Source organism: Gymnogyps californianus, chromosome 4 (genome assembly GCF_018139145.2).
Source record: "Gymnogyps californianus isolate 813 chromosome 4, ASM1813914v2, whole genome shotgun sequence".
Classification (NCBI taxonomy): domain Eukaryota; kingdom Metazoa; phylum Chordata; class Aves; order Accipitriformes; family Cathartidae; genus Gymnogyps; species Gymnogyps californianus.
In genome coordinates, this window is record NC_059474.1 from 79,238,894 (window position 1) to 79,350,543 (window position 111,650).

At 38.1% G+C, this 111,650-nt stretch overlaps 2 protein-coding genes and 1 long non-coding RNA gene across 3 annotated transcripts; all 3 read left to right on the forward strand.

The window, feature by feature from the left end:
- The first annotated feature begins 26,492 nt into the window (after window positions 1-26,492).
- Window positions 26,493-94,505, forward strand: PDE5A (phosphodiesterase 5A). Its single transcript, XM_050896714.1, has 21 exons — window positions 26,493-26,554; window positions 40,520-41,102; window positions 42,648-42,737; window positions 52,736-52,807; window positions 53,919-54,008; window positions 55,229-55,366; window positions 56,684-56,751; window positions 58,920-59,028; window positions 62,158-62,242; window positions 66,409-66,584; window positions 68,042-68,101; window positions 74,843-74,989; window positions 76,206-76,331; window positions 78,422-78,516; window positions 81,911-81,998; window positions 83,137-83,237; window positions 83,330-83,407; window positions 84,297-84,360; window positions 84,941-85,015; window positions 85,548-85,631; window positions 89,060-94,505. The coding sequence occupies exons 2-21, from the start codon at window positions 40,524-40,526 to the stop codon at window positions 89,195-89,197; spliced, it is 2,463 nt and encodes an 820-aa protein (XP_050752671.1). The 5' UTR covers window positions 26,493-26,554; window positions 40,520-40,523; the 3' UTR covers window positions 89,198-94,505.
- A 7,718-nt stretch (window positions 94,506-102,223) lies between these two features.
- On the forward strand, window positions 102,224-104,881 carry FABP2 (fatty acid binding protein 2). Its single transcript, XM_050896505.1, has 4 exons — window positions 102,224-102,290; window positions 102,980-103,152; window positions 103,741-103,848; window positions 104,831-104,881. The coding sequence occupies exons 1-4, from the start codon at window positions 102,224-102,226 to the stop codon at window positions 104,879-104,881; spliced, it is 399 nt and encodes a 132-aa protein (XP_050752462.1).
- Window positions 104,882-109,076: 4,195 nt separating this feature from the next.
- Window positions 109,077-110,192, forward strand: LOC127015976 (uncharacterized). The gene is made up of 2 exons (XR_007766406.1): window positions 109,077-109,295; window positions 109,880-110,192. It is a non-coding gene; the product is annotated as an uncharacterized LOC127015976 (long non-coding RNA).
- Window positions 110,193-111,650: the final 1,458 nt, after the last annotated feature.

The window sequence follows — 111,650 nt, forward strand, 5'->3', positions numbered from 1 at the left end:
TCTCATTCGAACCAATTGTTTTACTGAAACACCAGCGTCTCAGTGACGATCTAGAAACTTCAAGGCTCAAGCCTATGAGACATGAACATTGTGGTCCTTATTCAGATAAACAATGAAGGGCAAGAAGAGCCAAACACATACTTGCCGTTTAAGGAAGCGTGTCAATATCTGGCAGCTTGTTCAGAAGGCTCATTATCTTGTAGGATTGAGCCATCAATGTTGTTCAGGGGACTGGGCTGTATGTATTTCACTCAGGCAGACAGAAAACAGAAAATTAAATCTTGAACACTGTCATAAATATCTCCAAAACATCATTTGTTGTTTAATTTACAACTTCAAACAATTGGTACAGCTCAAACCAAAAGGACAGAAATGATGCAAGCGACCACAGGAACTAAGAAAGAAATTTTCTTGTATTACCACCAATTATTAATCCTTCTATGGAGATGACTAGAAAAGTTGGAGGGTAGGGAAAAATGTATTTTGTTTCATTTCAATAGTAACATTGTTTTAAAAAAATGTCAGCCAGTTACACAGGGGCTGGCTGCAGTCCAGGTGTGAAACAGTGATGAAGAGGGCCATTAATGAAAAATGCCAAGCCCTGAGTTTCATGTCATTAATATTTATGACATAGTGTGAAGAGTCTTATTTAAATGGCACTTTGTGTGTGGGTTGGGGTGGAGGAAGAGAGGGATGGTAGGGAAGGAGAATTACGGTATTTATGCTAAAGTGTCAAGGCATCTTGACAGGAACAAAGCCCTTTACAGACACAGGGTAGTAATAATTAGTCTAATGTTTGGATAGTTACACTTTATGCGACCTCTGATTTTAATGGCATAAAATTGTAAAAACTGACTATTCTGTCAAGCTGCCAAGTGGAATGCATTTGGATGGGTATTTGGAAACCAAATATAATTTTTAACGATCATCTATTATTTTGGGCAAATTGCCTAAAGTGGACTGAACCTCAAATATTTATTTCATGCTGGCCTGCTCCTCCTGAAATTATGTTGTAATTTCAGGCAGACAATATGTTTTGTTTAACATGATGCTATAACTCCTACCAGTGCCTGCTGAAGTCCCAAAGTAACTGATTTCCTCCCTTTGCAGACAGTGGGCAAGAAACACCGTGCTGCCAGTGAGTACTGCCCTAGACCCTTCTCAGGTCACAGGAGGTGTTCAGGCATTTGCACATCCAGAACTCTCATAAGCAATGGGGTTTGTACACTTACAAGATTTAGTATGAGGTTCCTCCGTAATGAAACACTATTCCGTACTGTTAGTGTAATCTGTCCTGGAACGACAATGCTCTGCACTTTGTCACATGGACGCAGCGAGTCACTTTCATACTTTTATACGATTCACGTAAGATTTGCATGAACTATGTAGCCAGTCCTCGTCTCTCTGTTTTTAATTGCAAATTGTCTTCTTCTCTTGACATAAATAGTCTGTTTTATGTCATAACTTAATTCCTACAAACCGCTGTGTTTTTTCTACTTATGTTGTTATGTCAAGAAATAAATGAAGTGCACTATACACATCATATTTTTCATGCAAGTGTCTGGCATGCGTATTGCTACATAAAAATACAGCATTGTTTAAAAAAGAGAAAAATTTAGAGGGAGCTGGTATAAGATATCCACTTTTTTAAAAGCAGCAATTCCTTGGAGATTTTTTTTTCAAATGACAGTATTTCATAGGCTACAGAGAAAAATCTGCTTTTCAAAATGCAGAGAACTGTCAAGTGAAATTAAATTTACAATTTTATATGAAGGAATCCTCATATTTGTAGCACTAAAATATGAAATGAAATAATATTGGAATTAACTGTTGAAAAATTGTTTTAATATGTGCTAATATAAACTTGGTAGCGTACTCTGTTACCCAGGAAATGTATTAACTTTGAAGTCACTATCTCCTGTTTCTATTCAGAGAAGGTCAATGTTGAGGTTCAGCAGGAATCTAGAAACTTTTAAGGCAAGGATGAATGAACCCCCGGGGCACGTTTTCTTAAATTATGTTAGAGTTGCTCTGTAACTATATCCATCTAGAGTATGCAGTAACATCCAGAAGTTAAGAATGTATGATTGTATTTCGGACTACACAACCAGCCCTTAAATAACAAAGAGGTTAGTTTCTCACTGACTTTAAACTGGTAAGTGATGACCATGGAGAAACTCCTAATGAATGCTAATGAAATTTTCATTAGTAGGCAATTTCTTACATGGCGCTTAGATGCTGTGGCAGTGGGGATCAGGAGTACTCAGTGCTAGCTAGGGGGACTGCAAGGGCGTTAGCAGTTGGAGAAGGCCCCTAAGCATCGCGCTACGTGTCACAGTTCTGTTGGCACTTTAGAACAGTGACCTCCCTCTGGTCCCAGTGTCTGTAATACGAATGGCATGGGAGGAAACTCTACAATAAGGAGCAGCAGTAGAGGTGTCAGTTCCTTGTGGCACAAGCCACGCACACCAGAGAAATGGTGCCTGGAAATGACAGGGTGGCAACGGGTAACCAAGACAGAGTATCTTCTGGCTTTAAGATGACATCTACCTATATGTGTGCTGAAGTCGCTATATATGCCATCAAAATAGTCAGAAGCCAGTCTAGACATATTCCTCATTCTAGAAGTCACTTTTTAACATACATTATTTGCATTAATCAACAAATTAATATAATTTTCAGTTGCATTATTCACTTACTGAGTTTTCTTAGATGTCTCCAATATTCCTTATCATTCTCTTCAGTCCTGACTAACGTAAACAGGTTACTAGAACCCACCATATGACAATTTGGGGGGGTTTCTACTTTGTTTACCACTATTGTTTCATTCAATTTATCACGAATAAATTTAAGATTCACTTGCTCCTTGGTTACCTCCAAAACATTTTATACACATTGGCCCAAACCAATATTTAGCTGATCAGATTGTCTTTCTTGCTAATTTTAAAAAAAACAACTGAATTATTTCACAACTCTGGAATGTGCCTTTGTACTTTAATACAACACAAAAGAATCAGCACCTTCAGAAGCACTCACTAAAATTGTGTGCCTCCCTTTGGAGTGCCCAGCTCAGATTAGAATGATCAACACCCAGATTGCCAAAGCCATCAAAACTCTAAGTGTTGTCAAAAGAAGGTGTAGATCTCCACCATTCCTGAAAATAAGAAACGATTCACCTCAAACTGAGATCACAAAATCTGGGAACAGTAACTCTAACAGACGCTTCTCACAATGTGATCCTGATTTTCAGTGCCTGTGTTTAATAAATGCAGATCGCCAGAGCCCCACTTTGCAAGGTGCATTTATTTGTGCATTATGTATAAAGAGTATTTTTATATGCACACTCAATGTTTTTATTTCCCTTTTATAAACTTGTACAGTGGCTCTTTAAATCTGACTTTGACTTTTATACATTTGCCAGCCTCATCTCAGGGTCCATATCGATAAATTAAAAAATGTTGGTTGCCATTTCAGAAGAAACCTCCTTTGAAGGAGAAAAAAAAAATCTCTTTGGTAATTCTAGGATGGCTGTGTTGAAGACGCACTTAGCATCCAGGCTGGCTACAGGGCTCGCCCAATACTTTCATACTGCAGCAGTGTTAAGTTCAAGGGGAGGTTGTCCAGCATCTGGAACTGTTTAGTTTTTACTGAGCGTTTTCTACTGAGCACAAAGATTGTCTTCTCTCTCTTTATTACCTCTGTGCAATGTATGTATGTGTGTTTCAATAAAGTTATCATTTAGTGGGATTACTACATTCACATAATTGCATCAATCAAGTGACCATTTTAGACATAGTTCCTCGGCATTTGATCAATTTCCTGAAAAGAGGGGAAGGTCTTTGATTTCAGGCCTAAAGAGGGTCACTGGAGAGTGATCGCAAAGATGCTGAACACTGATTTCAATGGAACTGATGATCAGGACATCTCAAAATCAAGTGTTTAGATGTAGAGTTCAGCTAATAAGGTCCCTGACTCCTAAGTGCTATGCACCTCCTGGGAGGTACTGAGACCCTCCAGCTGCCCTGGCAGTTAATGGGAGCTGAGGATGCTCAGTATTTTGCATAACCCAGATATAAATGCATTACACTTAACTGCATAATCTCAAGGATAAGAGAACATCTGTCATCCAATAACAGCAAACACCATCTGGTTTTGTATCACTATATTCCTACTTACTTGAACAAATGAAGCTCAAGTGACACTGGGCATTGCTTCAAAGTAAAAACAAAATGTATTTACACTTGTTACTTTGCCCTTTTGCACATTTTGAACAGCTATAATGAAAGGCTTTGCCTACAAAAGCTTTCATTACAATAATTTGCTATTTGTGCTTTCTCTGCTATCATTTCAGAATTATATCATTTTTCTCTAACCAGCTCATGGAAGATATCCAAACTAGTTATGAAACAACTCACCTGCCATTACTCCTGACCTTAGCCAGTAGCCTATTTCTTTTTTAAAGATAATATCAAGAGTCCTTCTTGAACTTTTCAGCTTCTGCCCCATAGAAGAATGGCTGGTCCAGCCTTCTGCTTCTCTTTGCTGGTACTAAAACAAAGGAACTGCAAAAGCAGCACAGTATCAGGCCAAAAATCTTTTCTGTAAGACTAAACTAGACCTCTGGAATTTCACCAAAAGAAATTTACAGTTGAGTTGGTTTGAAGACTTTGTACTGTTCATAATTCATAGTGACTTCTTATTAATATTTTTAATGCCTGGAGGAAAATGAAATTATACTTTACTGCGCTGTGGAGTCAATTTTTTAAAGATGTTCAAATTATCTGACTAGATAATCGTTCCTTTTCTGGCTTTTGACTACGGCTGTTCCTTCTGTCACTTGATTAAACAGATAGCAGAGCATGTACCCTGGTCTAATGTAGGAAATGGTTCTTGAGGAAGCTTTGGAAAATCCATCATTTAACTCACTACTACAATGTACTCTAAAGGCAGTTAATCATAACAATTGATGCTATGCTTTCCAAATTTAGCCCTCAAGGGATTGATGTGCGGAGCGTCCCCAGAAGAGTACTCGACTTGAAAATCAAACTTAGGGACTAGCAGTAGAAAAGGATGCTCAAGTAGGCCAAATGAACCAAATATAAACACAGCTCTGAGAACTAAGAGGAAATTCGTGGAGAACTAGAACAGCTTATATAAATCTAGAGAGGCAAAAATACGTTTATTTGGAATCTTGGAATTCAAAGTCAATTTGTATCTAGTGCTTGGTTGAACTTTTCAGTCAACATTTTACAATGTTTGTAATTCTCTACACAATTTGCACATTTTATTACAATTTATAGAAACAATCTCTCTGTTTCCCTAAATATGTACAGAGGCAAGTTCTGTAGGCAGGCTTTTGTACATACTTGACCAATTATATCCATGCACACACACCTTCAAAGAATAAAGCATTTTATTTGAAATGCCTGCAAGCTCACAGATGAAGTTACAGCCCCCAAAGTCTTCATCCACACAGCTGAATTCCACACTTGCATCTCTATTTTCACCATAAAACTGAAAAGTGATGTTTCAAGGTAATGTTTGATATTATTTATTATATGTCTTACAATAGCACTTGAGAACCTGAATGATGTGTTCCCATTATTTTAGAACTGTCCAATATCTGTAATACAAGGCTGTCTTGTAGATTTAGATTGTTAGCTCCTAACAGACTAGAGGTAGGAGGAGAAATAAGCTCCGAGAGATGAAATGTTAGAAACCAGCTCTATTGACTTCCAATCCAGTGCATTACACAACAGAATATGCCGGCTCTTAAATTATCATGAAAACTGTAGCAGCCTTTGAAGTGAGACTTATGTACTTGTGTATCATTCTTTAAAACTCTCTTCTAAGTCACTAAAAAAAAGCTTTCTATCTCCTTGCAAGTTGCAAATAAGAATTTGTGAAAAATTCCCATGAGCACATCTGGAATAGTCTCAAATATTTTGCTGCCATGAGAGGCAGCTTTCAAACACAGACACTGCAATGTTTTTCTGGTTTTATCTGCACTGCATGCTGTAGTACAGCACAGACATAATTGAGCTAGTTCTGACCACACTACCTCAGCTGCTGAAAACAGGATCCTTATTAGTGCTGACATTAGTGCAAGCTTATTTATCTCACTCTTCCTCAGCTATATTACTACCATGCTTCTCAGAATGCCTTCTCAGCATTAAATTAAATTGTAAATTATATTGTAAATTAAACTGTTCTTTTTTCTGGCTATCTTTGGTTTCAGAGAAGCCTTACTTCACAAACAAATAGTACCATAAGGCCCTGGAAAAGAAGACATACGGAGAAGCCACTTGTCTTCTTTTGGGTGCAAATCAACTGGATAAAAAGGTTTCTGTCGTGATCACACTTCTAGATTACCATCTCCTTACATTTGTTGACATAATTCACAGGTAGTTAAGTCCTTAAGACAGATATTTTAAAATAATCCAGGTTAGTTTAAGTATTACTAAGAGTAGTTTGAGTTGGTTTTTTTTTTTTTCTCTAAATGAATGGTGTTTAGCACAAATTTCATGAATAGTTGTGGCACCAAACTTTAGGGATCAGTAACCTCTGCTGGAGGAAGGGCAAGTCTTGATGAGAAACTTTAACTAATCTGCACTGGGGGCCATTAACCTTATCAGTCCGGTTAGCTGGAGCCTGAACAGGACCCAGCTCAGCAGCCTCACTAAATGACTGGCTGACAGAAACAAGTCCTGCAGCCGGGATGTGAAACAAGTCAGGAAAGTGTCCTTCTCTATAACACTGCATGTAATAAGGCCTATTCCCCTGTGTCATTTAAGATCATTAACCATTTCAGTAGTATTGAATGCTTCAGTTCAACCCGCCACTTTCTGCTGTGAATTATCTACGCATTTTTCAGGGAAAATCACTTTAATGTAAAGTCACTGCTCAGGACAATGAAAGCCTTGTGACAAGCAAAGGCTTAACAAGTCTTCTTTTCCACTAGGAATATGACCTGCCATACTATAGAAAGCCCTTATGACACTGAAGGAAGGAGTACTAAGGTACTCTGATCCATTTTGTTCCCTGATAAGGTATTAGTGGAGTTTACCATCTCCCCTTTTAAAGGGCAGAAACCTAGTTGACATACAAGGCGGCCACAATTTGTCCCAAGACACTAGCATTTGGCAAAATGCCTGACCACTGTAGCTATTTCCCAGCAATTCCCCATAATCTTAATCACTGATTAAGATTATTAAATAATGGCAATTATTTTATTGGCTAGAGCTGACATAACCAAAGCTAAACACTGTCTGTTCTACCTTGCCAAACAACGTACCTGTGAGTACCCACCAGCACTCTCCACTGCTGCACAGCCACTGCTATGTAATCGGATACTGAATCTGTGCCACGTGGAGCTTTTAAGCGGGTGTTTTCTCCTAAAAAGAAAATTTTCCCTGAAAACTTTTTCTGATTAAGTTCCTGGAAAGAATTATAGTTTTTTTCCTTTTAATAGAAGACAAGTTCCAAAGTGACAATTTTATTCTTGCAGTGGTAAAAGGAATTTGAAGTTTCCCTAATAACTGAGTACTTTATGGTAGTGTGCGAAAACTTTTGAGATACGTATGAGTTTTTCCAGTCTGGTTGGATAAAAACTTCAGGAGTCTTTCAGGGATCACATGCAATAGTATCCACTCACTGGTAGAGACTCCGCTGATGAAATAACAGCCTCTCTTCTCCCGCTGTTTATAACTGATACAGACCAAACCCCTTTCTCTCTTTCTCTGATCTCCCTTATACTCTTTTACACTGGTCAGCTCAGAGCATTGCCTGGTGTCACCTACAGTACAGGAAATTTCAAAAGGAGACAAAATTCTTTCCTGTACAAGCCATAGGTGGATGGTAGACTTTTAATTGTCCTGGCCAGAAATGTCAAAGCAGGCAGTGCAATCCTTCTTACTTCAGCAACAGCAATAAACCCTTGTTTGACAGTTTGCTGATTCCTAGATGATCTCTTAGAAAAGATAAACTGGTAACTTTCTCCATTTCCAGTCACTAACATACTTTCATATCTCCAATGACTTGATACATGGAAAAATAATGATTCAAAATCAGAGATCAATGCTCTAGTGTAGAAGGCAGGCGAAATGTAACCTATGACAAAGTAGATCCCACGTATTTATAGTGTACCTTCTGGCCAAATTCAGTTAGATGACAATGGCAGGCTGGTGTTTCAAGTCTATGTTCAGTGCACTTCTCCATATGGGATTCTGAATATTCATTGTGAATTGATCACATCTTTATCCTCTCCTCAGTAACACTTTGACATGATATAGCACCTCTTATTTCTCTTATGTAAACATTTTTATAAGTGTTAATGAAGGAAAGCTCGCAATGCCTTTGTAAATTAAAAGAAATATTTTATACCTGGTTTGCAGCTGAAGTAATCTGAGACAAAGGTAATTAAATAATATAAATTACTGCTTATGTTAAATTATGAACTATTTTGGTCAGAGACTGTTTTTTATTTATTTATGTCCAGAAATAAATTAATAATTAGTTATAACAAATAATCAGTTATAACAAAAATAATCCTGGATTGTGACAGTGGTAGAAATGGAGATAAGGAATTCTGACTGTTTGCTATATCAAGCCACTAAAAATTAGCCAATTAGACAAAAATGCCAGAATATCAGAAGGAAGCATAACTAAAACCCTACTTGTACATGGGAAGAAATTGCACTGCTGGAAGCCCTGGTAATGAAACTGAGAACTTGAGCCGCTAAGGTACTCAGTGTCTTTCTCTGGTTCATAGCTCCAGCTTTCCACCCATCTTTCCACAGGTATTTTATTGCTGGTCTCTGCACCGCAGCCATAGATTAATTTGTGAAATGGAAATTCTTCTTTTCCATGAAGCAGCCAATTCAAACAGAAGAGCAGGCTGAGCAAGACTGGTGGGCTCCTGGCCCATGCTAAGCGCCCCACATCGCATACCTCTGGCTGTGCCTGAGCATCGCCTCCCACTATCCCAGCAGCGCAACTGTCAGGACAGAGCTGATGGCCAGGTCTCACCGCAGCCTGCCCGTGCCTGCTGCACACTCCCTCCATCCCATATGTGCACGGCAGAGCGCACTCTAACTCTAAGACCAGCACTGGCAGCTGTGGAGATTCAGGGTGAAGCACTTGTGCGGGGCTACCCAGCTCTCCCTCTGTTACGGCAGGGCTGACTGCATGTGCATGCCTCTATCAAAAAGTAACAGCCACAAAATATCAAAGACTGTTTTTCCTCTCCAAACTGACTGCCTGTTGTTTTTTCTCAAAACATGAGTCCATCTGCGTCTTCCCAAGCTATGGACATGCAGAGACATCTGCGTCATTTTGAAAAAAGCATGTGTGTTTGCTTCTAATGGGAAGTTGGAATTGCCAAGAAATAATTGTCAAGACCCTTTGTTGTTTTCCTTTTTATACCTGTTATTTCTGAGCAAAAATGACCTGAATCTCCTCTCCTTACCAATGTAAATCTGAATTAAGCTTACAGAGTTATGGAGAATAAGGTCCTTAAAGCATCAGAACAAATATTCTTGAATCCAGAGGATATCTATTTACTTCATTTGATCATACAGATAACCTATATCTACACTGAGCTCTTACTGAACATCACTGTACTTCCTGTGTGGTAGCAAAGTTCATAGGGCTGATCTGGCTCATCCACTATATTAGTCACTCAGAGATATCAGACTGATGGGCAGTACTAAGTATTCCCATGAAAGCACTGGAGACAGAGACAAGACCATTTCTATAAACTATTGTGGTACACAGGCAGTAAAAATGTTATTTTAGAAAAAGCTGAATCTGGTAGTGTAAAGAAAAATAGTAACAGCTTTTAAAGCAAAATTACCAAGGTGAAAGAAACACATTATCATCGTCCAGATTTGGCGCTTCCTTACAGTTCTGATAGAAATACCACTTCAGGCGCAAACCTCTCCAAGAGGACAAAACGTCATTTTAAATAAGCTTCTACTTTTCACTACATTGGCATAAATCTAGATAAACCCTAGTAAAATGAGTCACTCAAAACATACAGTACAGGGTAAAGAGAAGAATTTGACCCACTGCATAAAGAGTGACAGTGCTTCTCAAATTTATTTAGTTTTGCAGTAGTGATGAGAATATGACAGTGAAGTGGACAGCAAAGATGAATCCAGGCATCGCTGCAGCCATTTCTGATCCTAAGGCTGTGATTTTTCTACTGCATTACTGCATTTGGCGAGGTTAATGATGGGCACGAATCTATGCATCATATCCTGTCGTTATTACAGAAATATGAAACAATGAGCCACTCCTTGCCATAAAACACCTGCCTTTCACAATTCCTCCTTTTTTCATCATTACAATTAATTTAATTTATTTCAAGACAGCTAATAAGTAAAAGCAAAACATTTCCTTTCAACTCTGCAAAAGATGTGAGACTTTCCTGAGGAAAACCAAGCCACTGTTCATTAAAAATACAAGATCTGCCATGCAACGCAGTTTATGACTTATCCTTTCTGTGGCAGGAGGGCCATTATTTTGATAATTGGGATGACAAGCTCTGGAAAGAAATCAAAATCTTTTATCCAAATCTTTCAGATTTATTCTTAAAATACAACAATAGTTCTTCATTATTTTTCCTTTTTCTTTGGAGATTGCGTTTGGAAGCTGCAGCTCATCCTTAACTAGTAAACATTTACTTACATACAAGGGAACTGTAGCATGAAATGTTCAAAATGAATGAGGTGAGAATAAAAAGTAAACAGAATTGAAATATTTTTGCTTTTCAAGACCAAATTATCTTTTCAATCACATATTTAAAATCTGATTTACATTTCCCAAAGTAAGACCTTCTGGCATGGTACCTGAAAATACAGACTTATGGGAATAGAGTACAATTTCATAAACATTGGTGTTTATCTTCAGAAGCTTCCAGATTAGTACGTGAAATCACAGGTTTATCCATCAAATGCAAATCTATAAAACCTTAGCTAGTAGTGGCATTACGTAGCAATTTGGAATTAATCTAAGACAGCTATCTGGTTGAAAGAAATCATCTTCCTACAGGAGTATCCTTGGTATTCGTAAGACCTCTATCTTAAAATCCCATTACCAAAATACTAGAAAGTTAGGGGAAGTGATAGATTTCCTCAGAGGGAGTCCTGTCTCTGGACACGACTAGCTTCCTTCTCCCAGACATGATTACCCTGTGGGAGTCATATGAACTTTCTTTGAAGGCCACAATTTTTGCTTCAGAGTGGCTCAGACTGTTCTGAGCTGCAGGTATTTTGAAAACAAAATTAAGTTTCCATACAAGGTTAAAAATATGCACTGAGTCCTCTCCCACATCAGACTGCAGGAGCTGAATGCTACTATGCTATCAATACAGTCAGTGTATTTTTCAGGAACAAAATATAAACATTGAGTTAGAACACTTAATATAAGTTTGCTAAGTACTTTTGCTTCCTTTCTTGGTTGTGGTTATGAGAAAGGGTTTGTTTAAATGTGGAGGAAAATGAATAGATTCCCCAGACTTCCCTCCTTTGCCAGCAAATACAGTACTCACCGTACATTGCATAACATGTGGTGAAAAGGGAAAAATTAGATTCTCTTGTTAAAATACTTGTTGTCTGTCACTAGTTTGTTTTTCTCTTTTCCTATAAATGTACACTTAGGGCCACCTCAGTTTCCACTGACTTCTATAGGGACGGGTTTAGTCCTTAGGAATAATGAGAAAGGTCTTTGGTCTAAATTCTGTGCTCTCATGTATTGGCATTAATCCCAAGCAACTTTCCTACCACTCCGACAGCAATGCTGAGGAGGACCAGGGAGAAGGCAGTATTCTGTGGAACTGCCCTGAGAGTAAAAGCTCTTGATGTGGAGGTTTAGTCAACCACAGCCAATGTGTGGTATTGAGAAGAACAGAAGGATGCTACTCCAGCCTCACACCTCTGCTAGGCTGCTGAGATGCCCAGCAGCAGCAATGGATTAGAGAATCAGAGGTTGCAGAGCAGCCAGGCATAGCGAATGAGTTAAACCACAGCTAGTAGAAGAACACGCACTTAAGTAAATAGCATGTATGTGCTGCCTCGAGCTTTCTTCTTTCAATGAAATCTTCTAGTTGTTAGGAACTAAGCCCACTACCCATCTGGAGGCTGTTTGGCAGTGTGCAAGAAGTGAGGTTTTTTATTCCAGTCACTTTCCAGTAGACCGTGTTAACATAAGAAAGTCATTACTACTTTCACTATTGGCAAAACTGCAGTGATCTAGGGGAGCCAAGGGATGTGAACAGGCAGAGACTCATCTAGGACAAGGAAACCTAAGTCACTGTTCAGGCACATTAGAAGGCTCTTTGAAGAGCGAGCCATGCACCATGCTCTGTGGATAAGGACCTCGGCCCTAGCAGTGACAGATCAGTGCCTTTCACAAGCATGTCAAAACTCTTACATACAAATAAAGCAGAAAGGGCTTCTTTCCTTACTTTCTGGGATATGTAACTTTCAAGAAGGAATTTTAATGCAATGTGCATATATCATTTCCTACCAGATCCACAGAGATGGACTTTATAGAGTCTGATAAAGACAACAATAAGACGAGTCGATGTATTAACTTTATATCCCTTTTCAATGAATTTCTGTCTCACCTCTGTGTGTCAAACATCTGTGAATGATTCTGCCAAAACTCTGGAAGCTGGCTAGGAACTACCAAATGCAAGTGAAAGCATCTGTGCTCCAGATAGCACAGCTGTATGAATGATGCTGCTCGTCTGCCTGCGGAGCGCACACCATGCCAGCTGTTTGACAGGATGAACTGGAAGGGAGATCGATGAGAGGCTCTCATGAGAAAGGCCATGGCACACTTCAAAAGCATTTTTTCCTTTCACTCTGCTGCTTTTATGCACTGCTCATATTGCTTCAGTTATTTCACTTCTTTAATCTGATAAACATTAATAAAACAGCAAGTTCTCGTCCCAGCACTGATTTTTTTAATAATTTCTTTAGGCAGTGAGCTTACAGTCTTCCACTTTGCCAGGGTCAGACAGCTCAGATTACACAGCCACCTTCCTGCATTAGCACCCAAGGATTTATGTAGAAAGTTTCTATTCTACTTTGTAGTCAGTGAAAATCCACAAGGCCTGCATCACAACCAGCTTTCTTGTAATGTCCTGTACTGAAGGAACTGTTGTTGATTACACAGATGTTTTTACCTTTAATGGCTTTCTTTAAATTGTTTCATTTCATTGTGTTGTGCTTAGCTTGCTGACTAATCTACTCTGCTGAGGAATAAAATATCAGTTGTATTTTTCTCATTTTTAGAATAAAACCAGATTAACCTGAACCCAAATCACCCATTTTGTCAACAAGAAAGAAAGCAAATATTAAGAAAGCTTTTCTCAGCCTTTTGAAGGCCTTTTCTTCTGTGTTTACAGCTCTTTTTATTTGAGCTTCATGAACATCTGTGTGGGCAAAGTTGGGTTGGCATGAACAGTATGCAGAGAGAATTTCAGGCCTGTAACAGAGATTTGCTATCTCCAAGTTACATTTTTGATTAAATAAAACACATTTTGACAGGCTCAGAGTTGCCTTTTAAAGGTCAAGACATTCAGCCAGAGAACAGAAACAACGCTATGTACAAAACACAAAGGCCTGGTCCGTATCCCAAGGACCTTTACTAAGCAGCACAGATCTGTGAGCAGTATACAGTGAGATCAAAAGGACAGCAATAAACGAGAACCACCAGTGTGCATGGTCAGATAATGATGGCTCTCTATTGCTATTAACTTGTGTTTCTAAATGCTACGAAAGAAGAGTTTTCTGAGGGGGATTTGAACAGGAGAGGATGTTGTACTTTTGTGCTAGAGTGTAAGGTATTTTCAAGCACTGGTGATGATAAGAGCACAAATGAAAAGGAATATGGTGAAACGTGGTGAGAACACCAGAGATACCAGAAAAGAACTTTACTCTTGACCTGGAAGCTGCGAAAGTATTTATAGGGTGATGGGCAATACACAGAGGGACATTTCTCTGATTCCTTCCAAAAAGAAACTAAAAATAGGAGGGTCAATGAAAGTTAGGCTATTTCCACACTGTTTTTTGAAGTAGTGGGTAAGCAATGTTTAAGCTCAACCTTAGCAGAGGGAAAGAAGCAAGAGAGCAGGTAGATTCAGGCAAGAGAGCCTGAAGCAGGAGAGCCGTTTGTTCTGGGAGCATCAGAATAAATCCAGCTGCATTTTTTCTATTTGTATTTTGTGACTGACAGATTTTTAATTGCATTATATGAACACTGCAGACAGTGAAGAACCCACGCAGGAAAGACCTCACTGTCTAACCCCTATCTGGGACCATACAGAGCTCCAGCTGATGAAGCTCCAGCACCAGCAGGCTGTAAAGCTCTCTGCTGCGTGGGTACTGTCCTCTCCTGAGATGTTCAGTGACACCCTGACTCTCAATGAGGGCGTTAACACTGTGTCTCTTTTCAATGGGGCTCTTATTTTTTTGAGATGTTCACACTATTTTGTTATCTTTATATTTCCACTAGCTTTGCCTGATGCTGGCTAGTGGATTTGAAGGATCCTGGAGTTAAAGAAACTGAGATATTCAAGGACATAGACAAACACAGAAACTGAAAGACATTTCACTTTTTTTTTTTAATTAACTTGTAGTAAGAGCTTCAGAAATTATTTTATAGTACTATTCATGAGCATAGCTCTTCAGAAACAGCAAGAATCCTGGGGGAAAAAAAAAAGAAAAAAGAAAGAAGCTCTGTTTTTGAATGAGGGAGGTTGTTTCAATCTGAAGCTTTCCTACTGAGATGTAAAGTGACTAAACTGCCCTAATGCTTTGAGCCACTCTGAGTGAAAAACAGCCTGAACCTTCAGGGACCACCACAGCAAGTAAGGACTGTTAGCAAATGAAAACAATAGTACTATGCATGTTTCAGCTCAATGCTCAGCAGGGTTGTATCTGTGTTAAAATCTACATTCTACAAGTTTTTATGGCTGGAAAGCACTTGGGAGAACTTGCAGCATTCACTTTCAACTTTACTGACTAGTTTAAGAACAACTTATATTTCTTTATTTTCTTCCCTTATTAGTAACTATAAGCATTATAGAATTCCAATTCCTGTTCCCTTTGTTTATATATATATTTATATCCTTTTTGTTATACATTTTGCATTCTAAATAATTCATACTATAGTAAGCAATTATCTCCCCAAACTACTTTTAAGTAGCAAAACAAGGTCATATTTTTATTCGCACACAGACAGAGATCAAGAAATTAAGAGTCAGCCACTAAGTAAGTAAAGGGAATAGCTGTGATTTATCTCCTATAAACTAACAAGAAGATTTTGCCTAAGACAGAAATGCTGGAAGGATAAATCAATCCACATCTGAAAGACACTTAAACAGCAGATTGATAAAAGACGTAAATTTATCAAAAGAACTATTCGGGTCAATTATCAATAACATGTTGGGTTTCCTTTACGCTGAAAGAACACACAGTGGCAAATGTTTCCTGATTTATCCTGGGTTTTCAGGACCTTAAAGTAAGAACAGAGGAAGAAATGTGATTCAGGGGGGCCTGCAGTAGCCATTTTCCTGTAAATACAATATATCAAATCTTGTCAATACAGATTTAATCAGCAGTGGTTTTTCCTCACAAAACCCATAAAGTCAGCTGTCAAAGATAAAATAGATTTTGGCAGTTATAATCAAAATGCATACACTGCAAATTCAGATCACACAGTATAAATGAATCTGAAGTCTGTATAAATGTATTGAAGTCCAGTACTGCAATTCTTTTCTGCATATGCTTTTGTCTGTTAATATCACTGTACTGGCAGTGTATACCATGCGCTCTAGGTAGCATAGAATTCTTTTAAAACACAGAAAGTCCCTCTTCTAGATCACTAACAAAGGAAAACAAAATGACAGATAAAGGCCATGTACCACACACAAAAATCCTGCCTTTCAATCCATTTTGCACCTCTGTCATCTGGTCTCATACGGAAAGGAGGAAAATAGCAGGGAATATGTATATGTTCAGTGCAGGATGAACTGCGAAGCCAGGCCATAGCCTGCAAGCACTCAGCTGTCCTCGCAGGCTGGCCCGTGCTGTGTCACATTTCATTTCCTCAAGGGTGCTTATATTATTATTCGAGCCGTGAGAACACCACACAAACTTCTGTTTCCACATAACCATTTTACTTGGGAAATAAATAAAATTAAAATAAATTCAATAAGCTCAAATAAAAATTAAATGTTTTTTCTTCAGGTTTCTAAAAAGAGACCAGACTTTGCAGCCGGAAAGCAGGAATGTCAGGCACAGCCGGTAGCTCACAAGCAGCTGGAAGGAGTTTTAGGCTCATCAAGAGTCTCCTTAATATTGTTGTTCCGAACTGGAACAGTTTAGCAAAATTATGTGCTTATTTCCGTACCACTGTCCCCGTGTACCTAGCTCTTTCTGGCAGCTTTTTTCTCACACAGTTTGATTCTCCCCTGGTCTAAAATCTACACTGAAGGCCTTAAAAGTGGGGTGCCACAACAGCTAACATGCAGGTACTTGCCTCCTTTATTGGATATGAGACTTTTTGCTTTTGAAGGATGAAAGCCACAGTTCACATTTTCATATTCTACCAAAATAAATTTATGCCTAAATTTTTAAAGTGAGAAATCTCAGGTAGCCGGACACTGATGCTTGGCTGTGACTTCCAGGAGTACTTTCATACAGCACTGCTGGCGTTTTAAATTCCAAGGTATCTAACCAGCTGCTTAAAGACATGAACAGAGCCATCTACATCCATACCAATGTCCCATTCAGGCACTAAATCCCTGTTATACCCAGAATTGCCTATTGCCGAGCTCTCTCAGAGTACCCTTATGAGCTTGGCCCTGCTCAGCGATGAGCCAGCTACCTGTTTTCAGGGCTGAGTGGCCGAGTTTCTCCTTCACCACGAGCCCAGAGGCCAGCAGATCAGGCAGTCACTGGTGAGGTACTTGCTGTTTTCAAACGCTCACATTATCCATTTGGGAGCAAAGACACCAAATCAGGTCTGCCACATCTGAGAACTGGGCGGTGTTGCTTGCAGCCTGCAACACGCTGTTGACGTAACTCTTTCTGTCTCTCCTAGGACATGGTATAAGCTGCCAGAAGTAGCTGTGTAACCTCCATGGCTATGGAAAGCACAGATAGATTAAAAAGCAGCTCCCCAGTGGTTTGGAAGACTAAACGCAATACTAAAAACAAGTGACTCATCTGATGTCATTTTAGCTATGACAGAAACTTTTTCTATAGCCAAAGTGAAATCATATAATCTTTCCACTTTGTTATAGCCATCTGTAGTACAGGACCAGTGACAACTATTGCTGTCCTCACTGATCTAGTGGGGGGACACTGATTAATAGAAAAGCTTTTAAGAGATGCAAATGGTATTTGGGTTCCAACAAAAATTGTTTTACTTTGTCATTTGTATTGGTTTTACAGCAGCACGTGAAGTACCAACTATGCTAAGTGCTGAAGAAACACATGGCCATGGACAAGCCCTGCCTCAGAAACCTAACAGTGTGCAACCTGCCAGTGATGAAATGTAAGTAGCAATTTCAGGAACGGAGCACCAAATGTGAAAAGATACGTAGCCATGACAATTTGGACCTGGTAGCTCTTGAATCACTCGCTATTTTCCTGAGAAATACAGCTTCACTTCTTCAGGAAGGCAGGGTGGTGCTGACCCCAAGCTATTTGATGGGAGAGTCTAAAGATCATTTCACTGATTTGCTCTAATAGTTTTCTTCTTTTATTTACCAGACAGAAACTAGTTACCTAGTATCAAAAGACTTTGAAGGCTCCAGGTCCTCAGGTCAGCCAAACCTTAAAAAAAAAAGAGATGAGGCAGCATGAACAGCCACTGTGGGGAACACCTCTTCATCAGATTGCAGCTGATTTGGGATCAGCAATGGTACGTTGTGAATACACTCATTCAGACTCCCTTGGCTGAACAAATGCCTACACCACAGATGTCTTGAGGGATAGGCATGAAAACTGAAGGAGAAAATGGAAGGATCCTGAGGATGCCATACCCCTCCGAAAAAAATCAAATGGGATCCAGAAATAGACACAAATTTATGTATAACAACCTCTTTTCAATCTGACTGTGCTCATACCTTTTGTTCTTGAGTATAATTAAAATGCCGTACAAGCCCAATATATTCATTTAGCAGTGCTGCAGTTAGCCTTAGTTACAAACTTACACATTTGCCTTGCTTGTTCAGAACAGTGAAGATTTTGTGGTGACTATTTTCCTAAAATGCCCTGAAAACAATTTTTATGCCCACTGCATAATACTTCAGTGATACATTCTGTGTTTACTTGTAGGCTCTACATTGGACTGGGTACAAACGTCCACTCCCCGCCTCCTTCCATAAATTAAAAAAAATATGTGACTATTTGATGACATACCCACCCAAGCAAGAGATATATTTGTGGTACAGCTTCCAGTACAAAGAAGTCCTGACTCCAGCTGCGGTCTTTAGAAAGTATAGCGATGATTTTCATTCATAATTATTTTTCCAGAACCAGTGATGCATATAGAATACCAATGATGTTTGTTCTCATGAGTAAATCAGATCACAGTTTTACTAAAGTATGTTTCCTTCTAATGGGTCAAAAAGAGTTAATTTAGTCAGTCAAGTACAGTGCAAGCTGGGTCAAAGGAACACCTCAGCTTTCAAAAGTGTCTTCCACATAGATCAATAGGAAATGTTCAACAGTTTAATTACTTTGGGGTCTGGACAAGATCAAGTCTTCTGTTACTGTAAGTAAATAATGACAGTGAGAGAGTATAATTTTAGATTCATAAAATGCTTTAAAACTTTGGCACTAGCCAAATTTATTACTTTTATCTATTTCTAGCAGGACTGCATTGTGATACAAATTTTCTGGGCACCTTAGACAGTGTACTGCAGATGCTTCACAGAGTTTCCAGGGCAATGACTAAACAGCAGTTTTACTCATTATGGTAAGATAGAAAACAATGAAATTAACTGCATATACACTTTTGTGAATGTTATACCCTGATTTATGAAGATTTCATAGTGATAGTAACAAACAGTACTAGAAAGATTAACCAGTTCTGTACCACTAAAATATTCCTCATGTGATCTATCAAAGCAGAAATTCATGTGTTCACTACTAAGATTCCAATATATCAGGAAGTAAAATAATACCTGTTTAACAGGTATTAACCCTAAACCTCAGTAAGATAAAATTAAAAAGAACCAAACTAAGAAAAACATGTCTTGAAATCCCACGCGAGTTCCCGAAGACAGAGGAGAAGCAAACATTGTTCCGTTATTTAATAAGGAAATTGCAGATCATTTTGCCTGACATCAATGTCAGGAAAACTGATGGAAAGGCTGGTACAGGAAGCAATCAGTGTACAATTAAAGGATGATAGTACAATTAATGCCAGTCAACACAGAAAATGGGTTTTGTCAGAAAAACACCCACTTCCTATTTTCCCATGAGATTATGAATTAGTTTGATAAAGGAAACTTCTCTAAGATTTCTGTAGGGCTTTGGCTCACAACTTTACAGCATTTTTGGTAAAAACCCCAGCAATGTATAATACCAGTGTCATCCATACTAAATGGATCCAAACCATACTTAATGATCTGAACAAAAATATAAAATTATTGCTGGAAAAAGCTGCAAATTACATGAAGTTATAGAGTGATAAATAATGGGAAGGGCAGGTCATTAATATAGACCAACTAAGATCACTTAGTAAGGTCTGGACTATATTTTAACACAGAGAAAACAAAGTTGTTCATTAAAAGAACAAAGAAAATTGGTCTCATGTCCAAGATGGAAGATGATTTTGTGAAAAGCAGTGACTCTGAAAAGAAAGAAACAGTAATACTAGACCCAAGCAGACACGCGTTCTCAGAGCAAAGTGTAGGCAGAAGTTATTCTTGTACAAGATGGGGGATAGCTGGTAAGAGTTGTTGGTGCTATTACACCTCTCTGTGGTTTCAGAGAGATCATTACTGGAAAAATGTGCTGAAAAAAACATCTCCAGAAAACCAAGGGCTTTACTGAGAGAAACAATACTAATAATTTGTGATGATAGGGAGCCTTTAGAAACTCCAATTGTTAGGTTAATATGTGAGAAGTTTAACAAGAATTATGGTCTATGAATACAGAAATGGGAGAGTAGATGGCTTTCTAATCTATTGGAAAAAAACATAATAGGCTCCATACATGCTACTGAAGACAGATAAATGCAAAGGAAAACCAGTAGAAATGTTCAGCAGCAAGGAAAACTAACTGTATGAACAACATACTCAGGGACGCATTGGATTCGAGTCCCTACATAAAAACAATAGTCTTTCTCAAACCTTGCATTAATGCTGAATTGCTGGGTGAGGTTCCATGACCTTTTATGAGGAAAACATGAGCAGATCATCATAAGAGTAATGTATTTCAAACTGCTGTGGATTTACTTTTTGTTTTCCCCCACGAGAGTATTCCCCCCATGTTCCATTTCTGGCATGCTATGTTATGCAAATACTCACAGCAGAAAACATTGAGCTGTACATCCTGCTGCCCACTGTGCCAATGCTGGTCAGATCCTCAACAGATTGTAACAGGTATCCTGCTCTCTTCTGCAGATACAGAATTGATCTGCTGCAAAGCCTCGAGTGAAGCAGCATTATGTTTAAGAAACATGAAAGAAAGAGAAGAATAGCATAGAGCTGCATGGTGGTGGGAAAGATGCCTTTTGCTACCGGGCACTGGGGCAACTCTTTATAACTGTCAATTAAGAATGCAGAGAGAGATTGAAGCTGCGAATTGAATTAAATTCTGGATCCACTGACATGGGTGAAAGCTATTGCACTACTCCGGTGGAGTCAGGGTTCTCCTCCTCACACATGCTTAAGCAGCCCATACAGTCCTAAACAGCATGGTCCAAATTGCAAGGATATGTACTTGACAAACATCTGACTAATTTTTGATTTATATAGTTCATCACTGAGTCTCCTCCTCCCAACAACCACAATTAGGAAAAAAAGCCCCTTATAATTTGACTTCATAATTATCTGTAAGTCTAAGTACAAAACCAATACTTCAATTCAAAATCACAATTACTAGTAAAAGTACTAATAAGAGCAACTGTTAATTGAAAATAACTAACTAGCCAGTAGTTGCTAAAAAGCTCTCTAAAAATAAGCTATGTATCGTGTAAATAAAAAAAGGGTTTGTTATGCACTTGAGAAGGGCCTGGAATGAAATCTGGCCTACACAAGTTTCCTACTTATGTAGTACCTCCTATTTAAATTCTGCCAAACTCTATGTATACATTAAAAGAAAGAACAGGTTGATCATAGCTTCAATTTTCAACATGTCAGAAGCCCAGAAGGGTCTGCTGAATGCAACTGGAAATGGACTACATGGGTGCACAGTTACCAGGGATTGTAGCCCATATGAACCAGTCGATGCATTGCATTTGTTGTTATCCCACACAATACAACCATGGCGTAATCTCCCTACTTAGATCAGGGCTGTGTCTGCATGTCGCTGAAGATGTGCTTCTAGCACGTAGGCACCAGAAGCTCTAGCTAGCTAAACCAGTAATGACGCTGAGAAGTCCACCTACAATTTCACCTACCTGCATCACACCCAATCATTGCCCAGACCTGTGCCCTTTAGTAAATTTGCACTAAGCTTGGGGAGGCCAAGTACACATTGGAGGACAGGCATAGAATTCAAAATAATCTTGATAAACTGGAGAAATGGATTGCAAGCACAGGATGAAATGAAAAAGGTTCAAGAGCAAGAAAATACAGTTAGGCAGAAGTTAGCAGGTGCACAGGCAACACCTGACTACATGGCAAGTATTTAGAAAAAGGGAACAGAGGGTACAGTAGGTCACCACAAGTCAGCAATATCAAGCTGTTGCCAAGAAGGCATACCCAAGGGTGACTGTATTCGCAGGAATATAGCCCGCAAGGTACCCAAAATATCTCTTCCACTTCATTTAGTATTGATATGCGTTCAACTGGATTACTTGATCCCAGCTTGCTGAGACCCTGCAGGAATGGTAGAGACAAGCTGGGAAACATCCAAAGCGAAAAAGAATGATCAGGGCCCTAGAAAACATGACATTCGAGGAAGAATTGAAAGACGTGGCACTACTTAGCTTAAAGGAGAGAAGGCTGAGAGAGAGAGAGAGACACTTGCTAACAGTCTTCAAATTTATCCTGAGACTTCCAATAGAAAGTAGAAAAGGTTAAAATTTGAGCATACTGGTTGGCTGACATATTAAATGCTAATATGTTAAACTCAAATTCTAGATTACATTTTTCAGGAGATAAAGTTAGACAGTATTTTCCAGACAAATGTCTGTGTATTACAAACACCTTTGAGAAGCTGCTGTTTTCCTGAGGTTAACAATAATTTTGCATGGTACTTTGATTGACGCAAATGCTCAATCACATTCAAATCAAAATAGGAGGAAGCTACTATTTTACATGGCTTCCTGTAGGACATATGCAATGTTATCCCAGAGGAGAAGGCAGGTTATGCAATGAATAAGCAGCTCTGCATAGCTATGTTTATTTGGGAAGCATTTCCAGTAATTATTTGGAAAGGACTGAGAGAATAAACTGATAAGACATTCTCATGATTTAGTATTTTCATCACTAAAATAACAATTAGATATTAAATGAATTGGATTTTGGTTGCTATTTCACTCTCTTTATGCAACTTAAATAATGGAAGGGAAATGGAAACTTGCTTTACTAATATTAGGATTCTTCCACTGCGTGTGTGTTCGCATGTGCGTGTAGAAGTGCTGGCTAATAAAGAAGTGGAATAGTTTCCTCTACCTTATCATATTCTAGCCTCACTGGCAATATAGTACAGCCCTAAACTTGTTTTAGGAGCCAAAATGGACCAACTGTTTTCCAGATTTAAGGGATGGTAGAAAGACAGCCAATTCCCACTTCTTAGCAAAGCTGAACGCTGCTCCAATTCATCTAATGAGTAAGTCAGACAAATAAGTCAACTATGGTGACATTTGAAACCTCACTTTCTTCTCTTTTGAAGGGAAACAATATAGAAATAAATTACTTTCAGGTAAGTTTAAATAGAGTTCTTTGAGCATAAAATATCACATAAATACTTCTCTGATTACATACTTCCACATTTGTTCTTACTAATTATCATGAGTTAGCAGCATTTCTAATTTATGTGCCTTGGACATACAAAAACCCCCCACCTTTCTTATCTCCTTACATGCCAATATTTGCAAAACATGAAATGTTTTCATTTGCAAATGAAAGACTTCAGCTAAAAAGCTTTTCTGTCAACCAGTCCTGCTATAGGATGGCCTACTGCTGGAAAAGCATCCTGGCTTCTATACTGAGCTCTCAAGCATACTGCTTTGCCACAAGCAGCTTTTAAACTTGAACCAGACATATTTATTTGTATGTCATTACTACAAATCCTTTTCAGGTTTATAGCTACTGCACATCAATTCTGTCATCTGAGTTCTGGAAACAAACTGGAAAGCTAGGCATGAGCTAAGTAAGATACACGGAGCTTTTTCAGAGCACTTTGGAAGCCAAAATTATGGAAGACTTTTTCCACTTTTACCATTCACTTCTTTGTTATGCTTGGCCTTCATCCCCTCCTGTCACCTTAAAAATGAAAACAGCATGTTCATTATTATTCATGGAAATTCATCAGATACAGAGAAAGTATCCCTTTTTTCCCCCAACTGTTCCATTTTTATTTCTTTTGGGAAAGACTATGCTATTCTTTGCTTGGGTAGCAATCTTTTGAACTGCTGCTTTGCCACTGAATTCACAGGAAGATAGTCATTTGCATTGGCTTCACTGATTCTTATCTGTAGGCTACATAATGGCATGGCTGTCAAACCCGAGCAAAGCGCACAGCGCTGTTGCACTGCCCAACTTCCCCCTCCTTTGGTACGCTGTCGTACATATACTGGCCCAGCCTGGGCAGCTGTCCACAGTAGAGGCAGCTTCACCCAAGAGTCCCAGTACCTTGTGGCATGAAGTACAGGGATGCTGTATGCTTCTCAACTAGCCTAGTATTTAATATTACATGTTTACAGTGCTCAGTACAATATCTGTTCTTGACTGGGGCTTACTGGATGTTACTACAGTATAAATGCTTATTTCTATTAGTGCTACTCCTCATTACATGAAATGAGATGCTATGTATTGCAGCTGACATAATTTCATTGACCATTACCTTGTTATTCTCCTATGAGACAGAAAGAAAATCCTATCTTACTTTTTAAATACCAGTAATTGAATTATATATTTGTATTCATCCTTTTGTAAACAAACTCTTTCTGCCTCTTTACAGAAAATACATTTCCATGTGTTTCGTCATTCTTGTTTTTCCTGTCTAGATCACCTCTGATAATTCTGCAATTGCTTTTTGAGATGGGATGAGCAGTACTATGATCAATATTCCATATGAGACCATTCAGGGAATGGCATTTCAGATATTTATAAAATCTGCATTTTATAATTGTATGTTTTACATTTCTGTTGTACTTCTTAAGCATTCTAACATAGTGTTATTTTCCAAAAGCCTTGCCTAGCTTAGAAGCTTTTATTGCCATGTCTACTGTAGCCTCAAAACCCTTTTCGTGAAATGAAATGGTTAATTTAGAAATCTGTGAGTTACATGACAGGTTTATTTTCTATTTTCTAACATACCACACTTTCCAGGTTTTGACACTAAACATCGGCTTCATTTACTGCCATGTTGTCTGTTTATGCAGTTTGCTTGGTAATTCTGTATTTCCCTGCTGAAAGATTTCTCTTTGCCTTGAATAGCGGCTTGACTCTTGCAGCATGTCTTAACTGGTTTATACTTTATCTTCACATTTGCTCTTTGATCACCATGCACATTTCTCCTGAAATTCCTTTTATAACAGAGTGATGTTCATGTAAAACTTCCCTTTCTGTGTGCCTCATATTACACACAAACTCTTATAGCTGAAAGACACACATGTCTAAGTGAGTGTTATGCACAGATGTGACAGAAAGACACAGAAAACTTTTCCCCCAAGCTCACCGACAGGCTCTTAATCCTTTTGCTGTGAAGTTCCTGCTGCTGTCCTTTCTCAGGCTGCAGAATCCCACCTCTCTGTAAGTCAAGTCTCTATAAGTCGAGTCTCTATAAGCACTGCAAAAAAATTGCTAAGGTGTGCAGGGATGTCTGCTCTATCTGAAGTGCGCTGCCTTGCATACACTGAAAGGGGTTTAAGAGTAGCAGAAAACATTTTATATGATATTTCTCAAATGATTACACAGGAGAGTAATTTTAAAGACCCTGTATATCCCTTTCCCCAGAAACATGCTGCTATTTGTTATTCAGATCTCACCTTCAAAGATCCTGCATGTGACGACACAGGAAACCGTACATGTGCATCATACTTTGTGCAAGGTCTTTTGTGAATGCAGATTATAGATTATTATAAATGTGTGCACATGCATATCTTAGAATGGAACTACAATACATGAAAGTGATGCTCAGCATTAACCAACACTTCAACCCTAGCTGCCTAATATTAGAGAAAGTAGGAGCTGTGAGTCTGGAGCATCTTGAAAGCTAGGCTGTGCTTATTAAATGTCTAAAATGGATCTAAAAGCCCCACTGTAGGCATGAAGGACTGAAAAGCCAGGGCTTTAGTACTCATATCCAGGCTGAGGTCTGTCAAAGATCATATATTGACACCCAACGGTGAAATACTCCAAAGTGACATCCGATTTACCACTTTTTCGAAGCAGGCTGAAACAGGCCATACCTTGAAAAGAAAATAACTGTGAAGTGGGGGCGGGGGAGAAAAATCCCTTTGCCAGACTCTGGGAGAACAACTGACTTTTTCATCGCTTTTCTTTTTTTCCCCAGCCCCGTGGGGACTGCCTGGGCCGACCGCCCCAGGTCAGCCTCGGCGCAGAAGAGCCGCCAGCCCCGGGCCGCGCACACAAACGCCTCCTTCTGCCTCCCTCCCGCCTGCCCTCCGCCGCCGCCGCGCTGGGCATCGCCAGCGCCGGGGCCGGGGGCTCCCGCCGGTGCCCCCGCGGCGGGGCCGGGCGGGGCGGGGCGGGGCCGGGGCGCGGCAGCCCCCCGGGGCGCTGCGGGGCCGCGGCGGAGGTGGAGCCGGCTGTCCGCTGCGGGACAGGCGGCCGGGCCGGAGATGCGCTGAGGTGCCGCCGGCTCGACGCTGGGGCCGGGGCCGGAGAGCGGGCTTCCTGCCGGCCGCACACCTGGGAGCGGGGCGAAGGCAGGGGGTGGGAGCCGGCCCCCCGCCGGGCCGAGGGCATCGGCAGCAGGAGGAGGGCCGGGAGGGGGGAAATCAACAACAACAGCCGCAGCAGCGGCACAGGAGGCAGAGCGGCGGCGGGAGCGGCGGCGCGGAGCATGGAGCGCAGCTGCCCCCCCCCGCCGGAGCAGGAAGCGGTGGAAGCGTGGCTGGACGATCACGGCGACTTTACCCGCTCTTACTTTGTTAGGAAAGCTACAAGGTAAGACCGGAGCGGCGGCGGATAGAGGCAGATCCTTTCTTCCCAGCAAAAGGTCGCTCTTCCATTTCCCTTTGCTGTCTCCAAAGAAAATAAAAGAAAAAAGCGATCCCCGCCCCCCTCCCCCCCTCGAAAAAGCAAAAACTGAAACCAAGAAGCAGCAGCTCGGTTCGGCTGCCGCCGAAGTGCACATGCAGGCGCTTCTCCGCGGAGCGCCGCGGGCTTTCGCGTTCTTCCCCCGGCCCGCTGCCGCTTTGCTGCGGGGAAGCGTCAGCCCGGCAAGGCGAGCCGAGCGCTCGCAGGTCTGTGAAGCTGTCCCAGCCTCAGAGCTCCCTGCCCTGGCCTTTTATTTATTTATTTAGTGTTCTCCTTGGTTTAAAACAGACATAGCCAACTTCTCCTGACTAGCAAGCAATGTATTTTTCCCTGCCCCGAGAACTACATAGAAATATGTCGAAGCCTCAGATAACATCTAATCTCTTCGGGAGGGCGGGTTATGTCATTACTTAGTAATCTCAAAACAAAGCGCTGCTCTTGAAGAGCTCAGTCGCCCTGTGGGTTTGTCACCTTTTCGACATCTCGGCGGCCACCGGACGGAGAGGGCGATGGGTTAAGTGCCAAGGGAGCTGACGAGCCGTGAGCGGCCGCTAAAGCCGTCCGTGGTGCGTTCGAGACCAGAGCTCCGCCCGAGGAGGAGGACGCGGGGGTCTGTCCGGTGGGGCGAGCACCTCAGGGTGCCATAACCGGAGCGCAGACGCTGAGGGGAGCGGGCTCCTGCAGCTGGGGACGCCGTGCTGCACCCCGGGGCTGCGGGAGGGAGGGAGGGGAGCGGCGGTGCAGCCCCGGGGGAAGGGCAGCAAGCAGGGGATCGCTGCCCCTGGAGGCGCCCGCGGGGCGCGGGCGGGGGCAGAAAGCCCGGCGGCAGGCGGGGACGGCCGCACGGCGCGGCGGCTCCGCGGGGAGCTGGGCACCCCCGCCAGCTGCGGCGGGGCAGCCTCGCCGGCAGGGGGCAGCCGCCCCGGCAGGGGGCAGCGCGGGGCAGGCAGAGCCGGCGAGCGCCCCGCGCCGCTCGTCGGGGGCGGCTTCTCCGCGCTCGCCTCTCCTTGGTGGTGTTTCTTGCAAAGCACCTAGTGTAAAGACCTGAAGAGCTCGTCTGGGCTTTTTTCCCCTGGCTTGACATGCTGCCTTTTGGAGATCACACGAGGTATTTGCTCACCGTTCTCACACTTCAGCAGTGGGACTTCAAGTTGAAATCGAGTAAATTCGTCTATTTTTAGAAGTGGAGTCAGGTTTCCATTTTGAATATTTTCCGATAAACAAAGCAGTGGGGATGCAGAGCACAGGCGATCTGCAGCTCCCACGGTACATCTTAGTGGAGAGCTCGGGTTAGTAAGTCCTGTGGTTTGTTCCTCGGACACGCCATCTCCGCGGGCTCGCTTCTCTCCGCTCCGCTCCTCTCCTGTTCCTGAGCTGCTTGCACCATCTGCTCACCGCTGCTGATTTACTTCTTTCCCAAGTCACTTAGCAGGGATGGATGCATTCTGAATGAGGTTTTGCTGCTGCTCCTCTCTGCATGGGATGGGGCGGTAAGAAGAGAAATCCCCATTAATAATTGACTCGCAGCAAGCTAGAAAGCTTCAGGGGTCACCTGCTTTCTTGTGACCATCTGTCATGCAGTCCCCTTTCTTCTGCTGCTTCTTCCTTAGGTTTATTTAACAGAAAAATAATAAAAAAGCCTTTAAAAATGTCTTTTAAATGTTGATTTTTTTAAAAAAGGCTGTGCATAGGTGTAGGATGCATAGATGGAAGTAGTTAACCTTGGTATTCTCCAGAACACTAGTGCATGGTGTGTAACTGAAGGGTAGCTTGTTTGCCCAGGAAATAGGGTGTTAGCAGCTTTGAGAAGTAGCATTTTATTAGTTCAGCCTGTCACACTTCCTTTGGAAACTGGAAGTAGTATTGAACAAATAGGAATGCTAATTAATAGTAACCGCTGTGTCAGATTTGTTTTCCCCATGGAGATGTTTGGTTAGTCTTTTTTTTTTTTTTTTAATGCTGAGACACAGTTTTGTGTTTGTGTGGGTCTGAAATAGGCAGTAGTTCACAAAATACAATTAAGTCATGTCTCCATGACGGCGATGCCTCTGCATTTAGAGAGGGTTTTGCAGAAAAACTGTTGACTTTGAGTTCTTGCTTGGCAACAATTCTGTGATGCTTTTGAAGTGATGGAAACATTGCATTTGTCTCAAAACTCTCTCCTCTGCTGTCTTGCATGGAATTTTTTTTTTGTCCTTACTGTATAAATAGAAAACTATAACTATATAATAAGGACTACCTCTTTTATATGTAAGTTTGTATTTGAAAACACAAATGACTAGTTACTTGACTGTATGTTGGTTCAAATTATTCACTAAAATGATATCCTGTAAAGCTGAGCACTTTGAAAGAACTGATGTACTGTGTAAAAAGGTTTAATATTCAACATTGTAGTGTTATTTAGAGCTTGAAAAGAGAAAAACCCTAAAATTTAATGCCACGCTTTGTTTTAGTTGAATCTTTGTACAACAGCAATACATTGAACAAAGACTGTGCTCTTAATGTTTTGTTACTTAGCATTATATTTACTCTGTCAAGTAAAGCAACGTGCCTTTAACTAGTTTCAACTGTTTTCTAATCTTAATTTACTACTTCTCATTTTTTGTTTTGCTTCACGATATGCCAAAGTCCTCACAGGTCCTAAAAGCAACAGACCAAGAAGTTAATTTGGTATCTTGCGGAGCACAGAGGCATATTCTACTTCACATTGCGAGGCACAATTACTAATGGATAGTTTCTGTATCTGTTTCTCAAATATTTATACACAGGAATAGGAGAAGATCACCAGCTCAACCATTTATTACAGAGTAGTACAAGCCCTTTCCACTGATAGTAATGAGCTTTGAATCAGAACCTAATTTAGCAATTTTATGATTGGTATTAAATAATTTATATATTTTTTCTCTGCAATTAATTAATTCCCATAGTGTTTTATACAGTAGTTCTTTTGGTAATTCCCACAAAAAAATGTTTTAATTAGGTGTCTAAATGATACTTATAAAATAAATGCTTTGGGTGGTCTTATGCCTGCAAATTTGTTTTGTTGTTTTTTTTAAAGTATGGGAGTCACATCATCTCATATAGTCGTTGAATAGTTACCTCTTGTTCCATTTTGCAGAGGTCAGTTTGATATTAGTATCTCTTTTCATGGTTCAAATAAAAATTACATTTTCTGCCAAGGTGGCACTTTAAAAAAAACGTTTCTTTTTATTTACAGATAGTTTGTATTAACTATTGTTCATAACGTGACAACTGTTAAGAGTTGCTAGGATCCCCAGTCCATATTCTGGATTCTTGGGGAGAAGGGCTGCAGGTCGTCTACTTAACAGATTAGCACCTGCTTTCCTCCGCTCCCCTAAATGTGTTGTAGAAAATAAGTATATACAAATGGCTTACACCTTGTATTTTGATCCTGCAATACCTCGAGACTGATAGCGTCTACAGGCAGGCCACATTACTGCCTTCCTCAAGTCTTTGATGGCGTGGTGGACTGACATATTCTGCGATAAAGCTATGTTGATTGACTTCCACCTGTACAGCGCAAGGCTGCAATCCTACAAGCATGTAATCCAGGTGAATAGCTTTAAATTGCTCCCTCCTTTGAGTATGTGAATAAACTGTGATCCCATGAGTAGGAAGCTACAGAATCAGTAATTTATTACTTTATTTTGTACCAGGGAGACAAGTGGTATACAGAGATAATATAAATAGCTATTATCCATGAAGTGTTGTTACAGTATGATCAAAGTGCCGAACAACAAAGGGGAAGTGTGTCACCAGCATACTCAGTGACGAGATGAATTTGGTTCACTTAGTGATACAGTGTGCTGGTTGACAAACCTTCTGGCTGGAGAGTTTGTTACTGCACACTTAACGGCTTCAAGAGTTTCTAAATGCCTAGCTCCTACTAAATTTAAGCTATTTATTTTATTCCTTTTTTTTGAGCTCTTCTTGTTATTTTTCCCCTTTCAAAGTTTTAGAATTGCCTATCATATTCCGGCTTCCCAGAAAGCAGAAACGTTTTGAAGTAAAATGATTCTTCTTTTACATTGTGTCTTATGTTTACCCATACTGTTGTTAAAGGCTCTTTGTAGCTGCTGCTACAAATATAATTGTTCTAACTAGACATTATAAAGGCATAATCTGCAGCCTTTTTTGTCACAAAATTGTACTGCATTTACGGCTGAATTTGTTACCCTTTTTGTCTTCCTGAAGTTTTATCTTTTTATGTTCCTTTAAAAAAAAAAAAATCCATGCATTGTCATGTTCAAACATCATACTTATTTTAACCCCCTATGGAATACTTCTGTATTTCTGACTTCCTGTTTATTCCTACTCTTAAAAATACGGGAGTGATTCTTTCTTAGTGCTCTTTGCGATCAGAACCAGCAGACTGCCAAAACAGCCAAAGTAAAAATTCTCCTCTCGGTTAGGGGCAACTGCATTGTTCCAGGCAGTTTTTGTCTGGTTTCCTAAATGTATGGCATGATAGATACAAATTATTAACCCAAGTCTTGTATGCCTTTCACTGGAAATAAGATTATTTTGTTATAAATACATCTTGGCTTATTAGCAGGGTTGGGAAATATTTACAAATGAATTAAGGTGGGGTTGTATTTGGAAAAATAAATGTCCTTAACAGCGTGGTACTTCATAGCACTTCACTGAGGATTCCAGAAGTGGCGTTTACTGGGAAACTGTACTTTGCTGGAATTCAGAGATTGCACAACTTGAATATATCAATTACGTTTATTACTTTGAAAAAACTCAAGTACAGTTGTTTGTTGTTTTTTTTTTTTTTCTTCTTGATGGCTGGTGAACAATCAGTTTGTAGTGTGCTGCCTGCAGTAGTAAATTACTTAGGACATTTGCCTTCTAATCTCTGTGTCTAGAGGGCTTTTAAAAAATGTCTTTCATTTTGAGCCGGCTATTTGATGTTTAATCTCATAAATATTATGTGTCATATGCATTATGTCATTGTTTTGTTTGGTAATATGTGTGTGCTTAATTTTTTCTAATTGAAAGGAAATTAATTTTTGGAGCAAGTATATGAAAATTCGGATTTTCAAAGATAGAGCTATTGAAAGTTTTCTGCATTGAAATGTGCTTTGGCCTGTGTTTTTTCTTAAAAAGATATTACTGACATACAAAAAAAAAATCCTAAAAATATACAGGTATGAGCCATATTCATCCCTAGCATGACCTTGGTAAGTAGGCAGTGGGTTTTAAACTTCTATGATTGAAAGACTCCTAACAGTTTTCCAGTGGAGGCACAGAATCCTATGCAAATTCTTCAAATATGCTGAAAGGGGACTTGCTTTTCTAAGTTATCCTATGCGAAGCATTTACAAGAGGACTGCAGACCCACTGATTCTTTGGACCATGGCTTGAAAACCACAGGAAGTAGTGGTGTTAACGCAGGGATCAGAATATTTTCTCCCACTTACTTGGTTTTATTAGATGTTTACAGAGCTTTTCCAAGAATGAAGTACAGAAAAAAAATCAATTTCCATGAAATCTTGGAAAGTGTTCTTGTTCGTCTAATGATCTCTGTAGTTGTCCCACTTATAAATAATGTATCCATATCCTTATGCCTGTCTTGATAACTGCAAAGTATTAAGATCATCCCAAAATATTTTAAACTCCTGATTCAAAAAGCACTCAGGAAGGTAAGGAATGTTACCCACATTTATGAAGTTGTAAATGTGATTAAGTATTTTTGGCATTTGTTCTTGGAAATAAAGCTAGGTGTGTGCTGGACTATTTTGGAAACAAGGTCTAAAACAGCAATTACTGTAGACTGAAGAAACTGTCATTTCAGAAATGATAAGAAATCACTTACTAGCAATTTACGTCTTTTAATTCCCAAAAAGCTATAACCTGAACGCCTACACAGAATCTTTGGTGTGAAGATAAACTAGTCAGCAGATAGTACTGAGCAACTACAAGAAGAATGTGCTTTTACTACGTACCGTTTGCCCTAAGTAATAAAGAAACAAACAGGCATGCACAATACATTAATTAAAATACAACTGGTAAACCTTAGAGAACAGGTAGAAACTAAGATGGGGTGAACTACTCTAACAGTTAACATCTCTTTTTGCCTTCTTTTGTTTCAGGGTAACTTTATTACCATATTACAGTACTTTTGAGAATGCCAATAGGCATTTGAAATCTCATTTCCATTTTTTTGCTCTTACTAGGAAGACTTTAGAGAACAGGGTCAAATTTCTGGCAACTGGGAAGAAAAGTGGAGCTTGGGCATACATTGCCTCTGTGGGAGACAAGAAAGTTAGACACCTTTCTTTTATTTCTAAATTGTAGAAGTTCATGGAAGTTCTGTGTTGGGCATCTGTTGAAGAATCATCACATGACGAGGAAATTCATGTCTTTGTACAGGATCAGGACAAAGACTACATATATAAAAATACCAATCAGTCTAATTTTGAAGCTGAAGCGAGACTTCCATAGTGTGCAGACATTGTGCTAGCTCTCTGCACAAGGATAAAATTCATGATACATCACCTATGATGTCTTCAGATCAAATAAAATACATCATAGCCTATGTTCATGCTTATTTGAATGCTAGATTAAAGCTGAATTGTGTGGGAATATATGACTCAGATCAAGAATTACAAACAAAGCAATTTTAGACAATACATTCTTGACTTGAACTAATATGCAACCACCTATTTTCATTTTCACCATTAAAGAGGAAGCATTTTGCTTTTGTCACGAATAAATATAATTAATAAAACCACAGAATACAAGTCTTCCTCTTCCTTACTGGCAAAGAAACATACATAAATTTACATGGAATGCTTTCTCATTTATATGATTTACTTGAGGAAAAGAAAAAAAAAAAAGGCATTAAATACAAAAGGAGCAATTTACCAAGTGCCAGAAAAGAAGCCCTACTCGAATGGCCCTTGTGAATAACTCAATGGTTGTAATTTCACATTAGGTCTGGCACTGAAAATATAGCCACAAAATATATTTGCTTAGTAAAAGATATATATTTTCCCATTTATTTGTGCATTATGGTGAACTCACCCCAGCACAGAGAGCCATCCCAAAGCCTCTGCACCACTTAAGTCCTACTTAACCCCTGTTTTAGGAATTTAAGTGGAACTGAAGTGGTGCCTAAGACTTAGGTGAGGTCTCCAGGCAGGTGTGAACTTAACTTTCAGTCGATCTTTCACTAAAGTCACTGGCATTGTCCTGTTGCTTTCCACAACAAAATCATTAGGTACATAGTTATTTTTCATTCTTTTGAACTTGGAACAAGAAATAAACATTTGGAGGAGAAATAAAGGTCATGTTTTAGAATTTGACCTTCAGTCCCTGAGGATTAATTCTGTCTGTCTTTATAGTGTGAATAGAAAGTCCATTCTATGGAGGAAGGCTTTCTTGTGAAAAGTTAAACTTGCAGTTTGGTTGTTAAAGAAAACTTGAAAATAGCCAAGAATAGAATGTTAGTGTTAGTCCTCCATTTTGAATACTTTTGCTTCAAAGAATAAAGCAACTTCTGCCTCCTATTTAAAAAAATAATATGAGCATTCAGACAAGATTTACATTATTTCATAGCTCTAAAAAGTTGTTATTTTACTCTTCCATGAGCATGGTTTGAATCAAGAATTAGAGTTCTTAATTTAGATCTGTATTCAAACAGAAGTCAGTCGGGCCACTTAACATGTTTAAAGTTAAATGTATGCTTATATATTTGACTGAGTTGTGCCAAAAAATTGGCACCGACTTTAAGTCATACTTCGTCTTCAAAAACTATTTGCCTACCACTGTTAGAAATAGCATCTCTAGTAACTATAATTGGAAAGGGTTTAAGGAAGAACAACTATTGTCTTTGTCAATCTACTTTTTTAGTTAGTTTGAAAACACTTCTTTTACAGTCTGTTTACTGTTTCCATCTAATGAGGCCTTATACAGTTTATTTAAATCTTTCCATGGCCAGGAAGGAGACAAAACCACTTAGAATATGATTGTGAAATGGGAAGTACTGGAAGGAAAATGGGAAGGCAAGTATAATATCCAAGTGACTTTGACTTTCAAACTCATTTGTTAAAATTGAATAGTTCTCGAGTTGTTGCTAATGCTTTAAATGATTTCTATGTCTAAATTATGTCAAGATGCAAGAAAGAAATTTGAAGACATCTAGTGGTTATTTTAAGGCAAGCAATTGAGAAAATAGTTACGAAGCTTGGCTTGAAATATTGTTGATTACAACACTAGCAGGATGAGGCCACAGGAATTCAGATTCTTGAAAGCTGGCATTTTCTACTAGGCAAGTTTGGATTGAACCCTTCTCCTGAAGTGTGATATCAGTAACTGCTGATTTGAATGAAAAATTAGCAAAACAGTCCACACAACTACTGAAACATTACACATTGTATATATGAAAGATTTATGAGCAACAGAGAAAATGGGGAATTATCTGTTGTTTCACCGAAAGCTACTCATCACTCAGTACTTTTATGGTACAATAATTATTATGCATTCTTTGTGCAAGATAAGATGTGGTATATCATTGTTGCATCTTGGTATTACTTTTTGTGCTCTGTTTTTGCACATTTTGTCCAAAGATACCAAATACTTGCTGAATGGTCACATTGGTATGGTCTTACATATGTAGCATGGTTACATGTGTGAGCAAGACCATTATAATCTGGCTGTTACTCTTTAAACATCTTCACTGGGTTTTGGGTTTGTTTTTTTTTTTGAGAAGTATGCTGTGTATTTTAAAGATAATCACAATGAAGCAAAGATGGGTACAATAAATTATTTCATATTCCCAGTGTATGAGTAGAATAGTAATTAGTGTCAGGTCAGCAGGGTTTGATACATACGGCACAGGAAATAAAGCAAGGTTCTCTTCAGGTCTTAGACCTGAGGTTGTCTTCAGGTCTGCTTGTGCCCTTCTGCATGACCTGGCTCAAGCCATGTTGCTTCCTTGTGACTGTGTTTTCTCACCCAGTGATTTTCTATTTTTGTTGCCTATTCATATTGAAAACGCCTTGCTTTAGGGACAGGTCTACTTTCTGTACAGTGTTTAACAAGTCAGGGCCAAAGAGTCTTAATTCCTCTGAAGTTCCTGAGTTCTCATGTAATGCAGATAATGTGTACTTGTATACAAGTGATTATAGAGGGGAGGATCACATAATCATTTTTTTTCTTCAAATGTTTTACCTGCCATTGTATTTTCATCCCCTTCTCATCCCTATCTTCAAAATTCCTGTCTAATTTTGCCATCTGCTGATGAGGTCACCAGCCAAATTCAGCAGTCACTATTGTCATGCTCCTTTGAAATTGTGTTTTATAGAGGAAAGACTGAATTTGGCTGATAGAAGTGACTAAAAAATGGTTACTTCATATTCAGCTATTCCTGTTTATGAACTCTGGGATAAATTATAGCTTTCTTGAGTGGAGGCTCATACTGCAGTAAAGGATCATAGTGCAGTAAAGGATGCATGCAGCTCACGAGGAATGGATGCTGATGCCTGTAACTCCTCAACATGCAGTGATTGCTATGCTGGGATGGAGACATTGCATTTGTTTTAACTATCTGCGTAGATCACTACGGATCAGTATCTGCTCCTGTTTAATACACTCCTGCAACTTCTAAACTTACTTCTACAGCAAGGGTCTTGTCCTTATAATCAGCTCTTGACAATGCCAATGCTTACTGAAGACTATTCATATGAACAGAATAGTCACAAGTGTTTGTTTCTTCCTGTAGTCCTTTCAAAATGATGTCTTAATCATACATAGGATTTGTTACTAGTTTCCAGTAACCTCACTTGTGGTTCAGTATGTGTCTGGTATCGGATATCTGTTGAGCTATTTCTGTGCTGAGAAAGTAGTTGTGTTAGTAATAATACTCTTCTTGTCATGCATTGTTAAATAGGATTGAGTGTCAACAAGCAAACGCATGTCAAGACTTTGTCTGATAGATTTTAAATAGAGTTAGAATACGTCAGTTAATGTGAAATGCTAGTTCTTCCACCCATGTGTATAACTGTGTGAGTAAAAGGAGCTAAATAGTTTCCTTGTTAGAAGAGGCATTCAGTAAAGGTCAGTGAACACTGTTCTTATTCCAGCTGAATTTGAACGGCTTTCCTGTTGCCCAAATAAAAATGCCTAAATGGTTTGAAGTTGAAAACCATGCTTTAAACAGTATAGTTAAGGATTTGTTGTTGTTGTTAACCTACAGAGCTTTTTGAGAATCGCACACTACGTTGGCAAGTTATTGGACCATCATCTAAGAGATGTTAAAGGGGACAGGAATATGTTACTCAATAATGCAGCTCCACATATATTTCTGTTCAAAGTGCTTCATAAATAGTGCAGATACCGAACAAGCAGTCAGTTCTTATTAAAGAAATGTAATTACTTTCATGTGAAAGATTTTACAGTTATGTTCCACATCCCTCAGTAACCTCTGTAAGATAGAGAAATGAATGCTTATTTTACATAGTAAAAAGGCAAGAAGGTAAAAGCTAAATTATCTCATGGCCACAGTTTGAGAAGTGGTATTAGAATTCAGAATACATTGTTCTTACTGATTACTGTTACTACACCATTAAGGCTAGGGGACATCATTACACAACACTCCAGAATAAATAAAATGGCAGGTTTCAACTGATAAAACAAAAGGGGACCCAATTCTTTCTCTGTGTCTTGTATCAACACATCCATGTATGTAAATTCAGTGTAAAACAAAGCTAGGTGAAATGATAGCATTTTATATTCTCCTTTGCTCATGTGTAAGTAACAGTGAATCAGATTGCTCTACAAATTGCTGTCACTCAGCAATAGGGCAGGTTCACACCTGTGCATTTTCAAACATGCTTAGACAAAGTACACGGCTTCCTATGCCTAATCACTTGCTAGTTTAAGAACGCTCTCCATCTGATACTAGGTTATTACAGTTACTTTTAACTCTTATTTTACATTAATGCCAGTCCTCGATGTTCAAAAATCAAGTCAGCACACACAATCATGAAACTGGGTCAAGCCACAAGCCTTCTTTTAAAACTGTTGATTATTCTATATCTACCTTCTTGTGTCTGAGGCTTTAAATGCACCCAGCTCACACTTTCAGGTTCTTTTCTGCAGCCTTAGTGCTAGATGCTAAATTCTGTTTAGAAAAAGCTAAAATTTCCAGGTAATTTCTTTTCTTGAGGAGATGAGAGTAAAACAAAAAGAACCCACATATAACATAACACATGTGATGACAAGAGTTATCAGCACTGATTTTAGGATTTTTGCATTTTAAGCTTTTTATTTTTCTGAAGGATACTTTTAGTCATTTTCATCACAAATTTTTATTCTGTTTTCTCATTCAGTTTAATAAATGAAAATTCCAAATGTTATCAAATGGTAGCTTCTTATTTTGACTCTCATTGAAACAACTTTTGCAAATGTGATATTGCCCTATGCAAATTATATTATGCATTTCAGTAATACATGGTCACGGCTCTCACATTTAATGTTTATCCTGTTCAAGTAATATAAAGTAATCTTGTTAAAGTCAAAGTTCTAATAATATATTAATTGTTCCTTATGCTTCTTCACTGCAAGAAACACTTGGATGAGGTAACTCCACAAAAAATACATATCTGCTGTAATAAAGAAGGATCATTGGTAGTTTTTATTAATATACTTAAAAAGCAGAGCGAGCTTCCTTTAAAAGTAAGTAGCTAAGCAATGAACCAAAACTCTTTCAGAATAACAATGGAATTTCATTGTGTTCTCTGGCACCATGTTTCCAGTAATTGGACTAGCTTTAGATTGCTGGGAAATTTATAATAGAGGTTGATTGAGGTATATTATTGCTACAGCAAGCACTGTTCCAGGAGCTTCATGGAAAATGTAAAAACATGGAATGAAATCCTAGCTCTGTGGAACTCAGAGGCAAAACTCCCACTGCCTTAATTGTGTCCAGCTTTTCATTCAGTGGTTTTGGACTGTCATCATCAGAAGATTCACAAATGTCCTATGTGACCACACTGACCATTCAGCCTTGAAGATCACTGGAGCTATAAATGATATTAACCATGTATGTAAGGTTTTGTATGATCAGGACCACAGTACACAGAAGCCAAAATAAAGAATAGTCTATCATCCATTTATTTGGAGTTGCACTGGTGTGAATAAGAGAAGAATTTGGTTTTACAGTGCTACATTGAGTGATATTTACCTCAGTCAGACATAGTTTTTTGAGGGGAAAAAAATTACCAGGTAGCTCGCACTAAAGTGGAATGGCTACAGTAACATAATGACTTTCTTTTGCCCAGGTGCTCCCTTTACACTCACACTATTTCCTAAATCAATTCAATTTTCCATAGCATGTTTGCCTACAGTTGAGGTCTCCAAATGACATGTGATTGCAGAATCTGAAAAACTCTTTCAAACCTTCCTGATAGAACACAAATAAGTTTCCTGTTGTGGATTGCTTGCTAATAAAAATAATATTGGTGGACTTTAGATTTTAATTGATTACTTCACTTTGAATTAATGGTTAATTACACTTGCAGTATTGCATTCTACAACATAGATGAAGCTGTTCTGTAAGGAAAAAAAGGCTATGTACAGTGCTTTTTGTATTTAACATATACTGATGCATGTAACCGATCAGCGGCTGACTAACCTGACTAATTTCCATGGTTTCATTCAGCTTCACTCTCGAAATTCCTGTGGTCTGCTGAGCAAATAAAAAATATCCCAAATTTAAAACATGACCACCATGAAAGGTTTCCAAAAGATCAGACTTTTTAATAGGATTTTTGCTGTTCATAGGCCCATACATTATGTAATTCAGAAAAAAGCATTTCTTCTGAGAGGAGATCATGTGCTGTGAGGAATCCTCGACACTGAGTAAATGAAATAAAAGCCCTGTATTTAAAAAAAAAAACAAACACCCAACAGATTTTGGATAAGAAAATATTATAGTGATAAGAAAAAGTGTATTATTGATGCTTATGGATAATTCAAGATACACTGTATTTAGTGAGGACATTATTAGGGTTGGCATTCTAGTGCTAAGTTAATTTGAAAAACACAGTTAAATACTAGAGATGCATGACATTTTTTAATTAATGGTAAACTCTTAAAATATAAATTTGGGGGTATTCAGTATTTTGGGTTGAGTTAGGCAATGAGTTTCATCTGCAAAGAAAGCAAACGAGAGATGCATGAAAGCAATCTCTTCATTATTTTGAAGGGGGTTGAATTAAATATTCATGTTTCTTTCTGACGGTTTTTAAGCAAAACTTTCGTGCTTTGAGTCAAAACAGCATTCTTCATTAACGCTGAGAGAGCAGGGGAAGTTAACTTAAAAATAGTGTATAGGTGACAAAAATAGGAGGGGCTGCAGGTGATTTGACAGAGAGAATTAAAGTTCAAAATTACCTTTTTAAAAGTTAGAAATGGTCTGGAAAAACAGAATTAAAACAAAGTTTTGTCTTCATATGAATATATATACATCGTATACAGAAATCCAAATCTTAGGAATGGGAAGGACTAGAACTTTTCAAGCACAAAGTTACGGTGTAAACTTCTGATCTTCTATATTCTGAAAGCCACAGCGTAAGGAGTCTTCCTCTGCCCTATTCAGGTATTACCTTTAGGCAGAAATAGCTTCCTTTTTATGGGGCATAAAACGTTATTGCTTAATCTAGGCTAAGTGCTGCGTAAAATTGAAGAATATTGATACAGAGGAGCACTAAAGGTGCACTCATGTTCACTGTATGAAAAGGTTTAAAGTTATCTTCTTTACAGTGTCCTCTTCAAATATGTATTAGTTCCTGAGGATTTTTAACTTACTTCATTCACTGTATTTTTATTTTTGTTTTACAGAGAAATGGTTAATGCATGGTTTGCTGAGAGAGTTCATACCATCCCAGTCTGCAAGGAGGGAACCAAGGCCCAGAGTGAATCCTGTGCTTGTCACCAGCCTGCCTGTGCTGAGACCACCAACTCTGGAACGCCAGTGAGGAAAATCTCTGCTTCTGAATTTGACAGACCCTTAAGGCCTATTTTTGTCAAGGACTCTGTAGGAGCGGTGAGCTTCCTCTCCGGCTCTGAAAAGAAGGAACAGATGCCTCTGCAATCTCCAAGGATTGAGACCAGTGCAGGGGATCAGTGCTCAAGACTATTAGAACTTGTGAAAGATATTTCTAGTCACTTAGATGTCACAGCGCTTTGCCATAAAATTTTCCTACATATCCATGAGCTTATAGCAGCTGATCGCTATTCCCTGTTCTTGGTCTGTGAGGATAGCTCTAATGAGAAGTTTCTTGTAAGCAGGCTGTTTGATGTGGCAGAAGGCTCCACCCTGGAAGAAGCTTCCAACAACTGCATTCGTCTGGAGTGGAACAAGGGCATTGTGGGTCATGTAGCAGCTATAGGCCAGCCTCTGAACATCAAGAATGCGTATGAGGTAAACCAAGAAAATTTATCTTGAACAATTCTTGAAAAAAGAAAAAGCCATTTTATCAGCTGTTGTAATATTGCCATTTTAGTATATGTATTTGGAGCTACAGTGACTTAAACCAGTCAAGATGGAAACCTGACACCATGTTTTTGATTATAATATATGTATTATAGATACATGCATATACAGAAACACGTAGCTATGACTAATGCTAGAGGAATGCTAACATCAAAATAAATTCTTTAAGTTTGACATTAGCAGTCAGATATCAGCCCCATCTTAACCAGCTACGTGCACACCAGTATTTGCGTTTCTAGCTTTGGACACTTAAACGTTTACATTTCTGCTTGTATAAGGGCATAAGATACTTCTGCACCAAAATGAATGAAATTGAGTGTAATTGTCTGCAAAACTGGAGTGCTATGACTAAAAATACTTTGGAGAATTTTATCATACCTGAGGCACAAAGAATAGGAGCTGAATGAGCAAGAATGGGATGAGGGTTTGAACTGTATAGAGGTCTCCCAAATGAAATGATACTCTGCGATTTGAGTTATTTAATACAGGGCCAGACGAAAAAAGGAAGAGAATCCAGCACTGGGAGAGGACATCTCTTACATCTCAGCTTAGCATCTCTTCATTCCAGGCTCTTTGAATATGCTGATTTTGTGCTTTGAATTTAGAGATGATGGAAATTTTAATGAATTACTTAATTGATTAACTAACTAATTAATGAAGGCATACAGAGCTGAAAATTACCACTTCTGATTGATCACCTCTCAGTTAATCTGAGCATGTTTACAGAATTAGGTAACATTACCGAGTAGATTTTTTCAGAAGCAAAAAAGAACAGTATGATTTCATACAGTTTCATTTTCAACCAACACTTGTTTGCTGCCTCAGAAACTGTCTAAACATTTGCTAAGTACGTGTTTCCAGCAGGACATCACCTGTCCTTATAGTTTAAAAGTTCATTCTTGAATTGGGTCCATCATGCTCAACTTGAAATCAATTAGTAGAGAAAGAAGAGCAGCCTTTAAACATAGTCTGATTTATTTTAGTAAGATTTTAAAAAATTAGAGTTTTATAACAATATTCAGCTGAAAAAATGAAACAAGCATTCTCTGGTAAAAGAGACTGACCACATTCATGAAACTTTGTTCCTCTGTGCCCATATGTCTTTCAGTATATTTCTGTAATTTCTTCTTGATGATAAAAGCTATACTAGGGATGGTTAGTCCATGTATACATTTATTATAATGCTGGTCTAGGCTCAAGAAAGGTTTCTCCTAGGGTTTGGGTCTTTTTTGTTCTTTCTGGCAGTTGTATTTATCTACAGGCCCTCATGTTCCACATAAATGCTTTTTTGTTTTTGTTTTAACACACTGATAGTAACAACTTTATATAATTATGAGCTAGTAATGGAACCTCTGTTATCCTGGGTAACACTTAAGTCAAATATTGTACTTTTCTTAACCTTTAAACCAGGGAAGAAAAAGAACTGATCTTTAGGCAAGTAGTCAAATAATTGTATTTTTTTTCTTGTATCAGGATCCAAGATTCAATGCAGAAGTTGACCAGATCACAGGGTATAAGACTCAGAGTATTCTCTGTATGCCAATAAAGAATCATAGGGAAGAGGTAAGTTGCAGTCTTGGGATCACTTCATGTAATACTGTTTCCAGCTATGCTAATGCTTTAAACTTTTATTAGGTGGCAGTCATTATCTTACAGTATAAAACCGTCTCTTTTTTAAAAAGACTGCTTATGTTTGCTTGGACTTTATCTTAACTAGTTCAGTAATGTAAGCCAAAAGGAATTGTCAAGAAGAGTTTAATCCCAGATGCAGAAGAAGAATATATGTATTTAACTCTAGAAGTGCTGTTCCTGGGTCCTGTACCAAGTATCTGTCAGCATTAAAGTTCTCTGCACACTTACTGGTCTGTCTCAGTGCACGCTCAGATTGCAATTAAGAGTTACTGTACTTCAGCTTAGCTTGTATCTACATTAGTTTCTTCAGAGGACACAAATTGGGGTTTATCATTGTCTAAAAGGCTGGTTTTTTACATTCTATTAACTCAGCTCATAAGTAATAAATTAAGAAACATGTTAAGTGCTTAACATCAGGCATTGAAAAACACATGGTGTTGATGTGATTCAGAAGTGTCATCCACAAGTCATATAACTTAAATCACTCCTAATTTAAAACAATGTGAATCTGCTCATTGAACTCTTGTACATATTTCCTGTCCATGCTACTTCTCACAGAAGTTCTCTCTTCGTGTCTGATGCTATTGCAATAGGGAGAATTCTTATTATGGACTAACGATGTCTTTTTGCACTGAGTTGTTGAAGACTGAATTCAGTAAAGTCAATGAAAGCCAATGAATGGAAAAAAAATGAGGTCCACTGTTTTACTTAGGAAGTAAGTAAAGTAAGTTTGGGGTTTTTTGATCCTGAATGTAGTAGCCTTCAGCCACATCACCAGTTCTTAGAATACTCACAAAGTGTAAGGCTCTCTATAGAGTGTGTCAGAGCTTTAAGATGGCAGTTTTTTCTCCTGTAATTCCTTTATTTTCTAGAGTATTTATAGTTTGCTTCCAGAAAGCTCAAACTCCAAAAAGAAATGCTGCCAAGATTTGTTTGAAGACATCATACTGTCTTTTTCTTGCTCTTCCATCTTTTACTCCTCTTAGGGAATGCGTCACCTTGACTCTTACTGCATGAATCCTTTTTTCATTAAATAAATTGATTAAACTCTTGATTTAACTTGTTTGTTGAATCTTACTCTAGCTGACCCAGATGATCAGCTAGGATTTCCTTTCTTCACCTACTGCTGATTTTGGTTTAAAATATTTTTTTTCAGTTCTTCCAAGGACAGCACTTGATCCTCTCCTACTCCTGCTTAAACGTCTTCCCCTTTCAAACCGACAGCAGCCACTGCTGGCCCTGGGCCAGCTGATGAGCAAAGCAGATGTTGTGTGAAGAGCTGTCAGGGACCAGTGGTCCATGTCAGGCTGATGCAAGGCTTTAAATTTCACCCAAGCCATCCCATTTTCTTTTTGTTGAATGGAAAAAAAATGCTATGCTGTATGTAGTTGGGATGAGAAATGGATTACAAAATCTCGCTGGCCAGGGACCGTGAAAGTGCTTACTTCTCACCGGGTCCTGATGGTAGGTGGGAGAAGGAATAAGAGCTGTAGTCTGTTGGGCCAATACACCATGACTTACAGGCTGAATAAACCTGCAATTGGCCGTATCTTCAGCTAGCTTTCTACTCCTAAGTGCATCAGCAAGTGGAAATGAAGCAGGAATTTGTTTATTTTGAAAAGTTCAGCCAACCTGAAGTCTGAGGAGAGTATTACACTCTACTTACATGCAATAATTTGAAGGGGCTAAACTATAAGATTTCTTATAGGAAAGGATGGCACTTTTAAATTTTTTCTGATTTTAAAGACTCTACCAGAAGGTTTTTCTCCCTCTCACCCTAACACATGGCTGACATGTTTCTGGACAGATGTTGGAGTCAGTGAATCAGTCCTTAATTTGCCATTTGCATTCTGCTGCCTTTTCTGTTTTAAGAAAACCCAAAACAACAAAACCAGGATACTGGCTCCTCCCCATTAAAAAAAAATAAATAAAATAAAAAATCCCCAAAGCCCCTCTAGTAATATTGAGGCTAGTGAATGCTGCCTTAGCCCAGGATGTCAGGAACCACAGTCAAAAAACGATTCTGGAAGACATCCAAAAATAAACACTGAGAAAGAGAAGCAACTGGGGTTTTCTGTTTGTTTGTTTAGTATTAGTACTATTTTTTTAAAACAAGAGAGTCAGTAATTGAGAAGAAGAAAGTCTCATGCTGATTATTAAATCCTCTGGGCCTGCTGAAGTATGGAGATTTTTCCAGTAGATGTTTTTCACATTTGCCTATATTTCCATGAGGCATGTGAGAAACCAAAGTCTCACTTAAAAATAACAGCTAGTAAGAAATTCCATAGATGAAAAGAAGAAAACAGTTTGATTTACAGAAGAGCTCAATAAAAAGGACCCAGGAACTAGTAACAATGAGAAGAAAGCAGTGCAATAAGAGGACTTTACCTCTGCACAGATGTGCATGAAGAATGGAATTACGTTCACTTAATAGTAAAAGAACTTTTCTCAATCCCCTACTCAACCTATTCTTGCTGACAGAAATGCCACAGAAACATTGCATTTCAGATGCAGAAAATTCTGCTGATTATGTCCTTTAAGATCAGATCATGGAGGCTTGTATAGTACTAGCTTTATGAAGAGTTCTCATTTTCCCATGAAGAATTACAAATGCAGCGTGACTGAGCTTTGCATCTGACTTCAGGGGCTTTGAACAAAGTTCTGATATCTGTAAACCCCTGCTGCACAATCTCTAATAACTAAACAGAAGTTCTTTCCATCCCATCATATTACAAAAGTATTGCCACCTGATGCTTTCTGGCATGCAAGGCTGTATCATTTGCTGGTTATCACCATTGAAGAAAACAAGGAGGAAGAAAGGCCTTGGGTAACCTGAATTGTATTCTACTTAGAAAATCAAAATGGTTCCAAGTCAAATCATTTAATCATCTATTCCTGTATTTAAATTTGTCATAAGGTGAATGTGAAGCTGTAGCAAAGATTCCATTTTGATCCTGAAAGATTTTCTCTTCTGGTGATTCTCCTGTAAGAGCAGATAACTGTATACAGTTATCTAGACATCAGTATGTAAGACTTGCTACTTGGATTATCGACGTGTATCAGAGAACACATTAAAACCTTCAAAACAGACTGAATTTTTATCCTCAGTAGTGCAAAAGCCACCAATGAAAAGTTAGTACTAGGCAGCTTGTACCACAGAGTTACCATGGTTATTTCTTTCGCAAGAGGAAACTGGTACTGCTGGCCACAGGCTTTAGCTGTAGCTATTAATGCTAACCATTTCAGTGCTACAGTGCTTATACAGAAATCAGGGTTTTACCACTACTGGCAGAACACCTAAGGTTGTGGCAGTTCAGCATTGTGTATCTCAAAAAGCAGCTTTTCATTCTTGGTGTGTCCTTAAACCTTTATTTTTTCAGAAGCTTCAAATGGTACTGATTTGCCTTCTAGAGCTCCCACAATAAAGTCAATAAATGCAGTGGCACTTTCTTCCGATTTTGTTTGGTCTTGGATTCAGAGACCCAGAAAAAGAACTACAGAAGTTGTTGCAAATAATTATCACCTCAAATTTCTCCATCTGGTTTTGTGGTTTTGTAGACATTTGTAAACAAACAGTCATTTTGACAAAAATTTGACAGAACCAAATAGGGAATGGAAGTCCTTAGCTTAAACCAACTTGTGGAGCTATCCAGAACTGATACAAGACTCAGTACAGCTCTCTAACTGGTTTGGAATATCTGTAGAATGGATGGTCTCTGATGCACGGAGTCATCACAGCTGCTGTAGAACATCTACAGGAATGACATAATTTTCTGTTATTTCTGCATTTTTTCTTTCAGCTGTGCAAAATAATTTCCATAAAACTCTATTTCAGTTTAATTTCCACTAAAATCTGTAGGGTTTTCTCATACGGGAACTTTTAGCTGAATTAACTGAGACCTTTCTCCCAGGCTCTGAGTATGTAAGATTGAACTTCCTACTCATCAGCTAGGGAAATGTTTTATTCTGGCAATGCTCACTCCAATTGTTTAGTTTGTTGTTTACTTTGCCCTATCTTCTGTCACTGGGAAGCTCTTTCCAACAAATCAGGGGTGCTACTCTATTTACAACAGCCTTTGAAAATATCCTGTTGAATTTTATTGTATAAAATGTGACCAGGCATGTTACTGTTAGCCAGCTAAGTTACTTTGTCCCACAGCAAACGCTTCAGGTATAATACATCACAGTCACTGCCGTATAGTGTAGATCTAGCCAAGCTAATTTTAAGCAAACTAACTCAAGTTCCAGTAGCAGTCTTGCTGCAGGATTATGGAGATCAGTAATTTGCTTCTTGGGTGGATTTTCAGCTTATGCTGAGACGTGTTATAGTAGCTAGACTGCTGGAAATCATGCAGGCTACTGCTGGCATGAGTGATAGAAGAGGATGTGAAAGTTTTGTTGATTAAAAATGAAAGTCTGTAAATACAGTTCTGTCCTTGCAGGATTATTTTATAAGCCTGAATCAAATCTCTACAAGACCAGGAGAGCAAAGTAAGGTTAAAACCACTTAGTCTGTCTTCTCAAGTGGATATGTTCCCATGTTTAAAATGAGTTTCCCTCTTCCTGTTACCATTCTTTGGCTTAATGTCATTTTTCTTCAGGTGCCAGCAACGTAAGTTAAAAAAATATATCTTCTTAGGAAGCAAAATTATAGTAATTATATTTTTAAGTCAGCTGAAGTAAGAGCCAACTAAAAAGGGCACTAGCTGCCTGTAGAGCTGGAACAGCTTTCACAGAGTTAGGCCTGTAACCCTAATGCGCAAAAAATTGCGGCATGAAACAATCCAGATAAAATTCAGAGCACAGTCATCAGCACTGAAGTCATCGGTCATCATCTACTGGGAAATACTGTAGGTAGACTGCTACTTTTAGAGGCAGGAGTCAGCTATTGCAAGAAAATAGTAAAAATAAAGCTCTCTGATAATAAGAAGAAATCTCTCCTTGTAATGTGGATCAGGCTCTATTAAATGGGATAACTGGTACAGATCAAGAAGAAAGGTTACAGAACAAGTAGCAGCACTGGCAGAATACCTGTGTTGCCAGCAAGAATACAACTAGGAAAGCTGTGTTCAGATGTGGTAAACCAGGTGTGGATATTGACTCAGTAATTGTTGGAGGGTTTTTTCCCCCTTTTGGGGACTGAAAGTAAGAGAACAATTCCTTCATCAAAACTGCTTTTTGTCTTCATGGTGTACGTCTGTCTTATCTGATCTGAATGGAAAATAACAAAGTACTTGGTTTCTGAACCAAGGGGAATTTTTCCAACTGACTTCAAAGAAAGCTGGACCACTAAGGTCCTTTACATAGAGCTTGTCCCTTTCTGCCCACCCCTTACGCACTTTCAATACAGCAAACCTGAATGAAGGCTCTTGTTAGGAACTGCATGACTATTATAGATACACCTTGTTCTATAATCCCCCCTACCTAGTCAGACTGGGGGTAAAGCTCATGAAAAAAACGTGCGTAGCACTCAACAGCTCACTGGTTACTTTAGGGATTAGGCCATAAGCTCACAGCTATCAAAGTATAAGCAGATACTAATTACTTCAGTCTTTCCCTTAGTCTTGGTTTTCTTCAGTCCAGAGTACTACCTTAAGCTTTTCTAGTGGTCATCCCCTTTTATAGCTGTTTTCAACCCCTTTCTTTCCTACTAGTTTTTTCTTGGGTGACCAAGAAATATACAGGATAATTCTGTAGGCATAGTAGGAGAATGACAAGAAATCAAACAAACACATCTTTGCTTTATTGCTACAGGACTCAACCTTCAAAAAAGGTCACTTGGTGCCTGCCTGTTAGAGAATTAAAGACACACAAAATATTGTGCCTAAGTAACTTAAAAAACACCTTTTTGAGTGGACTGTCATTTTTTTACTGTATTCTCCAAGCTTTACAGACGATTAGCTTTATCTCAGATATGTTTTGTGTATTGCCACAAAGATTTCACACTTTTGATGTACCTGTTATCTGAATAAAGTTTTCTGTATAGCTGAGCTCAGAGCAGTTAGTCACCTTTGATAAATTTCTCTGCTGGTGCGAACATAACTCTCAGTGGGAGATCACACATCAGGCCTATTGTTATTTCAGATTTGTTTATAGTAGGTTTTAAAAATGAGGATTTGGGTTTCATACTGTGCTTAGTATTCTCTAAAATGCAGGCGTATGTTCTCCATGGCCTAAAATGCTACCACATGATTTACTTTTGTCCTAATTACATAATTACTTTAGTAACAGGAACAGATCCTCTTGAGTTTCCTACGTCTTCTCCTAATTACCTGGTTGCAGGCGAGACTCCAATGGCTAAATAATATCCATCTGAGGTTTTTCTCATTACTGTCTCTACACCTGAATTTGTACTGATATAAATGAGGCCAGAATTTGGACCAGTTTAATTTTTAGAACTGTTTATTTTGTATGAAAAAAATGGCACATACTACAAAGTTGTCTTTAAAAGCTTAGAATGCCACTGAAACAACAACAACAAAAAGTTTGCATCTGCACAAAATTTTTATCATCATCAAGACAACCATGAATTTTTAGGAGGTTTATTCTCTTCATTACTCCCTCCCTCTTCAGTTAAAACCTTTTATTGAAAGAGCTTAACAAAGATCTAAAAATGACCATTTCTCTTGGAACACATGCCTTTGATAATATATCAGAAACCTGCAGTGCTAATAAAGGGAGCCTAAACAGTCTTTTTGCTATATTAATATGGTCCTTTTACTGTTTTCTTATAGCTTTTTTAAGCACCACAGACTTCCCTTTCATGGAGGGGATGTGTTTACACAAGATGAAAGTACTCACCTTTTGGATGCCTTAAAAAGCCTCTGACCTCATTAAAGTTGTCTTAGCTCATGCTGGATCAAAACTGAAAAAAATAAAATAAATTAAATAAATACCTAGAGAAGACAGTGGTATGAGAAAAGGCCTAACCATTAATCTCTGCACATGTAGGTTAACATAAAAGCATATTGACTGGTTAAAGGATTTGCTTACTATTCAAAGTCTGCTATAGAAGTATATAAGGCTAGTTGTACATTGTTATTACAGTAAGAAAGTTCACTGGAGAAGAAATATTCCTCACTGAAGTAAATGAGAGGTTGACTGTGGGAAAATCTGGGTTGTATGGAATGGAGCTGACAGTTAAGCTTTATTTCAGACAGACATTTTTGAGCCCACAGTTGGCAGTGATTCATGCTGCAGAACAATGACCTTATTTGTAACATCAGTATTTTGGGAAGGCTAGGCTGAGAGATAGTGAATTGTCTTCTTTTCCATTACAAAAATAAAACTGTATGCCTTCCATCAGTTTAGCAATTATAAATTTAATGATTAACAGTTAAGTACAACTTTTTAAACATACACACCACACAGTTTTCTTCTGATATTATTTATCCCAAAAAAGCAAGACAAAAAAAATACTTTCATTAACACCTTGCACTGGTCTTACACTACTTGGAACTCAAAGGAAGTTCTTTGCAGCTTTGTCAATCATTTGTTGTAAGTGTGCCAAAAAATCTAAAAAGAATCAAAAACTTTGCATATACTTTATGGCTTCTTACCACATACTCTTTCATGTTATTGTACTTGGCTAGGCAGGCTTCATCTGTACTAGCACATTCTAGCCTCTGAGTTTACTGCACAGCAGATTTATTGAGTTTAGCAGAAAATGAGATCCAGCCATTTAAATAGATGAACAATCTAACTGTCAAGAAGTGCAGGGTTTTAGTGAGTGACTTCCAGCTCCTCCCAGTATTCCAGCCTCCCTCTCCTACCTCTTGCTCTGGCGCTACTCCTCTCTTGCAGCTTTGCCTTAACCTAAATCCATGCCAGGTGCTGCCAGTGGCTATTCAGCCTGATACCACAAACAGTGGGCTTCATTTCTAGGTACCAATATAAGTAATGGCTCAGACATAATTGTCCCCGCCCTCCACTTGGCACCTTCCTCAGAAGGTCATCTGCTTTGGTACCTTTCTCATTCACCCTGATAAACAGCATTGGGTTCACTACCTTATAGCTCCCGCTCTTGATATCAATTACAGAAACCTGTCATTACTCACTAACAGTCAGAACATTTTTTTTTTACTTCACAAATCAAGGAAACTATACTTTCTCCAATTCTTTTAAGCCTAAAGTCAGATTAGTAATAATTTGCAAAGTCTCAAGAGGAGTGGAAACGTACTGAATTATATTAGGGAAAGGCTAAGGCCTTGAAATCCTATAATCTAGGAAATGTTTATGCATCAGAGAGAAACATTTATTATAGTAACAATTTGCTTTAATAGAGAACAAGAGTGTGTATTAGTAATGTGTAGTATAATAATAAAAATAAATAACCTTTTTTAATGGAATGACAAAATATTTCAGTTAGAAAACCTCTCATTTTCACCTTATTGACAGTGAAAGTCAGAATTATCTCAACTGAAATTAACCTGTCTCTCCTTCTGAAAGCCTTCCAATTTTAGTGTGCTGTGAAATTACGTGGTTAATTTATGACTCAGAAGAGTAGAAGCACGGAAGTACAAGGATAAGTGCAAAATCCAGAAGAAGTTTAAACCAGTTTCCAGGACAGAATGGTCACTGCCAGTACACAGTCTGAATAACTGCAGTGGGGGATCTACAGAAATACTATCCCAGTGAATTAATTTTTTAAAGAAATGCTCGCTTTCTCTTCATACTGACTTGTATGAAGGTCTCTTTAAATTCTCTCATTTTGCTTGGGCTCTGAAAAACAGACCCAAGTTAATTTAGACAGAACTTTATAAGAACAAAACTAGATGTGTAATCTGGCTTGGTTTATTGTTACACGGATTCCATTTTCTTCCACTTAAATCCAAAAGGAGACAAGCCAACAAAGGAAGTAAATGGAGCTGGTCTGTTGATGTCTTTATTTCATAAATCATAGTAGGTTTTTTTCTAGTTCAGGTGAAGCCTCCTTGTTACTACCTGTGCACTGATTTACTTATGTGGGCAGCCTTAGTTTATGAATCCTCTTGGCTAGTGGTCTTAATACATAGTCCATTTGAAAACTAGGACTTAAGCCATGTGCCAAGAGCAGAAAGAACTACTTAACGGAAAGCCTTTAATGTTGATTAGGGCATATGGGTTTGCTTCTTAGGTCCATCGCAGATGTCCTGCAGGACCTGTGAATGACTTTTTTCCCTTTGCTTAGCTTCTTTACCTGTAAAGCAGGATTCTTCCCTACCTTCTGAGTTGCTGCATAGGGAAAATAATTAAAAATGGTGAGATGTCAGCATATCTTGGCAAGAAGGACAGTTTAACTACCAGCTGAAGCATAACAAAATATCTCTTCTCAGTGTTGGTTTAATGTGGTCTTAGTAAAAGCCTACCTTTAAAAACGTACTAAGTTTGAGTAAAAAACTTGAGCCTGGCAGGAACACAACCTTTGTATACTATTTTTCAGCAGATGAAAATGAATCCGGTCAGATTCAGAGAGATACAAAATGCAAAAAGATCACTGTAGCCAAACTCTAGATCCAGTAAGGAGGCTATGTTTTGGAAATTTTGTCAGAGCTAGCAGGAAGGGTATTTTCTACACACACAAGCAGATGAACTTTAGAGAGAGCTGTTGCGTGGTCTGGCTTATGACTGCACAAGCGTAACCTGTTGTTGTCTTTCTGGGAGATGATTGTTCCAATTTATAGAATCAATTTTGGATCAAATCAACCCCTCTTCATAAGAGCATCCAGGACTCATGCCACTTATATTTTTGGATATTTCTGGTTCATGCTCAGCTATTTGTAATATGAATAAATTAGGAAAAAACAGGCTTAAATATCTTCTGTTATCCAAAGGTCAACCAAATGAATACCTGTCACGATCATTTATTATCTTCTATAAATATGTCTAGAAATAGAATCCAATGACAGACTCCTAAAAATTATCTAATTACTCCATTTTGAATACACTAGGTTGTTGGTGTGGCTCAAGCAATCAATAAGAAATCTGGAATTGGTGGCACTTTCACTGAACAAGATGAAAAGGTATAAAAGCTGTACATTTATGTCTCTTCTATTTTCGTAGGGGAACGGGATGGATATGTTACTGCTTTTCATGCTGATCAGAAATTTTAAAGTTATTAAATATTAAACACCTCTGAAAAAGTAAAAATTCCTGGTAATACTGCAAATTTCTTTCTTTATGAGGCCATGAGAAATGTGGATGTGAAATAGGTTAATTTCTGGATCAGCATGGTATCTCTCATACATCTCTGAAACACAGGCTTACTCTACTGAAATGCATTGCAAAACAGTTTCATAACTTTTAATAGACATCATTTTTTGTTAATTGGTTCTAACTCTACTGGCATCCCCAACAAACATATTTTGAATATTAAAATTTGTGCAGTGATTCTTTTTTAAATACTGTATCAGTTCTCAATATAGCAATTGCAGGATGAGAAAAAGCTTTGGATAAATTATGAACAATATATGAGATAATCAGTAGAGCAGACAGTAGCTTGATTCTTAATTCTCACACTGCAGTTGCTTTCCAAACATTTCCACACTTCACATTCAGATTGGTATAGCAAAAAACAGGCTGCACTCAGGCTGAAGAAGTTGACTTAACCCTCAGCAATAAAAAAATCAGAATTCACCCTTTCCCTTTGAAAACTTCCCCTTTTAAAACAAAATGCATACTGAGTATCTGCAGGATATCAGAATTAATCCAATTCCAAAAGGGAAAAAAATTGTGGGTTTGCTATGTTAGCAGAATTTTATTTCCACTTTCCAAGAGATTGAATTCCCCAAAATAAGAGAGGCTGATTGTCTGCACTCAGTTTTTCTAGATAAAATATGCATTGCTGGAAAATGAGTTGATTCCTCTGAGCTGCTTCTTATATCAATCCTACTTTTACCAGGATAAACTGTGAAGATCATCAGTTTAAAAGAGGGAGAAGAGATTCTTGAGGAAATAACAAATTATGAGTAACTGAAAAAAAACCCCCTGAATGTGTGGTTGCCAAAAATAACTTTAAAATATCAATTAATACTTCAAAGTGAAAACAAAAAATTACAGTAGCTTATCTTTGAATAGAGTTAAGATGCTGTGAGACATTATCTTCATGAGGTGTTGATGTTCATTTTTCTTCAGGATTTTGCTGCGTATTTGGCATTTTGTGGAATTGTTCTTCACAATGCTCAACTGTATGAGACATCTTTGCTTGAGAACAGGCGTAATCAGGTATGGTCAACAAGTTTGTCCCAAGAATACAGAAATTACGATGGTTAGCTAGTAATCAATGCCTGCTCCTGATATTTCTCATATGGTAGTTATTCCTTGGCTATTTTTAATTACTCTAATTGAATGCTGTGTATCTCTGATAAAGCTCTAACTTACTGCACTGAGAAGTAGCTGGGCACATTCCAGCTTGGGCTGCGAGAAGTGGACTGTCTAGGGGAAGAAGGTAAAGCTACATGTCAGAAAATTCATTCGATGTCAATATACTCAATATTGCCTGAAGTTATCCTTTGGCTCACTTTATATATTATACAACCGGAGGTGCACATACCCCAGAAATTTCAGGTACAATTATCCCTACAGAACGGTAGAGGTTATACAGAGTGCTCTTTTAGTCTACTACAACCGTATTTTCAGTAATGATCAGATGGAAAACTGAATTTCCTTCTGATTAATGTAACTGTATTTTGCAGCCATCTTTATAACTGATGGGTTATTAATGCCATGGCCTTTATGGATGAATATGTCTGCCATATACGGTATGAAAAGGTTTTGGAGAAACAGCTAGGCAGCAGTTGTTTTAAAAATTTTCTGGTAGGTCTGAGTTTCCAAGTGACTGTCAGTGTTTGTAAATTGATACAAATCTGGATAATCTTTTCAAATTGGCTCCATGCTTCTTGTGAGGAAAAAAGGAATATAATATGAGCACATCTGAGCAGCTAAGTCTTTCAGCAGCAGCTTTGAAATACAGCAGACTGTATCTAAATGATGTTTTCACCAAATGAGTTCATTAGGATCTGTTAGAATTACAACAGATAATAATTGTGTTCAAAAGTCTTCAGAAATGTAAATATCACTGTTTTTAGAATGCATGCATGAGCCATAGGAAACTATTAGGTTTCCTAAGGACAAACAACTGTGTGTTGTCTGGGTTTCTCAGGTTTCATTTGATGAACTGTTAATGCCAAAATCTATTCTGTCTCTCTGACTGAAAACATCAGACAGCTAACTATGCTATTTATTTCTTCCATCAAAAGTGTCAAACTGGCTATTATTTACTGTTACCTTGCAGTCTGTGTGAGAACCAAAACTTAATTTTGGTCACAGACATACATGTTGACTTCCTTGATTCAGCAAAGAGGAGAAGAATCAAAGACAGTAGTAACGATATTTATTGCTTAAATCACAATTAGTCAAAATTTCACAAAAGACCTTTTCCCCAGGTGCTTCTTGATCTTGCCAGCCTGATTTTTGAAGAGCAGCAGTCTTTGGAAGTAATTCTGAAGAAGATAGCTGCCACTATAATATCCTTCATGCAAGTGCAGAGGTGTACCATCTTCATAGTGGATGAAGATTGTACTGTGAGTATGTTTTTTGTCTAAGGGCAGAAGTGATTATTCCCTGGCAGCAGTGTGGGCTTCCCTCCATTCTGACTCAATAGTATTTCAAACCCATAGTGTGTTCTGTCGCCTTTTCATCCTCTGCCTTTTCTTTTACAGCATCTACTCAGGTTAGGTGTTGACTTGGGAGGCTTCGGTCTTTGTGTAGGCCAGACTGCCATTTTATGCAGCCATTTTACCTGTTGGTAAACTATGGCTCTAAGCTCTCTCCTATGGCATAGATCTTGAATGTTGAACTCTTTCATAACTCATTTTCTTGGCTACTGATGTAGGACGGAAAAAAGGAAAAGGCTGGGAGAAAACCAATGTGACCTTTGCTTCCTGTGCAGAATCAGTTTTGACGGCACTTTTTATTTCTTGAGTATATCTAAGCAGGGAGTATCTAAAGAAGGTATCTAAACAGAATCGTGGCCTGTCCCAAGATCCTGGCTCACTGAAGCAAAGCACGACTCCTTTCCAATCTGCCCACCTGTATTTCCTTCCTATTGAAAACAGGCTGCGAACAAGGAGCAGGGTATTATGTTGCATGCCTCAGTCTTGTACTGGCATTGCTAGTTTTACCTTTACTACTCATTATAGATATAGGTATACTAAGATCTGGAAGTGAGGAAGCATTTGCAGGTTCTGTAGCACAGAAGTACCGCACAGCACTTGTGATCACCTGCCACAATCCCATCTCTCACTGTATATAGAAGAGTCACTCCTGCACACAAGAATACAGAAGAGGAATTTACATAATTTTTGTATTCACATATTCACACTGTCCTTGCAAGTTAGATAAACTCCAGCACCTAGTTTGCAGTCTGTAGTTTGAATCTTTAGTACAGAGAGAATCTAATTTCTCTCTACATTTAGGCTTCTCAACTGTTAAAAAAAGCTGCATGAAAAGCAACACAGAGAGCAGTCAATATGTTTAAAAGGTTTTGATGTCCTCACCTGTCCAAGCAAAGCACGTCTAGAATTGGATTAATGTTAAAATAAAGAAATTCTGTGCTGACAGATAAATTTGGCACAGCTTGTAAATACTGGCATTTCTTCCCAGAGTAATCAGTAGAGATTCAAGACACTCAATGATATTTAAAGTTGTAGCAAAAGATATTTTTGTGGTAGGATCCTGTATGCTTGCTGCTAGATGTGAAATGAAGTTAAATAATTTTACACTTGTCTTTATTATAGAATAGGTTTTGATAACTGCAACAAGCTTTTCATGAATACTGCTATTCTAACTTATGACAACCTTATACATCTATATACTAAAATATCCTCTTGGTATTCCAGGATTCATTTTCTAGTGTGTTTCACATGGAATCTGAGGAATTAGAAGATTCAACTGAAAATCTGAAGAGGTAAAACAATGAATTCAAACTTTTGTTCATCCCAGGAGAATGTTGAAGAAACTATGCTTTTAATACTTTTTTTCATAATAACAGACCTTATTTCCACTGGGTACCATGTATTACTGCTATTTTTATAGAGCAGGTTTTGCCCTGAAACGTACATAGATAAACTCTATTGCCTTAAAAAGGTCACACTGAGCAGAATAGGAGAGTAGGGCCTGATCTCTTCACTTTGTCAGGTCTAAGCACATAGTTGTATCGCAAGGCTAAGCTATGGAAAGGTACAAAATGTGAGAAGTAAAAATCTAAGTTGTGGACTGCTCTAAAACTGATCTGTAAGATATCTGCGTAAATGACTATGTTGTAGAGTAGACATATCCACATTAGTAGATACTAATCTTATTTATGATTTTAATCAAATTATTTTAATCATTATTCTTATTTCATAGATAGGGAAGCTGACTCAAAGAACATGACTGACTAAATCAAGAATAAAGTCCTAAAGTTCTGATTTTCAGTCATCTTTGAGAAATCATTAAGAAGTTCAACTGGGAGGAAGGGAAAGATGCAGAAATAGTTGAATTAAAATACCCAGATTAAATAGTTTCCAAATTTAGTCTTAACCTCTGTATTGAAGTTTGAAAATTACTGTCTCCATTACCTTTCTCTGCCATCAAAAACAGTTGTTTCAAATACTGTCAAAAGAGTGAGACACAGATGTATATAAAATGCACTACTACAGATATAGTGTGCAGAGAGAAAATGGAGATTTCTGTACCCCTTTGATCTTTTTTGCAGTGAACATTTATTCTATTAAATTTAATTCCATATATTAGAAAATTATGTCCAAAGTGCGTGGCTTGAGCAACTAAAAACTGTTGAGCTGTATTATGATTTTAGACAATGTACAACCAGAAAGTACAGAGGTACAACAGGCTAGTAAGATCACAGGGTGAAAGAGAAAGTTCCTGTTTACTTCCTCTTCTACACTATGGGAATGGTAAAGAGAATTTACCCTTACTATTCATTATCCCTTTCATGATTACTTGTTAATGGAGTCAAAATGTAATTTACTGCTTGCATGGGCCATCAATAAACTATTTCTCATAACTGTTAGGGAAGGAATTTTGGAGGCTTAATTGCATATCTGAATCTTGTTCATGAGACAGCACAATTATATGCCAAGGACTGTACTACGAGTCAACCATTGGAGTTAGAACTTCTGCTATGCTTGAAGGGCACGATTTTGGGCAATAGCAGAAATACAATGACATGGATTAGATGGGAAGTATTACTTTACATAATAAAATTTCAGGCTTATTATGTAATCAAGGACCCTGAATCAAACCCCAAATCGGATTGGTTTTCAGAATTGTGGGGCATTGCCTTGTATAACCAAGTTTATGAAATAACAAAAGAATAATTCCCTTCCTCCAGCACTGTGAACATCCTTGCACCAGAAGGATAACTGAAGTCAAGTCAAATGTTGAAGGGAAACTACAGGAGCTTGATGGGAGTAGGTTTATTATTAGGACATATATCCTCCGCCAAAGCAGGCAAAAGGTCCAAGAGAATTGAAATGCCTTAATTAAATACATTGTGGCTAAAAAAGTAGGAGATGATCGATTCTGTAAAGATATTTTATGTCCTGATTTGGAATAAACAGTTCTATTTCAGTAACAGAATCCCCATGCAACTGATTGTGCCTTTACTTTTAGAACAAATTTGAAATGAACTTAGAAGCAGAAGATTCACAAATGTTACCTGCTGCACTCGGTTTAAAGAATATGTGAATTTCATCCAGTATTGATTTTTTAAGTGTGTCAGATTTGTGAATGGAGTTTGTTTTCCAAAAGTTCTGTTTATTTCAATATAAACTCAGTTGTTCATTCTTTATCCTTCATCTGCATAAACTGTACTGATTTGTTTATTTCTTAAGTTTGGTGTTCAGTGTTAATGTTGCTGAATATTAAAGAAATGGTGGAATGTATAAATCAATCCACTCTGCAGTTTTGTGATGACAGCTGGATTAGGATACAGGATTGAACTCAACTCCATTATATATCTATTGGTTCTATCCTTTCCTCATACAGGAAAGATATTACAATTACCAGCTTTGCATAATGAAATGACCCATTTTCATACTAAGCACATAACAATAATGTTGTATCCTTCAGGGACTATGATACAAACAAAATCAATTATATGTATGCTCAGTATGTCAAGAATACAATGGAGCCTCTCAACATCCCAGATGTCTGCAAAGACAGAAGATTTCCCTGGACAGTAAGTAAAATAAGCTTAGATTTCAAATTCAGAAATGGAAAGTGTTTTTCTGTTTACCTTTCAAAACTTCTGTGTTTTCCCTTTATTATTTATATTAATTTAATGGCCACAGTTAGAATTACGCAAACACAAGGTACATTTGCTTGATAAAATTCATTATGAGTGAAGAAATGGTACAATACTCATACAGTGAGCTGGGTGGCCAGGGGAGGGATTTATCCCTACAGCCATTATTAAAAATGTCTAACATTAATTTGTCAATAAATACTGCAATGTGGAGAGCTTGCAATATGTTCTATGGAAAACATTTAAGTGAAGAACAGTTGGAGGTTTTCCCAGTAATCCTTGGTAGTTTACTGTGAGTGTTGGGAGGCTCTCAGAAGTTCCTTCCCTTCTATCCTTGCCTTTCCCTTCTTGTTCTGGCAAAGATGAATGTTATAGATGCAAGTTCTTTGCTGTTTTGGAGAAGGAACAACTTCACTGTTCTTTGGGAGCTTTTGCTTCACACTTCATCAAGTGTGAGCTTGTGGTATGGTGTACTACTGAACACACAGATACTGGAGAGTTAGGAGGGAAGGTCACTTGGCAAGACTCAGATTACAGTCAGGTTGCCTTCAAAGTCATCACCAACAAAAAGCAAACTTGTAATTCTGTATTTTCCTGTCAATGCAGAAATTAGAAAGATGTCTGCTCTTCTTATATTTAAGCCTGTTGGCTAGAGGGGCTCAGGGAGAGGGTAATAAGAGGGCGAGGAGTTATTATGATCAGCAGATAGCTTTTCACCAAACTCTGTTCTGAGATGCAGAATGAAAAGGTCAGAAAATACAGTATTCAATGTGATTGTTCCAGTAAGTGGAAAGAAGGGGCAGGCTCATGGTGGGGAGCTGTGTTGCTTCCCTTTTTCTCTGTGCAAGGTTTCATGGACATGCTGGAGTGGGTTTCTATGAAGGATTGGGCAACACAGGAATTGAGTGCTCACCACTTCGCAGTACAGGGCCCAAAGCTATCTTAACTGCAGGAGTGGAAGTAAAACCAGAATCGGACAGATATACTGTATTAGATCAATAAAGAAAGAGGTGATTATTTTGAAGACATTTGAAAATAAAATGAATACCTTGAGAATCATCCAAACAACTGTTTGTCTGAAACAGGCCTTTCACTTTGTCAGTAGGGTTAGAATTATTTTGCATTTTTCCCTGCGATCTAGATGACTTAGGCATGTAAAAGAAACTCGTAAAAAGAAAATAATGGTACTGCTAGAAGGAATTTTGGATAATGTTTTTCAACACACAGTGGCTGCATCTCCACCACTGTGTAGGAGCAGTCTCAAGGCAGGGCTGTAGGCTAAATGTTTTGAAATCTGATGAACCCTGACATGAGGGAAATCCCAGGTATGCCTAGTGCCCTAGAAACCATGGCTTGCCTCCTTCTTTGGAGGACATTCAACAGCATTCTTAGTCACCTTATGAAAATAACTTTGTGCTTTCTAAATGCTTTGGTGGCCTCAACTACCTAGGTAGTGACATGAGGCAGAACAACAGCTTGGGTTTATTCGTGGAAAAGCCATGATGTTGCCTGCCCCAGGTTCAGGCCACTGACAAGGTCAGTACGGAAGCCAAATGCTAAGCTTCAGCAGTCATGTACGTGTTCTTCCCTGAACCAACAAAGTTAGTGCAGTGGAGACAAAGTTCAAATATCTACAAGACTCCTTAAAGGCATTTAAGCCTGTTTTTGCTTAATCTCCTTCCTGTTCATTAATACTGGGTCAGGCATTTTTATTAAGCACTGTGCACTGTGGTCTTATCTCCAATCCAGTCCAGTTTGACTTTTAATGCATCTGAACTTTACCATGAAACAGCAGGTTCTTCTCAGGGTAGCCATAAACCAATTTTCATGCAAGCTTGACTTTGTGTTTCTCAGCTGCCCTTGCCGGAGAGGTCTAGGGAGAGATGCTGATTCTCATATCCTTTTTTACAGCTGATTTCACAGGTATGTCACAGTTCAGAAAACAGCAAATCCTACTCTTGAGTTATTCCATATACCCTCTTGATAATGGGCTACTATTAAGTAGTAGTAGTTAAGTTCCTGGAGTCATGTAAAGTATCTGGCATGATGTAATCCTTTAATATTTTCTTTAAAGAATCACATTCCTATTGCCACTAAGCATTACAGTGTTTGTGCATTTGCCTGCAAAGAAACTGTTTACAATCCTTGCACAACACCGGAGAGCAGAGCAACAGTAGTAAAAAAAACCCCAAATAACCTTTTGATCTGAAATATTAGTGTGTACCCATTTTTTTGTGTCGCATACAATTAGAGATTGGACCAAATGTACTTCTCAGCAACTGCCACTATTCCAGGAGCAGTCAGAGCAGAACTACATTCTTTTCTCACCAGGTATTTGAAAAAGCTGCATTGTCTTTTTGTTCCACCCTTCCATCCTTTCACCTCCCAAATAAATTCAGTTTCCTTCTCTTGGAGCATGAGACATGATAAAAGGACTTTGGAAGACTGCAGAATGTTGACCTAGTTGGCATCTCAAGGCATCTCAAACAAACCAAAACAATTTATGAAAATTTTAGTGCCACAAAATGCACAGTTAGCTTTATGTCAAGTAGTTACTCTTGTTTTATGACATCTGTTCCTTACATTGCCATATTGCAAGTGAGGGGATATGCTGGAAAGGGGAGAGGTCAGTTCCTTTTACAGCTCATCACCTGATGAGAGTAAAAAGGTGTCCTAAAGCCCATCTGATCTCTTTTCAGCTGCACTGAGTGGAACACTTTGTCTTGGTGCAAAGTTGTCATTTTCATGGAAGTGGTACCTTTTAATGAAAGAACCTATTATAAAATTAGCACATTTTTAGCACAATTATGCAAGTCACTGTAAACTCCTACTGAATGAAGATTATCATCATTACCTGTATTATTATTCACCAAAGCTTGTATCAGATACAGCGTTTATTATACCGTCCAGCCAAAGATGTGCAAACTCTTTGAAGACATGGTTGCTTTTTGAAGGAGTATGTAAGCCAAGAATAGTTGTAGACCCCAGCTCTACAGCTTTTTCACTTCAGCCGCTTGAACATTAGTCTTTAAAATTTTAACTGGTTTTTTGTTTGTTTAACAGAATGACAATGCAGAAAATGTAAGTCAACACATAAAGAGTTTGCTGTGTACACCAATAAAAAATGGGAAAAAGAATAAAGTGATAGGTAGGTATCTTTATAAAAAATATTTTTATACCTTTCATAGAAATATTTCTGTGCTCCACAGTAAAATCTCAGCAACATGGAATCTCAACCCAGGAGAAAAGATCCTTAATTATCATGTTTTCAACTAATAAGTCCACTGCAACCTTGACTATAAATTGCTTACCTAGTAAGTTACCAAGTATCTACAACACTGTTGTGATACTTCACCATTTTGATAGCTTCTTTGCATTTGAAAATTTTCTGTAAGCAAAATTATTTTCATTGCTTCCTGTTCAGAGAGTCACTTACCACTCTTGCTTGTGTAGATCTTTTACAAGGCAGTGAAAGGAAGAGAAGATGTACATCGGTAAATAAGCTCTTCATGCCTGAGCTGTCTAGTGCTGGGCTTTTAGGGAACAGTGGTGGCATGTGGAAAGGCAAGCTGAACTGCACAGACATTAACAGTTTCCTCAAATGAGACTCAGCTACGGAAAGATTCATGCATTAGAAGGCTAGCCGCTATGCAATTTTGGTGCTACGAATTGCCCTTTGGAGGTGCCTGCTTCTATCTGTGGATTACATAGGGACCCTACAGTCCTATCGTAAGACACTAGTTTAAGTGTCTAAGGCTACCCAGTGTAAATATCTCTGCAGCATCTCTTTTGATTTTTCTAGAGCTACTTTTCTTCTATTTTAAAGAGTGGCCATAGTACCACTGGTTTCCTGGGGTAACATTTTCAGAAGGAATTTGACATCACTTAGGTCCACATAGGCCTAGGTGCTTATGGAAACTTAGAAGCCTAGTTATCTCTAGTTCCCTAAAAATATTTAGGTCTCCAGTTTTGAGGATCTGGTCAGGGAATAAGCTTAATGAGCTTTAAGTCTTTCAGTGAGTTTCAGATTCACCTTAAACAAAGGGATGATGATGCTTTTGGAAATTACCAGGACTTCCCTGTCCCACGATGAGTAGAATGAGTGTCAGCCGGCTTTCCTGACATCAGTGTTCCACAAGCAAACAGAACATAAAATATACTGATTCCTAGATAGCAGCACGAATCCAACTTCCTCGGCTTTACAAAATTTCGCAAGTAAATGTTAAGAGTTCCAAGAATGCATTTTTTTAATGGTCTTCAAATAATTTTCTTTGAGAACTATGGCAAAACTGCATAACCCAATGTATATAGTAAATATGAGGTCCCTTTTCCATGAAGACAGATCTTTTTTTTTTAACTCCTGAAGCAGAAAGAGAAGCATTAGCTTTACCTAACGGAGTTCTCTGAAATTTCTTTTGATATCAGCTTCTTTAATGAGTTCTTTTATTACTTTGTTTTAAATATTCTACCAGACCCTAGAAGACCAAGATGAAGATTAAACTGTTGAGCTTTTATTAGAGATATTTCACTATGCTGTTAGCTACTGATAAAACAGTTGCATCTGATCTCATATAGGTTTTTTCTATTGTTATTTTCTGTGGAAGTTCAATCTGAAAGTTTCAGTCAGGCCACCCATTTAGGTGGGTTTTTCAAATCTGAGTAATTCTCATTGGGAAATGTTCTTTGAAGTCTTTTAAGGTTTCACAGCCTGTCTAATGTTCAGATCTTTAATAGGGCAAGGTCAAGAAGTTGTCTTTGGGACAATACCCAGAAGTTCCTTTAGCATACTATATACTATGTAAGACTATTATTATAAGTCTACTTTTTTATTTTTAAGATTAGTATACCCAAAACCAGAATTTGGGAAGTGGGCTGTGCAGATGGGCGTGGGGTAGGAAAAACTGTCCACAGCAAAACCAAGCAAATCTTACTGGCAAGAAAGATGAAAAGAACTTTTTTATTCTCCTGACTTGTGCATTTTTCAGGTATGTGGTGAAAGCTTTACAGAATCTTTCTGTAGTTTTATAACTGTATCCCAATAAAAGACTTTTGAGTTCCTTTAATTGTAATGCATGGACGCCTCAGTGCTTTGAGGAAGCTTTTGAAAAAGGTTACAGTTAAAGAGTCTTAAGTACTACATAGTATATTTACTGCAGTTCTCTCATTTTTTTGAGACATTTACGTGCATCCAAATGCTGTGTCTTTTAAGAATTCATTTGCTTTTGTGGCTTATTCACTGTTGAGTCTTAAACTTGTATTCATTACATCACAGTTGCTATGGAAATAATTATAATGTCATAAACAGTACTAAACAGAGATCTGAAAGTGAGTTTCATGAGATTTTCCTATAGCGTTTTATAAGTCAGCTTCTTTTTCCCAGGCAAAGTTAATCCTGTTCTTAGTGAACCCTTATTTGCTGGGATTATATATTTTTACTATCATTCAAGTATCTAGTCATCTCATTCCATTAAGGTTCAGAATCATGTTTGCAATATGCAGATACCACAACCCCTGCCACAACAGTTTACCGCTACAGTTATAATATTTTACTGATCTCTTTAGAGGACACTCTGATACGAAAATAAGTTCCCCAAACAGAAAGTAATTTGGAAACAGGACAGTGTTACATTGTCACCAGACATTAAAACTTCTACATGCAAGGCCAGTGTTCTTCTAAAAACACAGTTTGCATGTGTGTGCTACATTCTTTTCCTCAGTTTTTCTACCTGCTGTAACAGGGAAGATGCACACTTGCTCCCTCAAAGACTTTTTTTCCTTTTAATTAAACACCTCAGTGAGCTTTTTTAGTCTCTAAATATGGAGTACTAAAATGCTGGAAATACTTTCATATAAAAAATTCTTAGCACTGACAAGACCTTACAGTAGCTGCTGATTATGTTCACTGTTGGTACTGCTGTAAAACAGTATTCATTATAATTTCTTCCCTATCCATAAGCGGAGAGCAAATCCAGCCTCCCTGACCATACGGTGATGAAGTGTAAGGCATTCAGATTCTGTTCATATATCCTGTGTAAATTAGGAGTAGCTCTACTGATACAAGAAAACCTAAAAATTGTTAAGAGTGTTCTGGAAACACCATACTAAATAGTTATCTTCTCTTTTGCTGGTTAAATACATATTTAATATTTTACTCTTTCTGCTGCAAAATGTTCTTCATAAAATACATAAAGTATACAAACTGGTACTCAATAGCAATTTATAGAAAATGAAGACTTTTTCATTTAGTAATTTTTTCCAGAATTTTTAATTTGCAACTGTTATTTTCACTGGGATAATTATTTGCAGTTTGCCAGGAAAATGCTAGCTTTTATGCTGGAAACTGCTAGTATTCACACTCATGAGAGTGAGAAAACATTTGAACTTACTTAAGACAATAATCACCCCCAAAGCAGTTTTGGCCAAAGACAACGTATACTTACAGTGCAGCTGCTTTAATTAATATTCTGATTTTTTAGCAGAAACTGCCATCCACTAGGTAAAACTAAAGTGAGGTATATATGTGAATTTCCCTCTGCTTAAAATGGTGTCAGGGATTTAAGCTGTATCAAGGTTTGGTAGAAGTTACCTGTCAGACCTTTCAATGGCATGTGCACAGAAAAGTCCAGAAATTCTTAACAGAAAATAAACAGATGCAACTATCAACAAGTTTGATGCTAACAAGCTGAATTCAGTAAGATGCTTTTCAATGAGTTCAGTAGTCTTTGGAGCAGGCTGTAATTCAATCACATCCTCATAGAATCAGCGAGTATACTTAAGCTTTGAGCCTCAACTTGGGTATTCTCTGTTTAGTTCATTTATTTTAAAAAATTTCCAGTACTGACTCAAATAAGGAAGTGAAAACTCTGTGTACCACTGTTCAGACTTTCATAAATGTTCTTTTGGCATGGTTATAAAAATTTAATTAGCCTCCAAAGGACAAATTGTCTTTAGGGATTAAATCAATCTAGAATACTATTAATAATAAAAGTTAGGATGAAAATGACCCTAGAATTTCACAAGATAATCAAGTCTGTAAAGCCTTACATTTTTGTTTTACAAATCCTAATAAATACTTCTGAGTCTACTACGTAATATATAACGTTTTAGCATTTATTCTATAATACAGTGAAATTACTCTAAAAAACTTCAGGGAAAATCATACAGCACTCCTGTGTGTCACTTTTATGTACATTGGTGATTTATACTGTAGGCTAAACTGTCCTAGACTTAATTTTCATCTTGATGTTCCATGCAATAGGTGATATGTTGGCAGTTCTCTGTATTACTTCTTTTAATTTCTGTATCCTGGCATAGGTGTTTGCCAGCTTGTGAATAAGATGGAAGAAAACTCGGGCAAAATCAAGGCTTTCAACAGAAATGACGAACAGTTCCTGGAAGCATTTGTCATCTTTTGTGGCTTGGGAATCCAGAATACACAGATGTACGAAGCTGTAGAAAGAGCCATGGCCAAACAGATGGTGACATTAGAGGTGAGCTCGAAATCTAGGTGGTCCTTAATTAGCCCAGAACATATCCTCATTTTCTCCAGACCCTGTCTGTTCTAGAGATAAGTGCAGCTACTCACATGGATACTAAACAGCAACTGTTCTCCCCCAGGAGAACAGCATTTGGCCTGTTGACTTGCACAGGAATTTTTCTGCTTGGTTCTGTATCTGCCAGCAGACTATTTTGTTTGGTATTGTATTTTAACTTTACTCATGAGATTTAGTGGTGAGCTGAATGCATCTTTTCCTCTACATGAGGCTACACATTGGCAACATAGTGGGTTCTGTTGCGTAGGAAGAGGAAATGGTTTGGGGGATTAGGGGCTTCCTTTTCTTGTCTGAGGTTTTCTGTGATGACTTTGGCTCAGTCCTTTAGACAAACCGGTTTGTGGAGTAACAGCAGCATTATTGTAGGTTTTCAGCAATTTCCTCAGACTCCATCAAACCATATCAAGATGAACGTCTTCTGGTCTCAGTCTTTGAATTGGTTACTGTTAAGTTTAATAGCTAAAGAGGGCTTTAGTCTGAGAAGCTGAATTACTCAGAGGTGATAACTTGAAGCTGAAAGTGAAAAATTTGTAGACTTTGGATCTCCTAACATTCATTATGTAAACACAGTGTTTGCAGAATGGGGATTATGTACCCTCTAAAAGAAACGTTACAACTCTCAAATAAACCTATAAAAAGTCATGTTAAATAAAAAGCTGGTAAAATTATTGTCAAAATAATTTCAGTGCTTTAAAAAAAAGAGCTGGTTTTTTATATGGCAAATTAGCAATTCTCTCTCCTACTATAACACTTTATAGATAATATAGGAAGTCCAGACAGATTATAGGTTATTATATAAGAAGGTTTCTTTACAAAAAAACAGTCAGTCTCTAGTTGCTAAAAAAACCTCCATAACATTTTCATGTCCTGTGTTCTCAACAGCTAAAAAATATGAGCTTATTTTATTGATTTAAAACAAACATATTGTCTTTCAGACTTTTTTGCCAAGTTTCAGTTAGGGCAAAACTTTCTTTTATCTGAATAAACTCCTGAAAGGATTATTATGGCAACAATGTCAGGCTCATAATTATAGCTGTTTCATGTATTATTTGTCTTTGAAAGTGGGGCATGAAAACTTTCCAAAGAGAAAATCAGAGTTCTTTGCTCTTTTATAGAAACTATTTACGTTTTCTTGGCCTAATTATCTCAAGAAGATTCTGTGCTGTGGGAGATTTGTGAAAGCTCCAGATATCTCCCCATATGCTTTCAGAGAGCTCCCTTAAAGCCAGTGCAGGCCCTGCACGGACAGTAGATTTCATCAGCAAATGCAATGTAATGCAATGCAATGCAATGCAATGCAGTGCAGCTGCAAGCTGAAAATTCTGCTTTAGGAAAAATACTTTTATCACATTGCTCTTTTGTTTGTACTAAGGGCTGCTTTTCTCTTTCTGTAGGTTCTTTCATACCATGCTTCTGCTGCTGAGGAGGAAACGAGGGAGCTGCAGGTAACAGCGGTAATTGAATTTTTTACTATTACTTTAGAAATATTCCATTAATACAACAACAAAGGGCAGTCCTTTACACAGATGTGATCCCTAAACACGCAGAAGCACATCTTCCAGAAATAAAAATTAGAGTGAAGCTTAAACTGATCAGTTCCTGAGTTGAATCAATACATCACATAAAAGGGAAACGTTACAATGCCTACAATGAGAGATACAGGTTGCCTGGAGAGCTGCAATTACAGGAGAACCAGAAGTATACCAACTGCCTTTCTCATGAGTTTAAGTGACAGTAATAGCTGATGCAATGTTAGTGTCAACTCACAATGATTAAGTATTTCAGAAGCAAAATGTTGAGAACTCTTCTTTCTGCAGCTAAGTCTGAATGTTTTATGTTTTATATCTTTGGTTCCTTTCAAGCATTCCAAGTATGGGTGCAGCTTTATGGCCTTAAACAGATACTCTGTATTTAATTGTTAATGCAATGATTTTTTAAATTTCTATGGTTACTTTTCTGTGCAGTGTCCTGTTGTGCTCATGTTTAATTCTATGTTTAGAAACCACTGCCTAAGGAATAACTACAGCTATGATTTCAAGTGTAGTTCAAAGCACAGCCTGTGCTTAGTCTCTCCAGTTCTCTCTGTTGGAGCAGACGTTCTAGGGAAATAGCATCACCCCTGCTGTACGAAAAAGAATGGGAGAGATGGAGGGATGGAGAGGAAGGTAGACATAGGGGACGACAAGCTGGGTAGTATGGGACTGGACTGAACAAGCAATGTGCCACAGAACAAGGCAGAAGACTTGGATAGAACAAGGATAGTTCTAGAATGGTTAGCGTCACACAGATTTTGAACCTCTGTCCTGCCACGCTGTTGCTCATCGATAAAGAGGCACTGACAAGACCAGCATGCAACGCATCTCCTATGGTTTCTCTTCAGGGCTTGCGTTGTAATCTCTGTGGTTACATCTTTACTGCTAAATAAAGCAGAACCACAATAAACCTCGCACTGAACCAGTGTCCACCTGTACTGCTTAACTGTCCATGTGCTTCCTAGCACAGTCCTGGCCCGTGTCAACCACCACTTTCTAAGGCAATACCAGAGCACATAGGACCAGAGCACGTAGCACAGGCCATCTCCAATAGGCAGTGTGGATGAGTGCACCAGGTTTGGCTTCCTCTAGCCTACAGTCTTGCAGCGCTATTCGAGCAGGTTTTGCACCCTCAGATATACAACATATCCTCATGTCACATCCCAGGGCATGAAACAAATACCCTTATTTTCATGCTACGAAGACATCTTTCTGAATTTTAACACAGCAATCAGATTAGTTAAGATAATTTGAACTGAAAAAAGAAAACAGGCACCAAAAATAAGGGTATCTTAGAACTCCAGGGCACCACATGGAGCCCAAAGCAAACCATGGACCAAGTGCTACGTAGTATGGACAAACCAGTTTATGGCATTTCACCTCATTGCTAGAGAATGATCCCTGTCCTGTTTTATATAGCAGTATAGATATAACCACCTCATTGATAATTTGGTTTCTTTGTGCTTTTGTGTACAAGATACCTAATTCAGTGACCATTCCTAAAATTGCTCCTTTAGGCATTATTCTTTTCTTTAGAAAGCTTAATTTCTTTCTTTTGTGCCACATTCCACCACGTTCATTAATCAAAACTTTCCTTATGGCATATAGGCTTTCTAATTGTGTTGCCTTTTATGAAAGTAGTTCTCTTCTGCTTTTTTGCAGTTTGTTTTTCTTTGTAAATTGTAATGATTTAATTTCTTCATAGTTGTCACTCCTCTTTTTTCTCAAGAACAGAGAGCAGCTTAGATTTCAACGTGAAATTTGTGGGGTGTGTCACACAAAAGAAAACATTGATCCTTGATTTTTTTTCTCAATTGCTGACTGTGAAGTAATTTGAGATCTTCACATGCCAAGCATTATGGAAGTGCTATTACTATTATGGTAAAAGTTGCTCGAAATAATTCTTGCTTTGTGGAGTCTCTTCATGTTAAAAGATTTTAATACCTACTACCATGTATATGGTCTCCAGTCAGCTATTCACCTAATTTAGTATATGATTTATATTTTTGCATCTGGTTCTGCAAGTGCCTTAGTTATGTCTTAGACTACCACTCAGTCCCTGACTTCCAAATAACCCAAGCTTCTGTATGTCTTTACTTCATTGCTAGCTCACCTCACAGATGTCCATGATAGCCACACAGATGGTCAAAGCTGAGTCAAAACATTACAATTCTAAAGGAAAGTTTATTAAATTGAGAAATTACTTGTTTCATAATGTGTTTAAGAATAAAACCACAGCCAATATTTGGTCTTAAGTCTTGCACACAGTTCTTACTGACTTCAGGAGAGGCTTATTCTGTACATAGGTTGAGCCTGGCATTCAGTCACATGCATGCGCTTACAGAGAATGTAAAATAGTAACGTACAAGCTGACATACTCTTTCCTATGGAAAAAAAATGTTCTGTAACCTTTCTCAAGTTGAATAACAATCAAGAGAAACACTTTTAAAAATTGTCTTCAGCATTTTAAAGACTGTCTACTTCCTGCAATGATTGTTGGGATTCTTCCTGCTTAGCAACAAAGTCAAGAAACCCTCTTCTGATTCTGTTCTAGACAGGATAAGCTCTCCTGAGCATGCTAGTGCATGATGGTATATACACATCTTTGCAGAAGATCAAAGTGATTCAAATAAAAATTAATCTTGAAATCTTCTTAAATCCACAAATGAGGACTATCAGTGACAGACCCCATTCCATTCACCTTCTCTTCTCAGGAACCAGGAAGAGGGATGGGATCAGCCAGTTTGTGCTATCTGAACAGGAGTAGGAATTTACTCTAGAGTACAAGCTCCCTGATAGAAAAGACCTTGCCAAAAGCTACCTATTTTCCAAACCAAGGTATGGAGAACAGGATGTTAATTTTGAATTTGTTCTGCAGTTGACCAGAAGAACAGTACCCTCATACAGGAAGGCGATTTTAGGTTCCTCTGCAAGTTGATCTCAAACAGCTTTGTGCTTGAAAAATCAAAATTCATGTAAAAAGAAGAAACCATTAAAATACTTTTTTCTCCAAAATTTAGGAGTATATCAAAATTCAAAACATACTGACTATGTTTATAGTAAGTTGAAAAATAGGTGTATAAACAGTGGAAAAAAAAGTTTTATTTTTTTCCCAGTTAATTTCAAATTGCAAATCTCTGAGGCCAAATCAAACTGTTAAAATGCAGTACTTGAAAAGAGATAGGGCCAAGTGAGTTTCAAGATCAAGTCATTCATGTTAAAGACATCACTACTCCTATTCCTAGTCTTAACCTAAGTCCTGGATAATTAGTGACAAAGGGAGTACCTGCTACCCAAGTTGAGAAAGATAACTTCCTTAGCTTCTCCTGTTAGTCGTGAGAGAGAGACAGGTGATTCTAGGAAGCAGTTCAGAGCAAGTGATTATTTTAAGTACCAATTCAGGGAAATACGTAAGCGTGGCAGTTCCTTTCTTATGCAAATGATTCTTTCCTTGCAATCTAACTTAAACTGTCAGCAAGGTGTACAGAACTTCTTTTTCTTTTTTGGTGTTCTGACAAAGACTTTCCAAAAACTTCTGTGAAGTACTTGTGCTAGTATTTTCCCCTAATTAAAAATAACTTCTACCACATTACTGGGATACCTTTGTGTTGACTATCTTCCCATTAACACATCATAGAAAGACTTCAGTTTTGAAATCAGCATGTGGAGCAGCTAACTAATATAACCACCTTGCCTGAAGTGATAGACGGATGTTACTCATAGTTTATTCCAGGCTTCAGATTGTACAACTTTGATGTAGTGTGTGGAGATGCGATCCAGGTGCCTATATTACAGTGATGTAGCAAGTCACTGTCTATAAACTGGACCCTCCCTCGTGGCTAAAGCTAACACATTGCATATTACAACTTTTATTCCACTACTGAGGGTCAGCTGATGAATGGCAATTTACTTGGCTTCAGAATTTTATTAATTTTTATTTTGCACTCGTATCATTGTATCAAGCCAACCAAAATAGATTAAAATGATGTTTCTGGATATACCTTTTTGCGATTTGCTTTGTTTTGCTTCTGAATAATCTGATAGCACAGAAAATAGATGCTTCATCAGGCAGTTGGACTAGATGATTGTTGTAGGTCCCTTTCAACTGGAACTATTCTATTCTATTTTATTCTATTCTATTTATTATCTGTCTTGTGTAATAGGCTGCAGTCAAATTTTTCACTTCCATCATCATTTCCACATACTACAGAATGTCATATTGCATCAGCCACCTCCTTTGAGCCTGGATACTGTCTGCAACCTGTGTTTTATCATACAAAGCAAATGAAACAAAGCAAAACTGTTTATAGTTGCCACTCAGTTACCACAGTGGTCCCACATTTTCCTTAGCTTTCCTTTTGCTGCCAATGTATTTATAGAAACCATTTTTGTTGCCCTTCCCATCTCTCACTAGTTCCAACTCAAGCTGAGCTTTGGTTTTCCCATCTTCATCCCTGCACACTTTGGTAATGTCTCTTCTTCCCAGGTAGCCCATCCCCACTTCCTCCTTCTATGTACTTAATTTTTTCATTTGAGCTCACTCAGGAATTCCCTGTTCATCCATGCTGGCCTTTTACCATGCTCACTTGACTTCCTGCATGCCAGACTATGACTATAGTCATGCCTGCATGACTATTCTTGTGCTTGAGGCTTTCCTTGCAGATAACACCTTGGTGTATGAAATGAAGTGATAAGCTTTATCTGTAGGTTTTTCAATCATAATAGATGACAAGTTTTTAAAATAATTTTCTATACTTAACCAGGTAATGAAATGGAGTGACTAATTAATTATTCACTACTAATTGCTATTAATACAATGCCTATAGTAAGCAATAGTAATTAAAAAGTCGTAGTTATGCAAAGAGGGGAATTATTGGCACATTTTCTTCTTTCCTTGACTATTTCATGCTCTTTGTAATATTCCTGAGGTGGAGAAATTGAGCAAGAGGTTGTAGTTTGGTCAGTGCTTACAGAAGCTGACCGTAGCTCAATAACTTGAAATTAAAATTGCTAATGAACTTTCATACTGTAAAATGGGGGGCAGATAGCTCTACTGGCTTCAGTAAGTGAAAGAGGAAATACCTAAGCCATTTAAATAACACTTCAATAGCTATACAGTGCAGTTTTTTATGTCTCAGCTGAAATGAAACTGATTGTTGTGGCTGTCAAAGGCAGGAGATCAAGGAAGGGAAAGATAAATTATGAATGAAGTCAGAACACAGGCATGAGGTGTTCTGTTGAGCTCCTACTATGTCCTTCCAGCCCCTTTCCTCGTGAAATACCAGACTGCAGTTGCAGTTTTTCAAAATTATGTCATTAGAGTTCCTGAATGGTTGCATTATTTTCCACCGAACATACAGACTTGGTGGTTCTTTCACATGCTCATAGATGAAATACCACATGAATCCAAACTGAGGCACACAAAGTTAATGGTTCAAGAAATGTGTAAGAATGTTGGAATTTTTTTCCTGTGTGAATACCATTTTTCATAATCTTTCATGACTTTCTGATTCTGACACAAGAAAGATAACAGCAAACTTATATGGAACAGAGATTGGTAGACATAGCTATGGGGAGAGCTGATTTGCATGCTACATGTAATAATACTGTAGATTATGACACATGCTTCCTTTTCAGTGTCGCAGCCTTCTAGGACACAGTTCCCTATGCTGGAGAAATGTTTTCCCTTAGAATTACAAAGAGGAAGATAAACTCATAGGTTTATTTCTTTCACCATTTCAGTTCTACCTGATTTTCTTTTAAACCACACTCATATTGAGGTGAAACAACTGTAAAGAAGTAGCACTGAGAACTCCACATTTTGTTTTACTGAAAAAACTGATACTAATTTTTGTTCTATAGTGTAAGGCTTACCATTTATTTTGTTAGCAACCTTGACATCTGTATTTTGAAGGGCAACCAATACCTATACTCTGAATTTTACAACTAGAAAAAGGAGACCTGTAATACATAGAGTTATAATACATGTAATACATGGAGATATTACTGATAATAAAAGTTACAGATTTCAAAAAGTATAGAGTTGGGGTTTTTTGTCTAATTTATAATTTCAAATTTCACATTGAATGTTTATGATTGTACTCAAATTACGTCAAAAACATTGTCCAAAGGTTTTAAAGATTATTGATGACAGCTGAACCCTAATTTTTCAGGTTTCTAGCCCTGAGAAAGCTCTGCCTGTGGACATGTTCTGACTACCATAGTGCTGAATGTGGATTCTGTTAGGAATTCTGTTCTACTGACATCTCTTTCCTCACCATTTTTAGAAAAATGTCAACAGTTACAGATTTTGATCTCTGCTCATCCATAAAAACAAACATATCACTCCACTGCCTTATTTTCTCAATCTCCCAATTTCATACATACTTTTGGTTACAATTTGCCTTAGGCGATTTAGATGACAGACTGACTAGGTAATCCTTTCCTTATTCTCTTTATCTATGGAAAAGTGTGTGTTAAATCTAAGCAAGTAAGGTAATGTTGAACAAGAAAGGCTAAGGAAAGATAAATGAGAAGTAATCATCAGGTTTCAGTATAATGTGAAGGTAAAATTTAGTATCTACTTCTCTGCTGAAAAAGCAGATATTTATGTTATGCTTTCTCTTTCATAGTGCTAAGTTGTCTTCTCTTATTCTTCTCTAGGCTGCTGTAGTACCATCCGCACAATCTCTCAACCTAACTGACTTCAACTTCAGTGATTTTGAGCTATCAGATTTTGAAACAACACTGTGTACAATTCGAATGTTCATGGACCTCAACCTGGTGCAAAATTTCCAAATGAAACATGAGGTATGAATGCTGTCAAATGCTGCTTCACATAAAAAGACAACTTAATTATTAGAAAATCAGAAGAATAGTGAAACGAGCCTACAGTAAATATAATTGAAATCTGTATTAAGAAAGTTAACTCCGTCCCAGCTGAAACCAGGACATTCTTTAAGGGATATGTCCCAACAGAAGAGAGGGAGTCAGGTAGCCCAGTAATGGGTGGGCTTCTAGTTCCTAGTGGAGCAATTGTAATGGATTTGCAAAACCAAAATAACACCATGACAATAGACACATAGTTACACATCTCAATAGAAGCAAGAGAACACTGACAGCTTTGAAGCTACACTTTCAACTTTCCATACTAGAGCTAAAGAAAACTGGCAGTAGCCTAGCACTCCTTTTTTAACAGTGGAAAGGCAGAGAATATTGCTGCTTTTGTCTGTGTGGAATTGTTTATGTGGGTGAATGATACTGGATTTTCGTTTCTGTCAGTACATCATCTTTCACTAGGAACACTAAAAATTTTCTTGAACAAAGCAAGGCCTAGATTCTCAGTCAGCATTTAACATAGAGCAGTATGCTGTATCCATTTAAACTAAGGGACCTGTTCTAGTACACATCAAATTACTATCTGACCTTCATACCTTTCACTTTCTTAGAAGTATAAGCCACAACTAATACTGTTGTGTAAAATATCCAGGACATACTTTCTTCCTGCATAAAAAAATACTACCCAGCAATATAGTAATCACTATCTTTCTATCATACTTATTTGCTTTCCAAAGTCCAATTCTGCTTGTCTTTTGACAAGCTGATATGAGGGAAAAGCCACATGCTCATTATCAAAACAGCTTTTAAGAGAACTCTCTAAGTAAAATATAAATTTTCTCTATCAAATATGTCATTACAAACAAGGATTTTTTTCTCCCAGTTAGCTCAACATAACTCAGTTTCTGAATTAACAGCAGTGCATCTGACACTAACATTTAGCCATGAGTAATAAAAACCCAAACCCACAAGTATTACATACTCAATGAGAGGCTGACCTAGTGGCTGTAAGCATATTCTTACCTATGTTCACAGTTACAAGTATGTTATATTTGAACTTAATTGAGTTAAAGAAATTTTTTCTTTAAGAGAGACAGTTTTCAAGTGGGATTAGAGAAAGATCTGTTTTCATAAAAAGAATAGATTGCTAATACATTTACAGTTAACTATGTGATGCTGTTTCTTAAAGGTTCTCTGCAGATGGATTTTAAGCGTAAAGAAAAATTATCGGAAAAATGTTGCTTATCACAATTGGAGACATGCCTTTAATACAGCGCAGTGCATGTTTGCTGCTTTAAAATCTGGTAAAATTCAGGTACATTTTGCTGTTTCTACATTAAGAATCTTCTGGCTAAACAAATTCTCTAATGATGCATAGTTCTGATTGTCACGTCAGTAAGATATTCATCATTCCGTGGTATTACTAGTGAAATCAAAATATTTCTGCTGAAGACTTCTGGCTTTAAGGGCTTGGTTTGTGAGATTGTTGCCATGTTGTTATGTACCCAGTTTCAGTTAAATCCTCTGGAAATGATCAGATGGATGTTCCCAATGGGAATATCTCAAGGCACGTACTTGATTATGTCCTTTTTTAAAGTTAATGCTTATGCTACAAGCAAGTCAAAAAGGTGGAGAAGAAAAGGACTGACCCTATTTCAGGATGTTTCCTTATAATATTCAACAGGAAATTTTTTGAGTTCAGACACAGAGCTGAGTACAGCTTTAGACAAACAATAGAACATTTTTTGGAAATAAAGATTTAAATGCTCATTTCAATGCTTTTGAACAATGTTTCAACCTTCCACTTAAAAGACACATAATAATTTAAAAAACAACCTAATCACTCTTTATTACAAATACTGAAGGGCTAGATGATCCCCAAAATAAGAAAGATATTGATTCAAGATTTTTCCAAAATATGTTTTTAGGTTTTGTTTTTATATTCTTGAAGAAAACAAAATGTTTCTGTTCATTCTGAATTAACGTGTTTCTTCAGTTTGATTACAGACAATTGTTAGTAGTTGGTTTATACTATTTTACAGTAAGCACTTCTGAGAGAATAAATAAATCCTATTTGTAGACCAAAAACCCAATACCAATAATGAAGAGGCATTCCCTTCCTCGACAAACTTTGTCTCACTAAAAAAAAAAGACAAAAGCTGCTGGAAGAGACAAAGGCAAGGGCTTTCATACTCCTTCTATACTGAAATGGACATGGTAGTTTTGCTCTGTGTGCGGTCTAGCAATCTCTGATGATCCTGATAGCTTGCTTGCTATTTTTGGAATCCTGTCAGTCTCCACTGCAATTTCCATAAATTGTTTTATTCCTAACTACATTGGATTCACTCCACACTGATTTTCATGTCCTAGATTCTGGAGTCAGAACGACACTGAACATAAGTCTCTCAATTTTCTCTAGTTTGAGGGGAAAAGCAAGCATTGGGGGACACATCTTCCTAGGAGAAACATAAGATCAGTCATTTCCAAAAACTGATTTGTCTTTTGACTAGACTAAGGACAGGTTTCATTATCTAGAAAGCAGATGCAAATCTACAGAAGTTGTAAGTGCTTAAAGAAAATTTGGATTTGATTGTACAGAGGGTACAGCCCCCCAGTGGCAGTGCTGTCACTAGCTGTTCTTCAAATTCCTGTCCTGACTGTTGTGCCTGCTATTCTTGTCCCATTACGAAATGCTGCATGAATACTGTAGCTTTGTCCAGCCTCTGTTTCTCACTGGACAGATTTAAATAAACTTTCTATCCAATTCTGTTGAACAATATTAAAGATATGGAATAGTCACAAAAGAGAAACGGTAACCTCTCCACTAATCCTTGTTGGAGCTCCGGAATAAACTCTTTAATAATAAGTCAGATATTGGTTAATTTTGTTTTCCATGGGTTTTAAACTTATGTTAATTTATTTGCCCAGTGATCAGTGAAAAGCATGACATTTTTCCCTTCTGCTTATTCCAAGGACATTTGTATAATGAATTTTTATACCTACTTAGGGAATGTAGCCTAACTCCCTTGAGGTAATAGAGGAGCTGAGCTAAAGTCATGGGGCCAGAATTTTAAAAAACTCCTCATGCTCTCTCTTCACTGCCAGGTGACATTATGCAAGTCACTTCCTCTTCTTCTGTATGAGTTTTCTCATCAGTATATATAGGGCTAGATGATGCTCCCTCTGAAAACTGCATTGAGGCCTATGGAGAATGATTATTACTGTACACCACAACTTCAGAGATAACCCTTGTTCTCAGCATACCGTTTTATGTCCGTGTCCTCCTTGGGCCTGAACTCTATCTGCTATGTGGGTAAAGACAAGATAGCAGATATAAAACATATTGTGCAAAGTAAATCCCCATCACAAAGCTAACTCACTTCTTGTATTACTCTTTACATATAGAGCAAACTGACTGACTTAGAAACACTGGCTTTGCTGATAGCAACTCTAAGCCATGATTTGGATCACAGGGGAGTGAACAACTCTTACATACAAAGGTAAGTAAGTCTGAGAGAAGTTAAATAAAAACAAATGAATACCACAATCACAGAGCTAAATTAAGTACAACCTAATTGATTTGATGATGTGAGGCTGTGCAAAGGAGCAGGTTTTTACAAAGCAGTAAGTGCAAGAACAGCCAGAAACATTCAAGAGTCCAAGGCAAAGATGCACAACCTCAGTTGTTGACTAACTACGATGTCAGATGAAGTGAGCTCTTTGTAGACTGTGCAGGGGCAGCGCCTTCCTGCTCCTGTTCCGGATGTCCCATCTCCCATTTCCCATACAGTGACAGAAAAAGGTCCCAGCTTCTAAGGGACAGCGTGTAGGAAATGTACAGCTTTTCAGATTGCTCCCTGCCCAACCAGCTGTTCCCCGTCTAGTCTGGGCCAGCACAGAGCTGAGATCTGCAGCCATCTGATACAAAGGTGTCTCCCTGCCATTTTGAACTCTGATTGTTTTACTCATGATTTAGCCATGTTTTTCTGGAATTCTAAGTTGGTTTGGATAAGATTTATATTTCAAATCACATTAAAAATGTGTGACTGTTTTGCATTGATTTTGGGTTATCTGTACTCTTTAACTTTGATCAATTCCGGAATTACAGAAAAACCTTTACAGTGCAAAAAGTCAAAATATGTTTTAAAACCTTGAAACAAAATATTTTTACAAAACAAAATATTTTGCTTTGAAGTTATCAAAGTGAAGCATCTGAACTCTTCTAAAATTTTCTCCATATTTTAATTTTTAACTAAAAATACTTGGTTTTTTAGAATTTATTAATAGTTTCAGATCTGCCCAAAATGTGTTTTTCAGTGAATTTAGTATTCACTTCAAATAACAGTATATGATTCTTTGATTAAATAAATGGCTTGACTTAAAACATGGTATAATGTGATTACTGTGATACGGCAATGTGTCCTGATCTGACCAGAGATGAGGAAAAGATACCCAGAAACGTATACTTGTATCTTTTTCTGGCAGAGTTGGAGAGTGGTTTTGAAGCTACCTTTGGAAGAAGTGGTCTGCTGTTCTCGCTGTGTGTAAAGTAAGATACTAGGGGAGGAAAAGTTTGTTTGAGGCAGAGAACACTGAAAGGCAGAAAATAAGTAAGCTGAAGCAGCATTCCTGCCTTTCAGATATATGTTCAGAATAACACTAAGACTGATGTGTAAAGCAAAAAAAAAAAAAACAAACCCCAAAACCCCACAAAACTGAAAGAGTGACATTTTTCTAGTTCCCTAATAGGGGATTCCAGCAGTAACTGTAGCCTTGCAGTGATTGGAACCGGTTAGCTATTTTTTGCTTTATTTATTTAAAAATAATTTTCCTGGAAGACATCTGGAGATGCGTCATCTCCTCTCAAAAATGTCCTGGGAAAGTGTCATAGACAGCAAAACCTAACATTCGCATATGCTGTAAAGTGGAGATGATTACAGCTTAATAATTATTTTTCAATAGAAAGTTCCATTAGTTTTGTTTTTAAATCCCTCATTTAAATCTAAATGAAAAGTTATTTTTTTCCAGGAACGGATCCCTTTTGTTTCTTCCTTGGAAGCAGGGAGAGTGGATACTTAGCATATGATTCTTTTCTTAAGCAACAGGGTCTCAAAAATTAAAATGGTCCTAGTAGTAGAAATTACAGGAAATGAACTGCTTAAAGGTCTTCTGGTAGATATACAGGGGGTTTATTTTCTTTTTCTTCCAAACCCACATGTAAAGTAGGCAAGCACAGAGTATGAAAACTGCATAACCAAACCACTGTGTTCAGAAAGCAATGGTGTCCTTTGGCCTGGCATGGTGGTTTAACAGAAATACTATGTACTACAGAAGTAGGACCTGAGTTTATTTCCAGCACTTGTGTCTTCCCAGACAGCCAGGATCTGTAAGTACTGAGCAAGCTCTAGTTCGGTGCAATACTTGGGAAGATAACCTAAGATATTTCTCACATATTTCTCTCTTCAGTCAGGATGAACTTTAGGGGACACAGTATGCATCCCACTTAACTCAATGGGAATTTCACCCAGCGTGTGTTGGCACCATCCTACAATTTGTTTCTTTATGGAAACACACAAGCATATTTGCTCTATACTCGTTTTGCAGTGGTCTCAGAGGAGGGGCTGGGCAGCCAGCCCATAATCCTCAGGGGCTTGCATCCTTTAATCTCCCTTTCCGCATTTTTGTTTGTCTTTCCATCTTTCTCTCCACATTTTTGTGCTTCTTAAATCCCCAGAGCCTCCTCTTACGACTTTTACTTGAGTCTCTGTGTGCACTCACTTACATAGGGACCCAATCCCACAACCGCTAATTCATGTGAACGATCCTTAACCATACAAAAAGTCCCATGGAACTATATGCTAAAAAAGAATTTCTTACATGATTAAACATTTGTAGGTCAGATTAAAATTAGAGTAATAGATTCAGGATCAGCTGCAAAACAGACGTCCAAAAGAATCCCGATTTAGTTGAACAGATGACATCATAAGCAACGTGGGACCAGGGGCTGAAAATGAAGATACAGTAGCAAAAGCTAAGAACCGTATTATGCAATGAGGAACAGGGGGAAATTAGAAATCCTCAGAGAGGAGGAGTTTCTGTATTTTGTCTAAAGCTACTCAAACAGTAAATTCTATTTTCTAGACTAAGATAGCTTTAAATTCTGCATCCGCACAGTTGGTTTCATGCTGTTTTTCACTGCCTGTAGTACAACCAACATCTTGTTTCCCTTTTGGATTTTACCCTGGGGAAAGGGTAGGTAACAATATTGAAGTAGTTTGGTCATGAAGATAGTGGTGATGAATGAAGTACCAATACAGTTACTAACACTGGGAAATTACTTGATCAACATTTTGGGCCCTGCACCAGAGTCCACTGAGGTCAGCAGGGATTTTTCCATTGGTATCAGTGGACTTCCGATTAGGTCTGCATTATTACTTACAAGCTCAGTAGTTGAGCTGACTAAATACACCAGGCAGGTGTTTAAAATGTTGCAAAACCCAAAACTGTCACTTAAATTTTGCTTGTGAATGAACCCTTCTTGTTGCCTTTCCTTTTCAAACAAGAACTTTCACTCTTTATAAAACCTTGTATTACATTCTCACACCTTGTGTGCAGCTGATCTCTACAGGTAACAGAAGGCAGAAAACCAGAGTTGTCAGTGCTCTGACAAAGTAACAGCATTGTCTTTTTATCTGTACTCCCCCTGCATCCTTCCAAATGTACTCATTTTGTCTGGCCAGTTACACAGAAGGGGGAAAGGAACTGGTTAGGAACAAGCATGGGTGGGTGGGGGTAAACTGATAATGAGAAGAGGACATTAAAAGGGAAGTTATTTCTGGATTAGTAGTATGCGTAATTTGGTTTCTCCATCTGATGGGTCTTTTTACTCCTCAGAAGCGAACATCCACTGGCTCAACTGTATTGCCACTCAATCATGGAGCATCATCATTTTGATCAATGCCTTATGATCCTGAATAGTCCAGTGAGTGCCACATTTTTGTGTATGCTGAAGGAAACTATTCCCTATTTTACTTTTTATTTTTAGCTTTTGGATAGATTCCCACCCTTATACATTCCTAAGTGATCTTTATTCCTTTTTGGGTAAAGAAAGCAAATGCAGCAGTTTTGAAATCACAGTTCCATTGCTGAGTGCCACCAAACCTTTCCAAGTGTTGCCTGATAAGGGAAGCCTTGCTAATATCCTTTTCAGTACCTGCTTCCTTGGACCAAAGGAAAAAAAAGGCTTTGTTGCCATTTTCGTGACCTCTTATGAACCACCAAACAAACCCAAGTCCTTGCTCTCATTTCAAAAAACATTCCAGCCTACACATACACAAAGCAGTCCTGATGAGACCAAACTAAACACTGCTAATGTTGACATTCCAAAGTGAAGCCAAACCTAAGTTAAGTAAATATGCAAATAAAACTACATTCTTCTTGTTTTATATTATTAACTAATTCTAAGAGCAGTTATTCAGCATGCACAATCATTTCAAAGCAGTATATTTTCACTGCTCATTTCGTATCACAGGTATGATACTTCCGGCATCCTTTGTATTGTAATGATTCTTTCCTATTCAGACAGGAAAATATGGAAAAAAAGTGGAGGCAACTTGCCATTTCACCAGCTCCATAGTGCTTTGGTTTAACAGTGGGCTGCTGAGCTTATATTTCTATGTAATAGCTTGTTATTTATGTTGCTTCATAAAAGGAAAATATTTTGATTTTTGTGAGGTGTATAGGCAGGTACTGGAATCTATTATAGTTCCTCTGCTTCAGGGAGGGGGGGGGAGAGGAAAGAGAAATGCTATGGTACAGCTAGTGGCAAATTTAATTTTGATTAATGAAATGGACTTAAAGGCTTTGATGTTGCTCTGCTTGCAGTTTCATTTTGTAATAGTTGATTATGATGCTGTTGCTGTGCGGCTTTCTGCCATTACTCAAGAAGACTGGAATTTTTATTTTTAAATTGGGGAATCTGCAAAAGGAAGCAGGGTAAAAGAATGACATCAGATATCGGCAGGCAACTCATAATGAATTAGTATCTAAGAGACATTGTAGCAAACTGGTGTGCTGTTGCCCATTTTACTTATAACACTGGTTTTTATTTTTTTGTAAAGGGAAATCAGATTCTCAGCAGCCTTTCCATTGAAGAATACAAGGCCACACTGAAAATGATAAAACAAGCCATTCTTGCCACAGACCTAGCGCTATACATAAAGTAAGTCAGAGGCAAGTTTGGCTGGATAGTCATTGCTGGATGTTTGGATTGTGTCAACGTGCTGCAAAATATTGTTTTAACTTCTTTTGAAGGAGGAGAGGAGAATTTTTTGAACTTCTAAGGAAGAAGCAATTTAATTGGGAAGATCCTACACAGAAGGAGCTATTTTTGTAAGTAAAAGCAGAATGATAAAGAAATCAGTTGATATTATTCGGTACCCAATTTTCCATGCCCTGTTGCTGTGAATTGCATTAAAACCGGCAGATCTGTGCGCTCTGGGCCTGTACAAACTGGCATTGGCACATAGGTCACTGAATGACTCCCTGGGTCTGAATTACTAAGTCTGCAACCTGTATAATAAACTTCGTTAAGTAGCATGTGGAGTTACATGAGCATTTCTGTTCTTCCTAAAGAGTGTAGGGTTTCTGTCTACGTACCATGTTCTTTTGCTGTTGATACTTTATACTTAAATATTGAATTGCTGAAACCAATAACTAAAGATTCAGGACAGGCAGTTTGTTTTGAAGCTGATTCCTTACTGGCAGTGAATAAAAAAGAAGATTAAGAACAGAGACACATATTGTAATGCACAGCTACAGAAAAGCAGGGTTACACAGGCTGTCTCAGAAGGGAAGGATGCCATATTTCAAATTCAGTGCCTTTAAAAACCAGTCTAATTTAGTCATGTTCTATGCCTATTCCTATTTCAGTCCTTGGCCCTCATACTGTCAGTAAAGATGGCAGTCACTGCTAATGTCATAAATAAATAAATGTGCTGTCTGTCCAGTAGCAAATAGAATGAAACAGTTCATTTGACATGAATCCACCAAATGAGCCAGTCCAGATTTGCTCATTTCTGTGTGCTCATTTCACACATGTGAAAGTCTACCACATCACTGAACCCTGGATACCTTGATAACTTTGCTTTAATTTCACTTGTTTTTTCTGACTTTGATGTTCCTTGACATTTTATATTCTATTTTACTAATCACTTGACTTGGTGGCTACATACATTTCACAATACAGTAATTCATAGATTTCTTTCTGTTTTTTCTACAGAGCAATGCTGATGACTGCTTGTGATTTATCAGCCATAACCAAACCGTGGCCAGTTCAGCAACGGGTATATGCTTAATTTTAAGATTTGCTAAATACAAACTCTGCGTAACAGCTTCTGCTTCCTCCATCCAGTCTTTATTGCAAAGGCAGTGGTGGAATGCAGAGCCTTAGGAAGCAGTCCTTCAAAGTGCTGTATGTGGATTGAAGACTTTCTCAGGTCTTTGTAGCAAGATCTGTGCATTTAGCTATGTCACCATGTTAGCAGTAATCTGAAGGTAAATCAGGAATCATTCTTTCCAACATTTCTGTGTTACTACAAGGCAGTCAATTGATATAGCACACTAGTATCAGCTGACCTTTTTCTATGTGTTGATCATTCCAAATGTTATCAGTGGTAAGATGCCTATGTGCCATTTTATCACTTTGCTTTGTCAGAGTAAATATCAGCACACGCAGGTGTTTTGTTTGTGCACGTATGCGTGCGTGAAGAATTCTAAAAGCTACCTGTTAAGCTGGAGAGTCTCATTATGGGGGGGGGTCCCAATTTGATATAACCTAAGGAGAGATAGGAAACACAGGAAACAGTTTTGATTGTAGGTAGCAAGCAAACTTTTAGAGCTCTCAATGTATGAAATCTCTTACAGATTGCTGAGCTTGTAGCTACTGAGTTCTTTGATCAAGGAGATAAAGAGCGGAAGGAACTCAACATAGAACCAACAGTAAGTGGCAGAGTCATGCAGAATCACCTCTTTCAAAATGGCTTCTACACACAGCACTTCACATTCCTTTCAAAAGCCACAATTTCTCCCACTGACCAGAATATAGGACCAACTCCTTCCCTGTCTTCCTAGTAGTCAGTTTTCTTCTGCGGTTCCCAAACACCAACAGTGTGTGTCATTATCTCTGAGCCAGAAGAACAGACAGCATTATTTCTTCTAAATCGGTATTACTAAATTGTCTAGGAAATACATTCCTAAATTGGTACCTATTTGCAACCTATCCAAAACCAGTAAGCTTGTCTATTCATCTAGCTATCATCTGGGCTCTGTCAGTCCAAAGACAATCTCCTAAGGCAAGTAAGTCATGCAGTCAAATTACCTGCATTGTAATGCAGGTACTGATACCCTGCTGTGCTGAGCTTGCTGTGCTTTTTAAGGTCCTGCTTTTTAATTCCAGCCTGTCTCTTTGGTTTTGGTTGGGTTTTTTATTTAATGCATTTAAACACAGAGCTTGTTTACTTCTTATCTGCAGGATCTAATGAACAGAGAGAAGAAAAATAAAATTCCCAGCATGCAGGTTGGATTCATAGATGCTGTTTGTTTGCAGCTGTATGAGGTATGGTGCCTAAGAAAGAATTGCAAATCTCTAAAACCAGAACTGCTCACTGTAGCCTCTAATAGATGCAGATTTAACATTAGAATAAAAATCAAATAAAAATCTAGTCAGTTAAAAAAGATTTTTTTGTTTTATATTACATATGGTTCATTATTCAGTTGAAGAAATTATTATTTTAGTATTTATCATTAATGGTATGTTTGTCTGATTAATGTATGTTGTTATAATTTTTTAAAACCTAGTGGTAATTGCTGTGCTCTGTGCACTTGGTGTTAGATCTCTGGGTTATAGTCTGGATTCCAGCAGCTCCAGTGAGCTGCTATGATCATCAGGGAAAGTCACAAAAGTAATGCTTTGCTATCTAGGAAAAGAATGGTGTCCATGTAGTGCATTGATAAAAAGTGTTGTTTAAGAGTTGTAGAGAATTCAGAATTCTTCATGCAAAAGGTGATATGCTATGTATAGGAAATTTACCCAAGTTTAACATTTCCCATCCCATTTTTTTCTTTCTCTTTCATCACACACAAAAGCAGTGCATGAGGGAATTCACTGAAATGTTTTTCATCCTGGTCACAAACTGTATAAGCAGGTACTTGGTCAGATGTAGTGTGAAACAAAACATAATGATTTCTAATTTTTTTAAACCAGTAAAGCACTAGAGTGAAAGCTTGTTCATTGGGACTGTAGCAAGTATTTTACAGGAACTGAGGTGAGAAGGAGAAAGGTGAGGAACAGATAGCCTAACTCTTAAGAATCTTCCAGTGGGAAGAACAAGGTGATTACTCAAATTTTTCCCTCTTACACAGTAAACTTTTCTAAAAAGAATCCACATCCACCAGTTGGAAGGAAACAAGGATAGAGAAAGGAGAGGGAGCTACTAGCTGCTGCCCCTGAAACTCACGTTTCTGTGCTGTAGAAACTGTTTGTCAGGAAAATTAAGGCAGCCTTTGCTGGGAAGCCTCAGAAAACTGTCTCCAGTAGGAGGCAGGCCACTGAAAGAAGACTGAGTATCTGTAGAAAGGTACAGACTATACACACAGAAAATTCTTTGAACAGAACACCTGAGCAAGTTTGAATGCCCACAGCTCCAGAGCCTGAACTTCTATACTTTTTCTTGTTAGGGGAGGGCTTTACCTTTCCATTTATGAAAAGACCAGAAAATTTTCAATTATTTACTATGAAATATGCACTGCAGCTTACATCAACAGTTACCAAGTGATACTAGTTCCTGTACAGTTCCTACAAGGAAACAAGGTGCATGAGTAATTTCTAGCTACTGTGCCCCTGCTTTATAACTGCAGCTTTGTTATGCCACAGTGAATACAAAGCCGTTCCTGGTTAGCAGCCAAAAGCACCTACAAATGTTTGGAGTCTTCTCCCTTCTCTTTAATTGGGGAGGAAAGAAGGAGATGCTGTGTCCACAGGGGAGGGTCTAAGCAGCATCTTTTTGTTCAGAACATGTTGCCTTTTACAGCTTTCAGTGTATCACTCTTACTTGTCATCTTGTCTCAAAGTCTGACCTGAACTGGAACAGCACATAGCAGGCTGACAGTGTCTGGGACTTTATATAGACTCAGAGTATACCAGCATGTGTCCTAACCTGACAGATCAGTGAGAGTGACTTACCTGCAGGGGCAGAGAGCACCAAAGAGGATGGGGAGCCTATGAGGAAGTCACAAAACCCGTAACAGTACTGGTAAATCCAAGGAAGGGGCTATGGTTTGAGCTGATCCAGTGTTTGTTTGTTTTGACTGGAGTACAAGTAGGGGGTATTACCTGCTTACACAGATTTTTGTTTTCTTCAATGAGTAATAAATGGTAAAACATATAAACAACTTCAATGTTACTTTGAAAATGAACACGCATACAGTTCATTCTCCAACATTCTAAGGCTATGAAAGCAAACAATAAATAGGGTTGTAATGACAGCCTTTTCACTGTTTTCTTAGCTTTCATCCAGTCAGTAGGAATTTGACACACAATGCAAACAGAGATGGGTTTCCAATACAGCACTGCAAGTATGTGACTTACCATGTTATTCAGAGTAGGTCAGATCCTAATGAACTGAAGTTTTGTGGCTTGTGTTAGCTAGGTAACCAGTGCAGTTAAACTGAATGATCTACAAGTCTTCCCTTTAAGTTCAGAAATCTAAAAAAATAAGAGAAATGTGTTTCATTCTCTTCATTTTTTAATTGAAAAAAGTACCATTTAGCAGTTTTAAGTGCTGTTTAGATTCATTCAGATAAATAAAACAGGAAAATTCCAGAGATATTTGACAGCCGCATTCTTCTTATAGTGGTGTAAATCAAGAATAATTTGATTAAGGCTACTGGAACTAAGCAGCCTATAAAGCCAAAAGGAACTATGGAGATTTATACACGTGGATAATTCAGTAGGGTACCTATGTATGTAAAGTTACAGGAGAATTAGACATTGCTACCTCATATTATTTGAATGAGACCTGAATTCCATGTGAAATTATGACTGATTTTACATTTTGTATGGTGACCAGCAGAGGGGCCAGGATTCTTCTCTGTGTACTTTGCAGTCGGTCATAGTAGTTATAGAATCAGTGGGCTCAAACACTCTTTCCCATACCTTGTTGTCCTGCACTGTCTGAACTATTAAACTCCCACTTTGCACTTTTGAATAGTGTGACTTCATTCCAAAGGCCAACAGAACCCTTTATGCAAGTAAGAACTGACTGTCATAGTGTGAGTATACATTTTCATCACTTCCATCAGGAAAGAAAAACATAGAAACATGCTTATGAATTGTTCTTTTATTTATTTGTTCAATTCTATATTTAAATATCAGAATCCACTTTTCCTTCACTCTGATATAGTAACACAGCCACATCATGAAAAATACTTGATTGACTTCAGCCACAGTTATTCCTAAAAGGCACTGTGTCAAATTTAATTTATCTATCATGTGCTAACTGTCTTGAATTCAAATATTTCTGAGAGAACTCCTCTGAATCAGTTGATAGACCATCAGTGAATATGGTCCCATTGACTATACCTGCTCTGTGTCTGATTACCGTTCCAAGGTAATCCTTATGACCAACCTTGCTATACATTTAAAAGACTGGCTTGCAAACAAAGTCCATGAATAGTACTTCACTAGGAATACTGGACAGGTCACTTGTGTGTAATACAACAAACTTATCGTGGTTCCTTCTGCACCTATGTATCAAGTGCTGTATGGACACTGCCGCTCAGTCTAATCTGCACTAGTGCCAGGTAATTGCGTTCATGTTTGATGTGCAGCAGGAAGCCTTCCTTGAAGTTCAAAATACAAGTTCAGTTTCAATTATAGATAGACCTCGTATTTCAATCATTCTGGTCTCTCTCATGGTCATCTTTAAGAACACTTATTTTGTTGTTAAATGTAATCTGTTTTTACATGTTCTTAATTTATTTCAGGCCCTAACGCATGTGTCAGAGGCCTGCTACCCTTTACTGGATGGCTGTAGAAAAAATAGGCAGAAATGGCAATCCTTAGCTGAACAACAAGAGAAGAATCTGATTAACGGAGAAAGCAATCAAGCCAAACGGAACTGAGATGCTGCTTTAACAACCACAAGCATAAGTTCACATAGAAGACATAGTAATAGGGGAGTACTGCATTTTGCTAAACACTGTATGAATTTGGCTTATGTTTTGCCACTGCTGTATTATTTTTCCACATTTCAAGATATAGCATGACCATGTATATGCCAAGGTTATATAAAGGTAGTATCTTTCTTTTATTACATCTGATTGAGATGGAAAAAGATCTGCAAGGGTAGTTTTTGCTACCCTATTCCACAAGAAGGTACGAGTGCAGTTACTCAGCTGTCCCCGAGAGCCTATTACTCTATAGATGTATATAGTTGTTTAGTGATCATGTTGTGGCCAGTATCTTAAAAGACTACTGCATTTCGCACCTTTTTTCCTCTTCCAATCTTGCTGTGTTTTGTTTTAAAAGTAATAAGCAGTCTTGCCTGTTCTCTTTCCAGAGGTTCAGAGGAAAGATTGGGACTAACTCTGGGGAGCCTAATCCAGCATATACTATGCTAACCTCTTTCAGGAGACAGAACTGGGCTTCAAAGTGAAAAAGCCCCAGAATCTGTGCACCCAGTAGTTTTTTTCATATTAGAGGAATGTCTTAGCAAATGTCTTACATTTGGAGAAATTTTTAAAAACCCTGTGAATTACTAGGTAATGGGGGTCTTTTGTGGTAGAACTGTCATAATTATCCATGAATAATGGAAACTGCTTGAAAATTGATGAAATGTCACAACATAACTGACAGGCTGCCATGGAAGAATTGCTCCCATATAGAAAGCTGCAAGAAGCACACAGAGAAATGGAAACTAAACAGGATCATTTTTATATACTGGTTTTAACTTCATTTGGAAGTTGAATTTAACATCATCATAACCAACAGACTGAATCACGGGCAGGAAGAGTAGAAGAGAATGTGACTGCAAGAGATGAAAATCTGAATCAGAACGATGCAGGAATGGCACACTTCTGGTGACTATCAATGACTGATTCTTTAGGCCAGTGCTATTATTAAATGGCTACGACCACTTTGAAGAAAGTTTTATGTTAACATCTTTTAAAAATCATTTTTAGCATTAGTTAATGTTAACAATGATTAATCACAATGTCTTAAAGGAATAGGAAAAATGAATACTGAAAGCAAAAATAGCCAAGAATGCTACAGGGATTTGCCATTTGTATATGAGGCATTAACATTCAGAAAAGTAAGAAATCAATCAACTTGCACTAGTAAAAAAAGCAACACTGATATTTTATTTCAATGAAGATGACTAATAAAAATTGTTTTGAATTGGGAGCCAATTCAAGAAAATATACACATTAAACAAACCCAAAAAGAGTGATACAAAGAGAGTACTATTTTTTGGGTAGACAGGATTAGGAGATTAATGTCAGCAATCTAAGATTGGTTAGCAGGAGGTGTAACTTGGGCTGCACAGAGACACAGAAAATGTTATTTTTTTTTAATCTGTAGTAATGATTTTTCAATTAAAATCAGCAATAGTATTAGGCAAAAGTAATACATTTGGGATTGTACTTTGAAGTGTGGGAGTTTATTTCTATCACAGTAATCCAGAAAATCCTAGTTGGAAACTGCAATAAATTCTTCTTCCCAGGAGATTATCAATCCCCCGTTGTAAGAGCTGGTCAGAAAGACAGTGAAAATAACCTCTTTTTATCAGTCTCTGCATTTAAATAAACTATACCAGCAGCTAACAAAAGATGAAGCAAATGTTTCAAAATGTTTGACAATACTGAGTTTCATAGTCAATTTTTTTTAAAATGTAGAACAAGGTATTCTGATAGTCTGCAGCGTTTCTGCCAACCTAAATTATTTGTCACTGATTAAATCCTATCTCAAGTTTCTCTAATGACTACCAATAATATATTATTGCAGCTGAATTTGAAAACATTTTTCTACAGAAGTATTTCTCCTGATTTTTTTTTCCAGATTTTTAAAAAAAGTATGGAATTCAACAATAATTAAGCATTCCAGGGCTACTGGTATGCAGTGCTCCATATGTGTATTTATATGCATATACAGTACAATATATGTATGTAGTATGACATAGCTATGCAGAAAAATGACAGCAGCCTGCCCCCCTAACACCCACTCCCCCCAAAGAAAAGTTTTTAGGTACTTTTTGATAAATAGGAAACTTTGCTTCAGGATTTGCATAGTCCTTGTATATTCTTTTCCTTGAATGCTTGAGATACTGAAATATAATTATTATGCTAACTGATGAGATACATATTTAATATAAATATGAATAAAGTATATGTATATAAAGGTGTATTCTTGCTAGTATGGTTGAGACTAGTAATTCATGGTGACAACACAGCAAATCAACTATGGTGATATTACAGTGTAGTGATGTATCATTTACATTAAGATCCCAGTATTTCTTTGCTATATTGTGTGTTCAGCAAAGCTTTATTATGACATAAATTTATAAATACTACAAGGGAGTGCTGGATTCATACCTTTGACTTGAAAAAAATGGACATGACATTGCATTTTTTCAAAGGTTCACTTAAAATGAACACAGTTATACAGTATGTGCATATATTTAATTACATATCTGTACACATTTATCCCACAGAATCTCTTCCACTACAAAGATTGGAACATACATAGAAATACAGTTCCTAGTAAATAAACCATTTAAATGTCATAATACACCTGTATCTGTATGTATTTCTACAAAACCAAACCCTTTAAACTACTGGTTTAAGAACCTTAAAAGCATAGATTGCTGTACTTCATGAAATTTCAAAGAGTGATCAAATTGTTTATATAGTGTTTTACTCTGCCTGAAGGCAAAGTCAGAGTGTGCTGGTTTTGTGTCATAGCTTTGTGTGAACTGTTTGCAGAAATTGCTCTTTCCTTTCATAATGTAGATAGGTGACAATATAAAAAAAAGCCAGACTGTTTTCTGCCTGAAATTCATTGCCTTCAGAATTGCCTTCAGAATTCAACATTTTCAAACCCAGCTAGCGGATTACAGCCATGCAGCTGCCATTAATTTCATCATGAGTTGGGTATCTAATTATTTTAGTCGGGTCTCAAACATATTCTCCCCAACTTATATTGTCTAGCTAAAGCAATCAGTGTGGATTATACAAGAAACAAGCTGAAATGGAGTTTATCACTTTGTCAGTTCAGTCTTAAGTCCATTAAAGCCATTGTGAAATTTGATATTTAAGTCTTCGGATACAGAATTTGTCCCACTAATTTTTAATACTCAATGAAGACATTTAAGTTAGTATCCTACTTGTTCTCAGACACGGACATATTTTCTTTTAAAGTCACTCCACAACACAGTTCAATGCTTAAAGTATACTTTTCTTTCTGTTTTTGTTCCCCTTCTGAAAAAATTACTTGTCATACGTATTAACATACACAAAATTACTGATTAACCCTACCTGTTCTAATTAAAAATAACAGTGAGGCTCTTAAGTTGTAGGTAGTATTTCTTTTCCAACAAGTTAGTGACATGTCCAATATTAGCTGTAGAATGTCTAGGTTGTCTAGTATCTCACACAGTAAAAGAAAGGAGGGGAAACTAACGTAATGTTGATTTTGGAGATGGTATTGATTTTTAATTAGTAGCAGTTTAAAGTTAAGAGCAGATTACTGTCATATCTTCAAACAACACAAGTGGGCTAGTGATAAAAGTGAATAATCTATGCCACTGATGACCAGCTGATCTCTAGAAGAGAGGACTGAAGCCTGATTTTATGCATCACCCTCTGACAACTGCGTGTGTGTAAAGATAAAAGTCCAATGAACTCTAATCCAATGCATTTTATCTGGCAGTGGCACGAACTGACAAAATCAGAACACTGTCTAATTCATATACAAGATTTTTAAAAATTACTAGGTAACTGATCTTCCAACCCATTATACAGAAAGATTATGAAGAGTCAGATCTAGCCCATTAAAATGAGGGGATGTTGCCTGAGCGATCTGGTTGGTGCCCCTTGCAGTTATGCATGAGAAGACAGCAGAGAGTTTTGATGGCAACAATGCCTCACTCATAATAAATTCATATATTTTTAAAGGTTTTATAGAGACCTAGTATTTCAGGCAAATTTATACATTAGCTTTAGTTAAGAGTCTTGTCTCTGTGATGCTGTAGTTTCTTCTTCATGTCAAATCACATGCAGTTTACATTCCACAAGGTTTCAGCTTTATTTCACAGTTCCCTGCTGTACTTCTTCAGGGACTTGCACTAATTTGAAAGATAAGCTTGAACATTGGAGCTTGAATAAAAAAATGAGTTTGGCCAGAGTATGATAAATAATGAGGGCTGGATTTTTTGGCTTGGACTTTCACAGGAACAAGAAACATCACAGAATCTGGCCTGGTAATTAGTGACACTTGCTAAATACAGCAGATTGTGACAGCAAGATATTTTATCTTTGCTAGATGAATGGAAATTGCATGGGAAAGTTTATTTTCCACATAAAGAAGTTTGTTTCCATAGAGAAACTCATATCTAAGTACCACTGTTTGTAAATGTATATTTATGTGACAATGCTATATAATAGTTAGTTTCCACTAACTTGCATCGCATGAGCTTGTCGTGCCAGGGCCTAAGGCATGCTCAAATGCCCATTTGAAGTCAATTATATGATTCCTGTTTACCTCAGCGGGAGCTGGATTGAGCTGTATAGAAAGTGAAAGAATGGGTCAAATCCACCTTTTTTACCTATAAAGAGGGACCAAACTCTTACCCTTGGTAACACCTGCCTCACCTCCTCTTGGCTGTATTCAGCTATTCCTGCTGATGCCTAAGGTACCTTACAGATGTAACTGAAGTTAGAATTTGAGCCCTCTATGTATTCACATGGCAGACACCTGCATGTGTCTCTTAAAGAATGTAGTGTGAAATGCACTGTAAATAGTTTTAATATACATTTCTATTATAGTTTAATAAAAATCTTAATCACAGTCACTAGCCACTGAGTTTGTCCATTTGTATTCTTTTATCTTTTAAGAATATTTGAAAAAATATATAGTTTCTGGGCACAGTATTTTTGTACTAGGTTAAGGGGGTTACTCTGTATATTATGTTTTGCCTTTAAGCAGTATTAAAGTCTTCTGAAGGTTATGTGTTCTCGCTTGCTTCTGTCCTGTGACTACTTAGTAAAACTAGTTACATTACTTAAGAGAATCATTAGTCCTACTTACTGTACAGCTGATAGAGAATATAGAGTCTGGTTATTTTCTATGGTCGAACTGCTGCTTATTACTTATTTCCTCATTCTTCTCTTTGTACTGTTTTCATGCTTTTTAAAATAAAAAGGACGATGTCAAATTTTACTGTTTGTTAATTAATATTATTGAGGTTGAATTTTCAACACCTCATTGTTCCCTGATTCAAATCATTGCTTCTGTAAATTTATATTTTATAATAACGTCTCTAGGTCCTAGAAATCCTGAAGAGAAAAACGTCACTATTAATATCAAGATAATTATAAGTACTACTGAGATGAGCCAGTGGTAAAGTACTTCTCGTTTAAAACCAGCAAAAAATAATGCACTGCTACTAACCACTAGAGAGCACTGCAGCTACCCTTATTAGGAGCTGTCAGAAACCAGTTTATTTATTGGATAAGTAGAACAGGCAAATACAACTGTTACACAGATCTATCCTCACCCTCTGCCCCCAAATATCAGTTCCCGGGGTAGCATGTAAGTGACATGGAAATAGTCAACCCAGTGACTTCAAACAAAACTGTGAAAAAATTGTTTTTGACAAAAGCCTCATCATGAGCGAACTGCTGATCCTAGAAGCAATTCTAGACCAATGGGCTTCTTGGCAATTTCTGTTCTTTGCCTATTAGGTTCTCCACAGCAACACTTCTGGCTTGACTTTTTTTAGCTCTAGGCAAAACCAAAAAGTATGTACATCCCTGACAAACAACAGTCTCATTCAAAAAGTTATGAAGGGCCAGATTTAGTTCAGCACAAAACACAAGCACTGTTTGCTTGAACCAACTGCAATTTATGAGTGCAACTGAACAACTGTCTATGTATATCTACATATATCAGGTAACCATTTGCTGTTGGGACTACAATCTTTCCAGCCCACTCACCAACCTAGTCATGCTCCTGCTTAGTCCTTGCTGGCCTACTGAATGTTTGAATTCATTTCTGAGAAGTGGCACAGTTTTCAACAGGAGTACTGGGAAACATTTCTTGCCCAGCCCAGAAAAGAATATAACCTTGAACGAGGGCATTTTTATTGAAGAGGTGAAAAAGAATATTACACTCAGTCTTTCACATCTTGCACAACTACAATGCCTTTTTAACAAATGGAAAAGACAATAGCTCCTTCCTCCAGCCATATTTTTAGTAACAGTGGTGACAGCTATTGCTCACATGCATTTCACATTCCTGTGAAATCTCACCCTTTAAGATTTTTCGGAAATAATTCAAATGTGTGAGTTTGTTACAGTAGTAAGCTTTAGGATCTAAATTTATGGAATCTGACAGCCATTGAGTTTTTCAGCCCTTCAGAGGAGAGTAGCATTTCTTAGCACATATAGAACTCTAGAACTTCAATTTCAGTTGAAAAATATCACAAGTTATAAACACAGTAAATTTTCACTTCAGTATTTACAATTCAGAATTTCTTGAAATACCTGGCTGCATGTTTTCCCCCCATTATTACAAAGCTCTTATTTTATTTAACACAGAAATTTATTTTTACACTTCCTGAGAGACTGTTCTCCAAACAGCTGCATTATTTTCTATTCTGAATCTGTACTATCAAGTAAAGATAAAATCCTCTTTCCTGCTGAAATATGAGGATAATCACTTCAGCCATAGCCTGCTACTGCCCACCCCGTGGTTCATAATGGCTGGTAAATAGATCGATACTTTACACAGGTTTCTTTTGTTTAACATCATCAAAGATATTTAACAAAAACTAGGAGTAAAATCGATAGTTAAATCATATCACTAGTTTGCACATGATACATTCACATATAGGCATTTCTTCAGAATCCTTTTTTGTAGTAGTTAATCAAGTCACTGGCACATTATTTTATGATACATACGGCTTTTTAATGGAAGGGAAGTTCATTTTACAGATAAATAGAGGGGTTAATTTGATCAAGGTCACACAGAAAGCCCATTTCTGAGCTGGAAATAGAACCAGGATCTGGGTGTCCGTTCTGCTTTTACATGAGACATGAAGAAAAGAATGTTTTGTCTTGAAGCCATCTTTTGCTTTTGGATATACAAATATTTAAATATCTGAGCCATATAGGGTGCTCTCTTGCTATCATGCTGAGCTCAGAAGAACTCTGAAGCTCACTATTTTACAGATGAGATTAGATTAAAGTCACTAATCCAGATAATCACAATAATCTTTGGTGGAGTTTGGAGCTATATCATAATCAAGAGCAAAAGTGTACTATCAGCAAATAGCTATGTTGAAATCAACTAAAAGTCCAGTTCAAATTTTGGAGAAATGGAAAAGACTGATGCAGACTTTCAATACTGTACATTGTTAGCTCATTGGACTATAACTCAACCCCAGCCTTTGATCACATTTCATAGTCTGAACAAAAAGAAGCTACTTCCCTAAATTTGCCTGCTACTAAGTATTTGCCTGGAAAATACAGGAGAAGAGTATTAAGATACACATTTAAATACTTTAGATAAACCTGACACAAAGCCCTACGGGTCAACTGACATATCAGTCTCTATGTGACAAGTGACAAATGGGACTAATGCTCAGAGATTCATATAACCTTTATTGGAAAAGCACACTTGTTTTTATTGGCAATTGTTCACTGTCACCCTTTTCATTGAAACGAGGCTAGATTCTACTATTCTAGGTAATCCTAAGATTCATTTTAGCATGCAGTAACGGATGAAGTAAATACCAGAGTTGTTATTGCTTTAAGAAAATCCTGCATTTTGCTTCTCGATTCTTTTAACCTGGGGTTTATTCGCTCATGCACTTCAGTTCTCCCCAATAATCAAGTCTCAAAAACATGCAGCACTTTATGGATCACAGCCATTACACAGAAATTAAAAAGGAGTGTATACAGACATTTAAGAGTAAGTTTTAAGATCCACAGCCCACTACTAACTAATCAGACAAATGGATCCATACTCACTGGAAATTTCTAAGTAATCTTCAAATGTTGAATCTTCATGTTGAACAGATTGCATATTAGCAGCATCCAGGAGATTCTCCTTGAACCAAAATAAAACCAGAAACTTAGCAAACAGGCAGCTAGAGTAGGACAAAATCTAGCTCAAGTATGATCTAATCCTGCTGCAATACAACATCCAATTGCAATATGTACTTTGAAATTATTTATCCAAGAGATGGCGTTAGGTAGGCTCCATTGAGCTCGTTGTTGCTAGGCCACCCATAGTTATGCTAAAGTTGGCTTTAGTGGCATAGAATTATCTGTTTACCATATTGATATAAATTCGAGTATTGTGGTTTAAATGCTTAGTAAAACTTCACAATAAGGGAACCAGGGGCACTTAAATGATTTAAGTGCCCAACCATCTTTGCAATCCATCCCAAGACATACAGAAGAATCATGCAGTAGAAAACATGCATTAAACACTGCCAAATCAGTTCACAACTACCTGCCAGAAACCAGTTAATGTGCATGGTTTTAACAGGGGTTCATCTCTCTCTTAATATATAATATTATATATAATAATATTTACATAAGTATATTATGTTTATGCTGGCACCAAGCCATTATCACTCCATGGTAAAGCTGAGTTCTACTGTCCTAGCTAATTTTAGGCAGAACAACTTGAAGACAAGCCACAAAACAATAAATAGGATAGATAAATATAACACACTGCAAAAGCATTTTTGTCACCCTGATCTTTGGAACCTCATCGTCCATTATCATCATAATACAGCTTGGTACGATTATCACAGACTGGCATGATGAAATTGGCATGACCATATAAGTTAATAATTTATTTCCATCCACCTCATTTAAAGATCAAACTTCAAAGTTAGTAAGTTTGTCCATTTTCAGTGTTCTGAAGCTGGCATGTTGAAGAAAGCCATGAAGCCAAGAATACACACTCTTGGCTTTCATGACTTTCACGCAACCAGCAATACTAAAAAACAAGTTTTTCAGTGCACCATCTAACTAAAAATTGTAGTTTTGAAAACCACACAAGGAAGAGGTAGACAGAAGAAGGAAAAAGGTTGTGGAATATTCCAACATAAAAAAAATCTATAAAAACAATTTTAATTATAATTTTAGAAGGAAACCCAGCTTTTATAGGAACTCAAAAGAACTCTGAATAAAGTGTATGTCGTATGATTCTAATACATATAAGAAAACCGAAGTCAGATTTTAGTGCGTTAATAGTCCTAAGTAACTCATGTAAATTGTGAGAGATTAAAAAGACGGCTGCTTGTTCTAGCACTGACATTCCATCAGACCTCAGAGAAGAACAGTTCTTTATGCTGTCAGCACTACACCAACGTAGAGACACCATGAAGCTCATAAATATCGACCACCTGTGGAGATTCTTACTTAACTGACAGATCTGTGGGGCTAATCTGAACAGGATCTTAAGGATTCATGCCCAGTGAAAAGAAATGTTAAGGAAGAGAAAAACAGGACAGAAATGGAGCAACAAGCTTTAATGTGAAATTCAGGACCCAGCTACTCGCTGCTCCCATGGTGAAAAAGTTTGGACTTGGCTGGTTAGCGTGACTTCTGAGGCAGACCAAAGAATCACACGGGGGGAAAGGCAAATTGTAAGATAACTGACTGGAAAAGCACATCTGAGAGATCTTCCTGTTAGTTGAGGACTCACTCCAGAAGACCCTCCCCCTTTTTTAAGGTTCAGAAAAACTGCTGAAGTACGTTTGATGTAGAAATTCATACTTAACCTGCAGAATGTCACTACTCTGAGTTATTTTTTCAGAGGTTAAGAAGACAGACTGGATACAAATGAGGAAAGTAATCAGTAACATTAGTTTTGTTTAAATAGATAAACACTACTTCAGATACCTTAGCATTTCTTAAATGAAATGAAGCAGCAGGTTCTTGGAGAGAATGCAGAACCCACCTAAAAAGTAGAAAAGCTTTCTTGAAATGCTCAAAATAAAAGGTCATTTCCTATTTGTTAGACTTCATGTATGCCTGAAATAATCTGAATAATTCACATTATTTCAGGCCTCAATTTTCTACTGGGTACAACAGAAGTGGTTCAAAAGTTGCACTACACCACTGTCAGAAAGAACCCTTCTGCAAAGACTGTAAAGAGAGTTAATAATTTTGTTACGCAACAATAAATTGGATGAACTATAACCAGACACCACATATTTTTGTTTACGTATAATACTAAATAAATAATACAGATTGACAATGATAACTACAAAGGTCAAGATACACTCCAATGCAATAAAAAGAGATAATCTGACCCTAATAGAGACTCATTTTGCCCATTTTCTGAGCTGGCTGAAGGGTAAGATGGGCATCCATGATTAGCACAGCACTGGGCATGGGCTATGACACTTTTTGAAACACTGAGTTTGGATTCAGCACCATGCTAACACAACTACTCATCTTCCATTTTATAGCTGGCTGATTTTTACCCAGTTCCAATTACAGAGGCTAGCATGTATATATTTCCCTAAGCCAAATGTCTTGCCTATACCTGACAATGCTCCAGTTCACAGTAAGATGCAGTATTTCAATTTTGTCCTTCACAAAAGATGTTAATTCTGGAATTCTAATATTTATATAGAGGCAGGATATTTTCCTACCAAAATTATGCCTACTTCTTTGCAAATTTTATTTTAGAACTTTTATGTAAGTCAAGGTGATAAAAAACTGCATGAAAATGTGGGAAGAAACTGCATGTAAAAACTACATAATGAGACCTAAATGGTGGTGTTAAATAGATATTGTGAGGCACTTCCCTCACCGCCATTAAGAGTAAACAGCCTGAACGCCTTCCATCTGGCAGGCTTCTTTACCCTGGAAGACAGGAATATAAGAGGTAGGAAGAGGAAAGAACAGGTAACTAGTACAGGAAGAGTGGCAGGCTCTGCTTCTTCCTAGCCTTAGAGAAAAAAAGGCATTTCTAACATGGAAGACCATGGCTTTGAGGAAGGCGAACGACAGCAGCTGGAACAATGGAACACAACAGAACAAGCTGCAGCCTGAAGAGGACATGTGTCCACAACCCCAATCCTTGTCACTTGCAGGTGAACCTTCCCGCACAGAACAGGGACATGGCTGTAGATTCCTGCTCTCTCCCAGCTGCGGCTGCGCTGGCTCACCAGGTTAGTGATCCAACATGTTCAGCGTGACCCCATGCTCGGGGTACCGTGCCCTCACAGCAACCATTCATTTGGCAAATGAGATTCTTCGTATTCCCCTCTCTTCCCCACACAGTTTAGGCAAAACCCCCAGGTTTGAAACATCTGCTGTGTAAGAGGAGGTGGCTCACTTCAAATGAAATGAATTAGGAAACACTCATAAAAGGAGCTCTGTTGGCAGATCTGAGATAACCTCTGCAAATTACTGCTGGGAGTCTCTTCTTGAACTGGAATCGCCGTAGTTGGAACATGAGGTGTTCACAACTACAACAGACTAGCTTGCACCAAATCCCATCTTTCAAAAGACCAAAGGGTCTGGAAAGGTTAATTTTAACTGTAATGCATGGTCAGCTTCTAGCACCCTGTTTTGGCTGCAAGTATGGCACCTTTCCCTACATCACTTGTAACAATATGAATCTATGTTCTTTTTTCTGTTCTTTTCATCCAGTGAGAAATACTTGTTGAGCTATTTTTCCTCTCCATTCTGTTAGCCAGATTACTATTGATTTCAAAATGAAGCTGACTGGAGTGAAAAGCCACGCTATTCTGGCAGCGCTAGCAAAGTTCTAAATTTATAGTTACACTTCAGTAAAACCTCTTGTTCCAGGCTGCAATCCATAGATGTACAAGATTATGACAACATGAGACACTGTCAAAATTTGGTAAGTAAAGCACAACCCCATCACCTGTGTGCTAAGCAAAACCCAATTCGGCGTTCAGGATTTGCATTTATATTTTGAAGCTAACAGATAGCAAAGCTGATGCTATCTGTGTGAACAGAATAATTATAATCCTAAACTTGGTGAAGACAAAAGCTGGGTCAATAGTTTTGCTCAGTTTCAAGTAGCACCAATTAGAGGGGAAAGGGAGTCGGGGAAGAAGCAGCTAAGTCAGGGAAGACTCATGTTCTGCATTATCCTTTAACAGACAAAATCTGGGACCTATGGAAATCAACCACATCAGGTAAATTCACTTAGCTGCACATCTTTTTCTGTTGTGGGAATGGGTTAGATGCACATAGCATTCACTGAATGTGTTATAATGAAGAAAATTTGTAGAAACTGCTCAGAATTTAAACTATATATTAGAGAGTGAGCACATGAATACAGAGTATCGTCCCAATTTTCATAGCTCAGCACTAGACAAGAAGCAAGTGGATAGTTTTCTGAAACAACCTGTAGACATTCAGTAAATCCTCTGCTCCACGCTTATTATGTTGAGCAGAACAGATCTCTACCAAATTATAATAGACAAAGTAGAGATTTGTGTTTGGTTTGTTGGGTAAATATATTTCCTCCAGTTGCGTAAAGACTCTCCCACAAGCATGAAGATACAACAGAGACAGAAAATGTCAAGAAATTTTCTTAGTCTAATTACTGTTTTCACTGGATAGCTGATTTTTACTACAACTCAAATATGGTGAATAAAATGAATGGATTAGCAATTCTTTATTAAGACAAGCAATAAAGATACTTTCATGATTTGGGGGCAATCAGGGAAAGATTCAGCAAGCAGTGTGGTCACAATTGGAAATCTGATTAAACTACAGTAAACTTCTCCTTGAAAAGATCAGTGCATCAGTTGAGCTTTAGTCAGCCACATCATCCTGTAAATTGCTTTCAAGATAAGCCAGTACATAAATTCTCTTTGCAAAGATACGTTACTTCAGAACAGTCCTCCTACAGACAGAAACATGGCATATAATGGTACTTGGAAAATAGACAGAAATGAAAACTATGAAAAGTTCATGGAGGAGATGGGTAAGTCTTACTTTTGCAATGCCTTCTACAAGAATAATAGCACTATGGCTGAATACAAACTTGAGCTGTCTGTGACCCACCTTCTGGCTAGCCTGTCCTTTTGCTGTTTGCTGCTCTGCCCTTGCATAGTGTACTGCATTTATTTTCAAAAGATTCCACAGTGGGGCGGGGGGGGAAGATACCGAGAAATGTTCTGATTTTAATTACATTATGTTAATCTTAAGCAACTTCACTAATTCCAGCAGATTTATTTCAGCAGGGGAAAGAATCTCAAAGTCTACATTTGAGGAAAAGGCTCAGAGAATTTGAATGATAAACTTTAAGCAGAATTCTGTAGTAGGAATATTATTTTGATAACATGAAACTAGTTTAAAAATTACACGGGGAGGAAATCATCATTCTTCAATTTTATAGAAACACATGATTCAAGTTATTTTAACATCCTGATACTTACTTTAAGTTTGTACAAACTGGGCATTATATGGATATAAACATAACCATTCCAGTTGGATAGTGGTTTGTATTATATCTGTAGTGGTGAATACGGCCTCAACAAAAAGTGAAGAAGAATAAAAATTTGGGTCAGAATGCTGGAATAAACTCACTTGACCACAGAAAAGTTACTAAAAAGAGACAAATAAGATGCTCTAGGGGTTTTTTTTGTGATTGATATTAATTTATTTTTCTAGGTGTTAACATAATGAAAAGAAAGTTAGGAGCCCATGATAATCTGAAGATCACTATTCAACAAGATGGAAACAAATTTACTATCAAAGAATCAAGCAACTTCCGTACTATAGATATTGAATTCACTCTGGGAGTCAATTTTGAGTACAGTCTGGCTGATGGGACTGAACTTACTGTAAGAGACTTTCTATATAATTATATATTTATTATATGATAATAACTTTATGAGGTACAGTTTCAAGATTAATGATTTGTCTTCCTAGGTTTTAATTTAAATTTTATTTTTAAAGTGTGACTGTTCAGGAATGCTTGCAGCTTATATACAAAAACACAAGGTAGTCTTAACTGTTAATGGTTCAACACCATACCACGAAACTCAGGGTTCCATAGAGTGCCCAAAAAGCAGAGTATGTAGCAATTTTCACATGATGAAATCCAGGTGATTGCAATTTTACTTCTTATAATACTCAAGTACACCACCTAGAGTGCAGAGTAGGTATTTATAAGAAATTACTTTTTCTCTGTTGATACAATTAATTAAAATAAGGTGTATTGAGCACTAAAAGAATCTAGCTTCACTATTATGCAATTAAATAAACTAGTTGTTTTATTAAAATTTCATTTTTACAGCCTTTCCATCAATGTCCAAAAAAACATTATTACTCTATTTTAATCTCTTCTCACTTTTAAGCATTCCTGCAGTCTTTAAATCAAATCAGTGCCATACCTATTGCAAAATATTTGGGTTTTTTCCTCATTGTAGGGCTCTTGGAACATGGAAGGAAACAAACTTGTAGGAATATTTACTAGAAAAGATAATGGAAAAGAACTCAGAGCATGCAGAGAAATCGTAGGTGATGAACTTGTTCAGGTGAGTTAAGTAGTCACTTACATACAGCTTTACAATATAATGAACTGAAAAAATTTTAAAAGCTGTTCTGAAAGTAGGAAATATTTTCTTCAAGCCAAATAACCTCATTTCTCTTTAGTTAAAATTCTCAAGTCGAGTAATCTATCAAAATTTAAAACTTTAAAATAAAACTCGCAATCTGTGATTTTTACGTTTTTCTACCCATGTGAACTGTATCTTATCAATACATTCTGAAGCCTGTGAATACAAGCTGTATATGGGGGGGGGGGGCGCGGGGGCAGAGAGAGAGAGAGAGAGAGAGAGAACTTATAGATGTGTTCTGACTGAAGGCCCTTTTCCAAGTGTCTGCCTTGTAAAAGCCTTACCACAGGAGCTTACTACAGGGTAATGCTGTCAATGGCTGATAAATGCCCTTTTAAAACAAAGCTCGGGGTTGGGGCAGGGGATGATGGCACAGAGGGGTAAGTTTGAGACAAAAGGGAAATGTTTCGCAGCTTTGTGGTAAAGCCAGAAACTGAACTGAACTGTAACGCTTTAAGATCCTGTCTGCTAGCGGGTCACAAGCTTTTTAAAAGAATAAATAAAAAAACCCAACCTTATAGACAGGTGTGAGATTTGAGATATCAAACCCATACAGTCCAACCCTTCAGTGCTTCTTCACACTTCTAATAAAAGCAATCACATAGATGAAATTTGCTAAGTAGTAGTATTGGGAATACGGCACTTCAACACTTTGGTTTTTTTCTGAAGCTCCCAAAAGCCGTCCCACGGTGGTGCAAATGTTTGCATAGAGAATTTATGCCTACTGACAACAGGCTGCTTTCCTTACGTTCCTTTCCGCAGAGCCTGCACAAGGGCTGGTAGGCCCCACACAGCCACCAGTCACAATTAATTAAATCACTATTGGCCATCTCTCAATAGCATCTGTGAAATGAAACTTTGTAATAGCAGCCACTGATTTTTCTTTTTAATTTCCCAACAGACCTACCTATATGAAGGAGTTGAAGCCAAAAGAATCTTCAAAAGGGGCTAAGTACTTCACCCAGAACAGCACCAGAATCAAAAAACCAATGAAAAAAGACCATTTTTCTAGATATCCTGTGCTTTTTTTTCCTTTTATCCCCTCACAGCACCTCCTAAGCTGCAATTACTTAGCCGTGTTGAAAACACAGGCTAGTTCCTTATGTTTACTGTTTTGCCTTGAATAAACAAAATTCAATTACAATTTGATACAAATGCTAAAATGTTATTTGTACCAAGTCCTACCTGATTGCCATATTGTAAAAGGCTGCAGAAAGTATTTTCTATAAGCAGAACTTCAATATTTTTTTGCACTGGTTCTCACATGGCAACTTAGTTTCCTTACCATAATATTTATATTGATAAACAGCTTCTCTGTGTATTGAACATTGTGTAATAAGGATGGCAAAAACTAAAAGAAACCTGACAACACCCAAGTCTCTAAGACAATTCTATGTAAATACAAATACGGAGTAAACATAAAATATGGTGTGATAATACAGCTCACCTAGAGGACTTGAAGGATATCCCATTGATACCTTGCTCATATCAATAGGAACAATATAAAGCATGTACTGATGATATACAGATATCTCACATAAAGTAATTTCACTGTATTTGTTTCTAAAAGTATGACCATGCTTTTAAACATGCAAATTTTGAGTTGTTCCAATTTATTACGGGTTCAAATCATTCTGCGTCAGGAAGAGCATTAGCAGGCTCTGAGTGAGTTTCTTTCAGGACATGAATAAAAATATTGAAGGTACCTTAACAAGATAAATAATGATTTCAGACTATGTTGACTTCAAACACTGCTGGTTTTGATGGGTTACAAATATTCACCATGTTCTGCTCATGTTGTCCAGTTTATAAGTGCTATTTTCAACCCAGCCTCACCTCCCTTGAGTTGTGCTGTTTCCTAAGGGTTGCAGTAAAACTGCCTCTCAAGGGTCAGCACTAGTTAAGATCTGCTGTTTCCATCTAACTGTGCTTCTTGGTGGTCATCTAGTCCCGTCCCCAGGTCTACAGGGCAGCCTGCTTCCCAGCCCTGGACCCTTTCTGACACATCAGCAGAACAAATCTGTGTGCTGCCAGCACTCTTGTCCTTCAGCAAATATGCCCCGGGCTCTTTTTTTTTTGGCTTCTGAGCTTTTTGCACCCATGCTTCTACTCCATAGTTAGGAAAAGACTGTTTCATGTAAGGCTTTGCTAAAAGGTCACAATACCATGTGGGCCTGAGGACAGCCCTGAGGTCTAACCCAAAATATGAATGCAGACGTATCTGTAAAGTCTCACAGCACTTCACCACAGAATTCCCTGATGATGGTAAACAGCTAGATAATCTTCTGCCGTGTGCTTATTCACATGCTGTTACAGGTCCATTTTCAAGTACAATTTCTGAACGGGTACATTTACATTATGATTTTAATGGGTTTTTAAAATACCTCCCAAAATTTACTCCTCTGTTTTCTTTGCTCTTCTTGACTGTTGTATTCGTTTATGGCCAGCAAAAAGAAAGAAAAACATTTTTTCCTTCAGTTACTTTTGTAACTGAATCCTCTCTTAGCCCATATTTTTGTGGTCTTCAGCGTCTCATAGCTCCCTCTACTGCCAAAATACTCTCATGACGCAAACAGTATTCGAGTTAGGAAGTAGGGCAGATGACCCTTTATGAATTTGGATTTCCTCCCTCAGATATTGATTGTATGCAACTTTCAGTGTAGATATTTTTTACATAATCATCTTTCAGTGGATAGATGTAACACATACATTGCAATGAAGAGAATACTATTTTAAACAGTCCTTCAATTTTCAATTACAAAGGGATGTAAAACTGAAAAGCAAAGGTATAAAAAACTGAAAAAAAAACCCCTAAACAAAAACAACACCCTAAAATCTGGAAACAACACTATTACAAAATTCTGTCTATCTCTAGGCTATTTTGTTTAGATACTAAAGCCTCTAAAAGAGAGAGGGACAAAGAATAATGGCTTGCAATAAGCTATGTGACAGATTCTTTCAGTTAAGCTATGTGCACTGAAAAAGCAGACTAAACTGTAAGACAGAAGCCCTAACTATCAATGTGCCGTTATAGAGTTCGACCTTCGTTATCAGCTGCATGTCATTATTGCTTCTAAATTGCACAGAAGTATATCAACAATTGCATGTCAAAGGTTTCAGGAAACTGGAGAATGCCATTTTATTTCTTTTAGAGACTTTACTGGCTGGAATGAAAGCTGTATTAAGTTCCTGAATGTGTTCTCTCTTTCTTCCCTGAGTATGCTGACCCTTTAAGTCTTGCACTCTTCTGGTTCAGAAAGTTGAACTCCAGCCCACGCCTGGTATCAGTGCACTTACCTCTGCCACACTCAGCCCAGTAACACCCTGATTCATGGTCATTCTGATCTAGGTTACCAGATTTGTTTGATTGATTGGCTACAATAATCAGTAGGGTATTTTTTTCGTCAAGTATTTGAGAAATTATTTTAGTTAATTCTGGATTACATACAAGGCCACAAACTGAAAAGTAATCTGATAATTACTTAAAAAAAAAAAGAAAAGATGAGCGCTCAAAAGTATTTGACAACTCCAAATACTGCACAAAGATGTGGTCAGCAGCTGTACTTAAAAAATAAGGAAAAAACTTTAAAGACTCAGTCTCCAATACTTGAGATAAGATCATCAATTAAAGGGATGGAGGAGAGTGGTACAGCTTCGGTAAACTAACAAATAAGATCATTATATTAGAATGTGAATGAGATAGCCTAGTAAATTTGACTAGGAGACTTTTGTTTCCTAGGCAGGAATTTCAGGATTACATTACTTTGCAACCTAATAGGAAATTGTTTGCTCTGGGGAAACCTACAATCCACAGTTCCTTTTGCTCAAATGAGGTAATACAGATGGGTACAAGGCTTAAAGGGGAAGTATTGTCATTGTTTCCCCCCAAAATCTCTAATATACTTCACCTAACACACATATGCCTAACCGATACTTGCTATATAAAGACAAATTCAAGTTCATCCTTATTTCTAATGATAGAACTTATTGAGGAACCTAGCTACCCCTAAGTGCATGCTTATGAGAAATTAAACTCTGATCAGGGACACTTGCTCTGCATTCTGCAGCAAGTATTGCCTTTTCTCTTAGTATGAGGCCTAAAAGGGTTAATAGCTACAATGAGGAAGTTTTTATTTAGTATACTCCTAAGATCTGGTCACTCTCCTAGATGCAATGAAAATAACTGCACTCCTTTCAATACTGAGTGAACTGGCTGGACTGAGGGTAGCACATCCCAACTATGAGTATGGCATCAGGTTGTGCAGCTTAATTTAATTTCTTATGCAGCTGTGTGTTGTGTAAATAAAGCACACAGTATACACTATCTACATGAACTTTTTCATGTTTGTTTAGGGTGTACAAGCTCCAACTAACCTTCAAGGACAGGAGTATATCTTAAAACAATTTCAATTTTCCTAAACTTCTTCACAACAGGATTTCCCAAAAGGTCTTTCAGTTTCTTCCAGGGCATCACGTGCTCTCCAAGAAACCGTATCGGGAAGAACTTGTGAATGTTTATTTCCACACAAGTCGCAAGACAGCTTAACGGAACAAGGCCAACACCGTTTGACAGGACTGACCGCCTGCTTTTCTCCACACCCTTGTCTCACCTGGCCAAGTGCCCTGAGGACTGGCAGGGAGCAGCAACCAGTAGTGCCCAGGTACTACCGCAGAAATGTCAGTCAGTCACTCAGAGAGCGCCTCCACAAGCACCGCTTCTCCCAGCGCCAGCAGGAGAAGCAGGAGCTCCCTCCACGTCCAAGATCTTTACCACATGAGCCTGGCCTGGCACCGCCATTAGCCCCTCAGCAATGAGCGGGGAAGGGGCCACTGCGGCAGCAGCCTGCCAGGAGAGCAGCGAGGGAGCGCAGCCCTGCTTGGAAGAGGCGGGAAAACACGAGCGCCATCACCAGATCGTGACAGAGGCAGCGGCAGCGCCACTCGCGCCCCAACGGTCACCAACCGCCACTAACCGTCACCAACCACCGCCTACCAGCAGGGCGGGGCGCTACCTGAGGCGGCAAGGGCGGTGCTGCCCCGCGTGGGCTGCAGGGCGTGGCGGCAATACGTGCGCTCCGCTCCCATTGGCTCCTCACCCGGAAGAGCAGCTGGTGCCTGCGCGGTGGGTGCGGCCGCGTCGCGCTGCGACCCCCGAGAACATGGAGGCGGCGGCGCGGCGGCGGGAGCGGGAACAGGAGCAGGAGCAGGAGCAGCAGCAGCAGCAGGGTGTGGCGGCGAATGGCGGCCGGGCGCTGTCGCTGTCGCTGTCGGGGCAGTCCTACTGGCTGGACCTGTGGCTCTTCGTCCTCTTCGATCTGGCGCTCTTCGTGGTCATCTACCTGCTGCCATGAGGGCGCCGGGCCCAGGTTAGCCGCCGCCGGGGAGCGGGTGCGTTCGGGCCACGGTCCCGCTCGCCGCCTGGGGAGGCCCAGCTCTTAGCGGGGCGGGGCGGGGCGCTCCCGGGCCGGCGCGGGCTTGCAGCCACCCGTTGGGCGAGCAGTAGCGAGGAGGCGCTGCGCCGAGACACCGGCTCCAGGAGGGAGAAGGAGCGGCGGGCGGCCTGGGGGTGACCGGAGGGAGGGGAGCGCCTGCTGTCAGCAGCCGGACGGCCTGTTCCTCGCTGGGGTGCCCACGGGTGACCCGCGCGGACAAGCTTGGGGAAAGGTACCGCTCCTGGCCGGGGAGCGGGCACCTGGGAGCAGCTTTGGCTTTCCTTGCCTGGAGCGTCCCAGCGGCCTTGCCTCAGAAGGCCTGGAAAGCACAAATACCTCCGAAGAAATGTAAAGCTAATTCCAAACAAGCAGCAGCTTGTTTTTTTTTTTTTTACAAAAAAATACAGGATCAGTTCTTGGATCAGAAAATACGCTTGATGCTTCTTTCATGTTTGCTGTATCTTCCAAAGTACTGTACAGCACTGCAAAAGTAACCAGACTTTTTCTGTTCTCTGTAGAACCACTATCTAATCACAGGATGCACCTTATGAAAACAAGCAGTGGAAGAGGAGGACCATTTGTGCACTATAACCAACCAGGCACACAACTCCACTTGCATCTGAATGCAAGAGGCATATATATATATACACTGTATCGTAACATATCTCTGGCTGTATCACAAGTGTTACTGTTCAGGTTTTTACCTGGATCCTGTTTCTGTGTCCTAAACTGTGCCTTAAAGGTCACGTAAGACAGCTTGACCATGCTTTTGTAATTAGTGTCTAAAGGTTTAAGCAGAAATGAAAATATGTATTGTTTGAATAAAATCAATTGAAAGGACAGACTGCAGAGTGGCTGAGAATAAAATCCAGCTCTTATGTAGACTGAAGTTGTAACTCACACCTTTTCCCTCAATAGATGAAGCCTACCCAGCTGTTTTACTTCCAAACAGTTGATCATGAGTGTTTGATGTTGTTTGGTTTTGTTGTGTGTTTTTCTCTTTTATACCACAGCATGCATGAGATTCTAGCTTCAGCAGTTACTCTGCCTTGTGAAACATGCCAGTGTTTAACAGCAGTAGCCGCCTACTGTTGTTGCTTACTGATTTAGATAAAACCGGTTCTGATTTCCTTGCTATAAACAGTGAAGGAGTGAGCGTACAAGAACAGCTTTCTTGAGTAGCTGGCAGGTTACATGTAAAGTATGTTCTTCCATATACCTTCCATGGATGACTTAAGTAGACAGGTTTCAACTTCCATGTACCCCATCAAAATCTCCTCTGTCTCACTACAGGGAGACTTTCAAAACAGTGTTAAATCAAGGAGTCTTTTGCAGTCTCAGGAGAAACAAAAGGAAGCTAAGTACATGGAGTAGGCTTTTTAGCTGATCAGGTTTTGGGGAAGACAGTCTTCAACTGTGGATGAAGGAGGTTCAGTTTTCTTGAGTATTTTTCCCTCGTGAATACTAGTTTTTAATTCCAAGAAGTACAATTCATGGTTGTTGGGGTTTTTTTCAGGAATAAATATAATAAAATAACTAGATTTCAGAGACTTTGAAGTGTGGGGTGTTTCAGTGTCTTCTAACACATTAAATGAAAACAGGCTACTATCAGGTTAAATAGGATTTAGGATGAAAACGCTCTCTTTTATTTTTCTTCCATTGTTAAAGACAATTCTTCCATTGACAGTGGCTTTCTTTATGTCTCAGACCTATGGCTGAGACGCCTTTACCTGCTAGCATTTATGATCTTGGCTGCTGCTACCTACGAAATAAGTCAGCGGTTTCAGCATTCTTGACTCATGGTGCAGAAGAGCACTGAACTGTGATTGCATTCTCACAAATAGAAAAATGGGTTTTCCAGTTTTTCAAATGAAGCTATTAAAGAGACAAGTTCACTACTCTTTTTTTTCCTCCAACATGATTTCACCAGGGAAATCTCAAAGGAACAACCTATTAGGGAAGCACTGTAATGTTGCTCCATTTCTCTTTTGGTAAGGAAGACAGGCGAGAGTAAGTCCCAATAGCCTTTAGAAAGTTAAAAGGAATTTCAAGGTATCTTCTAGTAATTTAGTTTTCTCCTTCAGCCAGATCTGACATACAAGGTCTTACTTATCTCAGAAAACTTAAAGCTAACAAAGTTCAGGCTTGTGATGCATTGGGCTCAAGCTATTTCATACACTTCTGGAGCACGTGAATACATATAAAGGCAAATTTCACTTATCCCTAATAGAGCAAGGGTAGTAAGGTAGAAGGACAGCTCATGTAACTAATCAATCAGTTGTCACCAAG

Excerpts from the sequence above, each read along its gene's own strand:
- PDE5A (XM_050896714.1), top strand. The coding sequence starts at position 40,524 with ATGGTTAATGCATGGTTTGCTGAGAGAGTTCATACCATCCCAGTCTGC. Across the intron at positions 54,009-55,228 it reads TTGAGAACAGGCGTAATCAG|GTGCTTCTTGATCTTGCCAG; the intron begins GTATGGTCAACA and ends CCTTTTCCCCAG. Across the intron at positions 66,585-68,041 it reads AACAGATGGTGACATTAGAG|GTTCTTTCATACCATGCTTC; the intron begins GTGAGCTCGAAA and ends CTCTTTCTGTAG.
- FABP2 (XM_050896505.1), top strand. The coding sequence starts at position 102,224 with ATGGCATATAATGGTACTTGGAAAATAGACAGAAATGAAAACTATGAA. Across the intron at positions 102,291-102,979 it reads AAAGTTCATGGAGGAGATGG|GTGTTAACATAATGAAAAGA; the intron begins GTAAGTCTTACT and ends TTATTTTTCTAG. Across the intron at positions 103,153-103,740 it reads CTGATGGGACTGAACTTACT|GGCTCTTGGAACATGGAAGG; the intron begins GTAAGAGACTTT and ends TCCTCATTGTAG.